Source organism: Scardinius erythrophthalmus (assembly GCF_964197995.2).
Source record: "Scardinius erythrophthalmus genome assembly, chromosome: 3".
Lineage (NCBI taxonomy): Eukaryota > Metazoa > Chordata > Actinopteri > Cypriniformes > Leuciscidae > Scardinius > Scardinius erythrophthalmus.
Window position 1 is genome coordinate 47,044,219 of NC_138223.1, and position 144,179 is coordinate 47,188,397.

General features: G+C 38.7%; 3 protein-coding genes across 4 annotated transcripts; all 3 read right to left on the reverse strand.

Moving 5' to 3' along the window:
* Window positions 1–22,946: 22,946 nt before the first annotated feature.
* LOC308688355 (uncharacterized protein) lies at window positions 22,947–29,293 on the reverse strand. The gene is made up of 5 exons (XM_081361359.1): window positions 29,139–29,293; window positions 28,540–28,923; window positions 28,325–28,446; window positions 23,465–23,568; window positions 22,947–23,261 (listed from the first exon to the last, which is right to left on the reverse strand). The coding sequence occupies exons 1-5, from the start codon at window positions 29,236–29,238 to the stop codon at window positions 23,132–23,134; spliced, it is 840 nt and encodes a 279-aa protein (XP_081217485.1). The 5' UTR covers window positions 29,239–29,293; the 3' UTR covers window positions 22,947–23,131.
* An 18,263-nt stretch (window positions 29,294–47,556) lies between these two features.
* LOC308688829 (uncharacterized protein) lies at window positions 47,557–81,302 on the reverse strand. Of its 2 annotated transcripts, none has more exons than XM_081362230.1 (5): window positions 81,132–81,302; window positions 69,918–72,335; window positions 69,733–69,842; window positions 69,318–69,421; window positions 47,557–47,882 (listed from the first exon to the last, which is right to left on the reverse strand). In XM_081362230.1, exons 1-5 carry the CDS (start codon window positions 81,229–81,231, stop codon window positions 47,840–47,842), a joined length of 2,775 nt encoding a protein of 924 aa, XP_081218356.1. In that variant the 5' UTR covers window positions 81,232–81,302; the 3' UTR covers window positions 47,557–47,839. The 2 variants fall into 2 exon arrangements, with proteins under 2 accessions (XP_081218356.1, XP_081218355.1); XM_081362229.1 differs by lacking the exon at window positions 47,557–47,882 and adding an exon at window positions 55,058–55,325.
* A 58,501-nt stretch (window positions 81,303–139,803) lies between these two features.
* LOC308688210 (uncharacterized protein) lies at window positions 139,804–142,887 on the reverse strand. Its single transcript, XM_081361135.1, has 5 exons — window positions 142,695–142,887; window positions 141,950–142,351; window positions 141,758–141,870; window positions 140,574–140,677; window positions 139,804–140,439 (listed from the first exon to the last, which is right to left on the reverse strand). Exons 1-5 carry the CDS (start codon window positions 142,801–142,803, stop codon window positions 140,304–140,306), a joined length of 864 nt encoding a protein of 287 aa, XP_081217261.1. The 5' UTR covers window positions 142,804–142,887; the 3' UTR covers window positions 139,804–140,303.
* Between the last annotated feature and the right edge of the window lie 1,292 nt (window positions 142,888–144,179).

Consider the following 144,179-nt stretch of genomic DNA (forward strand, 5'->3'; position numbering starts at 1 on the left):
TTTTTCTGTATCAGGCCATGGTTTACCTTACAAATTCCCAAAAAGGAAAGTGTTAAAATTGCTTAATTTTTAGAAGTGTTAAGAAAAAAGGGGTGTTAAAGTCCTGCAAGCGTTGCTTGGGGATCAGTTTTCTCAAGAGCCAAGATTTTGTTAGCTAAATGTTTCTTATACATCCTGTTACAAACACTCAGATGAATAGGAGACTTAAAGTGAAGAAAGCAGTTCAGACTTAACTGGTGCATGTTAAAGCCCAATTAAAAAAAAAAAAAAAATGTTTTCTGTGCTTTTTTTGTACACTCAAAGTAATCTCACTAAATTAACTAAGAATGAACATGTTACTCAAAAAAGATGCAAATGAGTTTAATGGAAATGTTAAAATCATGTTTAACCAACACATCTATTTTGTGTTCAAATAACATGATAAAGGTTGGTTGACTTAACTTGGTTTGTTTAGATGGAATATAGGTGGCATGATAAAATCATGTTCATCCAATGAATTATTTTTTTGAATTATTTTTTTGATCTGGCAAACAGGAGCGGTCTTGCCAGATCTGGGCCACAAGCAGGCCATAGCAATGCCACATGTCAGCCAAGAGCAAAAAAATAAACCAGAACTGGACCTTATCTGAGCCACAAAGTATGTGTATATTAAATATGGAGTCATTTCAGCCTTAATAAGCCTGTTAACAAGCAGAATCACTGTAGGAAAGAAGAGAACAGAAAAAGAGACGAGCAGAAACACAAGAACTACAACTTGACTTCAGCCACAGCCTGGTGAAAAAAGTATACTTTATTGTATTTGAAATGTATTCCCTTTTTCAATAGTACATTGCAAATATACTAACAATTTTTTTACTATTTTTAAATATATTAAAAGTATATTAGCATCATGCTTTACCTTTTCACAATACAACTTTTAACACACTTTAAGAGGCAAGCCTCTCCCCCGGAGTACCTCCAAAAACAACAAACTAAAATAATAAAGAAAACAATAAATAGTAAACCGTAGTGAGAACCGGTGCTAAGCACGGCCCCCCTGGTTTACTCTACCTACCGGAAGATCGCCCAGCACCACTTTATCTGCTCATCAAACAAAATTAAAGTAATCCGAAATCTCGACGAGCCCCCAATTTATGTTACGAACCCTTTTGTTAAAAGTGGCTACGTAAGGGTTTCACAACATAAAGAAGGACACGTGAAACACGAGTGCGCTGCGTTAACGTTTATTATACTCACAGACATGTAAAAACCCAAGAAACACGTATCACAGATAAAGAAACATAATAAACTTCAAATAATATGAAGGTAACAAATATTAACAAGACAAACATGCTCCGCTTCAGCGTCCTTATTATAGTGAATCAGAAACGACTCCAACGAGACACGGGTGTAAAATGATACACAGGTGCAGACCTAATAATAAACTCAGACACAGAAAAAAACGTCATCACAAGGAGAGGAAAACACGAGACACAAACCGTAACAGCTGGAAGCCCAAATTATGTACAAATAAACAACTAAATACTTGAAATCGTTTAAGTTGTGGGCCCTGAATCTATAATCTATGGAAGTTTAACGTTTTGAATGGAATTATGGAAATAAATTAACTTTTCCATGATATTCTAATTTTTTGGAAAGGGTCTGTAACATTGTGACTTAGATTTAATCAACTGAAACCAGTGTTTGTAAAGGTGTGAACCATATGGCCCAATAGAAACTGATGGGTGTGAAACAACATTGCTCACGGTAGATTGCAGTGTATCGATCTCCTGTGGGAGGTCCTAACTGTTTTCCTTTGTTTGAAGCCCTTTTGTCTTCATGTATAAAGTTCAGTCACACAGAGAGAACTTTGGGTTAAGATTGTTGAAGGGCGACATGCTAACATCGCTGCTGAAGGACTGCTACACTACAAGCCTTCAATAAATTCTTCTCCCCACAAGAACTCTGGTCAAGCTTACTTATTTTATGTATTGGAAAAATCGAATAAATTGGCGAGCCACCCAAACCACTGCTCGGCCAAATACACCAAAATCTAATAACACTCTTGAGTCTGGAGCCATATAAACTCACAGGAGAGTTCATTTAACACTGGAGTTTTTGCTGTGTGTGAACACTTGCTGTCAGACATAAGTGTAAATAATGGATTCAGAGGACGTTTATGAAAATGAGGATATGAATTACTACTTAACTGTACTTGGAGCACAGAATCCCAGCCAGGACGAAGGAAAAGACAGAAAGTGCAGTAAGTAGAAAGTTTCATTTGAAGTAGAAATGGTGTTAACTTTTTTTTTACAACGTGTCCATATATCTGCATATAATAACATGAAGTTGCATATTTAACTGTAGATATTCCACTACGATTATTAAAGAATAAGTTCTTTGTTAAAAAAGCCTGTGTATTGTCTAAAGATAAAGGTGGATTTATTTGAGCCTATATTTCTTAAAATATGAATTCAAAGTGAATTGTTGTCAACCGATATGTGTGTTTCTCTGTTTGTCAGGAGGACGCAGGTGTTTGGTGTTGAAGACAATGTGTCTCGGGCTCATTTGTGTTCTTCTGCTGGTCTTCATCACACTGTACATCACCATCAAAGCAGAGAGAGACCTGTTAAAGAGATACAAGAACACAGATGAAGAGTTCAATCACACTATCATCAGCTTACAGGACAATTACACTGATCTAATGACTGGAAAAGTCAACTTCAACTCTTTGAGTCAGAAGAAACTGGAGCTGGAGACCAGAGTCAATGATCTCAGCGCTGAGAAAAGCCAGTTACAGGGAAGTTTTGATGCTTTGAATAAGAAGAAACTGGAGTTAGAGACCAGATTCAATGATCTCAGTGCTGAGAAAAGCCAGTTACAGAGAAGTGCTGATGCTTTGAATCAGAAGAAACTGGAGTTAGAGACCAGAGTCAATGATCTCAGTGCTGAGAAAATCCAGTTACAGAGAAGTGCTGATGCTTTGAATCAGAAGAAACTGGAGTTAGAGACTGAACTAAGGATGTTATCTAAACAAGGTTAGTACAAATGCATTTATAAGTTTATTTGCACTTTACAACACAAATAATGAGCAAAGTGTTTGTTTATTAAAAGGAATTGGCAGTTTTTTCATATCCAGTGAGTTGAAGAGCTGGTCTGAGAGCAGGCAGTTCTGCAGAGATCGAGGAGCTGATCTGATCATTATCAACACTGAAGAGAAGCAGGTGAGTTTGTGTGAGTGACTGTTAATCAACGAGAAACAATGAGAGGAATCACACTTATTCCTGTTTATATTCACACACAGAAACTCATATCTTCATTCAAGGAGAGAGTGTGGATTGGTTTGTCTGACATTGAGACTGAGGGGATCATGAAATGGGTGGATAATTCACCAATGAATCAAGGGTAAGTGATAAAACACTCACAGAGAAACACTTCAGGATAATTTGTTACGTCCTTTTTATATTAATTTAAAAATTAGATAATCTCAACCTTCATAATTACACACACACACACACACACACACACACACACACAATCATGGCAACAACCACAATCAAGAAAACACTTCCCATTAATAAACTGTATGCACAACCCGGTCACACTAAATGCGTCTCTATAGCACGCATTGTGTTTATCGTGCAATTTATACGCAAAAATGAGTTTTTAACATGCGTTTGACACGGGGTTTATTGCGTGTATAATACACACGCACCCCACACCACTACTAAACCTACCCATGCGTGTGTATTATATGTTTGGTTAGAATTAGTGGTGCGTGTGTGTATTACATGCAATAAACTGCGTATCATATGCACAAACTCATTTTCGCCTATAAATTGCACGATAAACACAATGCGTGCTATAGAGACGCATTTTCATGAGATCAGGCTGGTATGCATAAATTATCTCTTTTACTTTTCTACACTTTAACTTCTGCTCTGCTATTCTGGTGCTGTGAATATTGCTGGCTCTTTTATGATGAATGGCTTGTTAAGCTCCTCATTTGTTGTTTGCTGAATGGATAAAAACTTTCTTTGAACATCTGTGGTCCTGAATAACTGAAAATCTGACACATTTTACTCAGGTTTTGGTACAAAGATGAACCGAATAGCCATCAAGGTTCAAATGAGGACTGTATTGAACTGGATCCTACAAGAGACCCTGTGAACAACTGGAATGATCTGCCATGCTCTTTTACGAGTAAATTTATTTGTGAGAAATAAGTTTCATCCAGTCTTGTTGCTTTTGCTTCTATTATTTTAGTGAATCATTCTTATTGTGAATGTATTATTTCTAATTGAGGTTTCTGTTGTTGTTGTTTTTTTTTTTTAAACTGCCAAAGGATCATCATATGAATTTAAAATTGTCATTATTTTATCATTGCTTTATTTTCTCATTGCTATAATAAACTCACAACATCCAATTTCTCATGATGTGAATGAGGGTGATCTGGGACACCAAACCTCTGATGTGTTCATGAATCTGAAAATTCACGACAGAGCTGCTTTACAAACGATTTACACAAAAATGTGTTCTACTTGTGTTTCATGAATGAGGCCCTTTGATATTTCTTTACAAGCTGTTCAGACATTGGCAATGAAAAAGCAATTACATGAAAAAAAGTTTACTATGGTAATAATGGTTATTATTTTACCATTTGATTGAAAACAAAAGCAATACAACATAAAAGCAGTTTCACAGACTCTCAATATCAGAAAACAAGGTGAATCAGAGAAATCTGGGACACTTCAGACTTAGGCCCCGTTTACATGGTTATTTTGAAAAACGGAGACATTTCCCTTCGTTTGCGCCCTTCGTTTACACTTCAGACTTAGGCCCCGTTTACATGGTTATTTTGAAAAACGGAGACATTTCCCTTCGTTTGCGCCCTTCGTTTACACGCAAACGGAGGATTCGCCAATGAAACCGATTCTTTCTAAAAACTCCGGCCAGAGTGGAGATTTTGAAAATCTTCGTTTGCACGTTTGCATGTAAACAGAGAAAATTGGAGTTTTAGGTAGCGACGTCACAGAATGTGACTATTTTCGGGATTCTGATTGGCTAAGGTGGGCTTGAGCTTCTCGTTACACTGCCACCTACAGGTTTGGCATGCTCTTGACAGCATATACACAGGTTCGTGTGCACGATGTTATTTTTGAAAACGAAGAGGGGTGAAATATCCGTTTATGAAAATAGCCACCTACGTGTAAACGTAGCCTTAATAAAGTTATTTTCCAGCTAAAGTTAGTTTTGATTGATTCGCTTCCGTCACAGTATTTGCAGCGGAACTGCCAAATAAGGACATTGACTTCCGGCCCAACACTTCGGGCAATCCGCCATTATTATTTCTCGCTGCAATTTTGTAGTCCAAGCTAAAGGATGCAGAAGTTACGAGAGGGTAAGTTAAAATGTTCGGTTGTTGGATGTAGTAACCCACACGCTTCATTACACCGTCTAATGTAGATGAACTGCCGCGCTTGTGTGACAGGACGCATGTTTGACTGAAAGAACGAGCAGAGAGAGAGACCCGGTCGCGCGCGCGCTCACTCTCTCTCTTCAGAGAGGCAAAAGTGTAAACAAGACATCACCGTCTCCAAACTAGACGCTTACTTGCTCTCTCTCCCTCGCACATACTAATCAAAATAAATCGACACGGTGGTAAAAGGTCGGAAGACCAAAGTTTCATGTGTAACAGACAGTTAAATACAGTAACACACCATTGCGATACATCCATATGAAGACGTTGTTCTGCAGGTTCGTTGTCTTCATTTTTATCTCGCTCCGGCTCGAACATGTAAGGCTGGCTGGACAAGTCTTCCGTTGTTGACATTTTGTTAATAACGTGTGAATAAAAAGTTTATGTGCCGCTAGATAATCCTATCTCTGCTATCAGACTACAAAAATGGGCGAACGGGGTGGAGTTGAACCTCTGCAACCTGGAGAGGGGGCGGGGTATGAAGTGTCTCAATTGTATTTAAAGAGACCGCACCAAAACGAGTTGATCTCAGACGCACGTCAGAAAAGGGGTAGAAAGGGGGCTTGTGGAGCTATAATAATGAGGAATTCAGACCCAAGCATTGCAGTTCCGCTTTATATAGACTACAAATGTATGATTTATATGAAAAAAGGAACAATTTAAAAGCATGATATGTCTCCTTTAATAATGAATTATGAGATCACTGTTGATTGATGCCATAAGGTAACACAAGTTTAAGGATGAGAAAACAGGATGATCCCTATTTCTCACAAATCCCTTTTTTTCTTCTCAGAGCATCTGAGATCATTCTAGTAGTTCAGGGTGTGTTTTCCAGGATTTAGTTCAATACAGTCCACAAGTTGTGGACAAACTAGCCGTTTGCAAAATTATGGTGATAACACTGCAATCAAATAATTGCACGCTATGGCGTCTCTGTGTTTCCATCAGAACGCCTAGTTTACACATTACACACAACTGGCTAAGACAATTAGCAGATCTGTAAGCTAGTTCTTTTATGTCTTCCCTGCTGAGCTAAAAGTTTTTTTTATATATCTCTGATACGTTTTCTTGTTGAAATTGAGAACATTATTTTGTTAACCACTGTTCATCAACAGTAACAGTGAGTCAACTGGCTTGTTTAGTTCATTATTTATTCCATCTATTTCATATATGTCCATTGTTATGCCAATGCAGCTTATAGCTTGTTTTAGGATTCACTGTGGAGTATACAGTAAAAAAATGTTTTAGTATTTAATGTGTCAACGCAGTTTTACATTTTCAATGGACCAATCAATTAATCTTAACTTGGGTTTTCTGAACAACCAAAGCATAGTATGTGAACAGTACAGATTACTAGATTTTTATAATTAAGACATAAAGTAAAGTTAACTACTACTGGATTTTTCAAACATTGCGCCATTACCAACTCCATCTCTACGTCAGAATAAAATTTCTACTTACTGCACACTGGAGCTTTTCCTTCATCCTGCCAGAGACTCTCTGTTTGTGGTCCAGTTGTGCCTTTGGTAACTCTATTTACATTATACCTGCCTGATTTCATTATTTGCTATAACTCACAGACTTACAATACAGTAGCCTATGTGTTTACAGATGAGCTGCGGTCTGTACTGTAAGACTGGATTTCGTGCTATGAAAGAACATGAAATCAAACATCCTGCATTTCACGAGTTCACACTTACAAATAAGTCAGATAGAATAAATGCGTATTTGGCGTGCTGTCCGAGGAGAGGGCTCCGGGCTCGGTATTTGGCCCGAACCCAGAGTACTCCCCCCGTATTCCTGGCTGTGAAAGAACAAGCCAAGAGTGAGGAGTCGGGGTGGTGGAGGGATGCTGAAAACTGTCAAGGAAGTTAGATGAGTTGACAGAGTGAATATATATATGCTTCCTCTCATGCTGATAGGGTAGACATGGTAATTGTTTGATGAGTTGATTGATTGATTGCTTGATTATTTGAACGTGCTCCTCCCGAACTTTGTTAATAAAACATAATTTCACGAGTTCACACTTACAAATAAGTCAGATAGAATAAATGCGTATTTGGCGTGCTGTCCGAGGAGAGGGCTCCGGGCTCGATATTTGGCCCGAACCCAGAGTACTCCCCCCAAAAGCTGCAAATAAATGCCGGATAGCCACCAGAATGATGTTGATGTTGATGACCCCCCAAAAAAACTTTCAGAGCGCAAAGCTTAAGGTATCAGAAGTGGGAAAGGGTTAGTCGCTGGAAGTGGGAAAGGGAGCGGAGTAGATGAAGACTTCTGCGGCAGTGGACAAGTATGGATGGAGTAACGGAGCTCCTGAGGGAGTGGAGTAGCTGAAACTGCTGCAGCAGTTGACCAAACTTGCTTTCAATTTGCTTTTAAATATCCAAACTATTTTGGACGGAGTAACGGAGGTCCTGCGGGAGCGGGGTAGATGATACTGCTGCGGCAGTGGACAAGTTTGGATGGAGTAACGGAGCTCCTGCAGGAGCGGAGTGGATGACACTGCTGCGGCAGTGGACAAGTTTGGACATAGAACTGAGCTCCTGCTGGAGTGGAGTAGATGACACTGCTGCCGCAGTGGAGCAAGTTTGGACGGAGTAACAGAGCTCCTGAGGGAGCGGAGTAGATGACACTGCTGCGGCAGTGGACCAAACTTGCTTTCAACTTGCTTTTAAATATCCAAAACAATTTTGGACATAGAATTGAGCTCCTGCGGGAGTGGTGTAGATGACACTGCTGCGGCAGTAGAGCAAGTTTGGATGGAGTAACGGAGCTCCTGCGGGAGCGGAGTAGATGACACTGCTGCGGCAGTGGACCAAACTTGCTTTCCAACTTGCTTTTAAATATCCGAAACAATTTTGGACATAGAACTGAGCTCCTGCGGGAGCGGAGTAGATGACACTGCTGCGGCAGTGGACCAAACTTGCTTTCCAACTTGCTTTTAAATATCCAAAACAATTTTGGACATAGAACTGAGCTCCTGCGGGAGCGGAGTAGATGACACTGCTGTGGCAGTGGAGCAAGTTTGGATGGAGTAACGGAGCTCCTGCGGGAGCGGAGTAGCTGACACTGCTGTGGCAGTGGACCAAAGCTTGCTTTTAAATATCCAAAACAATTTTGGATATAGAACTGAGCTCCTGCGGGAGCGGAGTAGATGACACTGCTGCGGCAGTGGAGCAAGTTTGGATGGAGTAACGGAGCTCTTGCGGGAGCGGAGTAGCTGACACTGCGGCGGCAGTGGACCAAAGCTTGCTTTTAAATATCCAAAACGATTTTGGATATAGAACTGAGCTCCTGCGGGAGCGGAGTAGATGACACTGCAGCGGCAGTGGAGCAAGTTTGGATGGAGTAACGAAGTTCCAGAGGGAGCGGAGTAGCTAACACTGCTGCGGCAGTGGACCAAACTTGCTTTCTTAAATATCCAAACTATTTTGGACGGAATAACGGAGCTGGCTGCGGGAGCGGAGTAGATGACACTGCTGCGGCAGTGGACCAAACTTGCTTTCTTAAATTTCCAAAATATTTTGGACGGAGTAACGGAGCTGCCTGTGGGAGCGGAGTAGAAGACACTGCTGCGGAAGTGGAATAAGTTTGGACGGAGTGACGGAACTTCTGCGGGAGTGGAGTAGGTTAGCTGTAGTAGACTTGGTTGACTTGCTTTTAACTGTCCGATGAGCCAGTTGGGTGGAGAATGGGCTCCTGTTGGAAGAAGAGATGATGCTGCTGTTGTGGTGTTGGAAACAACTTGCTTTCAAACTGTGATCCGAAAGGTGAGTGGGACAGAGATCTGATCTCCTGCTGGAGCGGAAAATAGCACTGCTGTGGCAGTAAAGCGAGTTAGGATGGGGAATGTGGCTCCTGCAGGAGTGGTGGTCTGTAGGGTTGGGTGTATGAGAAGTTGTCAAAAGAATTGATGAGGGTTCGTTGGGCTTCTTTGATATGGAAGCGATTTGAGCGGATTTAACTCGAAAGCCTCCGCTGACCAGCGGCCAAGTGCTTGGATCTGCTGCTGAGAGAGGCCTTTTTTGGGCAGCTGTTGCTGCGCCTATGCAAAATGAATGGCTGGAAAAGTGGTCTGCTGGGATGCCTGAATGGGGCAAATTTTGATCTGTCTTACTTTGCTTTATGAAGTAGGAGATGGTTTCATTGTCTAGCACTGATAGATCTGTGATTGTGGGGTGGACTTTTGGGTTAACCCTTTAGGCGCCAGAGGTTTTTTCCTAAAACGTTCGATTTTGACATCTTAATTTCAAAAGGCTATATCTTAAAAGTGATAAAAGATAGAGACTTTCTGTAAATTAGAGAAATATTAAGGATGACCCAAAGTTTATGTAGGGATTACATTTTCCCATCTAATTTGCATATTATGACGTCATATAGTGGCGGCCATCTTGGATTATAGAATTTTCATGAAAAGTCACATGTTTAAATGATAAAATGCAGCACTTCTTTCCCCCAAAAATGTCCCTCACCTTCTGTATGCTATATTGCACAATACTGAAAGCTCAGGTAAATAGTAAGTAGTGAACAAACTGTGTAAATCATTACTAATAAATGGTAGAAACAAACTGAATGCATGTAGCGGTTGGCCTTTTGCTGTAGAGATTTTCCATTTACTACATACAGTTGGCACTCTGATTCCATGTATATGGGGCACATATTACTCATATGACACACAAACACAAGTAGACAAGACCGGTTTAGTTCAAAAGCTCACTCGCCACGCCAAGCCACAGATCATGAGTGAGATGACCAGACAAGACGAGAGACAATGTTAGTATTTTCTTTTTCTTTTTGTGGTTTTTGTTGTTTTTTTTGGTTGTTGTTTTTTTTAGCTGACAAAGACGCACACATCACAAGGACATGAATACACAAAAAAGAACACATATTGTACACTACTAAATGGTCAGGGAAATAGATAGTAAATCAACAGTGTAAATGATTACTAATAAATGGCAGAAAAAAAAAAAAAAGAATTTATGTTGCAGGGCTTTTGCTGTAGAGATAATGACTCCCTATCCATCCAGGTGACATTTCTTGTAGTGATTCATGGTGTGGTCTTGCGATAGACTATGCATAATAGCCCATCTGCCCCGTGTCACACCGCCTCTGCTCCTGCTACGAGCAGCGCGGGCGCGGCCAGATCTGCCTCGCGCGCGCGCCGAGTGTGCACAGCTCGGGTTACTGTCATTGTCATTGCGACTCCCCACCCTGCCTCCACGTTGCCCCCTAACTGTCCTATGAATACTTCGACCTCGTCTAACATACCCAGTGGCATTAGACAAAGCCTCCACCACAATACTGTTGCCGCGATTGCGGAGACGCGGTCACCATAGCTAGCGCGGTAAAAAAAATCTCCCGCAGCCGCCTCGTTCCCCACAACACTAACACGCCTGCTAACTTCACGATGAACACTCCGACCCCGGGAAACATTGTGCCCACCACTGACATTGGGCAAATGAGCATATATATTGGGCAAAGGATTCACCGTTTGTGCTTGGTGTAGGACTATACTTTCACTTTCAGAATCACTGTCATTTTCTGAAGGCAGTTAACGTTATTCCCCTTCAGAATTAGGGTCCGCGAATAGAAGACCCAACACTTCATTGCAGGTAAGCTTTATTGATGCCATTAGATAATAATAATAATAATAATAATAATCTAATGCAAATACACGCTGACGTTGACAATATTGCTCTGATAAAATGGCTCACTCGCACACGAGCTCCGCTTTTGCTCGCACTGATTCAATGCGCTCTAGCTCGAAGATTTTGTATAGAAACATGACGTTTTTTTGAGTCGGGGATGAAGTATAACATGTCTGCCAACTAGTGGAGGGGAGGTCGAACGAAATTTGACACCCTATTTGACAAAATCGGCCGTTTTATTCAGTGCCGCATCTTGTCGAGTAAACTCGACCGTGGCGCCTAGAGGGTTAAAGCTGGAAGTGATGGTGAGTTCTGAGCATCTAAGGAAACTGAAAAAAGTCACTATGAACATTGCGTCTGTGATACACACAAAGTATGTACACAATTGTGTTTCCTTTTCCCTTTTTTGAACATGTATATGCATAAAATTATTGCATTATTTTCTTATATTGTGTTGAAATACTAATTAACCAATGTATATTTACATTTATATGGAGAGAAATGAAGGACTCTTATTTTGACATTCTGGCTGGAGAGTCGCGAACGGAGCAGTGAATTGCGCATGCTTCCTCATATCTGCAGAGGAGCTGTATCAGAGCAGACGCGACTCTCTTGTCTCTTTCTTTGAATCCTGTTTTGCAGATATCACAGTAATCTGTCAGCTGGGTCTCCTGAGCCGGGGCCTGCAACAGATTCTTGGGGGCTCGTCCGGGATGTCGTCTCAAGGTGATGCTAGGAGGCGGATCCAGAGATTCCAGGACCGTGGGACCAGGTGGCACTGGGGCTAGAGGCCGGTGGCTGCTGCACCAACGGTGACGACGAGGCGCACAGAGAGGGCTGAACACACGCTGTCTTCATCCTGAGGTTAGGACAGTTCCGGGAAGGACAACAGAGAACGACGCCATGGCAGATCCTACAAGGAAACGTTTGGTGTGGGACATCAGAAAAGACCTGATCACACTGCCTGCTGATGAACTGTTTCGCATCACCAAGGTCATCGGGCCTGTACGAGGTAAAGACCCATTTGAACTTGACCTGGAAGACAGTGAGGGTTGTTTCGCGTACATCGATGCCTTCATGTCAAGTGAATCTTTGCTCGAGACTGAGGACCAAGATATGAGTGAACTGTTGTCATTGCAAGAGACTGTAAAATCAGCCAAACAGATTTGCACTGTTGTATGTACATCTGATGTTGATACAGACACTCACCTTACACATGTGTTACGTCCACCCACTACTGATAACCAGTGTTGTGTGTAACGCGTTACAAAGTAACGCGTTACAGTAACGTAACTACTTTTTCGGGTAAAAAGTAGTGTAACGCGTTACTACAAAAAATTTGGTAACGAAACGTAGTTCCTTTTTCAATTCGGCGCAACGTTACTTTTCCCATGGATATATTTGACAGCGACACTGCCTCCGCTGCGCGCTTGAGAGAAGAGAACGGTTGAGATCTGAAGAGAACGATTTAGTTTCATATTTATGTTTAAATTAAATAAAATAACAATTTTGTGTGGAGACATGATTTTGACCACTTTATTAAGTTTGTTTTTGTAGAAAACCTGTATTTAAAGTGAATTTCGTTTTGTATTAATTGTATCTTAATTTTAATAAATGTTTTATCAATCAATTGCCTGAATTTAATAAGAAGTAAATTAAAGAAAACTATTTAGTTTCATATTTATGTTTAAATGAAATAAATAAATAATTTAATCTATGTTGATTATATGAAAAGTGAAAAGCATGAGTAAGATCATAATTTTGTGCAATATATCGGGAGATAAATGGAGTGGGCAGACATGATTTAGACCACTTTATTAAGTTTGTTTTTGTAGAAAGACTTTCTTTAAAACGAATTTCGTTGAGTATTAATTGTATCTTAATTTTAATCAATGTTTTACCAACCAATTAATTGCCTGAATTTAATAAATAAGTAAATATGGCATGCAAAATAATCATGACGGCACCAGCGCGTGAACTGGAGCTCGTCTCCATACTGTAAATGAACCGAAACTCAGATAAGCTATACTTGTCTCACAGACCTGAGAAATATATAGAAAGCTTGAATATGTGTACTTTTAAACAAAATATATTTTTTTCTCTCAAAATCTCTTTTTTTTCTCCTACTCCCTTAGAGTGAGTCGTATGTCTGAAAACTAAGCTTATGTCTTCTATATCATTTTGTCCTATGCTATCAAGACGCGATTCGCACCGGTGTTAGAGAGCAGGAGCGCTTTATTGGCTGTTGCCGAAATTTAAAGTTCGGTGGATAGGGAGGGGGAGCGGAGCGGAGAGAAGTGGTGCGGGCGCGCTGCTCATCGCGGAGTGTCGCACTCTACCCCATGATGCAGAGCCGGCTGAGAATAAAAGTCCTCCATTGTATAACTTTATGTCTACATATTTAGGAACAGATATTGGGTTCTGCCCAAAGTCAAGCAACATAAAAGTAACGTAATAGTAACGAGTACCGTAAAAAGTTACTTTCCAAATGGGGTAACTAAGTAAAGTAACGGATTACTTTTTTTAAAAAGTAACGAGTAACGAGCAAACACTACTTTTTAAAAGTAACTTCCCCAACACTGCTGATAACACTTATCTAACATCACATGTTGCACCTGACCCTGGGAGTGTTAGGGGAGCCGTACCTGAAACAGACAAAGACATGCGTAGAATGCTTACAGAGTACGAAGAAATTGGCAGAAAAATTCGCCAATACATGACACCTACTCAGAACACTAACTTAACTCACGCTGTAGCACAGGGAGGTGCCACTGTACCAGACTGAGCAGCCCAAAAAATGTAGCTCATGACTTGGCGTTCCCTATGGGGGGGGGTTTAAGTATATCCAGCCCCGTGAGTTTAAGATACATGGAGGCCAGATTGGAGATAACTCATCAGACATCACGTTCAACAATGTCTGCAGGCAAATAGACAGTGGCCTAAAAGAGAACTTCAGCGATGCCGACGTTGTTAGAGGGGTGCTGCGAATTATCAAGCCAGGTATCTTTAAAGATATGCTGATGAACAAAGACGACATGACTGTAGCGGAGCTAAAGGGGTTCTTACAATCACATTTAGGGGATCGAAATAGCACAGAACTGTTCCAGGAACTGATGTGTACCAAGCAGAGTGAACACGAAACCCCTCAGCAGTTCCTTTACCGAGTCATGGGGTTAAAACAAAAAATACTCTATGCGGCAAAACAAGCTGATTCAGACAGAAAGTATAGTGCAGCTACTGTACAGGATGTGTTCTTGCACACTGTTTACCAAGGTCTAAGCCACCGGTGTAAAGATATTCGCAGCGAGCTGAAACCCTTGCTAGCCAATTGTGATGTAACTGATGATGCTATCCTCAGGCACGTCATGAGAATTACAAGTGACGAGAATGAGAGGCTGCGCCGACTGGGCCCACCAACCAGGACGAAGCCATCTATAGCTAATAGTGCCCAAGTTAGTGACGAAACTGGCGGAGGTGTGAAAGCTGCAAAAGGGTTTGCTGCACAAAAAGGGCAGGACGATCAGATTAAGCTTCTTACTGCCAGGATTGATGCTCTAACTAGCATGGTAGAGGCTCTACAACACTCCATGCCAGTACGAACTGAGGGTGGCTGTCAATGCTCCTCCAGCCAACCATCCTCCCGCCGGGTGAGCCGCTGGCGTTGCTGTCCACGGTGTGCGGACGAAGGGCGACAGGACTGTACACACTGTTTCATCTGTGGTGAGGAGGGACACCAGGCAGTGGGGTGCCTACGACGACCTCAGCGACAGGGAAACGGGAGCCGGCCACTGCAAAGGGGCAACCAGTGACCGCACAGCAAATGCCCCAACCAGACGTTTCTTCCCCGAAGCCTAAAAAGAGAGAAGTGCTAGGACAAGAAAACAAGCACCAGAGACAAACAAACAAATCTATAAATGAAGTGAGGTCCAGGAGTCAAGGAGCAGGTGTTCTGGGCCCCTGTAAGACCAAAAACGACAACATAATCAAACTAATCGGAAGCAAGGCACTGACCCAGTGCAACTTGAATGGCTTGACAGTGAGGGCATTACTCGACACAGGTGCTCAAGTCAGCATGGTGGACCGTGAGTGGAAAGAGAAATATCTGCCAGGTGTTGAGGTGAGGCCGCTTCAGGAACTTCTTGGGTGTCAAGATGATCTGAAAGTCTATGCTGTAAATGGAGACCTTATCCCATTTGACGGCTGGGCAGCCATCACCGTCAACCTGCTAGGAAATGAGGACCCAAGTCTATCCATTAATGTCCCATTCCTGGTGAGTAAGATGCCAATTGAGAGACCACTACTGGGTTTCAACTTAGTAGAAGAACTGATTCAGGGGCAGTCTGAGCAGTTGATGCCAACACTTACCTCACTACTGGCAGGAGCCATTGATATCCCTCACGAAAAGGCGCAAACTTTAGTCAATGTCATCCAAGCTGCTGAAGAAGATAACGGAGACGGACATTTAAAGATTGGTCCAAGAGGAGTAGTTATCCGGGCAGGACAAGTGACTTGGGTGAAGTGCAGAATCCCTTTGAAGATGGCACAGTCTGACATGGTGGCTTTGTTTGAGCCTCATGAAAATAGTGATCACTTAAGATCCTTGGACATTGGGGAGGGGCTCTTAGAAATAAAACCCCAAAGTGACCCTTGTGTTTCCATACCCATTGGAAATAACACAGTGAGTGATGTGACCCTGCCACGTGGTACAGTGATTGGAACATTACAGCGGATTAAGAGGATATTAGCGGAGCCTGGAAAAACAAGTGAGCCAAGGCAGACAATGATCCAAGCTGCAACCACTCTAGAGGATGAAGTGAGAACATCATTGTGGTATCCACCCGTCAACCTGGACCACCTCGAAGAGGGCCAACGAGAGGTTGTTCAAAGAATGTTGTATGAGGAGTCAAGTGCCTTCAGCAGAGATGACAATGACATTGGTTGCATACCCAGCTTGCAGATGTCAATCACACTCAGAGACGACATCCCGGTTCAGAGGGCGTACTCATCAGTGCCAAAACCCTTGTTTAACGAGGTGAAGAGCTACATACAGGATCTTCTAGCGAAGGGATGGATCGTCAAATCAAAGTCACCATATGCCGCTCCAGTAGTCTGTGTCCGCAAGAAGGATGGCAAACTGAGGCTCTGTGTTGATTACCGTCTCCTGAACAGGAAAACAATCCCTGACCGTCACCCATTGCCTAGGATACAGGATCTGATCAACACCCTTGGGGGATACTCCTGGTTCAGCATTCTCGACCAAGGCAAAGCGTACCACCAGGGGTACATCGCAGAGGGATCCAGACACATGACAGCATTCATCACACCCTGGGGGCTGTATGAGTGGGTCCGGATTCTCTTTGGGTTGTCCAATGCGCCTGCTGCCTTCCAACGCAGTATGGAAGAAATGCTTGACACTCTCAGGGATGAGTGCTGCATCCCGTATCTAGATGATGTCTTGTGTTATGCAAAGTCCTTTGAGGAGCATGTGGAGAGTATTCGTAGAGTGTTGAGGGCCCTCCAGTACCACGGTGTGAAGCTGAAACCTGAAAAGTGTGAAATGTTCCGGAGTGAAGTCAGATATGTCGGGCGGCTAGTGTCAGCAGAAGGAGTGCGGATAGATCCTAAGGATCTGGAGGCTGTCCGAAATTTAACCACCAGGACTCCTGAGACAGTGGGGGATGTGAGGAGATTACTTGGGTTCCTCAGCTACTACCGTGCCTTCATTCAAGTCTTTTCCAGGACAGCCAAACCCTTGTATGAATTACTGCAGGCGAAGCCTGGAACAATACGGGGTACTCACAGTAAGAAGAAAGCGAAAGGCCCACAAGTTCCCTCCAGAACTTCAGTAGAATGGACCAGGGACCACCAACAGATCCTGGAGGAACTAATTGGTATGTTAGCAAGCCCACCTATACTGGCATATCCGGACTTCAACTTACCCTTCACGCTGCACACTGATGCATCCGAAAGGGGTCTAGGGGCCATCCTCTACCAGCGTCAAGACGGAAGGTTGAGAGTTATAGGATATGGATCCAGAACATTGACAACAACAGAGAGGAACTACAGATTACACAGTGGTAAACTTGAGTTCCTGGCATTGAAGTGGGCGGTGTGTGAGAAGTTCCGGGACTACCTGTTCTACGCCCCACACTTCACAGTGTACACCGACAACAATCCCCTGACATACGTGATGAGTACGGCAAAGCTCAACGCAGTAGGACATCGGTGGGTCGGGGAGCTGTCTGATTTCCGGTTTGATGTCAAGTATCGGCCAGGGAAGGTCAACATCGACGCAGACACCTTGTCTCGTCTCCCTCTGGACATTGAAGTATACACATCAGAGTGCACGGAAAGGCTACCAGCGGGGGCAATACAAGCAGCATGGGAGGGCAGTCATGTGTCGAAGATGAAGGACGTGGCCTGGGTTGCTGCCCTGTATATGTCCAAGGGGGAGAATGAACCACGTCAACCCACCACCTGGTTGCCCACAATAGGACAGGATGAGCTAATTCAAGCCCAGAAAGAGGATTCTGTAATCTCTCAAGTGAGACAATGGAAGGAGGAGGGTGTCACCCTCACAGACGAAATGAGAGGAGTTTTGACAGGAACCAACAGAAAGCTGATGTATGAGTGGAATAAGCTACAGCTTGAGGGAGGTGTACCTAATTTTACACACAGACACACACACAGAAACACACACACACACACACACACACACGGACCCAAGGAAGACTAGCTAGCTAGCTAATTCTGCTAGCTAATTGTGCTGCTACCTAACTTCCTACCTACTGCAACTTTCCACACAAACACACACACACACACACACACACACAGACTAGCTAGCTAACTAATTCTACCTAACTTTACACACACACACACACACACACACAAACACACACACATACACACACACGCACAAGTGGTCTAGGAAGAAAAGCTGAAAAAAAAAACCCCATCAAAATGTCCTAAATGGCCAAGATACTATCCCGTGGCCTCGAGACACTATCCCGTAGCCTCCAGACACTATCCCGTGGCCTCCAGACACTATCCCGTGACCTCGAGACACTATCCCGTGGCCTCGATACACTATCCCGTGACCTCGAGACACTATCCCGTGGCCTCCAGACACTATCCCAAGGCCTCGAGACACTATCCCTTGGCCTCGAGACACTATCCCGTGGCCTCCAGACACTATCCCGAGGCCTCGAGACACTATCCCGTGGCCTCAAAACACTATCCCGTGGCCTCGAGACACTATCCCGAGGCCTTGAGACACTATCCCGTGGCCTTGAGACACTATCCCGTGGCCTCCAGACACTATCCCGAGGCCTCCAGACACTATCCCGAGGCCTCCAGACACTATCCCGTGGCCTCCAGATACTATCCCGTGGCCTCGAGATACTATCCCGTGGCCTCGAGATGGTATCCCGTGGCCTCCAGATACTATCCCGTGACCTCAAGACACTATCCCAGGCCTCCAGACACTATCCCGTGGCCTCCAGACACTATCCAGTGGCCTCGAGACACTATCCCGTGGCCTCCAGACACTATCCCGTGGCCTCCAGACATTATCCCGTGGCCTCGAGATACTATCCCGTGACCTCAAGATACTATCCCGAGGCCTCCAGACACTATCCCATGGCCTTGAGACACTATCCCGTGGCCTCGAGATACTATCCCGTGGCCTCCAGATACTATCCCGTGACCTCAAGATACTATCCCGAGGCCTCCAGACACTATCCCATGGCCTTGAGACACTATCCCGTGGCCTCCAGACACTATCCCGTGGCCTCGAGATACTATCCCGTGGCCTCGAGATGGTATCCCGTGGCCTCCAGATACTATCCCGTGACCTCAAGATACTATCCCGTGGCCTCCAGACACTATCCCGTGGCCTCCAGACACTATCCCGTGGCCTCGAGACACTATCCCGTGGCCTCCAGACACTATCCCGAGGCCTCGAGACACTATCCCGTGGCCTCGAGACACTATCCCGTGGCCTCCAGACACTATCCCGTGGCCTCGAGATACTATCCCGTGGCCTCGAGATGGTATCCCGTGGCCTCCAGATACTATCCCGTGACCTCAAGACACTATCCCGTGGCCTCCAGACACTATCCCGTGGCCTCGAGACACTATCCCGTGGCCTCCAGACACTATCCCGAGGCCTCGAGACACTATCCCGTGGCCTCGAGACACTATCCCGTGGCCTCCAGACACTATCCCGTGGCCTCCAGACATTATCCCGTGGCCTCGAGATACTATCCCGTGGCCTCGAGATGGTATCCCGTGGCCTCCAGATACTATCCCGTGACCTCAAGATACTATCCCGAGGCCTCCAGACACTATCCCGTGGCCTCCAGACACTATCCCGTGGCCTCGAGATACTATCCCGTGGCCTCGAGACACTATCCCGTGGCCTCCAGACACTATCCCGTGGCTTCCAGACATTATCCCGTGGCCTCGAGATGGTATCCCGTGGCCTCCAGATACTATTATCCCGTGGCCTCGAGACAGTATCCCGAGGCCTCGAGACACTATCCCATGGCCTCCAGACACTATCCCGTGGCCTCGAGACACTATCCCGTGGCCTCTAGATAGTATCCCATGGCCTCAAGATACTATCCCGTGGCCTCAAGATACCATCCCGTGGCCTCGAGACACTATCCCGTGGCCTCTAGATAGTATCCCGTGGCCTCAAGATACTATCCCGTGGCCTCAAGATACCATCTCGTGACCTCAAGATACCATCCCGTGGCCTCAAGATACTATCCCGTGGCCTCAAGATACTATCCCGTGGCCTCAAGATACCATCTTGTGACCTCAAGATACCATCCCGTGGCCTCAAGATACTATCCCGTGGCCTCAAGATACTATCCCGTGGCCTCAAGATAGTATCTTAAGGATTTTATACACTCTTATGCACGCACGCACGCACGCACGCACGCAGGCACGCACACACACACACACACACAAACACACACACAAAAACACACACACACACACACAAAAACACACACACACAAACACACTGCACAGGTCAAATAGACCTATATTCAGTCTGTCCAATGGTTGATACAACACAGTATCCCACCGGTCACAATTGTGACCGAGCATAAAACACACTTTTTCACACACTTTTCCATGAAAATTTAAAAAAATTATGATTGATTGTTTCAAAGGGATACTAATGACACATGATTTGGATATTTTTGTGTCTGAGAAAAATTTGGGATTAAATGGGTTAACAGAGATTTAGTTAATAATAAAGTTTGTCAGTGTAGCTCTGTTTTTTTTTTTTTTTTTTTATGCATGATGTGTTAAAAAAAATGAGTCTTTGTAATTTATTGCTGTGGTTTCACAGTGGTGCTAATGAAACACTTTTGATTGAGGATTAAACTCTGAACGAGTGAGAATGAATTCCTTAGTGAATGAATAGGCAATATGACGATTTTGTCATCATAATCATTATAACTGCAATCATTCCCACTAACTGTGTGTGTGCACAAGTGTGACTTGCACAAACACAGCTCAAGCAGCAAAAGAAAAACTACTTTTTTAGCATCAGCATCCCAACTAAAGCAAGCACTGATCTCTATAATGGTAACTTCAAACCAAACATTGTCAATGAAACATAACTTCTGTAGGTGTATGACGTCATACTGGTTAATAATAAGTATAATAATGTGTAATGGCTGGAAGTCAGTTGTATTTCTTGTGTTTCTCTATTTTCTGTTCTAACAGCAGGTGTTCATCACTAATGCTCAACAATCACTTACATATTCTCTTAATTATCTCACTGCCGAGATCACTTATGTTACTTTTACTCTTTGTAGTGTGGATTTTCCTGTGGGGTTGAAAGGGTTAACAGTGTAAGATGAAAAGTCACACCCACAAAATGTATTTTACAGTAATAAACTGTAAGTTATAAAACAGGTTTATACTGGCAACACTGTTGCCAGTAGTTTACTGTAAAATTTATTTTTTTGGGTCACCATTGTGCAGAAGAGTAGAGCCTGTGCTTCAGTTCAGGAGAAGATCTACAAACATTGATGATTTGCTGCATGTTGCTTTATTTAACAAACAGTGACTGTATAGTTGCTGGTCCAATGGAAATCTCAAAGTTTTGTTGTGGTTTCAAATGAAATAAGTTCACAATAATACTTTGCTCACGTTATTAATGCATTATACATTTTAGTTAATACATTTAAATGACAGTTGGTCAATTTATGGCAGTCGGTTTCTGCAAGTGAAATTAGTTAACTCGAGTTTTAGTGCATTTTTACAGTAATATACTGTAGATTACAGTAAAGAACTGTACAATTAACAGTAAATTACTGGCAACAGTGTTGCCAGTATTTTACTGTAAAAAAACCTGGTAAGGTCTAACAGTGTAATTTGCCTTCCAGTCACTTGAAGTTGGTCATTTAATTTGTATTACAACCTCTATTACTGTTAGGCTAGTGTCATTGTCATCATCATCTTATTCATCACTAAATTGTGTGTTTGTATGTGTGTGTGTGTGTGTGTGTGTGTGCGTGTGTGTGTGCGTGTGTTCTTTTGACCCAAAAACATGTACTATTAAGCTATATGTACTATAAAGCAACATATTATAGTTTCGGCCCAGATCCGGACCACATTAGGGCTGTTTGGAATCCAAGTGTACCAGATGTGGGCCGGATCTGGCCAACACTATATTGCTGTCTGGGAATAACCTGAAAGAGAGGGATCCATTTGGACTAATTCATGTAAAAACGGCCGACACTATGTTGCTGTCTGGGAAACTACAACAAAACAATCAACAGCCAAAAATTTGCCAAAAGAAGAAACAACAAATTACTTATGACTTCATAAATGTAGCATTTCTTCTTTAGATTCCAACACATGTACAATTAAACCCATTTATTTCCTACCGAAACATAAATACTGTTCATGCAAGACAAAAATGTATCTCAACAAGACAACTTGAATTATTCTATTTATATTCTAGGTAAATTCGAAATCTCCCGCCATCTATCTTTCAAACGAACACTCAGTGTCACATGCTCATAAATGGTGATTTCCTCAAAGTGAGCATGTACCCTTCACTAACAGTCCTGAGAGAGGCGCTTTGTGGTTTCGTTGCTCACTTTCAGTTTCGTTTGGAACGACTGTTATTCAAGTGGCGTCGATCTTCCCCCGGGAGAATATTAAAGGAGTGCAAAAGCCTTTTGGATATCTACATTTGAAATCGATCACATGATTCTCTGAAAACAGTACAAATTACAGTTATTCTTTAGAAATAGAATTATATTACCATCAAAGGAACTTTCTTAGGTGTACATGTTAGTGCTTGAACTTGAACACAAGTACTGTACGTCTGTAAATTGTATAAAATGTCTCTCTGCTGCATTGCGCTGGGCTGGAGGAAATATCTCACCATAATCACACATCACAGGCAGTAAATGTAAGAACGCAATATGAAATTATTATTTTTTTTTTATTTTTTTATTATTTTCATTTTATTATATTTACATTATATTGATCATTTAAAGAGAAAACAATTCAAATCAAAAGTTTCAAAGGCATACAACAGCATAATACGGAGAATTATTGCAATCTTGGACACTTCAGACTTCTGTAGTTTATTGGCTCATGATAAAAGCTAGAATAAGATCATATTTACAGCAACCCAGACAGCAACATAGTGTCGGCCCAGATCCGGCCCAGATCTGGTACACATGTATTCCACACAGATGTGGGCCGGATCTGGGCGGACACTATGTTGCTGTCTGATAAGACATGAACACAATAGAGGTTTTTGGACATTTTTTTGGACAGTTTTACATTTTTCTTTTATACATTTCAATTTGTGATTTTTTTTGTTATAAAAGATTATAAAATTAAATAGATACCAGTTTGAATAGAATTAAATTAGCAGACTGTTTTAAAAGATAGGAACCCCAATCAGAAATGTTATAATCACAATAAGATTGATTCCGTAAAATAATACAATTAAAAACGTGACAACACAGGATTAACCCTATTTTTCACAAACCCCTTTCCTCTTCTGAGAGCATGGGAGATCATTCCAGTTCTGGATGGAGCCTGAAGGCATCAGTTCAACACAGTCCTCGTCTCCTGCATTATTCGGCTCATCTTTATACCAAAACCTGAATAACATGTGGCAACAAAATTAAATTTAACACAGAAGCAAGAGCAAAAGAGAAAGTGCAAAAACTTTATAGAGAGATGAGTTTTGTTTAGCAAATAATCTTTAGTTGTGGTGTTTGTGGAAGAGTGTGTGTCTTCAGTTATTTTTTAGAGGTTGTGAGTCTCATGTTTGAAATACATTTGCACTGGTTGTATCTCTTACCCTTGATTCAGTGTTGAATTATCCACCCATTTCATGATCCCCTCGTTCTCAATGTCAGACAAACCAATCCACACTTTCTCCTTGATGAATGAAGTTAAGTGCCTCTGTGTGTGAATATAAACAGGAATAATGGTACGTTTACACTCCAATGATGTACTAAAAATGAAAAAGCAATTATCTGATCTGTTTATCATGTACAGGCCACAGCGTTTCAAAACGATCCCTGTTCACACGGATAAGTGAAAACTACTAAAAATCTGTATCGCTGTTCATATTGGCGATGTCCAGAGGTGGAGAGTCCAGGGGTCAGAAAGTAAAAGTCCTGCCATATATTTATTCCACCCATGAACTCACACAGCAGAAACTCCAGTGTTAAATGAACTCTCCTGTGAGTTTATTTGGCTCCAGACTCAAGAGTGTTAAAGTTAATGAGATAATTAAGTGATTGTTTGAGTGATGATTGAGCATTATTGAAGACACCTGATGTTAACAAGCAGAATCACTGAAGGAGAAAAATCACAATTTTAGTCACCATTATGGAGATCAGTGTTCGATTTAGTTGGGCATTTGACCTTCAAATGATTATCTTTAGATTTTGTTTGGCTGTTGATCTGAGTTATTACAGCCAGATGAACAAAAAGAAAAGTTGGTCAGGTGGTGTTGGTTATATTTAAACATAATCATAATTTGATCTGAATCACTGAACTCATTTAGAGCCTAATCTCTGACTTTAATGTATATTGGTCATTACAACATCACAGTGATTCTACAGAATAAGATCCAGATTTTTCAATATAATTAGTGATGGCCGGTTCGTGAACGAATCGTTCTTTTGAACCGGTTCTTTTTAGTGAACTGGTCGAACCAGTACACTAAATCGGACTGAATCGTTCGAAACAGTTCGCGTCTTGCGTCAGCGCTGATCCACAAGTTAAATTACTCACTTTCGGACATGCCTGCGTCCTGACAGTCCCTTCGACTCAAAATAAACCAAAATCCCAGAATATAGGCATATATGTTACTCCAGTAAATCCAACAGTTCACTGAACTGAGACATGTTGTGCTGAGAGAAGTGATGAGCACGAGCTTGATACTGAGCATGCGCGCACTACCGAACGTACAGGTACAGCGGTTCTCGGACCACACCAGTACAGAACCGAGAACTGTTTCTTTCGGACACGTTCGATACGGAGAACCGATGAGCTGATGAGCTGAGCATGCGTGCGATTTTTTTCAGAGGGACGATCTGCATGTTTCTTAAGTATTTTATTGAACATCAATAACACTAGAACTGGCATGGCGGTCATTTTGACCGTTTTGAATTTTATATCTGCAATAACTTTGTTGAAAAAATAAATAAAATCCTGCTGGTACCTGACTTTTCCTAAAAGTGTCTGTATTTTCATTTAAAATGCTTTTCATATAAATAACACATAAGGAAAAAAAACAAATGAACATATTTACCCATTTCGGCCATAAACCGTCATATTGACCGCACTGAATTTCGCGGTATTATTATACATATAGCCTACCAATATACACAACAATAAAAAGTGGTAAAAAATACACAAAACATATTCTACAACAAATAATTTAAATGTAATGATATTCAGAACAGAACAATAACAAATAAAAAATCCATAAACAAGCCAAAATGAAATCGGTTAGGCAACTTTCAAGCGAAAGTGAAAGTAAGCGCCGTTGGGCTCACGTAACTCTCTAATTAGAATTAAAATGTTTCAACATGCGATGTATTTGGATGGTAAACTATTCTTTATTATAGGCTTTGTACTTCACTCGTGTTCCAAAATCGACGGAAAAAATCATCCTTCACATGCGCAAAATGGTACGAATTGTAGCCTAGGCTACTGACTATATCGAGCAGTGGAATTTTTATATGTTAGGTTGACTAGGCTATTTTATTATTATATTTTATTATGGCTGTAATGAACGGGCTGCGATGTCAAGATTGCAATGGATTATGGTGTGTGTGTGTGTGCGTGTGTGTGTTTGTGTGTCGGCGAGCGCGGACGCGATCGAGTGTAAACATGAAAACAGGCTACTCATTTTGTTCAGGACATCTACTGATATTATTATTGATAGATGTATAATTAAACTTGTTTAAATGTACAGTTTGGTGTTGTTTTGTTTTTAAAAGACATCCTAATACAATAAATGCATTAAAGGAGAACTCGGCAACTCTAGTCACTTCTTCGCTGATTTTCCCTTTTGTTGTCGCATGTTTTCCCCACGAGCTCCCCCTACAGCTGTGGGGGGGCGTATATGTCACAACACGGTCGTAAAAAACTCACTTGCGGCTGCTTCCTCCCCCTCTCTACCGCTGCTCATGTGCGTTTGTTTTGATCGGAGCAAGCCAACTGTATCGTGTGGAGCTATGTCTACCGAGGTGGGTAATCTGGTAATACATCATACATGCGTGTGTGTTTATGTTGAATTGCCGTAAAGCGATTCGTGTTTCGCGCTCGTTCTCGCTTCTCACGAGACTTCCAATTTCTATTTTGCCGGGACGGTAGTCCCCAAGTTGCAAGGTTGGTTTTCCGCCTGGGAACGCTGGGGGGAGTGGGGAAAGTCACCAATATCACCAGAACAGGTTGTTTAACCATCCAAATGATTTCTAGACAGTTTTATTAAGTTAAAAAAGTTACCAAGTTCTCCTTTAATCTCTCAATTGGGTATTTATCATTAAAGATATAGAGTTTTGAATCTAGCGGTCAAAATGACCGCTTGCGGCAGTTCTAGTAGTTATGGAATTTTGGCACTTCTAGTGATAAGTGTAACAAAATAAAACATGTTAGAAACCTGTTTATCACATAGGCTACTGCCTTTTCACTGTATTATTTTAAAGATTGGGAACAATGAATGGATTATACAACTAAACATTTATTATTATACTAAAACATTATTTTCAGGAACAGATAATTTAATTTCTAAGGTGATATACATTTTTGATGTAAACTCTCTTGAAGGTTTTAAAGGGTGCAAATTAAATGTTTATAATGTGTTAATCAAAACATAACGTATTAAACATACTGGAGACATGCATCGAGTTTTTAGTTTAGTCGACTGAATTAGCCTAGTAAGGTTTCAGTAGTTTTCAGCTCACACACAGGCATATGCTACGGTTCTCGAGTCAAGAACTGGTTGTTGCAGCAGTTCTCGGATCACCAGCACAGAACCGAGAACTGTTTCTTTCGGACGCGTTCGATACGGAGAACCGATGAGCTGGAGAGACTGCGCATGCGTGATCGCACCGTCTCTGAACCGAACTTTCTTTTGGCCAAGTTCAGCTGATGCTGTGTTTATACTGTCACTGTGCTGTGCTGATACATGAGCACGGGTGAACCAAGGACTTGAATGAGGGGCCGAATTCGGCGAAATGTAAGTTTATTTAATTACAAATAAAATAAAAATGATGAAGACCAGTTTATTCACTTTAAGACATGTAAAACATCCGCGTTTGCGCATCGCCTTAGGCCTACTACAGGGTTCATTTTCAAAACGTAAATGTAAGAAACCTATCCAAGATGATTATGACGATGAGGACTATTATTTAACTGAAGTTATGATTACAAATGCCTTTATTTGAATGTATATTTATCCGCCGGGATGATAGAATTGACGTCATTACGTGATGACGTAAAAGAACTGGTGAACCGGTTTTTTGAACCGGTTCATTGAAACGAACTGTCCGAAAGAACCGGTTCGCGGAAAAGAACCGGACTTCCCATCACTAAATATAATTCAAATTATTTCTTAAAAGTTGTTCTGAAAAAGAAAATCTTTCTTTAAGGCACACACAGACATCAAGATTCAGTGTATGAATCTCAACAATGGTGACAAAAAGAATATTCAATTAGGAAAACAAGACAATTCAGATCATAACTTATTCATACCGCAATGCATGATGGAAGCCATGGATGAGTTTTGATTGGTGGCACCCAGAATGCACTGCAGCATGCTTTATTATTGTCACCATTGTTGAGAATCACAGGCTGATTCTTGGTGTCAGTGTGTCCAGATAATATATTTATTTCAAATAACATAAGTCTTTTTATCAGAACAACTTTAAAGAAATATTTCTGAAAATGATTAACATGGCATAATATTAGAATTGCAGGCAGCTATAATCAACAAGGTAAACTTAACTCTCTAAATGTGTTTTGTGATTCAGGTCAAATGATGATTATGTCAAAACATAACCAACACCACCTGATCAATGTTTCTCTTTGTTCATCTGGCAGTTGTAACTCGGATACAACAGCCAAACAAAATCTAAAGATAATCATTTAAAGGTCAACTGCCCAACTAAATCGAACACTGATCCCCATAAAATTGTGATTTTTCTCCTTCAGTGATTCTGCTTGTTAACATCGGGTGTCTTCAATAATGGTCAATTATCACTCAATCAATCACTTAATTAGCTCATTAACTTTAACACTCTTGAGTCTGGAGCCAAATAAACTTACAGGAGAGTTCATTTAACACTGGAGTTTCTGCTGTGTGAGTTCATGGGTGGAATAAACACATGGCAGGACTTTTACTTTCTGACCCCTGGATTCTCCACCTCTGGCGATGTCACTTTGTGAATAAATACTACACACCTATAGACAAGTAATACGTATACATATTTGCACATTTTCACAAATTTGCGTTTTTGTAGTTTACATGCACTTTGAAACCTGTTTTCAAAAGTTTGTGTTTTCAGGCCTCCAAAAAGCCGTTGTAATGTAAATAAACACCCACAATGCCTAATAAGTTTCCTGATTTTAGTTGAAAACAGTGTGTCGTGTAAAGAGTGTGATTCCTCTCATTGATTAACGGTCACTCACACAAACTCACCTGCTTCTCTTCAGTGTTGATAATGATCAGATCAGCTCCTCGATCTCTGCAGAACTTCCTGCTCTCAGACCAGCTCTTCAACTCATTGGATTTGAACAAACAAACAGGACCACACAGATTTCCTAAGAGATTGTTTAAGGTCCAATTTTTTTAAATCGATTAAGATAAAGAAAATTATGGAAAAAGAATCTACTTAAAAACAGATTCGTACTGACCTTGTTTAGATTTTTCCTTCTTCAGTTCTTCACTCAAAGACGTGACTCTGGTCTCTAACTCCAGTTTCTCCTGATTCAAAGCATCAAAACTTTCCTGTAACTGACTTTTCTCAGCACTGAGATCATTGACTCTGGTCTCTAACTCCAGTTTCTTCTGACTCAAAGAGCTGAAGTTGTTCTTCATTTGGTCTTTTTCAGTCATTAGATCAGTGTTCTTGTTCTGTAAGCTGATGATAGTGTGATTGAACTCTTCAACTGTGTTCTTGTAACTCTTTAACAGGTCTCTCTCTGCTTTGATGGTGATGTACAGTGTGATGAAGACCAGCAGAAGAACACAAATGAGCCCGAGACACACTGTCTTCAACACCAAACACCTGCGTCCTCCTGACAAACAGAGACAAAACACACACATTTCAGTTAACAACAATTCACAAAATATTATTAGATAACATTTCAAATCAACCTTTGTAAGTAATCAAGCGGTTTGGTTAGATAAATTATAGAGTACGTTATTTTATAATGAGAAACATTTGTAACATTTCTCATCCGCTCAAACATTAGCGACACCGTCTCTGCGTCAAACGAAACTTTCTGCTTACTTTGCTTTCGATCTTTTCCTTCATCGTTGCTGCGACTCTGTGTTGGAGGTCTCGATCTGTTAGTAATATTTCTGCATACATAAAAGGTCCCTGATTCCATTATTTTCTCAAACTCACAGTCTTACAGTCTTACAGTGTGTGTTCACAGATGAGGTGTGGTCTTTAAGACCGTGTTTTTAAATAGTACCAACACAGGAAGTGGTTTTTATTAGATGAGACAGATAAATCTAGATTTCATTCTCACTCTAAAACTCTCTGTATGCTTATACTACTGTATGATTGAATATATATTGCATTTTCAACCTCATATAGTCAAAGCATTGTGTAGTTTTCCCTGTGATCAAGTTAGCATCTACAACGTCCAACAAGAGGAATCTGTGATGACCTAAACTGATCAAACACCCTAAAAAAGGCCAAACTGGACCTGTGTGTTGATGACCATAAACTGGAAGTGAATCATGATTTGCATCGCTGTCGTGTTCAGGAAGAGAGAGGATGATGGGAAATAGAGATTGTGGGATGAGGACTTCCTGTTATTAAACACAAGTGAGTGACAACAGGAGATTCACATTTCCCTTTTCTCAGTAGATGGCACTGTTCTGCCATTTTCACTATGATGTTATAAACAAATTAAATAAGTAAATAAATAATCCTTTAACTTTGAGTTCAAATATGAATGGTAGAAGCTTAGATTCACAGGAGTCAAAACTTCTCTTTTACTGGAATTTCAAAAAAGTTAAAGTCATTGAATCTGTCCTCCAACTTAAGTTTCTTCCTGAAACATCTGATGACTTTTAGTGGAATACACTTGTTCTCTGCTGCATTCTGCTGGGCTGGAGGAAATCTCAACAAAACGCATGAGGTGTAAAATAAAATAAAATAAAATAAAATAAAAGTTTATGGTAAAGATGGTAATTGACCGTTTTATTCAAAGAGTTTATTCAATTCAATTAAAAAGCAGTTTCACAGACATGCAATATCAGAACAACAGGCATGGGAAACATGATGTTGTGAGTTTATTAAATTTAAGAAAAAAAAATAAAAAAAATATTTTTTTTATTTAAGAGCCCAACTAATGGAAACACTAATCACTCTTATGGTGACTTTAAATTAAACACATTAGAGTTAAACCTCTGTTAAATCTCAATAAAAACTTCTGTAGACGTCTGCCATATATAAAGTCAGTCTGGTTAGTAATAAGTGAAGCTGGTAATGCTGTTTGTGGAGTTGTTTAATCCTCCTCTGCTGAGATCTTCACAGATTTAATGTCTTCTTTTCTCTTCAGTTGATTTCATCTAAGACTGTGTCTGAAGTCAGTTGTAGTTCTTGTGTTTCTGCTCGTCTCTTTTTCTGTTCTCTTCTTTCCTTCAGTGATTCTGCTTGTTAACAGGCTTATTAAGGCTGAGATGACTCCATATTTAACCCTCTGGGCTTCTTCGTATAATAGTCACACTTAGCTTAGCTAACTTACCTAATAAAACAAAAGTCACCAAGTTTCACCCCCATCCGATGAAGCAAAAAAATTAAACAATTCGAAACGTTCAAGTTTTCGCCCGTTTTCGGGCGAAGAAGCCCAGAGGGTTAATATACACAGACTTTGTGGCTCAGATAAGGTCCAGTTCTGGTTTATTTCTTTGCTCTTGGCTGACATGTGGCATTGCTATGGCCTGCTTCTGGCCCAGATCTGGCAAACAGGAGTGGATCACCCAAGGGCCGTCATTCCACGCTGCATGTGGGCCAGATCTGTATTCCACAAGTGCCAGATGTGGGCCGTATCCAGGCCGAAACAATGTTGCTATCTGGGATAGGCCTACGCTGAGTTTCATTCATTTACGATGAGATGCGCTCTAGTTCACAATGCAATGCAAGTGAACGCGGCGCACCAGCGCCGGCTATTATATTGTCTGATATATCTGCTTTTTATTTAATAAATACATGCAATTGGTTGATGAAACATTTATTAAAATTAAGATACAATTTGTACAAAACGAAATTCACTTTAAAGAAAGGCTTTCTACAAAGAAAAACTTAATGAAGTGGTAAAAATCATGTCTGACTATTTACAAAACAAAACTTGCGTTGGTAGGTTACTTGGCAAAGAATCAAATACAGTTGGAAACGACGTAGACCATTAAATGACACAGACTGTTAACAATTGTTTTTAATTAGTATTTAAACATTCTCTATGATAAAAAAATGTTTATAAAAAATATTTTAATAACACGGTTTTGACGGTTACAGAGTTCTAATGGCGGTGTTCAACTATAACCGTTGGTCTCACGGTTATATACTAACCGTCACACCCCTACTTATGTCTAGTTATCTTCTAGTCATTGATTAGCATATTCTGTCTTGATAATCTTTAAATCGTGTTTCAGGGGCGGGGTTTATGGAAATTATAGGGTTAGTGATGTCACTAACCCAGGAGGAATGTCGTGTAGTCTCTACCAGCCATTTGTTGTAGTCCTTAAAAAGTGATTTCATTAAAAGCAAATATCTCTCTTTGCTTTGAACTTTGAGCGTTGTAATTTTGCAGATGTTGTTTATGCTCAAACAGCAACATTACACACTAACTAAAGTTATAAAAGTGAAATCATAATCAACCACCCCTTTAAACCTGACACAACATTTAGCTGTTTACACGATACCGTTTTCAACTAAAAACGTAAAACTTTTTATGCGTTTTGGCCGTTCGTTTACGTGACAATGGCGTTTGGGGCGCCTGAAAGCACAAACTTTTGAAAACTGTTTTCAAAGTGCAAGTTTTTAAAAACAGTCTCAGAGTAAACAACAAAAAGACGAATCTCTGAAGACGATGATGTGCACATGCGTGTTCAATCTACACTCACCTAAAGGATTATTAGGAACACCATACTAATACTGTGTTTGACCCCCTTTCGCCTTCAGAACTGCCTTAATTCTACGTGGCATTGATTCAACAAGGTGCTGAAAGCATTCTTTAGAAATGTTGGCCCATATTGATAGGATAGCATCTTGCAGTTGATGAAGATTTGTGGGATGCACATCCAGGGCACGAAGCTCCCGTTCCACCACATCCCAAAGATGCTCTATTGGGTTGAGATCTGGTGACTGTGGGGGCCATTTTAGTACAGTGAACTCATTGTCATGTTCAAGAAACCAATTTGAAATGATTCGAGCTTTTTGACATGGTGCATTATCCTGCTGGAAGTAGCCATCAGAGGATGGGTACATGGTGGTCATAAAGGGATGGACATGGTCAGAAACAATGCTCAGGTAGGCCGTGGCATTTAAACGATGCCCAATTGGCACTAAGGGGCCTAAAGTGTGCCAAGAAAACATCCCCCACACCATTACACCATCACCACCAGCCTGCACAGTGGTAACAAGGCATGATGGATCCATGTTCTCATTCTGTTTACGCCAAATTCTGACTCTACCATCTGAATGTCTCAACAGAAATCGAGACTCATCAGACCAGGCAACATTTTTCCAGTCTTCAACTGTCCAATTTTGGTGAGCTCGTGCAAATTGTAGCCTCTTTTTCCTATTTTTAGTGGAGATGAGTGGTACCCGGTGGGGTCTTCTGCTGTTGTAGCCCATCCGCCTCAAGGTTGTGCGTGTTGTGGCTTCACAAATGCTTTGCTGCATACCTCGGTTGTAACGAGTGGTTATTTCAGTCAAAGTTGCTCTTCTATCAGCTTGAATCAGTCGGCCCATTCTCCTCTGACCTCTAGCATCAACAAGGCATTTTCGCCCACAGGACTGCCGCATACTGGATGTTTTTCCCTTTTCACACCATTCTTTGTAAACCCTAGAAATGGTTGTGCGTGAAAATCCCAGTAACTGAGCAGATTGTGAAATACTCAGACCGGCCCGTCTGGCACCAACAACCATGCCACGCTCAAAATTGCTTAAATCACCTTTCTTTCCCATTCTGACATTCAGTTTGGAGTTCAGGAGATTGTCTTGACCAGGACCACACCCCTAAATCCATTGAAGCAACTGCCATGCGATTGGTTGTTTAGATAATTGCATTAATGAGAAATTGAACAGGTGTTCCTAATAATCCTTTAGGTGAGTGTATAGTGTTACATTGCCATCTAACAGCCTGGCAGCAGAATACAGTGTTTTTAGTCGAAGTCAATCTGGTTAGTAATAAGTGAAGCTGGTAATGCTGTTTGTGGAGTTGTTTAATCCTCCTCTGCTGAGATCTTCACAGATTTAATGTCTTTTCTCTTCAGTTGATTTATCTAAGGCTGTGTCACTGGAAGTCCGTTCTGTTTCCTGTGTTTCTGCTCGTCTCTTTTTTTTCAGTCTAAACCAAGCGGCAACCTCCCTGTTTCTCTCTTGAAACCAACACGGAAGTGAATTAAACGGCAATTCATCAACTGGCCGCATGAGGCTGGCTGCAAAAGTGAGTCAAATCTGTATCTCCCCCATGTTGAAATGCCCAACTTTACAGCAGAAAAAAACATGTTTACAGCCTGGAGCAAAAAGTGGCTTTGGTCTATACAGCTAATTTTGCCCTTCATGACAACTGTGAGGGGGGTGAATTTTTTTTATAACTCATCCGTTCAAATTATATTAAGCCTTAAAGTTCTGCATAATTAAGGGTGTGTCCACTTTAGAGTGACGGGTGGATTCCCGCTGCTGTGGTCATTAGTCATCATTAGCTGTTTGTCTGCCGTCTGTTAGCCGACACATTACCTCAGCTCATTGTCTGACTGTAAAAATAAATAAATTCGGGAGCGGCGCGCTGCCAAGATGGCGACAGTCGGCCACGCCCAATTTAGGCTTCAAGAGTCTTCAGAAGAGTCTTCAGAAGAGTCTTCAACAGTCTTCAGAAACCTACGGGTGACGTCACGGACACCACGTCCATATTTTTTTTACAGTCTATCTAAACATCATACTTCAGTTGATGGTCTTTGACTGTTTTTAGATGCTGGAGGTTTAGATGTTCTTATTTTTAAAATAGGAATTAAAAATACTAAAATAAATAAATACACACTTTTCAGTGATTATTTTGCACTTACCCTTTTTTCAGTGGTGAATCGTCCACCCATTTCATGATCCCCTCGTTCTCAATCTCAGACAAACCAATCCACACTCTCTCCTTGATGAATGAAGTTATGTGCCTCTGTGTGTGAATAAAGACAGGAATAAGTGTGATTCCTCTCATTGATTAACAGTCACTCACACAAACTCACCTGCTTCTCTCTTCACAGTTGATAATGACCAGATAAGCTCCTCGATCTCTGCAGTAATGCCTGCTGTCAGACCAGCTCTTCAACTCACTGGACATAAACAAGCCATCTGGACCCCACAGAAATCCTGAAAGAAACACAACTGGAAAAAAGAAATGTACATACAACTAACCTCGTTTAGAAGAGCACTGAAAGTGCAGCAGTGTGACGGCTGTAATCAGAAGAAGACAAAGGATCCCGAGACACACTGTGATAATCACCAAAGACCTTCTTCCTCCTGACAAAACACAGATATCAGTGAATACACTCCATATTGTCAGTTCTGTCATGACCCGACAACAGCAAATGATCTAGGCAAGTATTTGAATGTTGAGCAAAAAGATTGGTAGCTACAGATACAGCAGGAACCAATCAGCTGTGCCCTGTAGAGATGATGTCATTGCAAGTTATGGACCATAGAGTTTCATCACAGAACATTGTGTATAAGGTTTCAAATCAACATTTGTAAGTAAAATATTAAGGCTCTTCCTTCATCCTGGCAGTGTCTTTGAGGTCCAGGTGTGTCCATAATATTTCTGTGATTAGAATTTTCATAGTAGTCGTCAAATTCCATTATTTGTTCTTGTGTCTTGCAGTGCGTCTAGACAGATGAGCTGTGGTCCTCAGAATGATGACTACTTTTAATAGTCCACCTTATATAGTGCTAAATTTACACAGGAAGTGATTTCATTTGACATTTGCCTTTAATGTGAATATATGGCCTTCAATGTAAATATAGACTTCCTGAAACTCTCCTCAGACCCAAGACCATATCATCTTGTACATCAAACCACATGTGGTGAGCAAAATCCCCATCATAATGGATTCTTTCCAGATCAGAAAAAGTCACTCATTAGTCGAAACTTCTCTATTACTGGCATTTGTCAACGGATATAGTCACAGAACCTGTTTTCATAGAGTTGTCCTCATTTTAAGTATCTTCACATCTTCTACACAATGGACATGGGAATTAGAAAAATGTTGGATCTGTGCCTTTGTAACAGGCTTTTTCTTAAAATGTTTTATTCTGCCTCAAGTGACAAATGTAAAACTTTCTGAGAGATAAACAGATTAATTAAGCTAGAATTACAATTCCTGCAAGTCCACAAGTTCTCCAATAGACTGTCCACTGTGTGAGAATGATCTTTAGCCCCCTCTAGTGTATAAACATAAGCACACTTTCTGTCATTCAGCTTTAACAGTGTTTCTTTTATGAGACACATGAAGTCCTTTTCATTTCTACGGGGGACAACGGGGATATACAAATCTCCATGAAGAAGAGCTGACACCAGCAACATATTTGAAGAGAAGAGGATTACATGGTAAGTACTTTAATTTTCAGATATTAGTAAACGTGTTTAAGAGAATATTGTTCTGCAGGATATCACAGTGATGTATGTTAGATGAATAGTCTGTAGTTTGAGAGCATATGTTATTTATAAGGAATATAATTACATTAAAAAAATAATATATTTTTTTTAAAGTCATAGCTTGTGGAGTAAATCAGCCCCTACGCTGAGGGGTAAAACGCCCACCAGGGGGCATAGTTTCTCTGTATCATAATTACTATAAAAACATATTTCTCTCTATCAAATCCTTTGTTTTACACTTACTGCAGTATAACTAGGTGGTAAAATCTAAATATTTGAACAAAACATAAAAAAATCACCTCAAGCTTGCATTAGCTAGCTAGCCCAGTTAGCTCACTGTTTGAAGGTGGTTAGGTGACCCAATGATAAAACATAGTGGCTTTTAATGCATTTATTGAATATATTTCACTACATAAATATACTAATTTACAAGTTTAATATTTATTTAGGGTTTTCTGTTTGTCTTGGTGATAGTGGTGAACAAATACATCAATTATCAACCCCATATAGTCCTAGTGTAGAAATCTCATCCTCATATAATCACAAAGATGAGCAGAGAAACACTGATGTTATGCTGTGTGTTGCTTTATTTAAAGGCAGTGACTGTGTAGTTGCTGATGCATTGATGATATTTTGGTTTTTCATCTCATGCATGTGTGCTGTTGTTAACTAACAATTATCTGCAAGAGGATTGAGTTAAATTGTTTTATTATTATTTATTATTTATTAACTCATTTAAATTAAATATATTTTTTAGAAACTTAGTGGACTCAAATTAAATAATATGAAATGACAGTTGACCAAATTAAGATGATTGAAATAAACTAAAATTGCCAGTAAGTTGCTGTAAATTTGACACTACATTTTTTTTACAGTGCAGGCCTAACTTGACCTTTGTATTGATGTCAATTAACTAGAAGGGAATGAATCATGTTTTTAAGCTGGGACAGAGATGATGATTTAGGAAAACCAGAGATAACTTTTAAACACAAGTGGGTGAGTAGGATATTAACATGAATTTACTCAGTGTATAGTAGGCTATATGAGGGTCAGTGTTCTGCCATTTACTTGGATGGTATGAATAAATATAACACTCAACTGTCCAGTTGTATGAGGCGCCGGACTGGACAAAAGCGAAGCGAACTGCGCGAGCGAGCAACAGAGCTCAAGAAAGACCGAGTGTATCCGCGCGCGAGAGAAACCGAGGGTGTCTGCGTGCGAGAGAGACCGAGTCCGAGCATTAGTATTGTACTGGTACATACATAGTAATATAATTACTATATAAGAGGCATGGAAGTTCGATTAATGGACAACAATAATCAGTGCAAACGTCTTGTTTTGAACTATTATTTAATAAATATAAATAATTCGAGCACATAAACTTCCATATGGAGGATTAAATAAGATTGAATGTATGTAGTAATAATATATAAATATTATATAAGAGGCATGGACGTTCGATTAATGGACAACAATATAAATAAAAACAACAATTAAATTATTATAAACAATAGTTCAAAACAAGACGTTTGTAGAACTGATTATTGCTGTCCATTAATCGAACTTCCATGCCTCTTATAGTATATAATATTATGTACCAATTAGGCTACTAATGCTGGGGCACACTCGGTCTCTCTCGCGCGCAGACACACTCCGTCTCTCGCGCACTGTCGCTCGTGCACGCAGACACACTCGACACAATGCAAATACCTTTGCGAATAAATTGGAATTTAAGTTTTTGTCTGCTGAGTTATCAATATAATGTGATACACATACCAGAATGTATATTCAGCTCTATTTCTTTCTTTTTTATTACATTTTTGATTTAAAAAAAAAAATATTGCAATATATCGCAATATGTATTGTATCGTATCTTGATATATCGTATCGTGACCCATGTATCGTGATATGTATCGTATCGTGAGGCCCTTGCCAATACCCAGCCCTACAAGTCACGGTGGCCTCGGCACCTGAAGGTAAGAACAGTCGAGGCGGGAGAATAGGAGACGGAAGCATGGGGAGCAACAGAGAAGAGAGAGGGGAGAGAAGAAAAAAATTCTTGGTCCGGTTCCTAAAATGCCCTTTCATCTGGTCCTCCTCCCACTGGGGGGACTCCTCTTCAGTGCCTGGTGGTAGCGCTGGGTAGCCCTCGGTGGACGGCTTGACACTTAAAAGCGCTTTTGCACAGTTACATGCAACGACTCACCCCTCTGCGCTTTGGAGCAAGAGAGCAGATTTCTCTAAAAGAGCAAGCACAGGCAGTGAGTGTCTTTTTAAAGACACCTCTCTGTCCATGCATTCCTATGTTGTTTCCTGTCTTCATCTGACATCCACGATTGCTGTCTCACATGTCTGGGCCATAAGCATGCTGAGACAACGTTCATGGATGGTTCATGTTCTCATAGTGAGAATATTGACTGTGTCGACACAGCTGTCGCGACTCGCTTTTCTCGTAAAGGCTAAAGACCCCTCTGCTGTTACCCAGCCCACCGCCTGTGTATAAAGTGGTTTCTCTATATGCAGTTTCTGGACGTAACACGGAGGACTTAAGACACTATCACTTAAGCCAGAGCTCCCTATAAGGCCTGCAAGGCTAGCTTATGCTTTGTAGGGGAGTCTGTTCACTGAATGGCGTTCATCCTGGGGGAGGATCCCCGGAAATGCCCTGTCAGTTCTGTGCTTTCCTTCCTGCAAGAGAGGTTTGAGCAGAGGCTTTCCCCCAACCACCTTGAAAGTATATGTTGCCGCCATCGTTGCACATCCCGATGCAGTTTATGGTATATCAATGGGAAAGCACGATATGGTCATCAGGTTCCTGAGAGGCGCCAGATAGCAAATTCCTCCCAGGACGTGCCTCATCCCCTCCTGGGACATTTCTGTGGTTCTTTTGGGTCTACAGAGAGCTCCTGTTCAGCCGCTGGAGTCAGGTGAGTTTAAAGGGATAGATCACCCAAAACTGAAAATTAGCCCATGATTTACTCACCCTCAAGTCATCTAATCTTCTTCTGTCCAACTAAAGCTAACACTGATCACAACAATGGTGACCAAACATTTTAAAACATCAACTACTAAACCTCTGTTAATTCTCAAAAAAGAAGTTCTGCCGAGATCTTGAGAGATTTATTGTATTTTATTTGCAGTTGATTTCAGGCTGTGTGGCTTTAAGTCAGTTGTAATTGTTGCATTTCATTTTCTGAGAGTGTAAACGTGATGTTGAACCAACATCACATTGTAACATTGACTCAATGCCATTACCATTGATTTTTGGATGAAATCTTAAAACATTTCCAACATTAATTGTGTCAGCAAAAGTGATTTTGAGTCAAAAAAGTACACATTAACATTGATTTAACATTGTTTTGATGGTTTCTGTCTATCTGGGACCCTAATCAAACACATCTGAACCAGCTAATCAATAGCCCCGTTTACATGCACACTTTTTTTCTATTCTGATTGAGATCGTTCTGATTGACGGATTCCGGTTGACTGTTTACATGGGATATTATCTAAACCGATCTGGTATTTACATGTGCTGACGCTTTCAATCGAAATCATTTTCTGACATGCGCACACAGCTTGTCTGCCGGATCTGGAAGCTCATTATTTCCACGTTTTCAATCCTGTCAAGATGGTGCATCACTTAATTGTCGCGTAAGTTGTATGCATCAGCCGCGTTTCCACTGTCGGGCCAGTGCGAGCCATAAACGGGCCGTTTTATTGTATTGTGTAGGCTATTGTTTTTTGTTTATTATTGTCTTGTTTTGTATTTGCATCAGTTTTTCATTCTCATACTCATATCACACTCATTATAGCATATAATTAAATATATATTATTATTGTAAAAAAAAAAAAAAAAAAAAGAAGAAGAAAAAAAGGAAGTTTTATCAGAAAACTGATCAGAAAGAAATCACTGGAAACAGCGTGATCGCAAAACAAGAGCGACTGTTTGCTGGCATTTTTGTTGTTTAATTAAATATTTAAAACCCAAGAATAGATGTTTTACCACAGGTTTACAATAAAAAGCGATACATTAATCATAATGAATTAATTTGTGTCAAAATTGCACATTAGTCACACAGAAATAAAGTGATTTACCTTTTATGACGTTTGTGAACGTTCACAAAAGAAAGAGGGCACACAACTTATTCGCGTCTGTTTCTGTTTATTTGGTAGCCTAGTAACAAGACGTATTTACATCACATTTAGAAAGAATGTTAATTTCTACAAATATGCCACCAAAAATATGACCTGAGGAGCTTTGGCACTCTCTCCCAGAAGGATACAGTTATATTTTCAGTCAGAGAAAAAAAGGATAGTCCGAGCCATAGGCTACTGACAGATAAAATAAAAACAGGATTATGATTTGTCTGATTTCTTCAAGCGTACATATTTACCATGTTTACTATGGTAATGGTTAGCGCGCATAGTTTTTTGCATCGGGTATAAATATTCCTACCTTATACGGTGATCAGAATCCACATCGGATCACAAACAGAAGGCATAATGTTAGCTGACAGAATTATCTGGCGCAAAACCAGGCATGCGCAGAAAGACGTACGCTCAAAGTAATCGGATCAGCTCGTTTACATGGTGTAATCTTTCGTTTGATCGGTTCATGAAAAGGTTTATTCCACCCCCTTCAATCCGACTGAAATTTCAATCGGTTTGAGCATTTTTATTCCGATTGAGGTGTTGACATGGAGCATTTTCATTCTGATTGGACTTGCACCTGGTTATAATCGGAATACAATGCTACATGTAAACGGGGCTAATGTCTTCAGGATTACTAGAAAGCTACAGACAGGAGAGTTGATCAGGGTTGGAGCTAAACTCTGCAGGACAGTGGCCCTCCAGGACCGAGTTTGCCTATTCCTGGTTTAGGGCCACATTTACTGTGTTTTGCTGATTTCAATACACAGTAAATTCCTCAGTGTTAAATTAACACCACTCAGTGTTCTTATGGGACCCACCAACAGGGTGTTAAAAGTAACACTGAAGCAGTGTTAGAGTTAATTTGATAATTAAGTAATTAATTGAGTGATGATTGTTCAATTATGATCAGGTGATATAGTTTGAATATATCTGAGTGGGTGAACCAGTAAAATGAACTGGCCTAAATAGCTCACTCAGTCAGACACCACTTTTAGCCAAGTGCATGTATTTAAATATGTTCATTCACAACAGAATGTCTTGAACCGGTTCTGTTTTCCACTGAACTCACCTGCTTCTCTTCAGTGTTGATGATGATCAGATCAGCTCCTCGATCTCTGCAGAACTGCCTGCTCTTAGACCAGCTCATCTTCTCATTGGATATGGAAAAACAAACTGAAACAACACAGGTTTTCATACATAAACACCTTTCAAAACTGTACAGTAAAAATAAAGAGAACTATAGGGGAAAAAGAAACTATATATAAAAAAGATTCATACTGACCTTGTTTAGTAGTTTTCTTCTTTAGTTCATCTCTCAAAGACGTGACTCTGGTCTCTAACTCCAGTTTCTTCTGACTCAAAGAGCTGAAGTTGTTCTTCAGTTGGTCTTTTTCAGTCATTAGATCAGTGTAATTGTCCTGTAAGCTGATGATAGTGTGATTGAACTCTTCAACTGTGTTCTTGTAACTCTTTAACAGGTCTCTCTCTGCTGTGATGGTGATGTACAGTGTGATGAAGACCAGCAGAAGAACACAAATGCAGAGGTGGAAAGTCCAGGGGTCAGAAAGTAAAAGTCCTGCCATATATTTATTCCACCCATGAACTCACACAGCAAAAACTCCAGTGTTAAATGAACTCTCCTGTGAGTTTATTTGGCTCCAGACTCAAGAGTGTTAAAGTTAATGAGATAATTAAGTGATTGATTGAGTGATGATTGACCATTATTGAAAACACCTGATGTTAACAAGCAGAATCACCAAAGGAGAAAATCTATTTTTTTAAGCCACCATTGTGGAGATCGGTGTTTGCTTTAGTTGTAAAAAATAATAGGACAAAATTATAGGACAATTCAGCTGCATAATTTATTCATGTTGCAATGCATGCTGGGAGTTTTGTACTATGCTGGTACCCAGCATTCATTGCAGCAAAGTATTTTTAATTGTCACCATTATTGAGATTCATACACTGATTGTTCATGTCTGTGTGTGTCATATAAAACTATCTTTTTTTAGCTCATGTCTGTTAAAGTCGTCTAACTTACTGTTATAATATTGCTGGATTTAATGCTGTGTAAACACATGGTTTGTGTTGTTAAAAAATATTAATGTGAAAAACATAATTGTTTGATTCAAAAGACATCAGCGAATCAGTCTATTTCATGATGATTATAAAACCATCAACAGGTAACCAACATCACCTGATCTCATTTCACTTTAGCTTTCTTTGCTGCTGCAAATGTGTTTGACAAACACACTGTCACAGCGGCCAAAAAAGACAAAAGATATAATAAGAGTTAAGAGCCCAACTAATGGAAACACTAATCACTCTTATGGTGATTTCAAATGAAACACATTAGAGTTAAACCTCTGTTAATTCTCAATAAAAACGTCTGTAGACGTCTGACAGAAATAAAGTCAGTCTGGTTAGTAAGTGAAGCTGGTAATGCTGTTTGTGGAGTTGTTTAATCCTCCTCTGCTGAGATCTTCACAGATTTAATGTCTTCTTTTCTCTTCAGTTGATTTCATCTGAGGCTGTGGCTGAAATTACTCCATATTTAATATACACAGATTATTTTGGCTACGATAATGTCCAGTTCTGGTTTATTTCTTTGCTCTTGACTGACATGTGGCATTGCTATGCAGAGGTGTAAAGTCCAGGTTCAGAAAGTAAAAGTCCTCCTCAGTATTTTGTTCCAATCACCTGGATTTGCTAATTCAGCAGGAAAGAGAACTAATTAGTGAAATCAACTGACTGAGTTTATGGGTGGAATAAACATATGGCAAGGACTTTTACTCTTTGGCCCTGGATTACCCACCTCTGATTACTGTTAACTTAAAATACATTTTGTGGGTGTGTCTTTTTATCTTACACTGTTAACCCTTTCAACCCCACAGGGAAATCCACACTACAAAGAGTAAAAGTAACATTGATGCTGCGTTCCAGTCCACTTTTAGACACGCACTTGCGAACTTCCCTAAGCACTTCCCCTTGGGGGAATCCCTGCCGCCATTTTGAAGTGCGTTCCACTTCGTGAAGTGGACGAGGGAAGTTTTTATGGACAAACCCTCGTTCCCTCGATTTTGACCGAGGGAGCGAGTCTACTTCACATGTACACTTCAGGCACCTATATGTCCCACAATGCAGTACGATTGTGACGTCACCATATATCTCGTCTAATCACCACCACAACAGACAACTCTATGATATATTAATTATAATTTTTTTAATTTAAAACAACCCAAACACACCTATAAACATTTGGATGCTGCATTAAACAAATTCTTAAAGGGAAAAAAAAATGTAAATAATAAATCAACTACATAGCTGATTCCAAGTGATCAAGGGCTTAGGACGTTCCAATTCAGCCCATTTCTGTTTCCGCCAGTAGTGGGCACTCGCAATGACGTACATCCGAGTGAACGAGACGAAGGGAAGTAAGCGAGTGAAGGGCATGACAATTTTGGACTGGAACGCAGCACCAGACAATGTTGCAGTGAGATAATTAGGGGAATATGTAAGTGAATGTTGAGCATTAGTGATGAACACCTGCTGTTAACAAGCAGAATCACTAAAGAAAAGAGAAACACAAAAACTACGACTGACTTCCAGCCATTACACATTATTACACTTATTATTAACCAGTATGACTTTATTTCTGTCATACATCTACAGAAGTTGTTATTGAGATGTTTAATTGAAAATGTTTGTTTGAAGTTACCATTATAGAGATCAGTGCTTGCTTTAGTTGGGATGCTGATGACACAACTGAACCAGATCATCAGCTCATTAGGAGAGACTCCATGAATTGATTTGAGTGTGTCATATAAGAGAGACATACAAAATATGCAAAGCAGTGGGACTGGAGTTGAGAACCACTGCACTAAGGAATTAATTCTTATTTATTCAGAGTTTTATCCTCGATCAAAAGTGTTACATTAGCACTATTAGAAACTACAGCAATAAATTTCTATGACTCACTTTTTTTAACACTTCATGCATTAACCAAAAAAAAAAAAAGAACAGAACTACACTATGTTTTAGAAACACAGAGATATCACAATTTAGCACATTAATCTCAACAACGGTGGCAATATTTCTTTTCTTTTTATTATTCATGCAGCAGTGCATGCTGGGAGTTTTATATTATCCTGGAACCCAGCATCCATTGCGAAATGAAACTTTTCACCATTGTTGAGATTCATGTGCTGATTGTTGATGTCTGTGTGTGTCTGAACCAAGCAGGAGTAAAATAACATTGAATTCACTTTATGATTGTTATTTTTCAGAAGACATGATTACAGAAATATTGATTTCATTTTGTAGATACACAGATTTATGCAAAATATGTCATACCCATAATATCAATGAATATATACAGGAATATTCTGAATATCAGACATGTCCAGGACGATTATAACATCATCACAAAAGAATAAAAACGCCTGATTGACTTCCTCTTGACTTTTTCTTGCCATAACAAATGTGTTTCATAAACTCACTGTTACAACAGCCAGAGAGAGATGAATGGTAAGAAGTGAAGAGACAAGAGACCAACTAAAGCAAATACTGATCTCCATCATGGTGACAACAAACTTTATTATTAACTAAATCTCTGTTAATTCTCAACAAGAACTTTTGTACATGTATGAAAGAAATAATCGTAAACTGGTTTGTAAACTGGTTTCCCACTCAGTGTAGCTGGAACTCAATTGTAGTTTTTGTGTTTTCTCTTTCTGTTCTTGTTTCTCTGTCCTTCAGTGATTCTGCTTATCAGGAGTTCATCAGTGGCTCAATTCACTCACTTCGTTACATCCAAGTGGACTTTATTGGTGAAATAGGGAATAGTGAATGAGGGCATAGGGTGTGATTGGGAAAACAGCCTCTGATTGTTGACTTAAAATTAAATAATATTGAGTAGGGCTGGGCGATATATCGCGCGATATTGTTATGCGCATCTCGTCAGTAAAGCCGGTTCTTTGATTAGTAGTAAATCGCCATCACCTGCTTTCAGATGGAGCGGCATTTACTACAAAGAGCCGTAATTAACTGACAAGCTGAGCCATATCGCATTAATATCGCGGACGTATCGCCAGCGATATTTAATGCGATATGGATCAGCTTGTCAGTTAATTACGGCTCTTTGTACACAGCAAAAACTCCTGTCAAATTAACACTCCTGGGAGTGTATGAGTCCACACTCAAGAGTGTTTAAGTTAATGAGATAATTAAGTGATTAATTTAGTGATGATTGAGCATTATTGAAGACACCTGATGTTAACAAGCAGAATCACAGAAGGAGAAAATCACAAATTGTAAGTTACCATTATTGTGATGGGTATTTGCTTTAGTTGGTCTCTTGACCATTATACATTTACTTTAGACATTGCTTGTCTGCTGTATCTGAGTTATAACTGCCAGATGAGCAAAGAAAAACAAGTGATCTGGTGGTGTTGGTTATATTATGATAATCATCATTTGAACTTGATCACTGAACTCATTAAGATCCTTCTTTCTGACTTTGATGTTTGGTTCTGTTTACAGCATAACTGTGACTGCATAAATTATCTGAATTTTTTTATATAATATAAAGGATTTCTTAACAGTTGTTTATAGAGATGGGCGATACCACTTATTTTGTTTTCGATACGATACCGATACTTTCAAGGCCAGTATCGCCGATATCGATACCGATACCGATACCTCTAAACTGAATTTTTAAATTTGAAAATTTCTTAAATTATTGAATTACTAAGATTAAAATGGGTAATGATACCCACTTAACATTATATATTAAAGGTATTTTAACATTAAATATACGCCGTAATTGGAACTTATTAGATTATATTTTTATTTACACGTGATTACAATGTTTACTTGTAGTGGTAACCATGGAAATCTACAAAATATTATAGGCCTAGTTGAACTATGATCACTGTAATGTTAATTTCCATAAGGGACTGCCAGTGACCGGCTGTTGCACCCATAAAATGCAACCTTTTTATTCTGACAGTGAATGATTTATGTTAAAATTAGTTACAGAATAGAACTATGAACTTTTAACATTCAAAAAACAATTTATTTGCACAAACTATGTAGGCTACAATTTAAATTAGTTTATTGTGAAATAGCTCAAACATGTGATGTTTTTCTGTCTTCTGTTAAGCATTGTTCTGGGCTGCGTTTCCCAAAAGCATCAATGGTTTCTTGTGATACTTTTGGGAAACACATCCCTGTTTGAATGCATTGTTGGCAGTGTGTGAACACTCTCTGTGATTGATTGCTTCTGACTTGCAGCATTTGCGTGTGTTCAGATAAGCAGGAAAATAGTTATACTACACAATTATTTGCTAAACATAGGTTATTCATCCATTTCAATGCATATTGTATGCATTAAACTTCTTGTCAAATAAACAAAATCACTGGTAAAAAAAAAAAAACTGTAGTATCAATATTTTTATTTGAGTATCGATACTTTCGATACTCGACGTCAGTATCGATGTATCAATACTTTGTATCGATACGCCCATCCCTAGTTGTTTAAAAAAAAGTCTTTCTTTTAGGCACACACAGATGTCAAGATTCAGTCAATGTATCTCAACAATGGTGACGAGCAGAATATTCAATTAGGAAAAGTAAATTACATAGACAATTCAGATCATAATTTATTCATACCGCAATGCATGATGGGAGACATTAATGAGTTGTGATTGGTGGCAGCCACTGCAACATGCTTTATTATTGTCACCATTGTTGAGATTCACATGCTGATTATTGATGTCTGTGTTTCTAAATAAATTCATTTGAAAGTCTTTTGATCAGAACAATGTTTATTAAATATTTTGAATTATAAGTAAAGTATTTTTAATCATAGGCTGAAGAATCACAAAACTGCTGCTAACAAGTTAAACCAGGAAATTTCAATAAATTTCATTTTTCAGATCACAGAATGATTATGTCAAAACATAACCAACACTATCAGATCATACTTTACTTTTTTCATTTAACTGTTATAAATCAATAACAGCAGTCAAACAACAGTAAAAGTTAAAGTAAACATGTAATGGTCTAGAGCCCAACTAGGGTGACCAGACGTCCCGAAAAATTCGTGACAGTCCCGAAATCTAAGCTGTTGTCCCGAATCCGGCCCTAATTGTCCCGAAAATTATACTAAATCAAATTCTTGAGTAGTTATTGTCTGATAAAACATTAAAAACTGTCCTAGGAGGTTGAGTTGTCCTGCAGCCAGCCCCCGCCGGCTGCTCATTGGCTGCGGCATCTTTTTCTGCTTCTTTTTTTTTAAGTTCTACAAAGATACCGTAGGCGCGAATTAAAATGCATTGATAAGCGAGCGCGAGTTGTCTGCCGCAGCTGCGAGTACAGTGAATGTGCAGCAGGCAGCCAGTCATAAAGAAGTGATTGATTGGTCACGGCACTGTGTGCAAAAAAAAAACTTCGGCCTAATGTCTGATGTTGGGTTACACAAAGCAAATCATCAACACAATTATTATTATTTTTTTAATTTAATGACCGACAATTTCGTCATAATAATAATTTTGGCATAAGGCTTATTAGCGTTTTTTCCTGAAATGTCTGATTTACGCACTGTTATAACAGTCTTTTTTTTTTTGTCACAATGACATTTGAGTTCATGATTTTAATGTTTTTTTTTTTGTGGCAGACTAATTATTAATGACAGACTGTTGATATTTGATTAAAAATATGTTTGGTTCAGGTTTGAAAATTCATTTTATTATAGGCTATGTAGTCTAATATCATAGTAGGACTACCCCAAAACAACAACGACTGGTATATTACAGTCAATTACAAAACAAAATTGATATCATGATGAAAAAATAAACCCAAACACCCTTAAACAGGCCAAACTGGACCTTTGTATTGATGATGCAGGAAACAGCAGAAAGTGCCTGAATCTGATGTTTCTGTTCCTCTCTGATCACTTCAGTCTGATAAACCTGCTCTCTGCTGCCCCTGCTGGACTGGAGCAAATATAGCCATTGTGCAATAAACAGATACACAAGAATGAAATATGCCATAAAACACAGTTACAGTTTACTATATTAATAATAATGGTTACTGACCATTTTATTAAAAGTGAAAGAAATACAAAAAAATCAAAACACAATCAACATCAAAAGCAGTTTCACAGACACTAAATATCAGAATAATTTGTGAATCAGGACAATCTGGGATGCTATAGACTTCTATATTTTACTGTGATTTTCACCTCAACCAGCAAATGAGACGCATAATAACAGCTAGAAGAAGGTTATGTTGGCATAGATCTGCTTGTGATGGAGCAGATTACTAGCAGATGACTAGTGCCACACTAGTCCCAGATTACCAAGTTCACCCATCTGATGTTGTATGTTTATTATAGCAATACTGTTTTTTGACAGTTTTACATTTTTCTATTATATGAATTTCCATGTATGTTACAAAATAGTATTAAAAGAAACTGATATCATGAAAGCAGTTGCTTAATAAAATTACAGTACACAGCACAATCCCCAGTGTTAAATTAACACTCCTCAGTGTACATATGTGTCCACATTACAGAGTGTTAAAATTAACACTGAAGCAGTGTTGAAGTTAATGAGATAATTAAGTGATTAATTAAGTGATGATTGGCCATTAGTGGTGACACCTGATGAGAACAAGCAGACTCACTGAAGGAAAGAGAAACAAGAACAGAAAAAAAGAGAAACACAAGAACTACTGACTTGTAGTATTGTAGGGCTGGGCGATTTAAATCGCGATATTGTTATGCGCATCTCGTCAGTAAAGCCGGTTCCTTGATTAGTAGTAAATCGCCATCACCTGCTTTCAGATGGAGCGGCATTTAGGGCTGAGGAGATAATTAAGTGATTAATTTAGTGATGATTGAGCATTATTGAAGACACCTGATGTTAACAAGCAGAATCACTGAAGAAGAAAATCACAAATTGTAAGTTACCATTAAGGTGATGGGTGTTTGCTTTAGTTGGGCTCTAGACCATTATATGTTTACTTTAATATTTACTGTTGTTCGTCTGCTGTTATTGATTTATAACAGTTAAATGAACAAAGTTAAATGTTATCTTATAGTGGTGGTTATGTTTAAGGGGGTCTGATTATAATTTAACCAACAGTAATTCTGGATTGCGTCCACCAACAAGTAAATAGGAAATAAGCGAATCAGAACACTGCGCGCCAAACCAGCAGTATGTGCGCAAGCGTGAACCACTAATGTTTCTGTCTCACTCTGGATCTGCATCACTGCATCACATTTCTCTCTGCATGGCGTGGAGTGTCCGTTTTTATGTCGGCTCTCATTGTGTTAGAGCACAATGCCTGCGTGACACACACACTTCTCGAGCCGCACCAAAACCGTGTGCTAGAAATAGAACCGCAACCGACGCCTATTTTTCACGCTACACGCACTAGTGTTGGAAGTTTTCAGACAAAATAGAAGGCGCGTATACATATTAATAAATTACATTTTGATGCTTGAAAGTCTCCCGGTTTTGACAAATGCATATATAATTGTAATTAAAAAAATAGGCCTAATTATCGATTTTCAAATATTGCCCCTTTCAATAGGCCTACAGAACGAAATATTCTGTAGCCTATTTTCCGTCAATACTGCCGACGTTGTCTTTGCTGTATCAGGCTATATATATTATGTTTAACATCCAAATGTAAATGGTCTGTCGGCGCACAGAGCCACGCAGTCGCAGACAGCATGTGAAGTTCGTGAACACCGAATTCCCTTTTCTTTCTTATCTATTTGTGTTTGAACAGACATGTGCACAAAAAATAAGCCAGTGTCCGTCTCAACGAGTTTCCCCGTAAACGCAGTCAAAATAAAACAGATGCGTGTCATTACCGGTATTAGATACGTGCATTCGTCTTAAAGGGACAGCACCCAATATACCTGCAGCTGTTTGTGTCACCAAAGTTAATCAAACAACAAAAGAGAAAGAGAAAAATCACGTTTACTGTATTAATACTTAATACAGTTAATTTACCTGAAAAACATAAAGCACTGCTTTATTTCTCGTGTATTTGTGTTTTATTTTATTTATATATGCTTGTATTTTGTTTATTAGTTTCTATGCAGATGCACTACACAGCAAAAAGTCCAGTGTTAAATTAACTCTCCTGGGAGTTTATATGGCTCCAGAGTCAGTGTTAAAATATGAGTGTTAAATTAACACTCAAGAGTGTTAAAGGTAATGAGCTCATTAAGTGATTAATTGAGTGATAATTGAGCATTATTGAAGACACCTGATGTTAGCAAGCAGAATCACCAAAAGAGAAAATCTATTTTTTAAAGATACCGTTATGGAGATCAGTGTTTGCTTTAGTTGGGCTCTTGATTCATAAACTGTTAACATAAGATTATCTTTGGCTGTTGTTCCTGAGTTATAACTGCTAGATGAACAGAGAGAAAGTTGATCAGGTTTTGTTGATTATGTTTTGACATAATCATAATTTCACCTGAATCACTCAACTCATTTAGAGTCTAATCTCTGACTTAAATGTGTATTGTTGATTACAGCATCACTGTGATTCTACAGAATAAGATCTTTTTTTCCATCTAGTCTAAAAGATTTCTTAAAAGTTGTTCTGATAAAATAAAATCTTTCTTTTAGGCACACACAGACATCAAGAATCAGTGTATGAATCTCAACTATGGTGACAAACAGAATATTCAATTAGGAAAAGGAAATTAGTAAGACAATTCAGATCATAATTTATTCATACCGCAATGCATGATGGGAGCCATGAATGAGTTTTGATTGGTGGCACCCAGAATGCACTGCAACATGCTTTATTATTGTTACCATTGTTGAGATTCACAGGCTGATTATTGATTTCAGTGTGTCTAATTAAAGCAATTTTCTAGGTATTTTTATCAGAACAATTTTTAAGAAATATATTGCATTATATTGATAATGATAAAAATCATTTGCTGTAGAATCACAGGCTCTGTAATCAACATGATAAATCTGACTCTCTAAATGAGAGATGATATTCAGGTGAAATTATGATTATCAAATCATAACCAACACCACCTGATCACCTTTTCTTGAGAGTTATAACCCAGATACAACAGCCAAACAAAGTTTAAAGTTAATGCTTTATGGGTCAAGAGCCCAACTAAATCAAACACTAATCTTCATAACGGTGTCTTAAAAAAAATAGATTTTCTCCTTCAGTGATTCTGCTTGCTAACATCAGGTGTCTTCAATATTGGTCAATCATCACTCAATTAATCACTTAATGAGCTCATTAACTTTAACACTCTTGAGTGTTAATTTAACACTCATATTTTAACACTGACTCTGGAGCCATATAAACTCCCAGGAGAGTTAATTTAACACTGGGCTTTTTGCTGTGTAGGCCTACCCTACACAATTACCCCAATCATCCTAGAATTATTAATTCTTTACAAAAAGAGCTATTCAAATCATCAGGTGAAATTGTTTTCAGGAAGTAGCAGTAAAGCAAGAAGAAGAAGTGCAAGATAGTTTTTCTAAATTTCATTTGACTCTATGTGCCTATAGGGGTGGGTTGGGGATGGTGGCAATGTAATAGCTGGATATTTGCCGCGGGACGAGGGCTTCGATTACCTCTCTCTTTTTTGACCATACATGTGTTTGCACCCCTGAGACTGAATCCTTCTTTCTGATTTCGATTTATGTTGTTGGTTAGTAAATCTGCATATATGCCCAGAATTTTTTATATAATATAAAGGATTTCTTAAAAGTTGTTTAAAAAAAATCATTCTTTTAGGCACACACAGATGTCAAGATTCAGTCTATGCATCTCAACAATGGTGATGCGCAGAATATTCAATTAGGAAAAGTAAATTACATAGACAATTCAGATCATAATTTATTCATACTGCAATGCATGATGGGAGCCATTAATGAGTTGTGATTGGTGGCAGCCACTGCAACATGCTTTATTATTGTCACCATTGTTGAGATGAACAGGCTGATTATTGATGTCTGTGTTTTAAATGAAATTATCTGAATGTCTTTTGATCAGATCAATGTATATTAAATATTAATATAATTTTGAATTATAAGTAAAGTACTGATAATCATAGGCTGAAGAATCACTAAACTGCAGCTAACAAGTTAAACCAAACTATCTCAATAAGTTTCCTTTTTCAGATCACAGCATGATTATGTCAAAACATAGCCAACACTATAAAATAAATTTTACTTAATTAATTTAACTGTTATAAATCAATAACAGTAGACAAACATCAGTAAATATATAATGGTCTAGAGCCCAACTAAAGCAAGCACCCATCACCTTAATGGTAACTTACAATTTGTGATTTTCTTCTTCAGTGATTCTGCTTGTTAACATCAGGTGTCTTCAATAATGCTCAATCATCACTAAATTAATCACTTAATTATCTCCTCAGCCCTAAATGCCGCTCCATCTGAAAGCAGGTGATGGCGATTTACTACTAATCAAGGAACCGGCTTTACTGACGAGATGCGCATAACAATATCGCGATTTAAATTGCCCAGCCCTACATTATTGCACTTATTATTTTACCAGTTTGACTTTATTTCTGTCATACATCTACACACTGTCTTATTTAGATTTAACAGAAGTTTAGATGGTAATGTTTTATGGAATGTTTCGTTTCATGTCACCATTATGGTGACCAGTGGTTGCTTTAGTTGGGCTCTTGACACTTTACTTTTTAACATTAGTTTTTCCTCTGGCTGCTCCAACTCTGTGTTTATAAAGCACATTTGTTGTGGCAAGAGAAACTATGATTTGGACTGTGATTCCTGCACATGTTGCAAGCCTAATTTGATTGAACAAACCATTTGTTGCTAATTACAATTGGTCTGAGATCAAATTATGCTTAAGATGCTTTTGGGGAACACAGCCCTCGTTATGTTTCGATGATGAAATTACTAGTGGCCTGATTCAATAACGTAACTCTATAATATAAACTGATTATCCTAATGCTTTATTAATTTTCACTGTAGTAACTTTCAGAGATGTTTCAGGAACCTGAAGGTTTTAAAATCACACACAGACATCAATAATCTACATATGAATCTCAACAATGGTGACAATCAAACAAATGCTTAATGCTGCAGTGCATGATGGGAGCCACCAATCAGATCGCATCAATGGCTGACATCATGCATTGCAGCATGAATACATTATGCAGCTGAATTGTCCTGTAATTTTCATTGTTTGCTTTTATTTTACTATTGTTTTGTTATGACTTTAGTAGCTTGTTTTGTGGTGTTCAGTTCAGAGCTGTTTGTCACTAGTTTGTTTGTCACCATTGTTGAGATTCATATGCTGATTCCTGATGTCTGTGCGTTCAAACTAAATCACTTCTATGCACAAAGTATTTTCAAATTGTTTTATATTGCTGTTGGATCTTAAATTGTAGAATCTTAGAGCTATAATCATCAATAATAAGAAACTAAGCATATAGTCAAATATTCATGCTGATAATAATGCCACTGTCATCAAAACATATTGTGAGCAGGTCATGTTTTCTCTTGCAATATCAAATGTGCTTTATAAACACAACGTTGGAACAGTCAGAGAAAAACTAATATTAAAAAATGAAAAGGGTCAAGAGCCCAACTAAAGCAAACACTGACCACCATAATGGCAACTTGAAAAGAAGAATTCCATAAAACATTACCATCTAAAATTCTGTTGAATCTCAAGAAATTTTGTATGTTGACAACGATGTATGACAGAAATAAAGTCAAATTGGTAATAATAAGTGCAACAATGTGTAATGACTCAAAGTCAGTTGTAGTTCTTGTGTTTCTCTTTTTTCTGTTATTGTTTTTTCTCTTTCCGTCAATGATTCTGCTTATTAACATCAGGTGTCTTCAATAATGCTCAATCATCACTTAATTAATCACTTAATTATCTCATTAACTTCAACACTGCTTCAGTGTTAATTTTAACACCCTGTAGTAGGGCTGGGCAATATATCGCACGAGATTGTTATGCGCATCTCGTCAGTAAAGCCGGTTCCTTGATTAGAAGTAAATCACCTTCACCTGCTTTCAGATGGAGCGGCATTTACTACAAAGAGCCATAGTTAACTGACAAGCTGAGCCATATCGCATTAATATCGCGGACGTATCGCCAGCGATAATTAATGCGATATGGCTCAGCTTGTCAGTTAACTACGGCTCTTTGTACACAGCAAAAACTCCCGTGTTCAATTAACACTCCTGGGAGTGTATGAGTCCACACTCAAGAGTGTTTAAGTTAATGAGATAATTAGGTGATTAATTTAGTGATGATTGGACATTATTGAAGACACCTGATGTTAACAAGCAGAATCACTGAAGGAGAAATCACAAATTGTAAGTTACCATTATTGTGATGGGTATTTGCTTTAGTTGGACTCTTGACCCTTTTATGTGTGCTTTAGATCTTGTGTGGTTGTTGTATCTGAGTTATAACTGCCAGGTGAACAAAGAAAAAAAGTGATCTGATGGTGTTGGTTATATTATGACAATCATCATTTGAGCTTGGTCACTGAACTCCTTATTTGCTTCTTTCTCACTCAAATGTATGTTGTTGACCACAGAATAACTGTGATTCTGCATAAATATCCATAATTTTAGATGTAATATAAAGGATTTCTTAAAAGTTGTTTTAAAAAAATAAAAGATCTTTCTTTTAGGCACACACAGACCTCAAGATTCAGTCTATGCATCTCAACAATGGTGAGGAGCAGAATATTTAATTAGGAAAAGTAAATTACATAGCCAATTCAGATCATAATTTATTCACACCGCAATGCATGATGGGAGCCATTAATGAGTTGTGATTGGTGGCTCCACTGCAACATGCTTTATTATTGTCACCATTGTTGAGATTCACAGACTGATTATTGATGTCTATGTTTCTAAAAAAAAATATTTTAAAGTATTTTGATCAGAACAATATTTATTAAATATTATGAGTTATAAGAAATATATAGAAAATCATATGCTGTAGACTCACAAAGCTGCTGTTAACAAGGTAAACCAAACTATCTCAACAAGTTACTACTTGTTACTACTATGATTTATTACTAATCAAGGAACCGGCTTTACTGATGAGATGCGCATAACAATATCGTGCGATATATCGCCCAGCCCTACTGAGGAGTGTTAATTTAACACTGGGGATTTTGCTGTGTAGCAGACTGTTTAAAAGACAGGAACCGTAATCAAAAATGAATAGGAGTGATGATTCCATAAAATAATACAATTAAAAACAGAAGACGGGATGAACCCTATTTCTCACAAAAACCTTTCCTCTTGACAGAGCATGGGAGATCATTCCAGCTCTGGTTGGAGTCTGAAGGAATCAGTTCAACACAGTCCTCGTTTCCTGAATTATTTGGCTCCCCTTCATTCCAAAACCTGAATAATAGTGTAAGCTTATTACTGAAGCTAGAGCAAAAGTGAAAGTGCAAACAAGTAAAATAGAGAAGTTTTTCTTTTTCTTTTTTTCTTCTAAAAAATAAAAATACAATTTTGGCTGTGGTGTTTGAGGAAGCCTCACACTATAGGGACACATTTTACAGTTACATGCTGTTTTCCATTAAAACATCAATATACCATAAAAAATGCATTCTGGGTAATATTTGACATTTTCGAGAAAGTAGCCTACAGGAATATTCTGTGAATTAGGGCTGGGCGATATATCGCACGATATTGTTATGCGCATCTCGTCAGTAAAGCCGGTTCCTTGATTAGTAGTAAATTACCATCACCTGCTTTCAGATGGAGCGGTGGTAAATTAACACTCCTGGGGCTGGGAGTGTATATGAGTCCACACTCAAGAGTGTAAAGTGTTAAAATATGAGTGTTAAATTAACACTCAAGAGTGTTAAAGTTAATGAGATAATCAAGTGATTAATTAAGTGACTATTAAGCATTATTGAAGACACCTGATGTTAACAAGCAGAATCACTGAAGGAGAAAATCACAAATTGTAAGTTACCATTAAGGTGATGGGTGTTTGCTTTAGTTGGACTCTTGACCATTATATGTTTACTTTAATTTTTACTGTTGATTGAATGCTGTTATTGATTTATAACAGTTAAATGAACAAAGTAAAATGTGCTCTGACAGTGTTGGTTATGTTTTGACATAATCATGCTGTGATCTGAAAAAGGAAACTTATTGAGATAGTTTGGTTTAACGTGTTAGCAGCAGTTTTGTGATTCTTCAACCTACGATTATCAGTACTTTACTTATAATTCAAAATATTTAATAAACATTGTTCTGATCATAAGACTTTTAAATAAATTCATTTAGAACACAGACATCAATAATCAGCCTGTGAATCTCAACAATGGTGACAATAATAAAGCATGTTGCAGTGGCTGCCACCAATCAAAACTCATTAATGGCTCCCATCATGCATTGCGGTATGAATAAATTATGATCTGAATTGACTATGTAATTTACTTTTCCTAATTGAATATTCTGCTCGTCACCATTGTTGAGATGCATAGACTGATAGATCTTGACGTCTGTGTGTGCCTGAAATAAAGATTTTCCTTAAACAACTTTTAAGAAATCCTTTCAAAAATTCTGGATATTTATGCAGAGTCACAGTTATACTAAGTCAGAAAGAAGGATTTTCAAGTTCAAGTTCAAATAATGAATGTTATAATATAACCAACACCATCAGATCACTTTTCTCTTTGTTGAACTGGCAGTTATAACTCAGATACAACAGCCAAACAAGATCTAAAGTAAACAGCTAAGGGTCAAGATCCCAACTAAAGCAAACATTGATCGCCATAACGTTGGCTTACAATTTGAGATTTTCTTCTTCAGTGATTCTGCTTGTTAACATCAGGTGTCTTCAATAATGGTCAATCATCACTAAATTAATCACTTAATTATCTCATTAACTTCAACGTGGACTCATATACACTCCCAGGAGTGTTAAATTAACACTGGAGTTTTTGCTGTGTACAAAGAGCCGTAGTTAACCGACAAGCTGAGCCATATCGCATTAATTATCGCTGGCGATACGTCCGCGATATTAAAGTCCGCTTGAACCGGAAGTTGCAAACGACTTTTCTCCAGTGTTGTGATGCATTTCCCAGTGAAACGGAATATTGAACAGAGGGCAGGGTTTTACTCTAGCGCTCCTCCTCTCCATCTCTGCTCATAACAGACTAACGGTTTGAGGGGAGTGGTTAAGCGTTGCCCAAACCAATTCCTCAAACCTACGTCATCAGAGAAGGTCCTCCAATGCAGAGGGGAGGGGCATTTTCAGATTTTGATTAAAGATTACGAAGCCAAAAAATTTTTTTGTGTGGATTGACTTGCATGGATGAATTGTTCACCACAAAACGATCAATTTAGGCAAACAAAGTAAATATGGTCAATTTTGATTTCATGTGGACTTCAATGCGATATGGCTCAGCTTGTCAGTTAACTAGGCTACGGCTCTTTGTAGTAAATGCCGCTCCATCTGAAAGCAGGTGATGGTGATATACTACTAATCAAGGAACCGGCTTTACTGATGAGATGTGCATAACAATATCGTGCGATATATCGCCCAGCCCTACTGTGAATTAACAGCGGTCAAAGTCGACAATCAGAGGCTGTGTTCACTATTTACTATTACCTACATTTGTTCACTAATATAGTCCACTCGACTGAGTGAATTAACCCTCTGGGGTCTGAGGTGTTTTTGGGGTCCTTGAGATGTTCTGACATGCCCTGACATTTGGGGTCTTTTCAGTTGCTTATAAACATATTAATGGCAAAGGTGTAATTACACTAGCACAAACAGGGCTACCATAACATGTGAGCAATGTTTGTATTTTTGAGAGAATAATGTTTATACATGGTTATTGAAAAAACTAAAAACTAAAGTTTCTGAAATAAGGCCACAAAACACATACTAAATATGTGTCAATAAGACTTTTGTGTCAATATACTAATGGATGTTGTCGCCTAGAGTTTCTTCTTCAAAATGATGTGAAAATCATACTCCCTAATCATTCACATAACACAATACATTGATTCAAATTTTGCAAAACACTTTCTGTTTGGAAAGGCAATATGCGAGTGGGGCGTCAACGATCCAACACCATCATGCATATTTCGTGGTTCGCAGGAGACAATGGGGCCCGTATACTTAAAGGATTAGTTCACTTTTAAAAAAAACTTTTGCTGATAATTTACTCACCCCCATGTCATCCAAGATGTCCATGTCTTTCTTTCTTCAGTCGAAAAGAAATTAAGGTTTTTGATGAAAACATTTCTCCATATAATGGACAGCTTCAAAGGGCTTTAAACGATACCAGATGATGAATAAGGGTCTTATCTAGCGAAACGATCGGTCATTTCAAAAATCGGTCATTTCAAAAATCGCGTTTGTGACGTCATGTAATACGCAATTACGTTGAAAAGGTCACGCTTTTCTGTCCTGACGAAATTTTTCTTTTAGGCTTTTTAAATACCGATACGCACACAAAATGGGCATTTTAAACGATAAACTGACAAGTGACTCATACTTCCGCCTACGTCAAGCGTGACGTGCATCACAGAACAGAGCAAGGCGAGCATTTGTGCTTATAAAACTTAAACTTTTTTATTTATTTTTTAAATGACCGATCGTTTCACTAGATAAGACCCTTATTCATCGTCTGGTATTGTTTAAATCCCTTTAAAGCTGCACTGAAACTGTCATTTGGACCTTGAACCGTTTGGGGCCCATTGAAGTCCATTATGTGGAGAAAAATCCTGGAATGTTTTCATCAAAAACCTTAATTTCTTTTCGACTCAAGAAAGAAAGACATGGACATCTTGGATGACATGGGGGTAAGTAAATAATCAGCAAAAGTTTGTCACAAAAGTGAACTAATCCTTTAATGAGCCATTCATTCAGGTGTCACTGAGCCACAAGAAAGAATGCAAGAGCAACAGTTGGAAGCATCTCAATTTTTTTTTTTTTTTTTTTTTTTTACAAATTGTGCTTGCAAATTGGCCTATAATATCCAAGGACAACATGTCTAGTAATTGTGCAGTTAATTCTCATACTGTATTTTCAGTTTTGGAATATTTATCCTCTCCCCAAATTTGTCACTAATAAAACTCAATAATATATTTAAAGAAAAGGCTTATATTTACATTTTAATCATTTGTTTACATCTACCTTGTAAATATAGATTTTTGTATTAAAAAGGTTACAATTACAACAACAATTCAAGTGTAATCTTTCTTTGTAAAAACTACGCTGTTAGACCTTACCAGGGTTTTTTTACAGTAAAATACTGGCAACACTGTTGCCAGTAATTAACTGTTAATTGTGCAGTTCTTTACTGTAATCGACAATATGTTACTGTAAAATGCACTAAAACTCGAGTTAAGTAATTTCACTTGCAGAAACCGGCTGCCTTAAATTGACCAACTGTCATTTAACCCCCTGAGGTCGACGGTATCGCCAGCGATACCAGCTCGCTTTTTTTTATCAGTGTAAAAAAAACTCATAAATACTCTGTTGACTTTGATTTTCCATAGGAGTTTCATACATAAATCGATTCTGTTAAATGTGTATTATTTTTGTGTATACTCACAATAAAAACAAAGTGTTGTGTTTTTTGCCAAATAAAGAAAAATAAACACGAAGCGAGTTCTGCCTTCTCTCTGTCCGTGTAGTCCATTCTGAAATGTGTCCGAAAATGAACAATAACTAAGTGAATACTCAGTCTAACAGACATACAGACACACAGGCATGAAGCTTGAATTCTCCTCTTTTAAATGAAGTAATTTATATAAAAAACAAATATTCTCATCTTGTGAAATCTGTATTTAAAGAGAGCGATTCCAGTCAACCTCATTAGAGCTAATTCAAAAGTAATGTGACTCCGCCCACGGAGAGCGTGCGCTATTCAAAGGCAAATGGCTGAGGCAATCCGCGCAATTCTGTGAACGCCCCCATCAGCTCGAGAAAACATACAAGTTTATCAGATCATTACATGTTTACACTGTTTCGCAGCACTGTGAGGAACAATAGAATGTATCTCAGAAGTGCGGGTATATCGAGGAGCGAGCTGAGAAATGTAAGTTCACGTGAATCGGGTTTCTGTTTATGAATGAATGAACGGCAGAGATGTGCGCTGTTTACCACAGCTCGCAAAAAGACAGTTTAAATTTAAATCGCGTGTGTGAATGAATGATGATGTTTAAAGCAAACTGTATTGCTATACTGAGATTTGTAAAAATCGACTGAAATATGTTGAAATAAAATGTAGGCTATTTGTATAAGCAACGTATTAAACTGCAAATTAACATTTATATGCCCTAATATTTCATAAAAACAACGTTACAGTCAGGCAAAATATGAAAGACATATATATACTGATACAAATATACTGTAAGATTACACTTAAATTGTTGTAATTGTAACCTTTTTAATAAAAAAAATATATTTAAAAGGTAGATGTAAACAAACTATTAAAAGGTAAATATAATTTTTTTCTTTAAATAATTTTTATTGTGTTTTATTAGTGACAAATTTGGGGAGAGGATAAATATTCCAAAACTGAAAATACAGTATGAGAATTAACTGCACAATTACTAGACATGTTTACCTTGGATATGATACAATTTGCAAGCACAATTTGTGGAAAAATAAAAAAAAAATTGTGATGCTTCCAACTGTGAACCAATTTGGTAGTGTATGTATGTATATATATATTTGTGTGTGTGTGTATGTGTGAGTGTGTGTGTGTATGCATATATATATATATATATATATATATATATATATATATATATATATATATATGTGTGTGTGTGTGTATGTATGTATGTATATATATATATATATATATATGTGTGTGTGTGTGTGTGTATATATATGAAGAGTTCAGATGCAAAAGCCTCTAAATGCCATCTGAAATTTTCTTCTAGAATGATCATTTTTATCAAGCTTGTATATTTAAGTTAGCTGTAGGTGACACACCTGAATGAATAGCTCATTAAGTATGCAGGGGCATTGTCTCCAGGTGTGAACCACTAAATATGCATGATCGTTTACGCCCCATCCGCCTATTGGCTTTCCAAACTAAAAGTGTTTCACAAAACTAAAATCAATTTATCGTTTTAAGTGAATGATAAGGCAGGATGATTTTCACATAATTTTGAAGAAAAAACTCTAGGGAAGGACATCCATTAGTCAAAAGTCTTATTGCCACATATTTAGTATGTGTTTTGTGACTTTATTTCAGAAACTTTAATTTTTAGTTTTTTCAATAACCATGCTTAAACATTATTCTCTCAAAAATAAAAACATGTACATACATGTGGCTCACATATTATGGTAGTCCTGTTTGTGCTAAATAGAGTGTATTTTTTTTGCCATTGATATGTTTATAAGCAACTGAAAAAAGCACAAATGTCAGGGCATGTCAGAACAGCTCAAGGACCCCAAAAACACCCTAGACCTCAGAGGGTTAAATGTATTATCTAAAATGTATAATGCATTAATAACGTGAGCAAAGTATTACTGTGAACTTCTTTCATTTGATACCACAACAAACATTTTGTAAATAAAGAGATTTCCACTGGACCAGCAACTACACTGTCTGTTAATTAATGAAACATGCAGCATATCATCAATGTTTGTAGATCTTCTCCTGGACTGAAGCACAAGCTCTACTCTTCTACACAATGGTGACCCAAAAAACAAGATTTTACAGTAAATTACTGGCAACAGTGTTGCCAGTAGGACTGGGCGATATATGGCATGACATTGTTATGCGCATCTCTTCAGTAAAGCCGGTTCCTTGATTAGTAGTAAATCGCCATCATCTGCTTTCAGATGGAGTGGCATTTACTACAAAGAGCCGTAGTTAACTGACAAGATGAGCCATATCGCATTAATATCGCGGACGTATTGCCAGCGATAATTAATGCAATATGGCTCAGCTTGTCAGTTAACTACGGCTCTTTGTACAAAGCAAAAACTCCAGTGTTAAATTAACACTCCTGGAAGTGTATATGAGACCACACTCAAGAGTGTTAAAGTTACTGAGATAATTAAGTGATTCATTTAGTGATGATTGAGCATTATTGAAGGCACCTGATGTTAACAAGCAGAATCACTGAAGGAGAAAATCACAAATTGTAAGCCACCGTTATGGCGATCAATGTTTGCTTTAGTTGGACTCTTGACCCTTATACATTCACTTTAAATTTTGTTTGTCTGCTATTATTTATTTATAACAGTCAAACGAACAAAGAAAAGTGTGATCTGATAGTCTGGGTTCTCTTACGAGAGGTCTCTCGTACTGTGTAAGTATCTTACGCTAGGGGAAAACCTCTTTTCCACGAGATATTGAAGCCAAAATTTATCTTATAATTTTGTATTAATGCAAAACGCGTTGCAGCAGCAAGTAGACATGGGCGAGACAGCTCGCGTGCCCATTGACTGCTCTGCTCCTCTTCGGATCCTCTGTCAACGACTTTGTGGAGAGATTCGCCGAGGTGCAGAAAGCGTCACAGGCCTTTAAGCACTTCCTCCCGAAGCGCTCCAGTTCCGCAGCGGGCCATGCGAAACCACCCGCTCGGAGCTCACAGCCGCAGCCTCCGTGCCCACTGCCCACTGCCCATCCCTACAAACAAGCACAGCCCTTCACACAGGGCCCGCGCTCATAAAATCGACTCAGGTCGATCGCGCACCCAACATAGTAAACGTGCCCAGTGCCCACAAACACTATGTTCTGCATGTCTCACGATTTCTGTAAAAATGAAACCTGTGCGCATTCACTCTGCTCAGGCAGACGGTGCGCTCGAAGCAGTAAATGTGCCCGCTCCCCCGCGCCCACACTTACTCACAGACATTATAAGTCCTACGGGACTCGCCCAGCCCTCCCTCACTCGGTTAAACACCGTAGCGGGGTTGAGCGCGGGCATTCTGCCACTTCGCATTCAACCCCTAGCCACCCATGCAGATGCGTGGGCAGCGCTTCCCGGGGTTTCGGAATGGGTGCTAGACATTATAAAAGGAGGCTATTCGCTACAGTTCTGTCGACACCCTCGCCATGTGACGGCACATGTCGAAACCACGGTGAAAACAGAAGTAGCACACCTACTTCGAGCCGAAATATCAAAACTTTTTACGTTTTACCACCCCTTTAATAAACATTGTACTGATCAAAACACTTTCACATTAATTTATTTAGAAACACAGTCATCAATAATCATCCTGTGAATCTCAACAATGGTGACAATAATGAAGCATGTTGCAGCGGCTGCCACCAATCACAACTCATTAATGGCTCCCATCATGCATTACGGTATGAATAAATTATGATCTGAATTGTCTATGTAATTTACTTTTCCTAATTGAATATTCTGCTCCTCACCATTGTTGAGATGCATTGACTGAATCTTGACGTCTGTGTGTTCCTAAAAGAAAGGTGTTGTTTTTTTTAAACATCTTTTAAGAAATCCTTTATATTATATCTAAAATTCTGGATATTTATGCAGAATCACAAACATAAAGTTCAAATGATGATTGTCATAATATAACCAACACCATCAGATAACTTTTTTTCTTTGTTCATCTGGCAGTTATAACTCAGATACAACAACAAAACAAAATTTAAAGTTAATAATATAAGGGTCAAGAGCCCAACTAAAGCAAACAATGATCGCCATAACGGTGGCTTACAATTTGAGATTTTCTCCTTCAGTGATTCTGCTTGTTAACATCAGGTGTCTTCAGTAATGCTCAATCATCACTCAATTAATCACTTAATTATCTCATTAACTTCAACACTCTTGAGTGTTCATATACCCTCCCAGGAGTGTTAATTTAACAATGGATTTTTTGCTGTGTACAAAGAGCCGTAGTTAACTGACAAGCTGAGCCATATCGCATTAATTATTGCTGGCGATACGTCCGCAATATTAATGCGATATGGCTCAGCTTGTCAGTTAACTACGGCTCTTTGTAGTAAATGCCGCTTTATCTGAAAGCAGGTGATGGCGATTTACTACTAATCAAGGAACCGGCTTTACTGACGAGATGCGCATAACAATGTGATGCGATATATCGCCCAGCCCTAGTGTGGACACACAAGTGTTCATTTAAAACTGAAGATTTTGCAGTGGGGTTAAAAGGGTTAAATGTGTCAAATAAAAAAATAAAAAATAGTGAAGCATAATTTAATATGTGACCCGATCTGGCGAAATGAGTCGGAAGTCGCAACGTTCCATTTTAAGAAATGGGCCGATTATGTGGAAAAACAATGAAATAATAGATTTAAAAAAAAAATTTTTTTGGCTAAATTTCAAAGAACAGACATTCAAAAATAATCTCCTAAAGTTTCGTGGTCCAGATAATTGAGTAAAGGTATTTAAATGACTATTAAAGTTTACAAAGTTTTACTAAATTCGCTGGAAATGAATATAGCTTTTCTCAACTCCTCTCGTCACCTCTGAGCATTTCCCGGGAATCCCCTCAAACGTCTCTGCTCTCCAAATATGGTGTTTCACGTTGTATAGAACCAATCAAAAAGCTTAGAAATGTACAAAAACGCTGATCATTTGTCAATGGGAAGCCCCGTTTCGACTGACAGGCACGCGATTGGTCCAGCCATCCTCCTGTCAGACTCGTAGCGCTATGTGTAAACAAGCTAGCTGATCTCCTCAGAAAGATTAAATATTATTAATTTGAGAAATGTCGCTGTCAAAAGAGAGCAAAGTCACCAAAAAGTCGCCAAAAGCGTTGAACTCACTAGAGGCTTCTAACCTAAGCTCTGCTGCGGGTCATCAAGAGTGGCTAAGGCTAGTCAGTGTTTTGGATCTGGAGACGTGTCATCCTCTGATGACCATGACAGCAGTGACAGCCCTGTGGTATTTATCGTGTATGGATGTGAGTGAGTGCAATTATTCTGTGAGTGTATTTATCTGCAAGGAGAATCCATTACAATGTGTTTGATTTATTTGAACCCAATATTTAACTGTTGGTATCTCCGTTATGAATTTGTTACACTGATATTGTCAACTAGCCTACACAAAGATGATTGCATAGGCTAACATTATTTGTTCTCTGTTTCCTTGTCTCTCTGCCTCTCTCACTTTATCTCTCTCTCTCTCACACACACACACACACACACACACACACACACACACACACACACACACACATAGAGAGAGAGAGAGAGAGAGAGACAGACACACACACACTCTCTCAAGGAAAACTGTAGCACCTCTGTTCAATCTTTCTGATTTTAGTAAATGTTTGTAAAAGTGCCTTTTAAAGGTACCGTATGTAGGATTGTGGCCAAAACTGGTACTGCAATCACTTTAAAAATACTGTAGAGCCGTGTATCCCCTCCCCCTCCCCCCTGACTCGAGGTTGCCAGATAAGCTGCAGGATTCAGCAGAAACGTAGGCTGCTTCAATGAGCTTCCAATGGCAAGTGATGACGAGACGTACACAGTAAGTTTTTTTTTTCTGTTAATTGTGTTTATGCTTTATGAGAGATATTTTGATGAGTAATTACTTATTTAAAAAATGTACTAATTGTTGAGGTGCTGGGGCCATAATAGCTGAAGAGATAAGCGTTTTTGATTTGATATTTAAATTGATTTGATTTCTTTATTTTGAACATATAAATACAATTACAATTCAAAAAAAATCTGAGGAAAAAAAAGGATAATAGTAAAAGAAAACAAAAAAACATAGACTTAAACAACAAAATAATACTTCCTTATTTTTCAATACGAAAAAAAAAACCTCGATTTACAAGTGCTAAAGTTTTTGTCATATTATAGGCTAAAAACAGAATAAACATTTGCCACAGAAATTATAACACGGGACAAATTCAATATCACCAATGGCTATCACAGGGTTGTTTTCAGTCCCATCAGAAAATATTGTTAGAGTAACTAAATTACATTAGCAATGGTCATACAGGTCAACTTGCAGCATGTGTAACTTAGTCCACGATATACGTGAAGAACGAATGACGAATAATTTTTTCTGAGGTAAAGTTAGGCTTGTCTCAATTACGTTTCAAATTGCCATAATGGTCGTGCTAATGTTTTCATCAGCGTCTCAGCATAATGACAGAGAAACGGGCTCCTATAATGCATTGCAAATGCATACGTCCATGTGAGCTAACGTTACGTTGCTTGAACACGCATAACTTTGTTCGACTGTCATGAATATATGAAATGTCCATTGACATCCAGTACAAGTTAGCCAAGCATAGATGAATCTTACCTGTCTAGGAGAAAATTAGCAACGTTGGCGTCTGTGTTCAAATTCTTCTCCGTTTTCAGCCGTCTCCATCTTTCAAAAGCATCTCCTATACAAATTCTGGTTTTATTTCGGACTTTGTCATAACGAATTTCTGAATTATAACGAAGTCTTTTTGATTTAGTAACGTTAGACATTTTTATCCGACTAGAGTTAGGGTAGGTTAGTTTAGAGCAAAGCTGGCAACCCGGATCCTGAAACACTACTGACTTCGTGATTGGTAGATAGGTGGAGGGAGGCGCTCAGGCCAAAACACAAAATGACAACATCAACATCAGTTGAGGGCTGCAAGTCCACTTTTTAAATGACAATATCCTAGCCATACTACTGTTGTCAGTGATATAAGTATTTGAAATGAACATGATTTCTTAATGTCTAGTGACACATCAGGGCAATTTTATGATTAATTGAAATAGATTTCTTACATACAGCTCCTTTAAATTATTTATTAAAATAAAAACTTTAAAATAATTTGAGTGTCAGCCTGGTTTAATAGCATATATTAATGTCTTTGGTCACATTAAGCTGTACAATAAATAGTTTATCCCTTTAAATGCAATGGATTTTGAAAGATATCAACAAAAATCAGGCAAAAAACTTTAAAAGCGATTTTCTCAGGTTTTCAATTGGAAAAATGGACAGACGACCATAATTTAAATGTGTATATCTTTACAACCATTCAAGGTATGACTTTGACTAGGATATCATTTGAAAGCTTATGGTCTCCTCTTTCCATTAACACCAAAATCTCAATTTTGAAATTTGGGTCACTGTGACTCATTTTGCTGGATCAGGTCACATATTAATCACCTGTAAATTAATTTACGGCATCAAACTGCAAAAAAAAAAAAACTGCAAAAAAAAACAGCCATTTACTGGCAACCATAGCTGCCAGTAGATTACCGTAAAATCAAGGAAAAACAGTAATATACTGTAAAACAAAGATTTACTAAACGAAAGAAGTTAATTTCACTGAAATATTAGTGGAAGTTAATAGAAAAAAGTTATGCGAAGTCAATAACTGATAAGGAGAGTAAATATTAAACTGAAGTGTTTTATGTGGTTTTGCACAAGATGATACAGGAGAGATCTGTTAGTTTAATTAATTAGTTGTGTGTGTCACCATTGTGCTGGAGAGTAGAGCCTGTGCTTCAGTAGAGCTTAGATCGGGCCCAACAAATCAAGCCCGACCCTACCCGAGCCCGAGCACGTTGTGTCCGAGCCCGGCCCGGCCCGACACATTCACTGTAATTATGAGCCCGAGCCCGATTTAAACCCGACCATATGTGGGCCGTTATAACCAGGGGAGGCGCCAGAATATTTTTTAACGCAGGTGCTGCTGTGCTAGATCATTTAAGCTACAGGGGGGAGCTGCGCAGTTATATATATTATATAAATACTATTAATAAATAAGCAAAAATTGCCCACTCAATATTAAATATTCAGTTATTTTAATTATCACAATTAAAGTTTAAATTTTATTAAATTGAACAAACACACAACATTCAGCATTCAATCAAATATTTTTAAAGATTAATAATGTTACTACAACATATTGTTATTTCAACATAATATGTGTGTGAGCAACAAGCAAGATTTGTAAATTCGGTGACAGCGTGTGTTACGAGTTTCAAATGGTGTACTAGGCTAAGTGACCACGACGCGCCGGCGATTGCATGTCATGATTATATTGTCTGCTATAGGCCTATTGCTTTTTATGTATTAAATCCAGGCAATTGGAATGTATTAAAATTAAGATACAATTTATACAAAACGAAATTCACTTTAAAGAAAAGCTTTCTTCAAAACGAAACTTAACAAACTTGAAACTAAATGTGCTTATTTAATAGCTAAAACACGTAGGATACTACAGACACTCTTTTTGTACAAATTGCAGCACATTCATTTAATTCTGAATTTTGCACATGTAAAGGAAAGGCATTTGTTTGTGCATAGTAAGCATATCTGTAACATTTATCAAGTTCATTTGCGTGCATTTATTAATTATCTTATGAATAATGCGACAAGGAAGAAGCATGTAAACTGCATTGTTTATTCAGAAATAAATGAATGGATCGGAAAAGTAACAAAAGAGGACATTGAGGCCTGAGGCTGACTACTATGATAATTTCTGCCATGGCAAGACTGCTTCATGTGTCTGTTCATCGTCGAAGTCCCCGTTTTTTTTGCTGTCAGCGAGCAGCGTGCCGCATTTAATGCACGAGACAAAGCCAACACATATTGTCACTCCGCACGACTAGTTTAAAATGTTTCCATACCTCAGATTTTCCTCCAAACTTGCTCAAAGTTATTTCTTCTGTTTAAATTTTTTTCTTTGCTTCTTCAAGCTCCATGTTGCACTTAAGCAGCAGAATAGTAGCCTAGCCTACAGCACGCACAGCAGGTGTGATGCGTCACGCGTGCGAGACTGCGAGTGAGAGTGGACGAGACGCTGCGCATGACACGTAACGTGCTTTAGCCTATCAAGGGCCCGACCCGACCCGGCCCGAATACAGTGGCGGGCCGGGTCGGGTCGAGTCCGGGCTCGGGCAGAGAATCTAAGCTCTATGCTTCAGTCAAAGATGAGCAGAGAAACTCTGATGTTCTGCTGCCGGTTGCTTTATTTAAAGGCAGTAACTGTAGTTGCTGATGAAGTGACAATTTCCTTGCTAAGTACTTTAGCACATACATGCGTGCTATTTTTCGCTAAATACGAACTGCAAAGATTTTAGTTAAAGTCATGTTTTTAATTAATTCACTATTACACATTAGGTGTTTATAGTTTTATATTAAGATATATTGTTTTCAGTGGACTAAATTAAGTAAGTTTACAGTACTATCAGTAAAAATACTATTTTTAAACTCGAACTGTTTGAAGCAGTTGTTTTCCCAAATGATATGAGTTACCTTCCATGGTATTTTACGATAACATACTGTAAAAAGGAGAGCTGTAAATTAACGGTAAAGGGCTGTAAATTAACAGTATATTGCTGGCAACCACAGCTGCAGTAGATCACCGTTATTTCAAAGCGCAATTTTTTACAGTATGTTTAAAATATATCCACAGTATCCACAGTGGATTTCTGAGAGTGTTTTATTACTCACCCTTGATTCAGTGTTGAATTATCCACCCATTTCATGATCCCCTCAGTCTCAATGTCAGACAAACCAATCCACACTCTCTCCTTGACTAATATAGATATTAACTTCTGTATGTGAAAAAAAAAAAAACACATTAAAGAGTGATAATCAACATTACATTATAGATCTTCATCTGGTATTATTTGTTGGACAGAAGAAAAAGATAACTACCAGCATTAAAAATTAATATTCAACAGCAAGAACAAATAAAATATGAAAGACGTTTGTTATATAATTGTAGCATTTATTTTCCAAGGAAAACATGAGACTCTGTTGTGACTGTTTTTGTTGTTTGTTTGCATGTATGACATAATATATTTAAGTATGTTCATTTAAAACAAAATTACCATAAACTAGATATATTTGCCACTGAACTCACCTGCCTCTCTTCAGTGTTGATAATGACCAGATCAGCTCCTCGATCTCTGCAGAACTGCCTGGTCTCAGACCAGCTCATCGGCTCACTGGATTTGAAAAACCTGTCTTTTCCTTTCATTAAACATAATTACATGTATTAATTGTGTTGTAAAGTGCAAATATAAATTGAAATCCATTAGTACTGACCTAGTTCATATACTTTCCTTATTTCAGTATCTAACTCCATTTTCTTCTGACTCACAGAATCAAAACTTCTTTGTAACTGGCTTTTCTCAGCACTGAGATCACTGAATCTGGTCTCCAGCTCCAGTTTCTTCTGACTCAAAGAGTCGGAATTGTTCTGTAACTGGCTTTTCTCAGCACTGAGATCTTTGACTCTGTTCTCCAGTTCCAGTTTCTTCTGACTCAAAGAATCAAAACTTCTCTGTAACTGGCCTTTCTCAGCATTGACATCATTGACTCTGGTCTCCAACTGGCTTTTCTCAGCACTGAGATCTTTGACTCTGGTCTCCAGCTCCAGTTTCTTCTGACTCAAAGAATCAAAACTTCTCTGTAACTGGCCTTTCTCAGCATTGAGATCATTGACTCTGGTCTCCAAATGGCTTTTCTCAGCAGTGAGATCTTTGACTCTGGTCTCCAGCTCCAGTTTCTTCTGACTCAAAGAGTCAAAATTGTTCTGTAACTGGCCTTTCTCAGCATTGAGATCATTGACTCTGGTCTCCAAATGGCTTTTCTCAGCAGTGAGATCTTTGGCTCTGGTCTCGAACTCCAGTTTCTTCTGATTCAAAGCATCAAAACTTCCCTGTAACTGGCTTTTCTCAGCACTGAGATCATTGACTCTGGTCTCGAACTCCAGTTTCTTCTGATTCAAAGCATCAAAACTTCCCTGTAACTGGCTTTTCTCAGCACTGAGATCATTGACTCTGGTCTCGAACTCCAGTTTCTTCTGATTCAAATCATCAAAACTTCCCTGTAACTGGCCTTTCTCAGCATTGAGATCATTGACTCTGGTCTCCAAATGGCTTTTCTCAGCAGTGAGATCTTTGACTCTGGTCTCGAACTCCAGTTTCTTCTGATTCAAAGCATCAAAACTTCCCTGTAACTGGCTTTTCTCAGCACTGAGATCATTGACTCTGGTCTCCAGCTCCAGTTTCTTCTGACTCAAAGAGTCAAAATTGTTCTGTAACTGGCCTTTCTCAGCATTGAGATCATTGACTCTGGTCTCCAAATGGCCTTTCTCAGCATTGAGATCATTGACTCTGGTCTCGAACTCCAGTTTCTTCTGATTCAAAGCATCAAAACTTCCCTGTAACTGGCTTTTCTCAGCACTGAGATCATTGACTCTGGTCTCGAACTCCAGTTTCTTCTGATTCAAAGCATCAAAACTTCCCTGTAACTGGCTTTTCTCAGCACTGAGATCATTGACTCTGGTCTCGATCTCCAGTTTCTTCTGATTCAAATCATCAAAACTTCCCTGTAACTGTTTCTTCTCAGCACTGAGATCACTGACTCTGGTCTCCAGTTCCAGTTTCTTCTGATTCAAAGCATCAAAACTTCTCTGTAACTGGCTTTTCTCAGCACTGAGATCATTGACTCTGGTCTCGAACTCCAGTTTCTTCTGATTCAAAGCATCAAAACTTCCCTGTAACTGGCTTTTCTCAGCGCTGAGATCATTGACTCTGGTCTCGAACTCCAGTTTCTTCTGATTCAAAGCATCAAAACTTCCCTGTAACTGTTTTTTCTCAGCACTGAGATCATTGACTCTGGTCTCGAACTCCAGTTTCTTCTGATTCAAAGCATCAAAACTTCCCTGTAACTGGCTTTTCTCAGCACTGAGATCATTGACTCTAGTCTCGAACTCCAGTTTCTTCTGATTCAAAGCATCAAAACTTCCCTGTAACTGTTTTTTCTCAGCACTGAGATCATTGACTCTGGTCTCCAGTTCCAGTTTCTTCTGATTCAAAGCATCAAAACTTCCCTTTAACTGGCTTTTCTCAGCACTGAGATCATTGACTCTGGTCTCGAACTCCAGTTTCTTCTGATTCAAAGCATCAAAACTTCCCTGTAACTGGCTTTTCTCAGCACTGAGATCATTGACTCTGGTCTCCAGTTCCAGTTTCTTCTGATTCAAAGCATCAAAACTTCTCTGTAACTGGCTTTTCTCAGCACTGAGATCATTGACTCTGGTCTCGAACTCCAGTTTCTTCTGATTCAAAGCATCAAAACTTCCCTGTAACTGGCTTTTCTCAGCGCTGAGATCATTGACTCTGGTCTCGAACTCCAGTTTCTTCTGATTCAAAGCATCAAAACTTTCCTGTAACTGGCTTTTTTCAGCACTGAGATCATTGACTCTGGTCTCCAGTTCCAGTTTCTTCTGACTCAAAGAGTTGAAGTTGTTCTTCAGTTGGTCTTTTTCAGTCATTAGATCAGTGTAATTGTCCTGTAAGCTGATGATAGTGTGATTGAACTCTTCAACGGTGTTCTTGTAACTCTTTAACAGGTCTCTCTCTGCTGTGATGGTGATGTACAGTGTGATGAAGACCATCAGAAGAACACAAATGAGCCCGAGACACACTGTCATCAACACCAAACACCTGCGTCCTCCTGACAAACAGAGACAAAACACACATATCAGTTAACAACAATTCACACAATATTATTAGTAGGGCTGGGCGATTTAAATCGCGATATTGTCGGTTCCTTGATTAGTAGTAAATCGCCATCACCTGCTTTCAGATGGAGCGGCATTTACTACAAAGAGCCGTAGTTAACTGACAAGCTGAGCCATATCGCATTAATAGCCCAACCAATGGAAACACTATTCACTGTTATGGTGACTTTAAATGAAACATATAGTTAAACCTCTGCTAATTCTCAATAAAAACTTTTGTAGACGTCTGACAGAAATAAAGTCAGTCTGATTGGTAATAAGTGAAGCTGGTAATGCTGTTTGTGGAGTTGTTTAATTCTCCAGTTCTGGTTTATTTCTTTGCTCTTGGCTGAGATGTGGCATTGCTATGGCCTGCTTGTGGCCCAGATCTGGCAAACAGGAGTGGCCCACCCAAGTGCAGTAAGTCCACGCTGCATGTGGGCCAGATCATCTTTCCATGTGTGCCAGATGTGGGCCGGATCTGGGCCGACACAATGTTGCTATGTGGGAAGTGGTGGACAAACTAACCGTTTGCAAAATTATGGTGATAACACTGAATCAAATAATTGCACGCTATGACGTCTCTGTGTTTCCATCAGAGCGCCTAGTTTACACATTACACACAACTGGATAAGACAATTAGCAGATCTGTAAGCTAGTTCTCTTACGAGAGGTTCTCTCATATTGCGTAAGTAGCTTACGCTGCGGGAAAGTCTTCTTTCTCGAGATACTGAAGCCAAAAAATTATCCTTAATTTTTAATAATCTTGTCAACACAGTGCGGCAGCATGCAGACCTAGGGCAGGCTGACTCTCGTGCCCATTGGCTGCCCTGCGGCAACTGCAGCAGCCTATCGCTGAGCCCTTGGCGTGACGTCACGTCCAATGACCGCGCTTGGCGCGCTTCACGCGTCACAGCCCGCCAAAAGGGGTGTGGCTTAGCGTATATAAGCGAGGCTCAGAGGCTGCTTCACTGGTTTCTGTCTCTTCAGCGACGCTCTCCGCATCGCTGGACTCTGAGTAAGCCGCCGCCGTTGAAACAAGCGACCAGCACACCGAGGATATCAGCCTGAAGAAGCCGGCCGTCTTCGCCGCCTTCAGCCTTCCCTGCCTGGTCCGCTATCCGGCGAATTATATCCTTTTCTGCTCTGTGTTGTGTGTGTGTTTGTGTGTTCGCCTACCGCGACACACTGCATCTAAAAGAGCGCGAGGCGTTTGTTGCAAAATGCCTCGCAATTCCTGTGGCTCGTCCAGAGCCCCGCTCAGCGACAGGGACCGCCATGGGATCTTCGCTCTCTGCCTGGGTCGTGACCGTGCAGCCTCGCCCTTACTTCGGGCGGCTGCGAACTCTGCGAAGAACTGCCGATGTCGACCCTGCGGGCTCGACTCGCCACGTTCGACGCTTCCGCTGTCTCTCCGTCCACGGATGCAGCAGCTGAGCGCTCGCCGGAGCCCCTCCCGCGAGCCTCGCTATCTCCTTCTCCCCCCCACCTCCCGACGCGCAGTGGTCGGCTTTCGCCCGCACTGCCGTCGCCTCAGGGGATGAAGCAGACAGCGCTGCTATCATAGACAGCTGCTTACCCCCCTCTGTCAAGCCGCGCAAACGGCGCCGCTCACAAGGGATGTCAGAAACGGACGGTCTCGGGCTATAGCTTCCTTTACGTTACAAGAAAGCTACCCCCCCGTCACTGGCTAAAGGAGAGAAGAGTGTTTAGCCCCACCTAGGTCAGACTAACCTCCATTCCTCACATATTTCTCAGTCCCCTCTTAAACTCAGGCGACTGGAAATACTTATACTGCAGCAACGAGCCTGTTTTTATACACGCACGCCTGCAAACAAACACTGACGCAAAAACATGATGACGCTCGCCCCCTTCCGGCGCTCTCCCCCTCTGTTCGAGCCGCGCAAACGCGCCGCTCACAAGGGATGTCAGAAGTACACGGTCACGGGCTGGCTTCCTTTACGTTATAAGAAAGCTACCCCTCGTCTCGGTCGTGCGCGTCACTGACTGGCCACCTCCATTCTCACACATTTCTCAGTCCCCTCCTAAGCTCAGGCGACTAGAAATATCTATATTTCAGTAAACGAGTCTGTTTTAATACACGCATGCCTGCAAACTAACGATGTCACAGCACATGATGACATCTTCCCGCTCTCTCTCCCTTTGTTCGAGCCGCGCAACTGCGCCGTTCTCAAGGGATATCAGAGCGGACGTCACGAGTACCGGCGAAAAGAGGAAGAGTGTGTGTTTTCGTCCCGCCTAGACCGGACTACCTCTGATTCTCACATATTTCTCAGTCCCCTCTAAGTTCAGGCGGCTGGAAATACTAATACTGCAGTAAACTATGGAGCTATTCTTGTGCCAATAAAAATGAACGTAGCTTTTCAAGAAACTAATGAAAATATAAATTGAAACTAAATAAATTATCTCTAAAACTGAAAAAGAATAAATCGCAGACAAATTTTTTGACTTCGTTTTTAATACACTGCATGTTTTGCTAACTATTTCTCATATTTCAATCGCTGATCTGAACTTACAAATGCGCTTCCAGAGTTCTCTTACGAGAGTCCTCTCGTACTGCGTTTTTGTAAAAACGCTACGGGAAAAACTCTTTTTTCACGAAATACTGAAGCAAAAAATTATCCTTAATTTTCATACATGTAAAGCGCATTGCAGCAGTACACAGCTATGGCGAGATGGCTTGCTCGCTCATTGGCTGCTCTGCGGCAACTGCATAAGCCTATCGAGCGAGGCCTGAAGTGACGTCAGGCCAATGAGGGCGCTTTGCGCCCTCCTTGCCATTTCCCGCCGAGACGGGTGTGGCTAACCTCTATAAAAGGAGCTCGAAAAGGCTGATTCACTTGATTTTTCATCTCTTCAGCGAAGCGCACGCATCGCTGGATCACGAGGAAGCACACGTCGTCTGAGGCAAGCACTTCAGCGGGACGAGCCCTCGAAGCCGCTGGCCAACGCCGCCTTCTACAGCCGTACCTGCTGCGCTTTCCGACGCCATATCCTTTCCATTCTATTGTTCTTGTGTGTGTGTGTGTGTGTGTTCGCTTTGCAAAGCTGCGTCTTTTTCAAGATGCCTTCTCATGCAGCGCTCGCTATATACTTTTTCAGTTTTAGAGATAATTTATTTAGTTTCAATTTATATTTTCATTAGTTTCTTGAAAAGCTACGTTCATTTTTATTGGCACAAGAATAGCTCCATAGTAAACGAGCCTGTTTTTATACACATGCGCCTGCAAACAAACGGCGAAAAAAAACACGACGCTCTGTCATATGCTCGCGGCCGGCGGCTCGCGAGTCAGAGTGGATCAGGGCTGCATTTCAGCCCTGCAGCCCTGGCTGGCAGCCGAATGGTATCACACAGGAGTGACTATGGGAGTGATCTCACACCGGATAGTTGTCTCGACAGACGCTTCCAACCAAGGTTGGGGAGCGCTCTTCGAAGGCAGACCGGTCTATGGCCGCTGGTCAGACCAGGAGAATCTCCTACACATAAACTGTCTAGAGATGCTCGCGGTCGAGAAAGCGCTCAAGCACTTCCTCCCATTCCTCCTAGGTCACCATGTTCTAGTCCGAACGGACAATACATCGGTAGTGAATAATACATCGCTATGTGAATCGCCAGGGCAGTGTCAGATCAAAGACGCTCTGCACCCTGGCGGAATGCCTCCTCGTGTGGGCTCAGCACTCTCTGCGCTCGCTGAGAGCCGCGCATGTGCCTGGCCACCTGAACGAGGGTCCCGATAGACTGTCCAGGGACAACGTTCCCCCTGGGGAGTGGTCTCTACACCCCCAAACAGTCCAGTCACTGTGGCGCCGTTTCGGCAAAGCGAAAGTCGACCTTTTTGCGTCAAAAGACAACGCTCACTGCCCAGAGTTATTTACGAAGAACGAGGACGCACTGGCCCATACCTGGCCCAGCGGCCTGCTATATGCTTTTCCCCCGGTCTCTCAGGTCATCAAGAGAGTCAGGGAAGCGCGCCACACAGTGCTCCTCATAGCCCGTACTGGGAGAACCAAGCTTGGTTCCCGGAACTAATACAGCTGGCAGACACAGTCCCCTGGCCGATACCGGCGAGGAGAGACCTTCTCTCCCAAGCCCGCGGCTCAATCTGGCATCCCCATCCAGAGGGCTGGTCTCTGCATGCGTGGAGCCTCAACGGTTACTCGTTGATCTGCCAAAAGGGGTTATAAACACGATCATACAATCTAGAGCCCCCTCTATGAGACGGCTCTACACGTCAAAATGGTCGGTGTTTAGCAAATGGTGCACTGCCAAGGGGCTCAATCCACAGGCATATGGGGTATCGCACGTATTGTGTTTCCTTCAAGAGCTGCTGGACGCGGGCAGGTCCGCCTCCACGCTCGAAGTTATGTTGCGGCCATCTCAGCTTTCATTGACTCAGAGCTGGGCCGCGCATTAGGAAGGAACGTGTTCGTCACTCGCTTCCTTAGAGGAGCCAGGAGGATGAACCCCCCGCGACCCCCCTCGGTTCCTATGTGGGATCTTTCACTTGTCTTGGAGGCCCTGAAAACGCATCCCTTTGAACCCTTGGAAACTGTGGATATGAAATACCTCATGCTCAAAACCGTTTTTCTGATAGCTCTGTCTTCAGTTAAACGTGTGGGAGACCTTCACGCGTTATCTTTAACGCCGTGTGCCTCGAGTTCGGACCTAACGATTCTAAAGTTATGCTCAAACCGAGGCATGGTTACGTTCCCAAAATATTGGGCACTCCCTTCAGAGCGCAGGTCATTTCTCTCTCAGCCCTGCCAACTTCCGGCAGCGAGGCCGATAGTAATCTCCTCTGCCCGGTCAGGGCGCTGAGAAACTACATCACACGCTCCGCCGCTTTCAGGCACTCTGAGCAGCTTTTTGTTTAGTTTGGAGGGTGCACCAAGGGTCTCGCCTCCTCGAAACACAGTCTATCCAGATGGATAGTGGATGCTATCGCAGCTGCTTATGCGTCTAAAGACCTGCAGTGCCCACTGGGCATTCGAGCTCACTCCACCAGAGGCATGGCCTCGTCGTGGGCGTGGTCCAGCGGGATTTCCATTCACGACATTTGTACAGCGGCAGGCTGGGCCTCCCCCTCTACATTTGTTAGGTTTTACAACCTGGAAGTTCCCGCCTTGCAGGCGGAAGTTCTATCAGCCTAAGTCTCGCGTAGACCGGCCCACTATCAGTGCGCGGGCTACGTTGGTTGATTTAGCTCTACTGGTTGAGCTGCACTATGCAGGGAATTGTCAGTTCGGACCGGCTGTGCCGCTCTGTGCTCCCTAGTATGTGCTTGTGTACTGCGCTAGCCTTCTATTGGCCGCCCGGCTCCCTGCTATCACGTTCCCCGGGCTCTCCCTGGGACTCATTCAGTGGATGCTGGGCGCGCACAGCGTTGACAAGGGTGTTCCCACAGTGTAAGCTACTTACGCAATACGAGAGAACCTCTCGTAAGAGAACGTAATCGGTTACTAAACGTAACCTCTGTTCTCTCTAGAAGAGGGAACAAGTATTGCGTAACCCGCCGTGCTTGCGCCACGAGCTCACTCGCTTCAAGCGACAGAAACCAGTGAAGCAGCCTCTGAGCCTCGCCTATATACGCTAAGCCACACCACTTTTGGCGGGCTGTGACGCGTGAAGCGCGCCTAGCGCGCTCATTGGACATGACGTCACGCCAAGGGCTCAGCGATAGGCTGCTGCAGTTGCCGCAGGGCAGCCAATGGGCACGAGAGTCAGCCTGCCCTAGGTCTGCATGCTGCCGCACTGCGTTGACAAGATTATTAAAAATTAAGGATAATTTTTGGCTTCAGTATCTCGAGAAAGAAGACTTTCCCGCAGCGTAAGCTACTTACGCAATATTCGTTCCCTCTTCTAGAGAGAACAGAGGTTACGTTTAGTAACCCAGCTAGAAATGTTTTGTTCTAAAAACGTTCTGAGAACATTACCATGAAGTTCTAATAATGTTTTCAGCGGGTAGTTTTATTTTGGTTGCCAGAATGTTCTCCTAAAACGTACAAAGCAAAAACTCCAGTAATAAAAAGTTAATGAGATAATTAAGTGATGAATTGAGTGATGATTGACCATTATTTAAGACTTCTGATGTTAACAAGCAGAATCACTGAAGGAGAAAATCACTATTTTTAAATCACCATTATGGAGAATAGTGTTTGCTTTAGTTGGGCTCTTACATTTTTTACTTAAAAATTTGTTTGGCTGTTGTAAGGACATTCTTACACATTATAACTGCCAGATGAACAAAGAGAAAAAGTGATCAGATGTTGTTGGTTATGTTTTGAAATAATCATCGCTTGACCTGAATCACAAAACTCATTTAAAGTCTAATCTCTGACTTAGATTTACATTGTTGATTACAGCATCACTGTGATTCTAAAAATGAGATCCAAGAATGTTCAAAATAATCCGGAGAATTTCTTAAAAGTTGAAAAATTATTTTTTTTAGGCACAAACAGACATCAAGATTGAGTGTATGAATCTCAACTAGTGCTGGGCGGTTTGACCAAAAATCCACATCACGGTTTTTTTCTAAATTAAACCGGTTTCACGGTAAATGACGGTGTTTCTTTTTTTTTTTCAAGCATGATGGGTGTTACCCACATTTTCTACTGAGTGAGAGAGGAAATACTGCAGTAGATTAACTTATAATGCCCTATTTTATTGTCATGAGTGAATGAAAAAATGTCTAATATTAATAATACAGGTTTGCAAGGCTGTTTACAAAGAGGTGCCAGCAGGACGCGCTTTAGGAGCGGCAGAAATAATGGTTTCCCCGGTAACGGCTGTACTCAAAGCAGCAACGCTGCTTTATCAGGAAAGATAAAGAAAGATTCAATCGTAATAACAAAGAAACTTTTCTAAAGACCGTCAGTTCACTTCAGATACGTTCATACAGTATAAAAACAGCGCGCCGCGAGAAAAAAAAAAACACTCTCACCCCCACACGGCTGCGACACGGCTACCGGAGCTGATCGCGCCCATTCTAGTCAATGCTTGTGTTTCAGATCGAAGCTTCCCAAAACAGCTCTCCGCGCCGCTTCGCTAAATATAGGCGCCTATAGTCTATTTTGACGCACGCGTGTGGAGGACGGAATAAAACCTTGTCGCAGACGTGTGTTCTGTGTTGTAAATGAGGTGCGAGACAGTGTCGCGCAACGCCGCGTTCCGAATAAAGCGACATACACCGGTATTGCAGTTTATTAAAAATTCATATCGTAACAAAAATAAACACCGGTATTCGGTTTGAACCGGTAAACCGCCCAGCACTAATCTCAACAATGGTGGCAAACAAAATAAATAAGACAATCCAGATCATAATTTATTCATACTGCAAAGCATGATGGGAGCCATGAATGGGTTTTGATTGGTGGCACCCAGAATGCACTGCAACATGCTTTATTTTTGTCCCCATTGTTGAGATTCACAGGCTGAATCTTGATGTCTGTGTGTCCAAATAATACATCTTTTGAAGAGAATTTTTAAGAAATTTTTTAATTCTATAGAAAATGCTATAAATCGTATGCTATAAAATCACTGGGCTGCTTTAATCAACAAAGCAAACCTAACTCTAAATTTTAGTCCTCTGTATGTCACTTTGAGTAAAAGTGTCTACTTAAAGATTAAATGTAAATGTGTTTAGCGATTCAGGTCAATTGATGATTATGTCAAAACATAACCAACACAATCTGATCACCTTTTCTCTTTGTTCATCTGACTGATATAACTTGGTTACAACAGCCAGACAAAATTGAAAGTTAACAGTTTAAGGGTCAAGAGCCCAACTAAAGCAAACGCTATTCTCCATAATGGTAACTTAAAATTAGATTTTCTCCTTTGGTGATTCTGCTTGTTAACATCAGGTGTCTTCAATAATATTTAATCATCACACAAATAATAACTTAATTATCTCATTCATTTTAACACTCTTCAGTGTTCATTTAACACTCATATTTTAACACTTTAACCCTTTGAGTGTGGATCAGATAAACTCCCAGGAGAGTTAATTCAACACTGGAGTTTTTGCTGTGTAGGATAACATTCTCTTAAAACATCCTCAAAATGTTACCGTTAAAACGTTATATCTTAGCTTACATTTTACCTTATAGAAACATTATTTGAAATGAGAAAACATCCTTAAAACATTCTTTGAACATTACATTCAAATGTTTTCTTTAAAACATTAACAAAACTTGTAGGGAATGTTAGCCAACGTTCTGAGAACGTTCCTTGCTAGCTGGGAACCGATTACGTTCTTTTATGTCTTCTCTGCTGAGCTAAAAGTTTTTTTATATCTCTGATACGTTTTCTTGTTGAAATTGAGAACATGATTTTGTTAACCACCATTCATCAACAGTAACAGTGAGTCAACTGGCTTGTTTAGTTCATTATTTATTCCATCTATTTCATATATGTCATTGCTATGCTAATGTAGCTTATAGCTTGTTGTAGGATTCACTGTGGAGTATACAGTAAAAATAAATGTTTTAGTATTTAATGTGTCAATCAATTAATCTTAACTTGGGTTTTCTGAACAACCAAAGAATAGTATGTGAAACTAAAAACTACACTACACTAAAAAACTAAAAAGTGTTAGTTAGAACAACTGTTGGATTTTTCAGTGTAAAAAAAGGAATGACTGAAATTTTATATAACAGTTTTCAGTTCCTCAAACATTATTGCTCCATTACCAACTCCATCTCTACGTCAGAATAAAATTTCTACTTACTGCACATTGGAGCTTTTTCTTCATCCTGCCAGAGACTCTCTGTTTGTGGTCCAGTTGAGCCTTCGGTAACTCTATTTACAATATACCTTCCTGATTTCATTATTTTCTCTTACTCACAGTCTTACAATACAGTAGCCTATGTGTTCACAGATGAGCAGCGGTCTGTACTGTAAGACTGGATTTCGTGCTAGGAAAGAAAGTGAAATCAAACATCCGGCATTAAACAATAAAAATCACTAATCTGGAGATCCCGCCTCTCCCTACTTCCCTCCTTTCACCCTGACTCAAATCACTGAAAGTTTACTAAGAATGTCAATATAAAACACTTAATGTTATCAGGGTTCTACCCTCCCTTACGAAAAAGAAGTTTATTCAAGTGTTCTATTAGTATACTTCTTTTAAACTAAAAATAAGAAAGTATACTTTAAGACTACTTTTTATATACTTCTCAGAAATATGCTTTATGTACTTCTCAGAAATATACTTCAAATTGCACTTAAGTGTACTTGACTTATACTGAGAGAAAAGTCCAAGTATATTTAGCCTATACTTGTTGATCAATATATACTTAAAAGTATAATTAAATATTCTAAGTATTTTTGGCTTGTACTTGTGTTTACTATTTTAATTGAGTAGCTTATTAAATACTTTTTTAAAAACATAATATTACACAGCGTCTTATAAACTAACATGTTCAGCTTTAGGCTATATAACAAAGTTTCGGGTGGAATAGCTTATAGAGTAAATAAAATAAGCATGGAAAATAAGTTTATTCAAGTGTTAGTATACTTCTTTTAAACTAAAAAGAAGAAAGCATACTTTCAGTCTACATTTTATATACTTCTCAAAAATATACTTAAAGGGTTACTTCAGGATTTAGCATTAAGCTTTGTATTAGTAGAAAACCTGTAGTATTTTCGAATTACCATGCTTTCCCCCCTCATATCCCCCTGAGAGGAGAGATTTATGTATTTTTTGTCTGGAAAAAATCCTCCGATGAGGCAAAAATCGTCATTTTGCGTCATCGGAGGATTTTCTGGCCAGAGGCTAAAGACTACAGCCAGTAGATGGCGTTGTTCCGCATGTTTTCAACCCGCCCATACAGGGTGGGATCTCACTCACAGAATGTACACAGTATCAGCCGTCTTTCTTTGGAAGCTAAGCTAGCATGCTCTTGTTCTGTGGAGAAAGCTGAATAATAGGAGAAAGCTGAGTAAGTAGGGGTTACCATCTTCCTTTTCCCGGACTTGTCCGGCGGGCGAGACTGTTAAAAATGTCCGGGATTCGGCTTTTGCGTTCTACGGTCGCCATTCATTGTTTACATGCACACCTCTCCTTTCAATCTAACTGAATTAATTCCGATCGGTGAATCTGACTGTAGTGTTTACATGGACGCTAAACAAGTGCGTTTGATGCGGTTGATGTGCGTTTTAACATTGCTAAGAAAATTCCCGCTCCTCCGTGAGAGATGCGTTCTCCCGCGGCCGTCAGCCTCGTCCTGCTCGCCACAGTAAACATGATGAATGGCGACTGTAGAACGCAAAAGCCGAATCCCGGACATTTTGGGTCTCTAAATCCCTGGCAAACTCATCACTTAGGCTAGCCTTGTTGTTTTCAACTGTGCTCTCTAACCGGTAGGTGTGGCCTCCTAAGGCAGCGAAGCAAGTGCATTCTGGGAGTTGTTGTCTTTCATCCACATAAGCCAAAAATAAATTTTCTGGCTTTTCTCAGTCTAGAAAGCTCCAAATTCAAAAATTTCTCCACATTTCTTCTACTTAAATGACATATTTTAAATACACATTCATCTTCCCAGAGGTGAAGTATCCCTTTAAAGGGACACTTCACCCATTTGCATTAAGCTTTGCATTGTTAGAAACCCAGTCATACTATTGAATGGTCGTGCAACACTCTCTCATTTTCCCCTGACACGGGAGAAATCTGTTATTTACCTCTTACACTTCCTCCTACAATGACGCAAAAATCGTCATTTTGCGTCATTGTAGGAGGAAGTGTTAGAGGGGGGGATTTCTGTTAAGACTACAGACACTAGTTTCTCATCTTTCCCAGGGTGGGGCGCGCTCACGCTACAGACCTATTACAGATCAGTGGGTGGGACTTTACTCTCTGAAACTGAAAGCAATATCCTCCATCTTGTTTGAAGCTAAGCTAACAGGCGCTGTGGAGACAGATGTACAGTTATGACAATAGCGGAGGAGAGTGCTCAATATGATATAGAAGAAGAGGATTTCGGAAGTCTGATGCTTGAATCAGGTGTTTGTGGCTACCTTTACAAGCCGCATTATAGCGAAGAGCAGCCGAGGCAGAAGACCTGCCTGCCGCGGACGAGGAGCCCGGACTGGCTCGAGTTAGGGCGGACTGGTGGCGCCGGTGATGCAGCTACGAACCGCTACGAACACAGAGATAGAGTCCGTCTGCGGCAAAGAATTTCAACGATGACAATTTCTCCTGGACGAAATCTCTGAATCAGACGAGGACACGGACGTTTGTGTTGTGAACTATCCTAGTTTCGCACCGCATATGTTCTGACTGAACATCCAGGTACCATGCAATAATTCACCTTTTCGAAAGAAATACAAACGAGGAGTAATGCACTATATGAGTTCGCCAACTAACTAGACATTTTGTGTGAATGTGAAATGAATTTCAAGCTCTGGTAGTAGCTAGCCTTGTAGACGGAAGAGTGATTTCTCTTATAGGCAGATATGCGCTTTCTGGATTAGTGGGAGTGGCTTGCGGAGCTGTGCAATGTGGTGCATTGTGGGAGTTGTTGTCTTTCATACAAATGCGTTCTGAAGTTATTTTTTGTCTTTTCGCGGTCACGAAGGCACCAAATTAAAAAATTATTTTACATTTCGACTACATATATGACCCACTTTAAATAAAAAACAATGTTCAAATGGGTGAAATGACCCTTTAAATACACTTAAGTGTACTTGACTTATACTGAGAGAAAAGTTCAAGTATATTTGGCCTCTACTTGTACTCAATCTTTTGATCGAGATATACTTAAAATTTTAATTATTCAAAGTATACTTGGCTTGTAGTTGTGTTAACTCTTTTGATCGAGTAGCCTATTAAATATACTTTTTTACATTGTTTTTCATATAGACTTATGAAACTTTGTTTGAAAATATTGATTAAAATGTTGATATAGAACAGATATGTTTCTAATTATGCGTATCTGAATTTTTGTGTAGGCTAGTCCACTGGTAGTGTACATATTTACTTTAATTAAACTTTTCCCCACCATTGACTGAATTTTTCAGCTATCCATGTTTTCACTGGTATACGGTAGGGAGCGCTATGACAGTTCTAGTACAGCATTTCTGGATCAAAACACAGGAGAAGAAGAAGCTGAACCATGTGATAGAAGATTGCTCACTCAAATGTAAAATAATGTGATCATCAAACATTAAACAGCTTGTAAATCAAAACTGCTTAGTGTTTCCAAATGAAATGAAGCGTAGGCTAACCCATGAAGAGAAAACGACTGTGAATCTTTGGGGGTGTTGGACTCGATCTACTCCACCTGTGTTTTGATCATCGTTCTGGATCTGATCAAGGCGTAGTCTTTGACAAATATGTGATTTTCTCAACTATTTTCTCAACATTTTAACAAAATGTTGCCTTTCTTTATGAAACTTACTGACATTCAAGTGTTGATAAAAAAGGATTAAGCTAATAAAATGTTTTTAAAATTAAAGTAGAGTTAAAGGTATTTTTCAAGTATAAAAAAAAAAACATTTGAACATAGGCTAGTAGTATACTGTAGGCCTACTGCAACTGCAAAAATTGTATATTAAATAGTAAACTGTAAGTATAATGTTAAGCTCACTTAAAGAAAACTTGTAGAATAAAACTACTAAACTAGTAGTTTACTGAGAGTACACTAAAAGAGTAAAAATAATATATAAATGGTAGCCTGGTTAACACCAGACCCTTCTCAGTGAGTGTAGGGTCTGGAGAAGCTATGTAGACAAATCATTTCCAAAGGGGCGTCACCAACCGATGTAGCTCAAATTCCTCTGGGCGCAATTGGATAGTCTTAACCAATCAGAACGATGAAGCACTGTAAACCCAGATTTTGTTTCTAATTAAACTTACGAGTAATCATTACTTATTCTTTTATGTTTAGTAAAAACCTGCTATCATTACTAAACAACATTAGTTGTTTGTACTATTTAGCTGAAAGATTCATTGCACTAATCATGTTAAGCTGAGATAATGTTAAGCTTCTGTAAGGGAGGGGCGTGGCCTATTTAAACAGGTGACAGTGCGCAGAGTGTGCCATTGCAAGATTGAACCGAAGTCGAACATTACCAGCTTAACTTATTACTAAACAGACTGACTTTATTTCTATCAGACGTCTACAAAATATCTTGTTGAGAATCAACAGAGGTTTAGATGTTGATTATTTATTGTTTCATTTGTAGTCACCATGATGGTGAAAGGTGTTGGCTTTAGTTGGTATCTAGCCTTTGATATTTAAATATTATATTTACTCTGACTGTTATAACTGTGAGTTTAAAAGTCACAATAGTTATAGCAAAAAGCTAAGAGTACTGTTATTTATAAATCTCCTTCTACGTTTTTGCTATTGGTATCATGTAAATTCTGCCTCAAATGTTTATGATTGGTGTCAAAATGGTAAACTATAAGTATGATATTAAGTTCTCCTAAAGAATACTACTAGTTTAGTAGTTTTAAACTACAAGTTTTCTTTTCATGTACTCTCAGTAAACTACTAGTTTAGTAGCTTTATACTACAAGTTTTCTTTAAGTGAACTTAACATCATGCTTATAGTTTACCATTTATATATTATTTTTACTTTTTTAGTGTACTCTAAGTAAACTTGTAGTATAAAACTACTAAACTAGTAGTTTACTGAGAGTACACTAAAAGAGTAAAAATAATATATAAATGGTAAACTATAAGCATGATGTTAAGTTCACTTAAAGGCCATGTTGCAGGTTAACAACCACTGTCGATTAATGGGTACATAAATCACTCAAGATATGTATATCATTTTTAAAATGTCCCAAAAATGGCCTTAAAGCCTAGTTTTTTACGTTTTTGGTATTAACGGTTTTTTTACGCAACTCGGTGATGACGTCACGTTGGGGAGAAGTGGAGGAAAGGTAGCCTCAGCCTAGTATTATGGTACGTTCAAAGTCATCTCGTATAGATCGTATTTACGAGTTGAACGCCACCACAATGTCGTAAATACTTAATAATTAAATGCATGGTCCGAGGAGAATGAGTGGAGAGTTGGTGAAGTGTTCTGGTGAGTTGCTATCATTTAACAACGCAGCAATGAGCACTGGAGCTAGTCTACGAGCAGCAGTGCACAATAACGACACTTTTTTTTTTTCATCTAGAAATAGAAGGCATCATGCTAGCTATATGGGTGTTTCTAAGCGTTTATCTCTTCCTCCGGTGAAAATGTTGTTGCAAACGTAGCCGCCGCATGTCTGTCGCTGTGTTTGGCAGGTGCTTGTCTGGGCGCCGGCGGTGCCGTCCCATGGAAACTGCGCTGGAAAGCTTGTGCTGTAGGGAAGTGAGTGTGTTTTGGTCGCTGGTCGAGGAGCTCACCTCGCACCAGATGTGACGTGCCTCACTCAGCATCCAGAGTTTTTACACCCAGCACAAACAGTAGTTCACCATTGTCAATCTACCTAACGTTATATATTTCTATATATTTATCTATCTAGCTGCTAGCTATCTATGCTATTGCTAACATTATGCTATCTGGCTGTCTGCCTATCTCTCTATACTACTGCTACTCGTCTCTCTAGTCACTCTCAATGCGGGCCGCGGGCTTTGGTAAATTCTCTCCCCAACGTGACGTAATGGCATTGTGGGGGAAAGGAGAGTCGTTGCAAACCGCTCTACTTTTTCGTATTATATTCCGCTTTGTGATACCCAACGACATAAAATACAATGGGTAACAGTTTAAATGTTTATTACCAACAAGTAAATAGCACAAATTCGATGAAAAAAAAAACCTGCAACACGGCCTTTAAAGAAAACTTGTAGTATAAAACTATCAAACTAGTAGTTTACTGAGAGTACATTAAAAGAAAACTAGTTGTGCACTTGAAGTTTACTACTGTTACACTTATAGTACACTTAACCCTCTGGGCTTCTTCGTATAATAGTCACACTTAGCTTCCTCCCGCCCGAAAACAGGCGAAGCCTTAAAATTTTACTTTACTTTTTCCCAGGATAACCAATCAAATATATTTTTGTTCTATAATGTTTTCTGATTATTATTTCGAATTTTTGGAATTTTTTATGATATTTTGCATTAATTATATAATTTTTATGAGCTATTTTTTCCATTAGAATTAATATATTATTTTTTTTATTTTTTATTTTTCAATAAATGCAACATTTCACATCAAAATAGAGTGCAGGCCTAAAAAACAAAAATTTCAACTGAGAAGAGCGCCATCTAGTGGCTTCAAAATTTATTAATTTGTGTCATGTCCTATAACCGCCTATAGGCGGCCTATAACTTTTTTATTTATTTATTTGATTTATTCCCATTCGGAAAGAAAAACAATTATTACTAAGCAACCACTGAATGGAACAACACAAATTATATATCATTTTAAAGCTTAGGATCTCAGCTACATTTATTAACTCCTAACGAGTGCTGAGTAATCCCTCTAAAACCGAGTGTACCGCCAGCAGGCGCCACCTAGCTGCGAAAATATTCTTTACCATATTTTTAAAAAATCTTGCCTTGATTAACACAAAGTTGATGTCATTTGAAAGCTTAGAGTCTGAACTTTACAGTGAATGTATCCACTTTGAAAAACTCTTAAGTATTGCTGAGTTATTTGCTGATAAATAGAATTTCTTTTTTTTCATAATCTATAAAATAATGTACTGCAATGTGTCAAAAACATCATACAGCTCATGAAACATTCTCAGATAATTGAAAATGGCACTTCATTTTTTACAGCATATTATTACAATTAAAATGAGCCCAAAATTAACATAATCTATTGCTTTTATGACAAGATATTCTTCATGAAGTAAAAATTGCCCATGAGGGGGTGTCAAAGACTGTACAAAAAGGCTATCTCTTTTCAAAATGCTGTAACTTTTGATTCCTTTGTCCAAAAATTATTATTTTTTTTATCCAGATGCAGCTAACATGTAGGGGGACTTCACTAAAAAAGAATTTTCCTCCTACCTTATTTCCTTCCTGAGTTATTCCATGACAAAAAGAAAGATATGCAAAATCATAATAAAAATTATATATATATATATATATATATATATATATATATATATATATATATATATATATATATATATATATATATATATATATATATATATATATATTGTCTTTTATCCGCTGTTTCTTGGCAGGACAATGTCCAAATGTAATGTAATTTATATTTTCAAAAAATTTAAAAAGAGTTCTTTCAAACGATACCTACCTTTTGACTCTCCTTGCTATAGTTTTGGAGTTATTATGATTATATCATTTTTATATAGTTTGGGGCAAAATTTGCTGTTTCAGTCTTACCAGTTCATTTCTCTGTGTGTGTGTGTGTGTGTGTGTGTGTGTGTGTGTGTGGGGGTGTGTGTGTGTGGGGGGGAGGGTGTCTTATTTGCACTCTTGATGTTCTAGAGCAGGGGTTCTCAAACTATCTGGAGATAGGGACCCCTCATAGGGCAGAAAAAATTCCAAGGACCCCCTCATAACCGCAACACAAATGTAATAGCTAAATGTAATAGCTAAATAGCTAAAGAGAAAGATGGGATAGGGGCAGGGGCGTTTCTAGGTTTTAAAAACATCAGGGGCTGAGCCTGAAACATTAGGGGCTGGGGGTGGGTTACAAGATAACATGATTCGATACAGATAATAATGTATATTGTAGGTCTATAGGGACAGCCACACCAGCCCACATTACACCACAGACACGTGCATTGAAATGTAAGGTAGTTAGGGGGGTTCGGGGGCATGCTCCCCCGAGAAAATTTGGATTTCTCGGAGTTACATATGTGCATTTTAAGGTGTTTGAAGGCCCCCCAAAACTGGATTACAATAGCTTTAAAAGCATGTAAGTGGGCAGTAGCATAAATTATCAAGCAGATAACAGATTCTTAAACATGAGAATGAGAATAAATGTTGAAATGAATGATCCACACTACAAAATGGAAATTGAGAATGTTTCTTCTTATTGTTGACAATACACAATCACATATTCCAAACAGGAATGGCCTTAAATGAGAAATCTTTCAAGGATTATTTTGCATATAGATGTTACATTTCAATCAAACACCAGTGCAATCTTTTGTTTGTTTATTTTATAAATATATATCTATACTTATATTTTGCTTATAGTTTCTGTAATTAGCAAAGAACATCTGTGTTAAATAGGAATACATTGTAATAATGTTAATCAAGCTGACTAAATCACGACTGTGCAGCAGTTCACACTCACAATAAAAATACAATATAATTTAAAACAAAGACAAGCTCATTATACAAAGGAAATAATATTACAGATCTAGACAAATTGGGTTGCTTATAGTTAAAAGAATGTCAAGAACGATCATTTAGGCTAGATGTATTTTTCACATTTTTGGTCACAATATAATTTTTTTATGACACGAGTCAGTTTTGATGACTTTGCAATATTGATAAAATGTTAGAATATTAATAATGAAAAATTACACAGTTTTAATCTCCCTTTTGGTTATTTCAATACTTAATTGACGACAGAACACGACGTACATGCTCGTAGTTTCTTTTGCGTGATACAGTGCGCGCTGCATTTGCGCTTGATATTGAAGAGTGCACGCTGCGAGCACACGGCTGATACGACAGGAAACTTTTACTGACATATAGCAGCAAAGCAGCAGCAAAGCCAAAGCACAATGAAATAAGGCGAGGGGTTTACATAGGCTATTGCCCAGTTTCATTTTTGTCAGTCAACTTTTCAAAAAACATTCAGGGCTACACTCAAAACATTCGGGGCTGAAGCCCCGGCAAAATCGTTAACATGTGCTGAGGGGGTGCTAGATCATTGACAGGGGGGGCTGCGCAATTATATATATATATATATATATATATATATATATATATATATATATATATATATATATATATATATACACTATTAATAAATGAGCTAAACTTGGCCACTAAATATTTAATATTCAATTATTTTAATGATCACAATTAAAGTTTTAATTTTATTAAATTAAACAAGCGCAACATTCAGCATTCAATCAAATATTCTAAAAGATGTATTAATTAATAATAATGTTATAATATGTGTGCGTACAACAAGCAAGATGTGCGTTTGTAAATCCGGTGGCGCGTGCATTGATTTTTATTACAGTGTCGGCTGCAAAGATGAAGTTGACGATCGCCATATTCGCAGTGAACGCGCCTGTAGAGAGAAATGCACATCATGGATTACATAATCAGAGAGTAGCCTTTTTCTTTTCGTTTTGAATTATTTTGTTTAAAGACATTTCAAGCTTTGTGTATTTGATGTATTTCTCATGTCTGTGTGAGGCATACACTGAGTTTCGTTAAGTTAGGATGAGATGCGCTCCAGTTAACGTGCAGTGCAAGTGACCGCGCGGGCGCCTCCATGATTATTGTCTGTTACATTTGCAACTTATTCATTAAAAACAATCAATTGGTTGATGAAAAATGTATTCAAATTAAGATACAATTTATACAAAACGAAATTCACTTTAAAGAAAGGCTTTCTACAAAACAAAACTTAATGAAGTGGTCAAAATCATATAACCCGCTCCACGTCTCTCGATATATTGCGCATTCTATCTTACTCGTGCTGTTGCACTTTTCATAAATCAACATAAACGAAACAAAATAACATCATAATATTTGAACAAATATGAAACTAAATGCGCTTATTTAATGGCTACAACAGTATAGTAGGCCTACAGACTCTCTGCAAATTGCTGCACATTCATTTAATTCTGAATTTTTCACAAACAAGTTGAAAGGCATTTGATCAAATCAAGTTCACGGATAATTGTGCGTGCATTTATTAATCATTATGATACTAAAATCATAACAAAGTAGGCTATGTAAATCAGATGAGCCCAGAATATGAACGCAACGTTAAACGCAACAAATGCATAGCCTACACGTTAAGCATTTTCCTCCCATATAAAACCATTATAAGAACGCTTAATGTGGCTTAATGCAGATAAGAATGTCCCCTTATCATGGCGAAATTACGAGATATTATGTCGAAATAACGACTTTGACAGATTGACGTAATACAACAGAGTTTCTATTGGCCCAAAGTTAAAGCGAGGGGAGTGCTGATGAACACAATGCGCCTGTTTAATTGGCTTTTATTCATTCATTAGCTGTGAGACGTGAAGTTAAAACCTGAGGGAAATGTTTTGGTAGATTGGCGTAATGTAAAAGCCGAATGTTCATTGGTCTAACGTTACACGCGCGGGAGTAATGAATGACGATGGGCCCTGCACTTTCTCCGGGTATGTTTATATTTTATAGCGAACTTTCCACGGACCCCCAGGCAGTGCGCCACGGACCCCTAGGGGTCCGCGGACCCCACTTTGAGAACCACTGTTCTAGAGTGTCACCCCTTCATTGCTGTACACTTTTTTTCAGCACAGTGGCTGATCTGTAGCTTGTACCACCAAAAGTTTCTCAGAGTTTTCCTATTTTTTCGGATTTCCCATTCATTTCCTATGTCGCCCGTTTTCGGGCGGGAGGAAGCTAAGTGTGACTTTTTTTTTTACGACCCTTTAACATATCAGAATCATCTCCTTGATTTTTTTGTGTGTTCATATAGGTAATAAAACAAAAGTCACCAAGTTTCACCCCCATCCGATGAAGCAAAAAAATTAAACAATTCGAAACGTTCAAGTTTTCGGGCGAAGAAGCCCAGAGGGTTAAACATATACTTTTATATACTTCAAGTGGGCCAATTTAGTCCCAAGCGGTATTAAAATAGTACACTTACAAGTTTACTACTAGTACATATTGACATTAGTATACTTACTACATAAAGTATACTTAAAAATATACTTGAACATTACTCAAGTATACTTCATAAAATGAACTTGAAGTATACTTTTCTTTGTAAGGGCTGGCAGCTTTGTCTGTGTTGTCTTTGTTTCATGTCTCTATGTGTCGTGCTTAAACACATGGCTCTGTCTTTGTTTGTGTTGGCTTGGCCATGTGCTCCTCTGTTCCTTCCTCCTTGTTTCCCTGTACCACGCCCTCTTGAGTCCTTGTTTGTCTGAGAGTTGTCACCTTTTCCTCATGTTCTCTGCTCCCTTTATACGTGTTCTCTTGCCCTCATGTTTTGCCAGTTCGTTGTCATTGAGTGTGTTGTGCTGTTACTTATTGCTCATAGTTCCAGCTGTGGATAGTGATGGCAAAATGAGGCTTCCTGAACCACCGAGACCTCACAGCCCATTGCTTCAGCCAAAGGCTCATTACTGGAAGCTTCATTCGCATTACTCATTAGTGACACCTAGCTACTGTGCAAAGAAATAGCAGACAAATTAATTCATTCTGAACCAGTGTCTTCAAGTGCCAGTGCTAGTGGCAGCTGGTATAAATGAGGACACTGATGCTTTCTGAACCTGGACTTTACACCGAACCTGGTTTCAAAGAGTTGTCCTCATTTTAAGTATCTTCACTTCTACCAGGGGTGGAAAGTCCAGGTTCAAAAAGTAAAAGTCCTCCTCAGTATTTTGTTCCAATCACCTGGATTTGATAAACAGATTAATTAAGATAGAAGTCCAATTCCTGCAAGTCAATAAGTTCTTGAATAGACTATGTGAGAATGATCTTTAGCCCCCTCTAGTGTCTAAACATAAGCACACTTTCTGTCATTCGCTTTAACTGTGTTTCTTTTATGAGACTCATGAAGTCCCTTTTCATTTCTTAAACTGTTTTATTTTTAGTTGCAATACTGTGGTGCTCAGTGACAGAGAGGATGATGATCAGAAGAACAGAGACATTGAATGGATGCCTTCATGTACATCTATTCATCTATTACTCTTTAAAAACCTAGACAGCAACATATTATAGTTTCGGCCCAGATCCGGACCACATCTGGGCTGTGTGGAATCCAAGTGTACGAGATTTGGGCCGGATCTGGCCAACACTATGTTGCTGTCTGGGAATAACCATAGACAGTATATAATCTGGACACAGCGACCCCATAGGTTTCAACAGAGAAAAGTGAAGTCAATTAGAAGCTCTCACTTCCTGATGGTCGAGCGTACTGCGCAGACTCAAACTGAGCTTGACTACGTAGATGTGACGTGAGCAAACCGTCTGTCTTCTAGTAGCTGTGCCAAGAGAAATCTGAATCATTCCCTTCAGAAACTCGCAGAGACGGAGAGTGTGAGTAGGAGGTGTCCATGAGCTTGGAGCAGGAGAAACTTTTGCTAAGTATTCTGATTAATTATTTTGTCATTTTGCCTCCACGTCCCCCCGATTGCCTGCAAGCTTCTCCTCCTGTCCATATGGTAATTCTCTACTGTGCGACAGAGAGTCGAGTGGTTATGATGCAATCGTTAGCCTATTTTTACAAAAACTGCTTCTACGGGGCCATAACGTAAGATACAAGGTAATGGAGCCTTTTATACATTTTCGTGTTTCTTTAGAAATAAATAATGGACAAATGGAGTCTTTAAACGCCTCAGATGTAAAGTTATTCGCTGTCAAAGTGACGCCAAAATGAATGGAAGTCAATGGAATGCTAACAGCAGGTGATGGTCTGCTAATCAATGGCGGCGCCCGGGGAAACTTCAATATTTTATGAAACCCTGCCCCCTGGGAATAACCTATTATAGAGGTAGAGTGGGGGTAAAACGCCTCCCACTTGTTTTTCCCAAAATAACCACGAGAGGGAGTCAAGATGCATTTTTACTGTTGCTATGCACTACGTTCAAATCTCCATGGAGAAGAGCTGACACCAGCAACGTATTTGAAGAGAAGAGGATTACATGGTAAGTACTTTAATTTTCAGATATTAGTAAACAAGTGTTTAAGAGAATATTGTTCTGCAGGATATGATGTATGATAGATGAATAGTTAAGTCTGTAGTTTGAGAGCATATGTTATTTATAAGGTATATAATTATATTTTAAAAATGAAAACATTTTTTAAAAGTCATAGCTTGTGGAGTAAATCGGCCCCTACGCTGAGGGGTAAAACGCCCACCAGGGGGCATAGTTTCTCTCTATCATAATTACTATAATAGTCTTTTTTTTTTTTTTTTTTTTTTATTATATTATTATTTATTTATATTCAAAAATAGGACATACAGGAGGAAAACAACATCTTCTGTACATCAAAAAAGTCTATAGACAAAACACAATTAGGCCAGGGGGTTATCAAAAACAAAGTATAATATAAAGAAAGCAAAGAAAGGAAAAAAATTAAATAAATATCTTGTAAAGCTTACAGAGGTCATATGATCTAACAAATCACTATAATAGTGTTCTCATGATAATCGCAGAAATCAACGTCAACAGCGTCGTCTGATATCCCTCAGGACTACGTGATAAATGCACCTCACAACTATGGGGCGCCGTTTGTAAAGCGGTTCACGCTGAAAATAACAGCAACATTTTGTCACATTTAGCTTCAAACAATGTTTAAAAACCTGGTATGAATTTTTGACGGTCACTTTTTAGCACATTTACAACAATATTTGTCAACTTAAAGATATTTTAAATAGTTAAATCTAAATATTAAATGTTATACCTAAATGTTAAATCTAAATGCTAAATCTAAATCTAAATGTTAAATCTAAATCTAAATCTAAATGTTAAATCTAAATCTAAATGTTAAATCTAAATCTAAATGTTAAATCTAAATGTTAAATCTAAATGTTAAATCTAAATCTAAATGTTAAATCTAAATCTAAATGTTGAATCTAAATGTTAAATCTAAATCTAAATGTTGAATCTAAATGTTTCGGGTGAAACTAAATATTTAACTAATATGCAAATTCAAAATGCCAGTAGGCTAACTGGATTTAGATTCAACATTTAGATTTAGATTTAGATTTAACATTTAGATTCAACATTTAGATTTAGATTTAACATTTAGATTTAGATTTAGATTTAACATTTAGATTTAGATTTAACATTTAGATTTAACATTTAGATTTAGATTTAACATTTAGATTTAACATTTAGATTTAGATTTAATATTTAGATTTAACATTTAGATTTAGATTTAACATTTAGATTTAGATTTAGATTTAACATTTAGATTTAGATTTAACATTTAGATTTAGATTTAGATTTAACATTTAGATTTAACATTTAACATTTAGGTGTAACATTTAATATTTAGATTTAACTATTTAAAGTATCTCTAAGTTGACAAATATTGTTGTAAATGTGCTGGCAAACTAATTTGTGAGGCATAGCTATCTGATTTATCAAAACGATTCCATTTACACCTGGTCACATAAATGTATTTTTGCGAAACGGATTTAAATTCTATCTTCAATTCTCGCGCTATATGCAGATTTAATGGAGTGCACGTCATGAAAGCAACATGAGCTGCATTTCATAGATCATCAGCTAAAATTTCAAAATCAAAGACCGCAATAGCCTAAGAGAGAGCAAGTAAGCTTACTGGTAAGATCATTTCGTTTCTTTACTTTTAATGATTAAGATTGTGTGTTAAGCGTCTGCGACTTACTTTCACTTTGATTTGTGATAGTTTGCACGTTGGCTTGATGCAGTTGCTCATCTGCAGTGATGCGTGTTCCAGCGCGTCGTCATATCTGGATATAACATAGCCTATAACACGCTCTCACACGTTTTTTTTTTTTTTAAGTGTTTTTTGGAAGAAGTAGAATTTGGTTTCTTTCAACAACCATTAGGCTACACTTGTCCAGTTTCGTCTGGAGTGCGTCTCAGACCTCCTCCTGAAGTGGTTTGAGCGATCGGATTCAAATCCGTCTCGAATGCATTTCGGAGGGCATTTAGCCTACACCTGGACTTTTCACGATCGGATAGCTATCAGATCTGAGAAAACGCACGAAGTGACATTAACAGCACCCATGACAAAAACATACGCACAAAAGCCGAAAACAAACGTTGGTTGGCCTCTCACGTCCAAATTTGACGAAGTGGTGGGGGAAGTGACGTATACCGTAAAGCAGTCGAATTTTGTAGTTCTTCTTGTGCTCTGGTTACTACCCGAACCCTGAAGTTACATAGTGCCAGTAAAAACGATACAGACCCTGTCAGGCTATGGCAGACGTGTCATTCAACCTATTGTAAGTCGATGTACCATCACAAGGATCTTGGAAATATATTATGAAGGTTGAAAAGTTCCATGTTGTTGCTTTAAAAATCAAGAACATATGTTGAAAATTACTGCTATAAAATCACACTAAATGTCTTACTGTGTTTTTGAGCTGTTGCTTCACTCTGGCTGAGGTTTCGGTCCTTAGTAGCATGAACATCTTCATGTCTGTCCAGTCCCCTCTCGTTGGACTTGCTGCAGGTCTCGATGTCAACACTTTTATAAATGCCCTCCAGTTCCATTATGACTTCTGCATCTCTTCAGTTGAGCTGTGGACTTTAGGAGGACGAGTGCAGGGCTTTTTATAGAGAACCTTCCCTAGAATTTACATATTGCTGACCAACAAGAATTCAAACTTTGATGCACTGTGCATCTTCATGCAATGAATGTCAATCATGCTGAGTTGATGCCCCCCCTCCCCCCTCTTCATTTCACTAAAACTTCATTTCAGCCAGAGTCCAAACTCAACTGTAAAATAGGAAAATTTGTAAAAATATACCATAAATATGTCAGACATATTCATAAATATTTCCTAATTCTCTTATAATTAACTGATTTTAGAGCAGTTTTTTTCTTGCATAGTGACAAACAGCACAGCTCATTGTGCAGCTTTCTTTATATACTGGTGAAAATTAGTACAATAATTCTTGCCTTCAGAGATTTTTGTTAATTTACTCACAAAATGACTTCAAACATTAATCTTTAGTACTTTCTTTTTGGTTTAAAAAATGCAAAGATAAGCATTAAAATGAACTTGTTACAACCATTTTGAACTTTCTATTGAGCATTATTTGCGCTCAGTGTCACTATGAGGTGATGAACTTCAGACTGATGTGCTGTGTTAAACACTAATGCACACTTCCTTCCAAAGAAACTTACTTTTACATCCTGATGAGCTTGAATTATTGGAAAATTACACAGCATAAGGTTCACACAACATAAGGTTACTCTATGTTGAAGATTATAATATGCATTATGCATTTCGGAATCAATATTGGATCAGTATACTCTAAAAGTGTATTGTTTTGGGACAGTAATCAGAATAGATGACCTTGCTAGACTTCTTTTATTAGGACATTTGCTTAAACATTGTAAGTCAAGCTAGTATACATTATTTAAAGGTCCCGTTCTGCGTGATCCCATGTTTCAAACTTTAGTTAGTGTGTAATGTTGCTGTTAGAGCATAAATAATATCTGTAAAATTATAAAGCTCAAAGTTCAATGCCAAGCGAGATATTTTATTTAACAGAAGTTGACTACAAAAAACGGCTCGATTGGACTACACCCCTCTACTTCCTGCATTAGTGACATCACTAGAACCTTTTCTTGACTAACCTCCGCCCACAGGAATGCTCCCTCAACTCTACTGGCTACTTGCGCACTTCTTATAACTTAGCCTACTGTGTTTACTAAGCTCTTACGGTGATTTTCTGAAGTAAAACTGACGCTTCATCTTTTGTGTGATGTACAATAAACTTTATTAAACTCATCAGTACATGTTTGATCATCATTCAGACAGCCGACTTGTAGGCTATTAATAAATAATGGATACATAGCCTACAAGCAGATGACAAATACGTTATAATAACCGTAATTAAACTACTAAACCATACCTGTTTCATCTCTATACAGCACTCTGACTCTGTAGGCATTATTGTCCGACTCGAAATGAACGCCGTTACTGAGAGTTTCTGATATTATCATCATTCCGTGAGATGAATTTTTCCTGACAGACTGAGCGCGAGCTCATGAAGCTCCGCCCCCTGTGTCGTCCAGCAGCACCTCATTTGCATTTAAAGGGCACACACTGAAACAGCTCGTTTTTCTGAGCCCCAAAAAATGTCAATTTAAACATGCTGTAAAAAATGATCTGTTGGGTATTTTGAGCTGAAACTTCACATACACACTCTGGGGACATCAGAGACTTATTTTACATCTTGTGAAAAGGGGCATATAACGGGACCTTTAATTTGCTGAGTAACAGGATAGTTATAAAAAAAGCAACAGTCAAAATTAACTCATGATTAACATACATTAAAAGTTGAAATTAAGCTATCCTGAATTTTGTAATATGATCTTGTCATCAAAAGCTGTAGTCTGGCATTAGGGCCGCTTTGACTGATCCTGCTGGAGACTCAACATGCCGTCGTATTTTTCTTTGAGTTCAGCGCTCGTCTTGCTCTGCTCCAAACTGGGCCAAAACTCCACCCACACAGCAAAATCCCTAGAGTTGAATTAACTCTGTTCAGTGAACATTTGGTCCCTCTCTAAAGAGAGTTAAAATAACTCTGAATCAGAGTTAAAGTTAATGAGATACTTATGTGATTAATTAAGTGATGATTGGGCATTAATGATGAACATCTGCTGTTAACAAGTTCTCAGCAGAGGAGGATTAAACAACTCCATAAACAGCATTACCAGCTTCACTTATTACTAACCTGGGGTGCGTTTCCCGAAAGCATCGTTAGCCAACTATGGTCGCAAGTTCCGTCATTACCAATAGAGTTCAATGGACATTGCGATGAACTTGCGACCATAGTTGGCCAACGATGCTTTTGGGAAACGCACCCCAGACTGACTTTATTTCTGTCAGACGTCTACAGAAGGTCCCATTAAGAATTAACAGAGGTTTAGATGTTGATGATTTATTGAAAATGTATGATCACCATTATGGTGATGAGTGTTTCCTTCATTTGGGCACTGGGCAGTTTCACTCTTCTGACAAGTTTGTGGTTTTTGTAACAGCTTTTAACAAAACACATAATTTGTTACAAAGAAAGCCAAAAAAAGATGATAGGATGACATAGTGTTTAATAACAGATAGTAAAAAAAATGCCCTTATATCCTCACTGTCCAAAAGTGGTCATTTGATGTTATTAGATTATATTCACTAACAATTAGTGATGGGCATTCCGGCTCTTTTTCGTGAGCCGGCTCGTTTGACTCGGCTCACTGAAAAGAGCCGGCTCTTTTTGACTCACAAACGGCTCTTTAAAAAATATGTTTTAACTCGCTTAAAGTCCACCACACAACTGTGCAACGTGAATATTCACATTTTTAATTGTCCATAACAACCCAAAAACTAGCCTGCTTGCCTTGCACATCTAATTAATTGGCAAAGTTATGACTGACTATTTTTCGTACCTTCTTTTTTTACTTTTTAATGTGGATATTATTGAGCTTGTAGAAGTTCAGCTCTTGCGTTCTTCTGAACATCTTGCGCTGCAATTGCCCGATGTCATTTCTGAGTCATATCAGACCATGATCTGTCTCTCTTTTAAATGCCTATTCCACAGTGGTAGGCTACGATTGGCTGTTTTAAAATATAATTAATATCGAAACAAAATAACCCAGACGGCCTCCTCCAATAGTACTGACAGCTGTAGGGTAGACTGTGTACAGTTGAGACATAGGTACAGTTGAGACACCTTAAATAACTTGCGCGCGCAGCATGCACAAGTTGTGATTTTTGCTGTGCACATGCGTATTAGTGTCCTCTTTTATCCTGCAAAATCTGAAGACTGGACGCGTCTCAGATCAGAAGATATCTGCAAAAGTTTTTTTTCTAAGGGAAGGCTTGCATCGTTTTTTGCGCACTCAACTATGAATAACTTATTATCCTTATGTGACTGTTAAACGTAACTGGTACCATTACAAACATTATTCTGTGCCCTAAAAATTGGTATATTCCATGGTAATGAGTCATGCAAGCTCAATGCAAAATCTAGAGAAATGTGCGAAGTGGCCAGCGGGGGATAGTTGAGACACTAGTGTCTCAACCGTACCCCAATAGAGTTATATTACAAAACACGCTGTTTATTTGTTCAGTGTTATGATAGCAGGTTAAACGTCATAATTGGCCAGCATAGGACGCAATTAAAAATACAATTTCATATTTATTATATTTAACTGTATGTTATTAATGAATATATTTTTCTAACATGCATGTTAGAAAGATAACCTAGCAAGTTATCTTATTCTTGTGCAGGATGCCCCGCACGAGAGCTAGGACAACAAATAGGGAATGCCAGGAGACCATTTAGAGAGGGCCGCAAAAGTTGTAGATGAGGGCATATCAATTAGGAAGGTAGCTGAGAAGTTCAAGATTCTGTTGCTTCACTGGCCTGATATGTGAAAAAAAAGAAAAGAGCTTCATCTCTTCATTAGTCTTTTTTTTATTATATTTGCAATGAACATTTAGTTACATTTCCCTCATTAAAAATGGGTGTCTCAACTGTACCATAGTACTGTCTCAACTGTCCCGTACATAGGTACAGTTGAGACAGAGTTGACACAAAAAGCACCTTATTTTTATTCGCTAATTGTGGAAAATGTAAACTACTTATGGGTATTATTGATTGATAATACATTAGTCTACATGCTAATGTAATGTCGTGGCATTTCATGTGAAAATTCAATTCTTTTCCGTATGTATTTTTGTGTGAAAAATCATAACTCAAAAAGTGTCTCAACTGTACACAGTCTACCCTACTATTGAAACTTTTTTCATTTGATTGGTTCAACCGCCGCCCGCCCGAATTTAATTAAAATATTATTTTTCGTCACATCATCCGCCTGATCCGCGGTTTTTCCGCATCTCTATTGTGTGTGTGTGTGTGTGTGTGTGTGTGTCTGTGTGTGTGTGTGTGTGTGAGTTTGCTCTGCCCTCCCTCATGCAGTTTAATTGGTTGACATCGCGTGTATGATTGACAGGAACAGAATGTGAGGCTGATCAGACAGTCGAAACAAATGTGTGTGCGCCTTTAGGCCTATATAATTATGTTTTTGAATTAGTCAATTATTTTAAATGCAATTAAAATCATTCATTATTTCATTATTAGCCTACATAATGATTTAATTTATATAGGCTATATTTTTAAATATAGAGTAGGCTCTTCAGACATGCGAGCCGGCTCCCGTCGTTCACCGACAAGAGCCGGCTCTTAGATCCGGCTCATTCGCGAACGACCCATCACTACTAACAATACTCTTGCCACAGATTGGACATTTTGAATTTTTATACATAATGGGGCTTTTTTTTTTAACAAAGACATCAATAATCATCTTATAATCTCAACAATGGTGACATGCTTCATGCTGCAATGCATGCTGGGAGCCACAATAGTATAAAACTCATGGCTCCCAGGATGCATCATAAATTTATGTATTGTATATAATTATTTATACATTATGCAATTTAGTTATCTATCACTATGCATATAAAAATTATCTAAGAAACTAAAATTTAAATTGCGGTGTTATTGGATTTAATAACTGTGCTTGTGACTGGCCATGTTCCTTAGTGACAACACATCAAACTGGCAAAACATTTTGAGGAAAACAAGCTCAGATCAAGAGAGCCGATAGGGAGTCAACAACTGTGCCCAGGGGCTCGTTCTTCGTACGTTGCTTATTACATCCGAGATCAAATGACACATCCAAGATGATATCATCGTGCTAATCATGATCCGGCTAATTGGGTTCTTCGAACTCACCTGTTGTTTATGATTAGTATCGCTGGATTGAGTTATCTGAGATAACTGCGCGTTCATGCGCTGAGAAGCACCTGGCTGCAGCCTGCAGATTTGGGCGGGGGTGCACCTGGGTGCACCCACAATGCTTCTCATTGGTTAGTGGCAAGTGATGACGTCGATCGAGGCGGGGCCGCATCTGGGGCGGGGCTGCACGTCTCTTCCCGCCAACATCTCTTCTCATTGGTTAGTGGCGTGAAGTCATGACGTGATTCTAACATGTTTTCATTTCCGAAGTTCATCGCTGCATGGTGAGTACATTACAGGCAAGCTACTCTTTTTTTGTTTTAATTTTATTTACATTTTATTTGACCATTTGTAATTCTGAAGTGGCGTTTAGTGTGATATTAACTGGTGTAAAAATGAGATCGTATAGTGCTAACTTTACTCATCATATCACACAAATAACTAGGACAGCGTAGGTGTGTGTGTGTGTGTGTGTGTGTGTGTGTGTGTGTGCGTGTGCGCGTTTGCGTGGAGTCTGTGGTTTTGGTGGGATTAGGATATAGTGTTAAAACCATAGGTTAATACAGAGTTCCTTAAAAAGAAATACAGTGGCAAAAATGAACCAGGAGAAGAATTATAGGATTTAAGGGTAAATAGTAATATACAAAGATATATTGGAGGATATTTTTTTCTATGAATACATTGATAAAATTTGATATTATTGTTATTACTGATTTACTGATTGGCTTCATCACTGTCTCCTCTCCACCAGTAAGCTGGTGTGTGGTGGGCGTTCTGGCGCAATATGGCTGCCGTCGCATCATCCAGGTGGATGCTGCACATCGGTGGTGGTTGAGGAGATCCCCCATTCTATGTAAAGCGCTTTGAGGTCTCAGATAAAGCGCTATATAAATGTAACGAATTAAATTATTATTATTAATATATAAAAATATAAGGTCATGAAAATCTTCAAGCTTTTAAAACTATTTCAGACTTTTAGGATAGGTTTATCAAGCCAAATTAAAGTTTGTGTTGACAAACATTTTTAACTAGTTTGTTGTTCATAAACAAAGTAAGTCTCTTAGGTACTATACAGACAAAGCCAATAACACTCAAGCATATCTTGTCTAACATTTTCCTATAATATGTTTAAAATATAACAAATAAATTCCTTGTATGACTCTGTACTATGGTAATGCCTTTAAAATGATTCCATATTGTTTGTTCTGTATTTTATAGGTGTTGTGAACTGGAGTGCATTTAGTTCCAGGTGCCCTACTTGCTGACTCTGTGCTTGCACTGCACTGAAGTATACAAGCACTGCCCACCTGGGTCTGTGGGTGATGGCCGAAGGGGAGTCCTGCGGGGACTTTATTCTGAGAAGGAGGTTGAGGGCTATTGCTTGGTTGACTGTTTTTCTTTTTTTCAGGCTGAGTAGATTGTGTGTGACTGTACGTACGTGTGTGAGTGTATATGCACATATACAGATAATCACGTACATCAACCGTACACACACACGCATAAGTACACACACACACACATACACACACGTGTACGTATGGACACACACACACGCGTGTACACACAGGCATACGTATACACACAGACAGACGCGTACGTACACACACACACACACACACACACACACACACACACACACACACACACACACACACGTACGTACGTACGCACACTCATGCACGTACATACGTGTGTGTGTGTGTGTGTGTGTGTGTGTGTGTGTGAGTGTACTTGTGAGTGTAAGTACGTGTGTGTGAGTGTACGTACGTGTGAGTGAAAGTGTACGTGTGTGTGTGTGTGTGTGTGTGTGTGTGTGTGTGTGTGTGTGTGTGTGTGTGAGTGAGTGTATGTATGTGTGTGAGTTTACGTACGTGTGTGTGTGTGTGTGTGTGTGTGTGTGTGTGTGTGTGTGTGTGTGTGTGTGTGTGTGTGTGTGTACATACGTGTGTGAGTGTATGTACGTGTGTGTGAGTGTACATGTGTGTGAGTGTACATGTGTGTGAGTGTACATGTGTGTGAGTGAGTGTACGTGTGTGAGTGTACGCGCACGTGTGTGTGTGCATACGCGTCTGTGTGTACATACGTGTGTGTGTGTGTGTACGGTTGATGTACGTGATTATCTGTATGTGTGCATATCTCTTTTACACAATTATTTTTTTTTTGAAATAAAAGTTATCACTGGTTTGAGTTTGTTTTTTTGAGTTGGCATGCATAATATGGGATACAGACAGAGATTGACAATGTACTGTATGTAGTTAGTTTAACTTAAAAATTTATTGGCATAAATGTTTTATGATAACCTAATTCACAAAAATAAACAAGAACTATTACAGAGGAATGATTAAAATAAGAAATATATAAGGTGTAATTAATGTTTACAGTAATTTTGTAATTTACACAGTGAAGTGCAACAGAATGTAAAAAACTTGTAAAATACTACAAAGATATTGCACAATATATAGCCTATACTCTGTAATTCCTTATAAGTTTACCTTAGATCAGACATAGTTAAAACTATGGATACTCAACTACTTTTTGCTGCTTTCATTATTACTTTAGAATTGTTTTAACACTTTATCATTTTATTAAAGTATTATTTCAAATTTGCGCAAGCGTTTTTAAGACGCGTGAAGTCACCACTTAACGCAAATATGACACCTGTGCTGTCAGCGCGATATATATATTTTTTTTTATTGCAATATCAACAAACAAAACAAGTCGATACAAACAAGAAATATAAATATAAATCTTTCAAGACAAAAGAGAAATTATGGTTCAGTATACATTAAAAGAGGCAATATAAAATACATTTAAATCTATTCAACAATAGTCTTTAAAGAAAAATAAAAAAATAAAATAAAAGGAGAGGGCACAAAAAAGAACAAACATTAAGGGAGAATATTAAACATGGCACACATTCTAGATGTTTTCATTGCTTTCTTGTTAACAGAAGTTGAAATTGTATTTTAAATACATCTTCAATTCTTCTTTGAAAAAGCTAAAGTGGGGTTTACTTTTCACATATTTACATTTATGGATATAAAACTTTCCAATATATAAAAGGTTTATACAAAAACTTGCATTGATTAGATTCTTGTCTTTGACATAAAACCCAAAAAGAATGTGTCTATATGATAAAGAAAAATTACAAAAAACCTTTTGGACAATCAGAGCATCAATATTATTCCAGAAAGACCGAGCAAAAGGACATTCCCAAAACAAATGATCAACAGTTTCAGAAGAGGCTTCACAAAAAGAGCAGGAAGTATCAATATCACTTCTAAATTTCTTTAAAAAGTATTTAACTGGATAAAATCGTCAGCGCGATATGGCGCATGAGTTTTCAACCACATTTCCTGTTTACCGTGGCGTCGACGTCATTACTGTGCCACTAACCAATGAGAACCAGGTGCGGCCCCGCCTCGATCGACGTCATCACTTTGCCCCTATCCAATGAGTAGCGTTATGGGCGGGGCTGCACGTGCAGCCCCGCCCCAGGTGCAGCCCCGCCCCGATCTGCAGGCTGCAGCCAGGTGTACTTGGATGCGCTGGCTTAAAAGGGGATATGTATCGATCGTAGAAACATTGATCAGCAACGCTGCTATTGGCTGTTCAGCGTGGCCAAAGAGCGCGCACAGTTTTTCTCCTCAACAGAGCAAGATAGTCGAAGTTTATTCGGAATTTTAATGTTTAATCAAAAAGCCAGGGAACACAAAGTCTGCAAAAGCCAGGAGAGAGGGCTGGCAAAAAGTAGCAGACAATTTAAATCTGTTAGAAGTGGCCATGTTAGATGTTTTTATCACTTATTAGCCTTTTTTGTATTTTAATAATTGCATAATTAGGCTACTTTGTTCATTGTAATGTCAGAGTCACCACACTAGAACATGGGAACAAATAAAAGTGAAGTACAAAAATATTCTACACAGCCTAATGGTAATTTTTAGTTATATTATAGTCTCTTCTCTTCTATAAAAGGCACTGTTAAATAAATGGTTGTCTGTTTATAAAAGCAACCAAGAAAAAGGCTGAAAAAAAGAAAAGATCTTAGTAGCCTACACTGTAAAATAATTGTACAAATATTGCTGCATTAAATGAAGGTCGCATTAAAAGTAATGATGAATTGCTTTGACTTGTGAAAGTGAAAACTGATAAACTTATATTAATGTAAAAATATTTTGCCATGAGTTATTGATCACATTTTCCCGAGTGTAGTTCATTGTAATGACATTGTGTTTTCCTCTTTTGTGCACTTTTACATAATACACCAACACTTGTATCTGTTCCCAAGAAAGTGGTGGCTGAAATATGTGCAGTAAGTGGACATTCTCTAACTTTCCAAAGGAAAGTAAGTATAAGACCTTGTAATGTCTATTTGTTTCCATTGCACTGGACAGTGAATAAACCCTCTCAGATAACTGTCATATGGAGGAACTAACCTACCTGCAAGTGCATAAATAACTTTACTTAATTTATACTTGTATGCTTTATGGCTGCAATATAAGTGTCAGGATTCCACATCTACAGAAAGGCCTACAGAAGAGTCTGCACAGACAGAGGAGACATAGGCCTACAGGTGGGCAGTGTGTAGCCAACTTTTCCTTTTTATTTGTTGCATGAGGCATGTGTCTAATATCTCTTGTTGCAGGCACTTGACCACTGGCTTTTCTTTACAAAGAACAATTGAAATAAAACTCAAGGAACTAAGCATATTTGTCTTTTAATAAACATTTAATGATTTTTTTTTTTTTTTGGCAATGTTGTGTAATATGGCACATGCAACAATGTCACAGGCCCTGTCAGGTGTGCAACCCCTCAGACTTTTCAGACACTGAAATCTTCCCTTTAGTTAGCTGAAGTTCATTTCATTGTGTGCCCTTGTCCTGGCTAGAGCTGCATTCCCACATAGCAACATTGTGACGGCCCAGATCCGGCCCACATCTGGCACACGCAGAAAGATGATCTGGCCCACATGCAGCATGGACTTACGGCACTTGGGTGGGCCACTCCTGTTTGCCAGATTTGGGCCACAAGCAGGCCATAGCAATGCCACATCTCAGCCAAGAGCAAAGAAATAAACCAGAACTGGAGGATTAAACAACTCCACAAACAGCATTACCAGCTTCACTTATTACCAATCAGACTGACTTTATTTCTGGCAGACGTCTACAAAAGTTTTTATTGAGAATTAACAGAGGTTTAACTCTAATGTGTTTCATTTAAAGTCACCATTACAGTGAATAGTGTTTCCATTAGTTGGGCTCTTAACTCTTATTATATATTATGTCTTTTTTGGCCGCTGGGACAGTGTGTTTGTCAAACACTTTTACAGCAGCAAAGAAAGCTAAAGTGAAATGAGACCAGGGGCCCGTTCTTCGTACGTTGCTTAAAACATCCGAGATCAAATGAGACGAGTAGGGTCTGCCTGCAGAGTCGGAGGCTGCATTTTCAGGACCCCACTTTTAGGACCGCATTTCTAGGACCCTAGGTTTTTAGTGACAGCGCCACCTACCGAATTAGAGGACCAGCGAAGATGGATGACAATCAGAGTGTGAGTATCAAATGCGAATAAATTTTTACAATTGCGATGCATTTAATTGGAAAGTTAACGTAGCAAACGTGATGGTGATTTGCTAAAAAAATAGTCTTGAATGCATAGCCATAGTATTTAGCCTATAATGCTTGAAAATGAATTGTTAGCACGTTCATTTAACGGAACTGTTGCGTGATAAGCCTGTGTTGACTTATTGACAGCACAATAAAACTGTAGCATGTTCGTTCTGAAAGCTTGTTAATTACTCCTTGTTCTTCCATTTTAAGTCAGTTAAAATAATCTTAATGTTTTCACTGTCACGTGCTCACAGTCAGCCTGTTTAACGTTACCCACAATACAAGTTATGTGTAGTATGCGTCTACATGCGTCTCATCATTTTGACATGGTTTTATAATGTGTGCTTTAAATATTATATACATGTAAATGTGTATATATATATATATATATATATATATATATATATATATATATATATATATATATATATATATATGGTCAGAAAAAAGTCGTGTCAATGTTATTTCTATTCAGATTTCTCAATTGAGATGGGCTTTATTGACATGAGTGTTTCTAGAACCTTTGTTCCCACAACATCAAAACCTTTTTTTTTTTCAAATCTTTGAACAGTATGCAATAATAGTATTATGAACATTAATTGATATGTGTGCACTGTTTGGTAACTAAGAAAAAAATAAAATAAAGTGTAGAACATGTTCAACTAAATGTTCCTTATTTAATTCACTTCTCTTTCTCTCTCTCTCTCTCTTAGGAGTCAGTGATGATGTTGTCCATGAAGTTCTGTTTGTGGTCCACACCATGAACAAATTTGTTTTTGTGTGTGTTCAAGTTCAGTTATTATATATTATTTTGTAAAATATTTTGTGTGTGCAAGTTCAGTTATTATATATTATTTTGTGAAATATTTTGTGTGTGCAAGTTCAGTTGTTATATATTATTTTGTAAAATATTTAGTGTGTTCAAGTTGAGGTGTGATATATTATTTTGTAAAATATACACAATCTACCCCCAGAGTCATTGTCTTCCCTCTATACTTGAAAATGTGGTCGATCTAGTGACTGAAAAGACTATAACATGATTCCTTGTTTATTTTACTTGAGTTATTATATTATGCTAGACCCAATAATTTCTCAACATTCCTAGGAACCAGGTTTAATTGCAATAAATAAAGTAGTATTTGGGTGTAATAAAACTGTAAAACTCTAATGTAGTTGAAACTGGGTGGGTGGAAATACTGCCTGGCACAACTAGGGTCCTGGAAATGCGTTCCTGAGACTGCGGTTCTCCGAGTCGGTAGGTGGCGCTGTCACAAAAACCTAGGGTCCTAGAAATGCGGTCCTAGAAGTGGGGTCCTGAAAATGCAGCCTCCGGCTCTGCAGGCAGATAATATTGAATGAGACATCCAAGATGATATCATCGTGCTAATCATGACCTGGCTAACTCGGTTCTTCGAACACACTTGCCGGATATGATTAGTATAGCTGGTTTGAGTCATCTGAGATAATTGCGCGTTCATGCGCTGGTTAAAAGGGGATATGTATCGATAGTTGAAACATTGATCAGCAACGCTGCTATTGGCTGTTCAGCGTGGCCAAAGAGCGGGCTCAGTTTTTCTCCTTAGCAGAGCAAGAACTAATAGTCAAAGTTTATTCGGAATTTTAATGTTTAATCAAAACGCCAGGGGATACCTCAAAGTCTGCAAAAGCCAGGAGAGAGGGCTGGCAAAAAGCAGCAGACAATTTAAATCCGTTAGAAGTGGCCATGTTAGATGTTTTTATCACTTATTAGCCTATATTTTTGTATTTTAATAATTGCATAATTACTTTGTTCATTGTAATGTCAGAGTCACCACACTAGAACATGGGAACAAATAAAAGTGAAGTACAAAAATATTCTACATAATGGTATTTTTTGTTATATAGTCTCTTTTATAAAAGGCACTGTTAAATAAATGGTTGTCTGATTATAAAAGCAACCAAGAAAAAGGCTGAGAAAAGAAAAGATCTTAGTAGCCTACACTGTAAAATAATTTTAGCTGCATTAAATGAAGGCCATATAGTCATTTCAACTGTTAAATCTTGAGTAATGATGAATTGCTTTGACTTGTGAAAGTGAAAACTGATAAACTTATGTTAATGTAAAAATATTAACACTTGTATCTGTTCCCAAGAAAGTGGTGGCTGAAATATGTGCAGTAAGTGGACATTTTCTAACTTTCCAAAATAAATAAAGTATAAGACTTTATAATTAGGGCCCGAGCACCGATGGTGTGAGGACCCTCTTGGAATTGCTCTGTTTATTATTAGGGCCCGAGCACCGATGGTGAGAGGACCCTATTGTTTTTGCTCCGTTTATTATTATTCTTCTTCTCCAAAGTGAATCGCTTTTTAGAGGGCCTAAACATGCTCGAAAACTCATGAAACTTTGCACACGCTTCAGAAGTGGTGAAAATTTACGTGTGATATGGTTTTCAGAATTGTGGGGGGCAAATTCGGTAAATTATTGCCCCCACATTTTGCCCCGGCTCCTGGTTTCACGTACAGGTATGAAATTTGGTACATACATGTAATGACCCAATACCTACAGAAAAGTCTCTTGGAGCATAGCCCTAAACACAACAGGAAGTGAGCTATTTTGAACTTCCTCCTGGATTTTGGGCATTTTTCGTAATTTCCTGATGTTGTACTTTAACGAACTCCTCCTACAGATTTGATCTGATACTCTTCAAATTTGGTGAGTGTAATCTTAAGGCCTTTGTGACGTTAAATTGCGAAGATCTAGAGTTTTCGTCGAAGGGTGTGCCCTCGGCGGCCTGACAAACATCTATCTATAAATTACAGGAACGTCTGTCTGTCTGTCTGTCTGTGTGTGTGTGTGTCTGTTCCTCGCATATCTCTCGAACCGTTAGTCCGATTGATTTCAAACTCGACAGGTGTCTTGCCACGGGCACGAGTAAGTGCAGTGCCAAGTTTGACATTGTTTGGATGAGAAATGCAAAAGATATCGTTAAATATATCATTTTTAGAAGGTTGTGGTTTAAAAATAAACATTCTGACATTAGAGAGTTGTATCGGTCAAAGAAGCCCCAAGAAGGCTGTGGTTTAAAAATAAACATTCTGACATAAACACTCAGTCAGCTACACTGTTTACTTCTGAATATTATAGTTTGGTTCCCGAACGTGATAAATCCATCTATCTATAAATTACAGAAACGTCCGTCTGTCTGTCTGTGTGTTATTCGCATATCTCTCGAATGTGAGATAACCACTAAATGTGTGAAAACCACTATTTTCTGTTTCAAACTTTCACATAGCATCTTTAGGTTATAACAACATTGAAAATCAAAATCTGGATTTGAATTTTTTAAGATTTATTATAAAAACGGATTATTTTTTCCCAAAAATGCAATAAATTCATGACTTTTTTTTTTTTTTTAAATGCTATTAATCCATTGAATCAATATAAAGTTATTTTTGATCATATTGCCATCGCAAGAAATATCTCCTGAACTTTTTTGACGGCGATCAGCTCACAAAAACTGATTTTGCACGGGCACTTTGCACTGCTCCCTGAATCGAGGTGCTTATTCATTTGTGGATGTAAACTGAATCTGTAAGTCAGCTATGCTGTTAGTGTTTACTTCTGAATATTATATTTCATTCTGGTGCGCTTAACGTTGTCGCTACTGTGTAATAGTAGCCTATGCTATTCACCAACTAAACATATCCTATTCAATGCGTTCACAGTCTCTTTCACGGGCATCATTTGTAGTTGCCTATTCACAAACTGTTTGCTCAAGCATAGCGTTTTCTCGGAGTTCACTGTGTGCTTTTTACCATGCACAAATAAAAATGTCACTGAACTTTTGCTGTGTAATTGTAACAATGAGCACACACCAAACCAACAATTACTAAAAACACACACAAAAACTGATTTTGCACGGGCATTTTTTGCACTAGTTCACCCAATTTCGGCCTTTTGGTGATATATGCATGATCAGATAAGTTCAATATTAATGTTGCTTGCAGTTCTGATGTTGCTAGGCAACCACAGACAGCCTGCAGTAACTCAGGCATACAATTTTCAATCTGCCACAAACTTCACATGTTTGATAAGAGTCCTGTCCTGAACACATGCCAATGCTCATTATGATTATAGCAATAGCACCACCTGCTGGTAGCAGGAAGTGTGGCAAATACAAAACGTGCTCGAAAAATCATGAAACTTTGCACACGCTTCAGAAGTGGTGACAATTTACGTGTGATGTGGTTTTAAAAATTGGGTGGGGCAAAATGGCTTACTTATTGCCCCTACATTTTGCCCCGGCTCGACGTTTCACGTACAGGTATGAAATTTGGTACACACATGTAAAGACCCAATACCTACAAAAAAGTCTCTTGGAGCATAGCCCTAAACACAACAGGAAGTCAGTTATTTTGAACTTCCTGTCAGATTTTGGGCAGTTTTTGCCATTTCCTGATGTTGTACTTTAACAAACTCCTACAGTTTTGATCTGATCCTCTTCAAATTTGGTGAGTGTAATCTTAAGGCCTTTCCTAAAGGTGCCGGGTGGCGGTGGCAGGGGTGCGAGGGCCCTTTTCATCGCTGCTTGCAGCTTTAATTATTATTATTATTCTTCTCCGCATTTAATTGCATTTTTGAGGGCCTAAACATGCTCGAAAACTCACAAAACTTTGCACACGCGTCAGAACTGGCGAAAATTTACATCTGATATAGGTTTCAGAATTGGACGGGGCAAAATGGCTCGATAGCGCCACCTATAAAAGTTCAACGGAGTGCGCCTCCCGCAACGTTCCACGTACGTGCACGAAATTCGGTACATACATGTAATGACCTAATACCTACAAAAAAGTCTCTTGGAGCATAGCCCTAAACACAACAGGAAGTCAGCCATTTTGAACTTCCTCTCAGATTTTTGTGCAGTTTTTGCCATTTTCAGGCCTCGTACTTTAACGAACTCCTCCTACAGTTTTAATCTGATCATCTTCAAATTTGGTGAGTGTAATCTTAAGGCCTTTGCGACGTTAAATTGCGAAGATCTTGAGTTTTCGTCGAAGGGCGGGTCCTCGGCGGCCTGACAAATTTCGATGTTTCGCCATGAAACAGGAAGTTGCTGTAACTCAGGCATGGAATGTCCAATCTGCCCCAAACTTCACACGTTTGATAAGAGTTCTGTCCTGAACACATGACCATGCTCATATTCAGTTATAGTCATAGCGCCACCTGCTGGCAACAGGAAGTGACATGTTTAACACTGTTATGGACTCCTAATAACATATAAAAAAGTGCCAGCAAGTGCTAAACATGCTAACAACATACTAGAAGCATGCTAAAACATGCTAGCAAACTCTTAGCTAAGTGCTAAAGCATGCTATTATTGCAATTAAATAGGAATTTGCTGTAACTCAGGCATGGAATGTCCAATCTGCCCCAAACTTCACACTTTTGATAAGCGTTCTGTCCTGAACACATCTACATGAGAATATTCAGTTATAGAAATAGCGCCACCTACTGGTAACAGGAAGTGTCATGTTTAACACGTTGATGCCATTCTAGCAACATGTTAAAAATGCCATTGACTTCTAAACATGCTAGAAACATGTTAAAACATGCTAGCAATACTTAGCTAAGTGCTAAAGCATGCTAATTCAATGAAACAGGATGTTGTTGTTACGCAAGAAGGCAATGTCCATTCTGCACCAAACTTCACACTTTTAATTAGGGCCCAAGCCCTGAAAGGGCGAAGAGCCCTATTGTTTCCGGTAGGATTATTTATTATTATTATTATTATTATTTTGTCAAACTTTTGGGCACTTTTGGGGCCCTTAACATGCTCAAAAACTCTTGAAATTTTGCACACACATCAGAACCTGCGGCCATCAGGGCCGGACTGAAGCTGGTACCCGGGCGTGGCACGGGGGCTCGACAGCGCCCCCTGGAATGGTGTCCGAAAACTTGGTCTATAAATCAAACACGCTTGTATATAATAATATGAAACTCAGTACACATATAGATCTCATCGGGCCGAACAACTTTCGTGCTCTAAGTTTTACACCAGCCCAACAGGAAGTCAACTATTATGGGTTGTTTGAAAAACGCATCCTCTGGAATTTGAAATACTCCTCCTAGAATATTCGTCCAATCACAACCAAACTCGGTGTGCATGAAGTCAAGACATTGAGGATGCTAAATTGCGGACGGATTTTTGATATCTCGAACGGTTTGGCCGTGGCGAGGAAACGAATTTATGGCGATTAATGGGACACAGGAAGTGTGTTATAACTTCTGCATACATTAACTGATCTTGATGAAACTTTCGCAGTGTGTTTGTTGTAAGAGGCCGATCACAAGGATGTGACTACTTTGAGTCAAAGTTATAGCGCCACCAACTGGCAGCAGGAAGTGTGTCACTTTCAAAATGCTTTGAAGTCACCCTCTTAATTTTACACGATTTGCTTCAAACTTTATGTGTATAATGTAAACACACGGCAGATGTAGACCTGTGAAAGGATTATTGATATCTTAGATACTGTTGCCGTGGCAACGCATCAAATTTTAATATTCTTTTCGGATTCGTTTGAGACTCTTAACATGCTTGAAATTGGATGAAACTCGACAGACACATAACACTTATTAGCCAGTAGACATGTGAAAAGTTTCAGAAATGGGCGTGGCAGGGGGGCTCAACAGCGCCCTCTTGAACAGGGTCTGAAAACTTGGTCCATATATCAAACACGCTTGCATGAATTAATATGAAACTCGGTACACATATAGATTTCATGGGGCCGAACAACTTTCCCTCTGTCAAGTTTCACGCCAGCCCAACAGGAAGTCGGCTATTATGGGTTGTTTGGAAAACGCTTGCTGTGGAATGTGATGTACTCCTCCTAGAGAATTCATTCAATCACCTCCAAACTCAGTCAGCATGAAGTCAAGACATTGAGGATGCTAAATTGCGAACGGATTTTTGATATCTCGAACGGTTTGGCTGTGGGGAGGAATCGAATTTATGGCGAGAAAAGAGAAACACGAAGTGGAATAACTTCTGCATACATTAACTGATCTTGATGAAACTTCAGCAGTGTGTTCGTGGTAAGAGGCCGATCAGATGGATGTAGCTATTGTGAGTCAAAGTTATAGCGCCACCAACTGGCAGCAGGAAGTGTGTCACTTTCAACATGCTTTTGACAAAAGTGGGGGGGTTAGTTTTAACTACAGTAAAGAAAAAATAGTTTGTATATTGTTCTCATCAAGCCGGACAACTTTCTAATTTACATTCAATAGCTCTGGCCATCAGGAAGTCAGATATTTTGGTCTGAATGTGATTTTTTTTGCTAAATCAGCCTCTGAATTTTTAGCCACTCCTCTTAAACTATTTATTTTATTCGTACCAAACTTTTTCAACATGATGAAACTACATTAAATATGCTAAATTGTGAATGGATAATAAATATCTTAAACGGTTTTGCTATGGCGAGGGATTAAAGTAATGTCCAAAAAGGAAACACTAAAAATCTTCTAAAAATGTAATTATATACCATTTATTTCTATATAAAAGTATACAAATATCGAACTAAACCCATTTTATTCTGTTTTTGCAATTCAAGAAGAATGAAAAAGTTAAAACAGGCTATTTAGTGCTATTTGGTTCAACAAAAAAGCAAACATAGGGCTATACTGCCCTCTTGTGTCCAAAAGGACATCAAAATAGTATATAAAACTTTTTACCAGGTAGGCCAATATTGTATTTAAATATACATTTATTAGGTATGTGTCTGAGGATATTTTCCCACCGGTTAATCGACGTGTGACACGAATGGGTGCTTTTAAATCGCTAATATAATAGTGAAAGAAAAATAATGATAATGTTGCACACACAAATCACACACATGTGGGAAAGAATAAACAACACTAAACCGCCATTAGGTGTCGCCAGGCATCCATCTTAATAAGCGAGTCATTGATTCATTCGTTCAAACGATTTGTTCGAATGAGTCGATCATGATTAAGACAGATGTTTATGGATTGATCATTCAATCTTTGAGTCAACCGATTCGTTAAAAATGCTGAATCGTTCAGTTATGAGAAAACACGTGATAAGTGATGGTTCTGCCGTGATCTTTGTTTAACTATTTTCGCTGCTGAAACAGAACAAAAACAGTCAACATTGCATCTAAAATGTAAGTGACTTAATTGTAACTGTTTATTTGTATGAAATCTAGGGGTGGGAGAAAAAAATTATTCTTAGATGCATCGCGATGCGGACGTGGACGATTCTGAATCGATTCACAAATGTCAAAAAATCGATTCTCTAAAAAAATATTTTTCTAATAACGTAATATTGACGGAAGGCAAAAGGCGGAACTCTAAGCGGACGTGCGTGCAGTCTGTGGCGCGCACATAACAGAGAAGTTTCTTCTGCTCACCAAGGCTGCATATATTTGATTAAAAATACAAACAAAAACAGTAATATTGTAAAATATTATTCCAATTTAAAACAGCTGCTTTCTATTTTAATATATTTTAAACTGTTATTTATTCCTGTGATCAAAGCTGAGTTTTCAGCATCATTACTCCTGTCGTCACTGTCACATGATCCTTCAGAAATTATTCTAACATGATGATTGATACTCAAGAAACATTCATTATTATTTTAAATGTCGAAAACAGTTGTGTACAGTCTTTGATGAATAGAAAGTTCAAAAGAACAGCATTTATCTGAAATCTAAAGCTTTTGTAACGTTAAACACTACCGCTCAAAAGTTTTGGGTTAGTAATAATTAAAATTTTATTTTTGGGGTAAATAAATAAAATAAATCAGTACTTTTATTTATGAAGGATGAGTTAAACTGATCAACAGTTACAGTAAAGACATTTATAATGTTAAAAATATATATATTTGAAATATATGCTGTTCTTTTGAACTAACATTCATCAAAGCATTTTGAAAAAAAAAATCTGTACACAACTGTTTTCAACATTGAAAATAATAATGAATATTTATTGAGCATCAATCATCATATTAGTATGATTTCTGAAGGATCATGTGACACTGAAGACTGGAGTAATGATGCTGAAAACTCAACTTTGATCACAGAAATGAATTACTATGTAAAATATTTAAAAATTGAAAACAGCTGTTTTAAATTGGAATAATATTTCACAATATTACTGTTTTTGTTTGTATTTTTAATCAATAAATGCAGCCTTGGTGAGCAGAAGAGACTTCTCCTAAAAACATTAAAAATCTTACTGACCCCAAACTTTTGAACAATAATATATATATATATATATATATATATATATATATATATATTTACATATATATGTATGTGTGTGTATGTATGTATATATATATATATATATATATATATATATATATATATATATATATATATATATATATATATATATATATATATATATATATAAATATAGCTGCGAGCAGCGATGGAGGGCCCAAGCCGGCGGTACCGCCACCCCGGTGCCTTTAGGTAACTAAAGGCACCGGGGTTGCGGTGCCACCGGCTTGGGCCCGTAATCGCTGCTCGCAGCTATATTTAGGGCCCGAGCACCGATGGTGTGAGGACCCTCTTGGAATTGCTCTGTTTATTATTATTATTATTATTATTATTATTCTTCTTCTTCTCCGCATTGAATTGCATTTTTGAGGGCCTAAACATGCTCGAAAACTCACGAAACTTTGCACACGCGTCAGAACTGGCGAAAATTTACATCTGATATAGGTTTAAGAATTGGACGGGGCAAAATGGCTCGATAGCGCCACCTATAAAAGTTCAACGGAGTGCGCCTCCCGCAACGTTCCACGTACGTGCACGAAATTCGGTACATACGTGTAATGACCTAATACCTACAAAAAAGTCTCTTGAAGCATAGCCCTAAACACAACAGGAAGTCAGCCATTTTGAACTTCCTCTCAGATTTTTGTGCAGTTTTTGCCATTTTCAGGCCTCGTACTTTAACGAACTCCTCCTACAGTTTTAATCTGATCATCTTCAAATTTGGTGAGTGTAATCTTAAGGCCTTTGCGACGTTAAATTGCGAAGATCTTGAGTTTTCGTCAAAGGGCGGGTCCTCGGCGGCCTGACAAATTTCGATGTTTCGCCATGAAACAGGAAGTTGCTGTAACTCAGGCATGGAATGTCCAATCTGCCCCAAACTTCACACTTTTGATAAGCATTCTGTCCTGAACACATGACCATGCTCATATTCAGTTACAGTCATAGCGCCACCTGCTGGCAACAGGAAGTGACATGTTTAACACTGTTATGGACTCCTAATAACATATAAAAAAGTGCCAGCAAGTGCTAAACATGCTAACAACATACTAGAAGCATGCTAAAACATGCTAGCAAACTCTTAGCTAAGTGCTAAAGCATGCTATTATTGCAATTAAATAGGAATTTGCTGTAACCCAGGCATGGAATGTCCAATCTGCCCCAAACTTCACACGTTTGATAAGAATCATGGCCTGAACACATGTCTATGCTCAAATTCAGTTATAGTAATAGCGCCACCTACTGGTAACAGGAAGTGTCATGTTTAACACGTTGATGCCATTCTAGCAACATGTTAAAAATGCCATTGAGTTCTAAACATGTTAGAAACATATTAAAACATGCTAGCAATACTTAGCTAAGTGCTAAAGCATGCTAATTCAATGAAACAGGACTTTGTTGTTACTCAAGAAGGCAATGTACAATCTACCCCAAACTTCACACGTTTGATAAGAGTTATCTTTTGAACACATGTCCATGCTCATATTTAGTTATAGTCATAGCGCCACCTGCTGGCAAAAGGAAGGGATGTTTAACACTGTTCTTGACTCCTAATAACATATAAAAAAATGCCAGTAGGTGCTAAACATCCTACCAACATACTAGAGACATGATAAAACATACTAGCAAACACTTAGCTAAGTGCTAAAGAATGATATTACTGCAATTAAATATGAATTTGCTGTAACTCAGGCATGGAATGTCCAATCTGCCCCAAACTTCACACTTTTGATAAGCGTTCTGTCCTGAACACATGACCATGCTTATATTCAGTTACAGACATAGCGCCACCTGCTGGCAACAGGAAGTGACATGTTTAACACTGTTATGGACTCCTAATAACATATAAAAAAGTGCCAGCAAGTTTTAAACATGCTAACAACATATTATAAACATGCTAAAACATGCTAGCAAACTCTTAGCTAAGTGCTAAAGCATGCTATTATTGCAATTAAATAGGCATTTGCTGTAACTCAGGCATGGAATGTCCAATCTGCCCCAAACTTCACACTTTTGATAAGAGTCATGGCCTGAATACATCTACATGAGAATGTTCATTTATAGTAATAGCGCCACCTACTGGCAACAGGAAGTGACATGTTTAACACGTTGATGCCGTTCTAGCAACATGTTAAAAATGCCATTGAGTTCTAAACATGCTAGAAACATGTTAAAACATGCTAACAATGCTTAGCTAAGTGCTAAAGAATGCTAATTCAATGAAACATGACTTTTTTGTTACTCAAGAAGGCAATTTCCAATTTGCACCAAACTTCACACGTTTGATAAGAGTTCTGTCCTGAACACACATCCATGCTCATATTCAGCAATAGTCATAACGCCACCTATTGGCAACAGAAACTGACATGGTTAACACAGTAATGCAGTACTAACCACATAATTATTGTGTACTAAGCATGCTAGAAACAGACTAAACATGCTAGCAACACTTAGCTGAGTCATGAAGCATGCTATTATCACCATTATACAAAACATTTTGTTACTAACTTTGTCATACTCTTACTATATATACCTCCTTAAATGTACATTTCCCAACCATGCTCTGTCTTCCTAAAGCCACCGAGTGTTGATGGCACGGGTGCGAGGGCCCTTTCATCGCTGCTTGCAGCTATAATTATTAGGGCCCGAGCACCGATGGTGTGAGGACCCTCTTGGAATTGCTCTGTTTATTATTATTATTATTATTATTCTTCTTCTTCTTCTTCTCCGCATTGAATTGCATTTTTGAGGGCCTAAACATGCTCGAAAACTCACGAAACTTTGCACACGCGTCAGAACTGGCGAAAATTTACATCTGATATAGGTTTCAGAATTGGACGGGGCAAAATGGCTCGATAGCGCCACCTATAAAAGTTCAACGGAGTGCGCCTCCCGCAACGTTCCACGTACGTGCACGAAATTCGGTACATACGTGTAATGACCTAATACCTACAAAAAAGTCTCTTGAAGCATAGCCCTAAACACAACAGGAAGTCAGCCATTTTGAACTTCCTCTCAGATTTTTGTGCAGTTTTTGCCATTTTCAGGCCTCGTACTTTAACGAACTCCTCCTACAGTTTTAATCTGATCATCTTCAAATTTGGTGAGTGTAATCTTAAGGCCTTTGCGACGTTAAATTGCGAAGATCTTGAGTTTTCGTCAAAGGGCGGGTCCTCGGCGGCCTGACAAATTTCGATGTTTCGCCATGAAACAGGAAGTTGCTGTAAATCAGGCATGGAATGTCCAATCTGCCCCAAACTTCACACTTTTGATAAGCATTCTGTCCTGAACACATGACCATGCTCATATTCAGTTACAGTCATAGCGCCACCTGCTGGCAACAGGAAGTGACATGTTTAACACTGTTATGGACTCCTAATAACATATAAAAAAGTGCCAGCAAGTGCTAAACATGCTAACAACATACTAGAAGCATGCTAAAACATGCTAGCAAACTCTTAGCTAAGTGCTAAAGCATGCTATTATTGCAATTAAATAGGAATTTGCTGTAACCCAGGCATGGAATGTCCAATCTGCCCCAAACTTCACACGTTTGATAAGAATCATGGCCTGAACACATGTCTATGCTCAAATTCAGTTATAGTAATAGCGCCACCTACTGGTAACAGGAAGTGTCATGTTTAACACGTTGATGCCATTCTAGCAACATGTTAAAAATGCCATTGAGTTCTAAACATGTTAGAAACATATTAAAACATGCTAGCAATACTTAGCTAAGTGCTAAAGCATGCTAATTCAATGAAACAGGACTTTGTTGTTACTCAAGAAGGCAATGTACAATCTACCCCAAACTTCACACGTTTGATAAGAGTTATCTCTTGAACACATGTCCATGCTCATATTTAGTTATAGTCATAGCGCCACCTGCTGGCAACAGGAAGGGATGTTTAACACTGTTCTTGACTCCTAATAACATATAAAAAAATGCCAGTAGGTGCTAAACATCCTACCAACATACTAGAGACATGCTAAAACATACTAGCAAACACTTAGCTAAGTGCTAAAGAATGATATTACTGCAATTAAATATGAATTTGCTGTAACTCAGGCATGGAATGTCCAATCTGCCCCAAACTTCACACTTTTGATAAGCGTTCTGTCCTGAACACATGACCATGCTTATATTCAGTTACAGACATAGCGCCACCTGCTGGCAACAGGAAGTGACATGTTTAACACTGTTATGGACTCCTAATAACATATAAAAAAGTGCCAGCAAGTTTTAAACATGCTAACAACATATTATAAACATGCTAAAACATGCTAGCAAACTCTTAGCTAAGTGCTAAAGCATGCTATTATTGCAATTAAATAGGAATTTGCTGTAACTCAGGCATGGAATGTCCAATCTGCCCCAAACTTCACACTTTTGATAAGAGTCATGGCCTGAATACATCTACATGAGAATGTTCATTTATAGTAATAGCGCCACCTACTGGCAACAGGAAGTGACATGTTTAACACGTTGATGCCGTTCTAGCAACATGTTAAAAATGCCATTGAGTTCTAAACATGCTAGAAACATGTTAAAACATGCTAACAATGCTTAGCTAAGTGCTAAAGAATGCTAATTCAATGAAACATGACTTTTTTGTTACTCAAGAAGGCAATTTCCAATTTGCACCAAACTTCACACGTTTGATAAGAGTTCTGTCCTGAACACACATCCATGCTCATATTCAGCAATAGTCATAACGCCACCTACTGGCAACAGAAACTGACATGGTTAACACAGTAATGCAGTACTAACCACATAATTATTGTGTACTAAGCATGCTAGAAACAGACTAAACATGCTAGCAACACTTAGCTGAGTCATGAAGCATGCTATTATCACCATTATACAAAACATTTTGTTACTAACTTTGACATACTCTTACTATATATACCTCCTTAAATGTACATTTCCCAACCATGCTCTGTCTTCCTAAAGCCACCGAGTGTTGATGGCACGGGTGCGAGGGCCCTTTCATCGCTGCTTGCAGCTTTAATTATTATTATTATTATTCTTCTCCGCATTTAATTGCATTTTTGAGGGCCTAAACATGCTCGAAAACTCACGAAACTTTGCACACGCGTCAGAACTGGCGAAAATGTACATCTGATATAGGTTTCAGAATTGGGCGGGGCAAAATGGCTCGATAGCGCCACCTATAAAAGTTCAACGGAGTGCGCCTCCCGCTGTGTTCCACGTACGTGTACGAAATTCGGTACATATGTGAAAGGACCTAATACCTACAAAAAAGTCTCTTGGAGCATAGCTCTAAACACAACAGGAAGTCAGCCATTTTCAACTTCCTCTCTGATTTTTGTGCACTTTTTGCCATTTTCAGGCCTCGTACTTTAACGAACTCCTCCTACAGTTTTAATCTGATCATCTTCAAATTTGGTGAGTGTAATCTTAAGGCCTTTGCGACGTTAAATTGCGAAGATCTTGAGTTTTCGTCGAAGGGCGGGCCCTCGGCGGCCTGACAAATTTTGATGTTTCGCCATGAAACAGGAAGTTGCTGTAACTCAGGCATGGAATGTCCAATCTTCCCCAAACTTCACACTTTTGATAAGCGTTCTGTCCTGAACACATGACCATGCTTATATTCAGTTACAGTCATAGCGCCACCTGCTGGCAACAGGAAGTGACATGTTTAACACTCTTGTGGACTCCTGATAACATATAAAAAAGTGCCAGCAAGTGCTAAACATGCTAACAACTTACTAGAAACATGCTAAAACATGCTAGCAAACACTTAGCTAAGTGCTAAAGCATGCTATTACTGCAATTAAATAGGAATTTGCTGTAACTCAGGCACGGAATGTCCGATCTGCCCCAAACTTCACACGTTTGATAAGCGTTCTGTCCTGAACACATGACCATGCTCATATTCAGTTACAGTCATAGCGCCACCTGCTGGCAACAGGAAGTGACATGTTAAACACTGTTGTGGACTCCTGATAACATATAAAAAAGTACCAGCAAGTGCTAAACATGCTAACAACATACTAGAAACATGTTAGCAAACACTTAGCTAAGTGCTAAAGCATGCTATTGCTGCAAATAAATAGGAAGTTGCTGTAACTAAGGCATGGAATGTCCAATCTGCCCCAAACTTCACACTTTTGATAAGCGTTCTGTCCTGAACACATGACCATGCTCATATTCAGTTATAGTCATAGCGCCACCTGCTGGCAACAGGAAGTGACATGTTTAACACTCTTGTGGACTCCTGATAACATATAAAAAAGTGCCAGCAAGTGCTAAACATGCTAACAACATACTAGAAACATGCTAAAACATGCTAGCAAACACTTAGCTAAGTGCTAAAGCATGCTATTACTGCAATTAAATAGAAATTTGTTGTAACTCAGGCACAGAATGTCCAATCTGCCCCAGACTTCACACGTTTGATAAGAGTCATGGCCTGAACACATCTACATGAGAATATTCAGTTATAGTAATAGCGCCACCTACTGGTAACAGGAAGTGTCATGTTTAACACGTTGATGCCGTTCTAGCAACATGTTAAAAATGCCATTGACTTCTAAAAATGCTAGAAACATGTTAAAACATGCTAGCAATACTTAGCTAATTCAATGAAACAGGATGTTGTTGTTACTCAAGAAGGCAATGTCCAATCTGCGCCAAACTTCACACTTTTGATAAGCGTTCTGTCCTGAACACATGACCATGCTCATTCAGTTACAGTCATAGCACCGCCTGCTGGCAACAGGAAGTGACATGTTAAACACTGTTGTGGACTCCTGATAACATATAAAAAAGTGCCAGCAAGTGCTAAACATGCTAACAACATACTAGAAACATATTAGCAAACACTTAGCTAAGTGCTAAAGCATGCTATTGCTGCAATTAAATATGAATTTGCTGTAACACAGGCATGGAATGTCCAATCTGCCCCAAACTTAATATGTAACATGCAAGAAACATGCTAGCAACACCTAGCTAAGTTCTAAAGCATGCTAGAAATGCTAAAGGAAGTTGTTGTAACTTAGGCATACAATGTCCAATCTACCCCAAACTTCACACGTTTGATAATAGTTATCTCCTGAACACAAGTCCATGCTCATATTCAGATATAGTCATAGCGCCGCCTGCTGGCAACAGGAAGTGACGTTTAACACTATTCTGGACTCCTAATAACATATAAAAAAGTGTCACCAACTGCTAAACATGTTAGCAACATACTAGAAACATGCAATCAAATACTTAGCTAAGTGTTAAAGCATCCTATTACTGCAATTAAATATGAATTTGCTGTAACTCAGGCATTCAATGTCCAATCTACCCCAAAATTAATATGTAATATGCTAGAAACATCATAAAACATGCTAGAAATGCTAAAGGAAGTTGTTGTAACTCAAGCATACAATGTCCAATCTGCCCCAAACTCCACATGTTTGATAAAAGTCCTGCACTGAACACATCTACATAGCGATATTCAGATATAGACATAGCCCCACCTACTGGCAACAGAAACTGACATGGTTAACACAGTAATGCAGTACTAACCACATAACTATTGTGTACTAAGCATGCTAAAAACATACTAAACATGCTAGCAACTACTATATATACCTCCTTAAATGCACATTGTCCAACCATGCTCTGTCTTCCTAAAGCCACCGGGTGGCGGCGGCACGGGTGCGAGGGCCCTTTCATCGCTGCTTGCAGCTTTAATGTCCATTTGTTTCCATTGCACTGGACAGTGAATAAACCCTCTCAGATAACTGTCATATGGAGGAACTAGCCTACCTGCAAGTGCATAAATAACTTTACTTAATTTATACTTGTATGCTTTATGGCTGCAATATAAGTTGCAGGATTCCACATCTACAGAAAGGCCTACAGAAGAGTCTGCACAGACAGAGGAGACATAGGCCTACAGGTGGGCAGTGTATAGCCAACTTTTCCTTTTTATTTGTTGCATGAGGCATGTGTCTAATATCACTTGACTACTGGCTTTTCTTTACAAAGAACAACTGAAATAAAACTCAAGGAACTAAGCATATTTGTATTTTATTAAACATTTAATGAAAAGTGTGTTTTTTTGGCAATGTTGTGTAATATGGCACATGCAACAATGTCACAGGCCCTGTCAGGTGTGCAACCCTCAAGAGTTTTCAGACACTGACATCTTCCCTTTAGTTAGCCAAAGTTCATTTCAATGTGTGCCCTTGTCCTGGAGCTGCATTGTAACTGGTTTGGGTCAATGGGGTCATAAAACACCTGTCTACAGGCAGGAACATGTCATAATCACCTATGAAAAATGCAGTTCTGTTAGGATCAATAAGTGTATGTAATACAGTGAGCTTGATATTTAATTGTGGAACTTTCCTTACCACTTTCAAATAATGTGCATAAATGTGAATCTCTGAAAATTCTTAAGTCATGCACAGATCCTGACCTTTTTGCTTTCACATTTGTGATTATGGAAGATTTTAGTCAACTACCTTTTTTTTATTTGATATAATATTATTAATCTGGAATATTAAGAATCCCAATTGTAACTGGGCTGCACATTTACATTGTGAACCCCCTTTCTGTTCACATAATCCCCCTTTCTGTTCACATAATCCCCTTCATTGAGGCCTTGATGGCAGCCTATAGTCTATGGTACCAATCACGTTAGTGAAGCCTGAGTGACATACTGTAATCGGCATGGTCATGATTGTATGATCTTCATTAAAAAATGATAGCCTAAAAAATAAAAATTGCTTTAAAAAAAACTGCTTTACAACATTGGGTCTTAAGTGGCTTGGAAATGGCAAAAAAAAAAACGACAGACAGCCCTTTCCATCAACTTCTCCGCATCTCCAATAGTGTAAAGGAAAGAGCCACTCGCAAATAATCTTAGGGCAATGCAAACAGTTTGTGCTGTAGTTAAAGCCCGACTCCGACAAGTCGAAAATAAATGCGCATTTCCAACAATTTAATAATGTAAACGACAATCTCACGAGTCACGAGAAAAGAAAAAAAACATCTCAGAAAGTGCACTATCGCGCTGTGCTGGACTTCACGTATCAGCTCCACTTATAAAGCCGCGATCTAATCCTGTTTACATGAAATAAGCGGCTCCCGAGCAGGTTTAAGCTTGCGCAGCTGTTGCTATGACAGCAAGTCCAGGATGAGCTTCGAAGAACCAAACGATCCAAGATCATGCCAAATCATCAACAATCAAATCCAGCTACTGTAACTGAGTTAGCGACGTACGAAGAACGGGCCCCAGTTCAGGACCTTAAAGACCAAACACATCCTGTCCAACCTTACAAAACATTCCTGTAGCCCTACGCAGAGAAGAAAGCTTCCCAAATACAACATTCACTTTCCACATATATGTGCAAGGAAGGACTGTTGACTCAGTGTGCTATTCCAAGTGTTGCATTTGGCCAAAGTGAAATGTCTTATTGTGACTTGGGTAAACTGGAAGAAAAAAAAAGCAGCCAACCAAAACTTCTCACATACCCCATCTATAAAACCCTGCATGGAACACAATTTAACATTTTCATATTGTCAGGTGTTCCATGCAGGGTTTTATAGATGAACAGTCATGACAGTCGAACAAAGTTATGCGTGTTCAAGCAACGTAACGTTAGCTCACATGGACGTATGCATTTGCAATGCATTATAGGAGCCCGTTTCTCTGTCATTATGCTGAGACGCTGATGAAAACATTAGCACGACCATTATGGCAATTTGAAACGTAATTGAGACAAGCCTAACTTTACCTCAGAAAAAAATATTCGTCATTCGTTCTTCATGTATATCGTGGACTAAGTTACACATGCTGCAAGTTGACCTGTATGACCATTGCTAATGTAATTTAGTTACTCTAACAATATTTTCTGATGGGACTGAAAACAACCCTGTGATAGCCATTGGTGATATTGAATTTGTCCCGTGTTATAATTTCTGTGGCAAATGTTTATTCTGTTTTTAGCCTATAATATGACAAAAACTTTAGCACTTGTAAATCGAGGTTTTTTTTTTCGTATTGAAAATTAAGGAAGTATTATTTTGTTGTTTAAGTCTATATGTTTTTTTGTTTTCTTTTACTATTATCCTTTTTTTTTTCTCAGATTTTTTTTTGAATTGTAATTGTATTTATATGTTCAAAATAAAGAAATCAAATCAAATTAAATATCAAATCAAAAACGCTTATCTCTTCAGCTATTATGGCCCCAGCACCTCAACAATTAGTAATTTTTTAAAATAAGTAATTACTCATCAAAATATCTCTCATAAAGCATAAACACAATTGACAGAAAAAAAAAACTTACTGTGTACGTCTCGTCATCACTTGCCATTGGAAGCTCATTGAAGCAGCCTACGTTTCTGCTGAATCCTGCAGCTTATCTGGCAACCTCGAGTCAGGGGGGAGGGGGAGGGGATACACGGCTCTACAGTATTTTTAAAGTGATTGCAGTACCAGTTTTGTCCACAATCCTACATACGGTACCTTTAAAGTAAAAAGTTTCCAGAAAAAATTATAACCAAGTAAACGACAGATACTCAAAAAGTGTACTTAAGTACAGTACTCAAGTAAATGTACTTTGTTACTCTCCACCTCTGCAATATGGGAACTACACTATGCAATTTTTTGGCCATGTTTGCAACATTACCAGGCTTGTATACTTCCTCCAGTGAATAGAGTATTACAACAATGCAAATGGTGCTTTAAAAAAATGAAAAGCAAGCACAATTCACAATGTTTAATTGTAACATACTAACCATTCAAAAAGTGTAAAATATCTCACACTCTCTCATAAATACAGAGGCATTTTCACAGATCAGGACACACACGTTTTGAACCACAGGTCAAGTGCACTTACTTTCCACTTTCCAGTTGTACATCCTCAGACTGGCCCATGATCAGATAGCTCTCACCCCGCTTCAGATCCAACGCTTGTACGATCTGTACGGTGAAAGTGTGCCACTCCCCCTCCACATAATTTTCCGGCTCTACACAGATAAACAACATTTGAATACTGTATGTAACACAAATACACAAGTATGGTGAAATGTTTGAGGCACTGAGTTTGTACTGGCACAACACAACTTAAAAAAACTAAAACTAAAAAACTAATTTGTCTGGCAGACATCAGTGATTTAGTTTATTTCATGATGATTATAAATAAATGTGGATAGGAGCAGGCTTCACTCAGTGTGTACACTTATCAATTTTAAGAGTGCTGGCCTAGATAATTATAATACATAAAGTAGGAGAGAGGCCGCACTATGCTTAAATAAGTTTTTATCTTTATTTGCACAGACGCGTTTCGGCAACAAAGTGAACAATGTAATCAATCAATCTTATATGCCCACACCCATTACCACACCCATATTACCACAAGCCAATAATGTTAAAGTGGTATCAAGTCAATTCAAACCATATAAAATTTGAACATGCAATACACATTTGTGTTCCATTCATAAAAAACAGCCTAGTGACAAATCTTCATTCATCCCATTCGGGATACATGTGTTTAAATCAACTGCCCAACTAAATCAAACACTGATCCCCATAATGGTGACTAAAATTGTGATTTTTCTCCTTCAGTAATTCTGCTTGTTAACATCAGGTGTCTTCAATAATGCTCAATGATCACTCAAACAATCACTTAATTATCTCATTAACTTTAACACTCTTGAGTCTGGAGCCAAATAAACTCCCAGGAGAGTTCATTTAACACTGGAGTTTTTGCTGTGTGAGTTCATGGGTGGAATAAATATATGGCAGGACTTTTACTTTCTGACCCCTGGATTCTCCACCTCTGATGGCTATGGCTATATTTGCTCCAGTCCAGCAGGGGCAGCAGAGAGCAGGTTTATCAGACTGAAGTGATCAGAGAGGAACAGAAACATCAGATTCAGGCACTTTCTGATGTTTCCTGCATCATCAATACAAAGGTCCAGTTTGGCCTGTTTAAGGGTGCTTGGGTTTATTTGAGTGCTCACAGATTCCTCTTGTTGGCTTTTAAAGCGGATAACATGTGGTTGAATGTACAGTACACAAACACAGTAGTAGTCTGCAGTGAGTTTTTAGGTTGGTCAGGTTTTCACTTCCTGCACTGTAAAATCAGGCTGTGATTCTAACTAACACTTTTTAGTTAACTTTACTTAATGTCTTAACTTAATTGTAAAAATCTAGTAATCTGTGCTATACACATACTATGCCCTTTTTAACTCAGAAAACCCAAGTAAAGATTAATTGATTGGTTTGAGTGCCATTTTGTCAAGCAAAAAAAAAAAAAGAAGGCAGGGCAATTCTTTTTTTTTTTTTTTCTCCCAGCATGCATTGCAGCATGAAGCATGTCACCATTGTTGAAATTCATATGCTGCTTCTTTATGTCTGTTTGTTTCTATTAAAAAAAAAAAAAAAAAAAAAAAAAAAAAAAGATTTTCCAAAAAATTCAGCAATGTATATAAAAATGAAAATGTCTGCTCTGGGGAAGTCACGTGACGTGCTCATGAACCCTGTCGTACTTGAGTAGAGCTCCATACAATTGGCCCCTTTTTTACTGATTTTTTTGTTTTATTTTAAGTTTTATTCAATAATTGTACTTTGCCAGATGTCACACAATCGGAAACAGCAAGATTTGTCACCGTCATCTTCACCGATTAAAAAGAGATCCAAAGCACCGACCACGAGTGATACGGTTGACAAAATGGCTAACACTGTTGCACGCTTTGAGGACATTTTAAAAACCGAGCTGACGGCGATGCAGAGTGAATTTGCCTCTCACATGTCAGTTGTCCAGTCGCTATGCTCTAAACTCGATCTTCTCACAGGTGAGATGCGTGAACAAAAGAAAGTAGTCGCAGATCACGATGTGCGATTAGCCACGCTTGAACAACAGGTGGTGGATTTACAGGACCGCAACAGGCGCAACAATCTGCGTCTGGTTGGATTGCCTGAAGGATCCGAAAAAGACGATCCCATGGGCTTTTTGAAAAGATCTCTGGCGACGTGGTTGCCTTCTCTGTCGGGAAGAGAGATTGAAGTAGAACGAGCACATCGCGTGTATAGTTACCTCAGATCGCGCTAAACCACGGGTCTTTCTCTTTAAACTTTTGCACTACACGGACAGGGAGCTCATTCTGCGGGCTGCTAGACTGCATGCCCCGGTGAAAACAAGCGACGGAGCAGCGCTGTCCTTCTTTCCTGACTTTTCTCCTATGACTGCAAAAAGAAGAAGTGCGTTTGCACCAATTCGGAGGGAAATGAGGGAAGCTGGCATCCAGAATTTCCTCCTTTATCCTGCTACGCTGAAGGTCATTCTCAATCAAGGCGAACCAAAGATGCTGTATTCCCCAGAGGAAGCAAGACACTTTCTCGGTTGCCAGTTAGCCACTAACCCTCGCTGAACTTCGGCTGGTCATTTGCTGAGATGCTCTAAGTTCTAACTTAAGGCCGTGTGTCCACCAAAGCGTTATTAGCCAGCTGAAAACGCTAGGCGCTCTGCTAAAAATGCTCAGCTGTGGGCGCTTGAGAGCATTTTGGCAGCGCAGCGTTTTTTCAGTTGAGACGGTTGAGACCGAGACACTTTGCTTGTTATGATACACTGTTAGCCCTTGCTGTAAAAAAAGGCGTAATTCAGACAGTATCATACCATTTTCCATTAAAACAGTAATATACCGTAGAAAACAAAAGTAGCCTACAGGAATATACTGTGAATTAACAGTGCTCAAAATCGACACTCAGAGGCTGTTTTCCCAATCACACCCTATAACCTCATTCCCTATTCCCTACATTAGTTCACTAATATAGTCCACTTGACAGAGTGAATGAAAGAAGTGAGTGAATTGAGACACTGATGAACACCTGATAAGCAGAATCACTGAAGGACAGAGAAACAAGAACAGAAAAAAAGAGAAACACAAAAACTACAATTGACTTCCAGCCACACTGAGTGTGAAACCAGTTTACAAACCAGTTTACGATTATTTCTTTCATAGATGTACAAAAGTTCTTGTTGAGAATTAACAGAGATTTAGTTAATAATAAAATTTGTTGTCACCATGATGGAGATCAGTATTTGCTTTAGGTGGTCTCTTGTCCCTTGACTTCTTACATTCATCTCTCTCTGACTGCTGTAACAGTGAGTTTATAAAACACATTTGTTATGGCAAGAAAAAGTCAAGAGAAAGATGATAAGGTGTTGTTTTTCTTTTGTGATGATGTCACAGTTATCTTGGATTATCTGATTTTCAGATTTTTCCTGTATATATTCATTGAAATTATGGGTATGTCATATTTAGCATAAATCTGTGTATCTACAAAATGAAATCAAAATTTCTGTAATCATGTCTTTTGAAAAATAACAATCATATAGTGCATTCAATTTTATTTTACTCTTGCTTGACTCAGACACACACAGATATCAACAATCAGCACATGAATCTCAACAATGGTGAAAAGTTTCATGTCGCAATGCATGCTGGGTTCCAGGATAATATAAAACTCCCAGCCTGCACTGCTGCATGAATAATAAAAAAAAAAAATTGCCACCATTGTTGAGATTAATGTGCTAAATTGTGATATCTCTGTGTTTCTAAAACATAGTGTAGCTTGTGTTTTTGGTTTATGCATGATGTGTTAAAAAAAATGAGTCTTAGAAATTTATTGCTGTAGTTTCACAGTAATGCTAATGTAACACTATTGATCGAAGATAAAACTCTGAATGAATAAGAATTAATTCCTTAGTGAATGAACCGGCAATATGATGAATTTGTCACCATAAGCATTACAACCACAATCATTCATAAACTGTGTGTGTGCACAAGTGTGACTTGCAAAACACAGTAGCAAAAGAAAAATGAATGTCTTAGCATCTGCAGACCTACTAAAGCAAGCACTGATCTCTATAATGGTAACTTCAAACCAAACATTTTCAATTAAACAACTTCTGTAGATGTATGACAGAAATAAAGTCATACTGGTTAATAATAAGTGTAATAATGTGTAATGGCTGGAAGTCAGTTGTAGTTATTGTGTTTCTCTATTTTCTGTTCTAACAGCAGGTGTTCATCACTAATGCTCAACTATTCCCTTAATTACCTCACTGCAACACTGTCTCAATGTTACTTTTACTCTTTGTAGTGTGGATTTCCCTGTGGGGTTGAAAGGGTTAACAGTGTAAGATAAAAAGTCACACCCACAAAATGTATTTTAACAGTAATAAACTGTAAGTTATAAAACAGGTTTATACTGGCAACACTGTTGCCAGTAGTTTACTGTAAAATACATTTTTTGGGTCACCATTGTGCAGAAGAGTAGAGCCTGTGCTTCAGTCCAGGAGAAGATCTACAAACATTGATGATTTGCTGCATGTTGCTTTATTTAACAGGCGGTGACTGTGTAGTTGCTGGTCCAGTGGAAATCTCTTTATGTTCAATAGTTTTTTAGTGGTCTCAAATGAAAGAAGTTCACAGTAATACTTTGCTCACATTATTAATGCATTATAAATTTTAGTTAATACATTTAAATGACAGTTGGTCAATTTAAGGCAGTCGGTTTCTGTAAGTGTAATTAGTTAACTTGAATTAGAATTTAGTGCATTTTTACAGAAACAAACTAGACTACAGTAAAGAACTGTACAATTAACAGTATTTTACTGGCAACAGTGTTGCCAGTATTTTACTGTAAAAAAACCCGGTAAGGTCTAACAGTGTACGGAATATCCGCGAAAGTCTTACTAGTATCTCATTTCACACATATTTTGTTTCTGTGTTGATTCTATATTAAAATGTCAATACAATGTAATGTATTTTATCTGGCTCTTGATTTTGTTCCGTTATTATGCTTGTTGTTGTCATCTGTTGACGTTGTACAAGCAGAATAATGTGGCGGACGCGGTTGGTCGGTGTGGTATTAGTCCCGCCCCTCCTCCACTGTGATTGGACGGTTGGGTAAAAAGTGACAGTGATGAGCGCTGCGTTTTACCAAAAGTTGAACATTCTTCAACTCTCGGCGACCAGTAAAAAACGCCGAACGCTCAGCGCTTCATCGTGAAAAAGACGCTCAGCGCCTCGTTACGCTCATGGCGTTTTAAAAACGCGGCGCTCCCATTGAAAACAATTGAAAAAACACGCCAGCCGCGAGTAAAAACGCTTTGGTGGACACACGGCCTAAGGTGACTGTTATTTTATAGAGTTCACCTCACTTTATTTTGTACGCCATAATTTTTGAAAGGCTAAGATGTCAGTATATTGTATTTCTTATCGGGTTGTGTGACAAGGTTTTTATCTTTATTATTATTTTTTTATACATATATATATATATTTTTTACGTGTAGCTAAATGTGTATTATTATTATTATTATTATTATATAATTATTATTATTATTATTTTTTTTTATGTATTTTTTTTATTTATTTATTATTATTTTTATTATTATTATTATTATTATTATTATTATTATACAGTAAATACTCTTTTCATGTCATTGCAATGTTATATTGTGTCATGTTTATCAAATTAAAACTGATGAAAATGTAGACTCCACTTCATTGATAGTAGCTTATGTTGAACTTTATTCTTGTTCAAACAGACGCTGTATGAAGCAGTACATAAAGTATTGAATGAAAATGTCTCTGAAACATCTGTGTATTATTTGGCAAATATTGCATTTATTTCACTTCAGCTGTGGTAAAGTATGCAAACACCACATGAGCGGTCACTACGGGAACCAGAAAGTGTCCGACTTCACGTCTCCGTTTGCAGCTCCTCCCCGCCGGCACGCGGCTACTCTCGCCGATCGGTTACACCCAGCCGCAGCCGATGTTGAACACACCTTTTAAATGAAAGCTTCTCAGCCAATCAGCGGCTTCTACCCCACGTGTGGACTCTTAAGTCTGCCCACAAGCTGCATCGTCACCAGCAAGTGATTGCTTTTCAAGCAAGCTCAATGAGACAGACACAAGCTAAGTTTCCATCCACTTGTCAATCGAATTATCTGAAGTTCGATAAAAAAACTCATACGAATAAAGCTGGTGAAAGTGTGTTTCCATCCAACGGCTTTAAAGCGAATAAAAACCTGTGCGTAATGACGTCACATGCTGTTTTGCAATGCATGCATGCAATCAAATTGGTATATCGAATTGATTTGAGACATTTTAAGGTGTTTCCATTCATTTTCGCACTGAATCGCACAACAATCAAGCAAACATTTGCGAACAAAGTTTTGCTAGACAAAATGGATCGCGCCATATAACGTTTCCATCAGCGTTTATCGCATAAGACGTATATCGATCAAGATAAAATCCGATGAGACCGAACGCATTTCATTTGAGTCAATATTCATGAAATTCAATCGAATTTTACTGTTTCCATAAGGCACTTTTCATTCGATATCACTTAATTCGGATAAAAACGTGTGGATGGAAACATAGCTACAGACGGTAATGTGTAACGCAAAGCAGCTTGTTTTCATTTAAATTCAGCAAGAAACGCATTGGTATGCTTGCTTGCACCAGAACTCTTGTCTTCAGTAACTTATATTGTGCATTTATATTTTGAATTTGAATTATATAAATTAATAATTATAGTGATCGATTTTTACTTTAGCGCTCCGGCGCCTGCCTCTGAGGAACTAGCACGGCCCTGGCAGTTCGTTTGTAAAATATCTTCATTGTTTTGTCAGATATCTTGATTTCGCCTTAAAGGTTGTATCAGCGATTTCAGGCCCAAACATAAATGATCACATTCATCTAATCTTTCCTAACGATCCGCTAGCTGCCCACCCCATAAGCATGCCGTCAAAAAAACACGTCTCTGTAGGCAGCCTAGGCTCTGAGATCTGCACACAAAAACAATTGGTTTCACCACCACTCAAAACCAAAACAAATAGTGTTCCAAACAATCGCCGACAGGGGTGGGTGTTGTGAGGTTTTCGCGTGCAGCCGTCATAGGCAGCCGTGGACGAGTGCAACACACACATCTGGCACACATGCAGCGTGGAATGACGGCCCTTGGGCAGACCGCTCCAGTTTGCCAGATCTGGGCCACAAGCAGGCCATAGCAATGCCACATGTCAGCCAAGAGCAAAGAAATAAACCTGAACTGGACCTTATCTGAGCCACAAAGTCTGTGTATATTAAATATGAAGTCATTTCAGCCTTAATAAGCCTGTTAACAAGCAGAAACACTGAAGGAAAGAAGAGAACAGAAAAAGAGACGAGCAGAAACAGAAAGAAATACAACTGACTTCAGCCACAGCCTAGTGAAAAAAAAGTATACTTTATTGTATTTGAAATATTTTCACTTTTTCAATAGTGCATTGCAAATATACTAACAAAAATTGTACTATCTTTAAATATATTAAAAGTATATTAGCATCATGCTTTTACCTTTTTTCACAATACAACTTTTAACACACTTTAAAATAATTGTACTTTAGTATATTTTCTAACAATATATTTTAGAAAAAATATACTTGAAGTGAAAAATCATTTTATTTTTTTAAAATGTATTTATTTGCACTTTATTAAAGCTGCAGTCCGCAGTTTTTCCTCTTTGTCGCCATCTCTGTTCGAAATCTGCAATTGCAGTTATTCGCGGAATTATCAACTTTACGTGCGTTGTGCCTCGGCACGGCACAGCGCGGATGAATCCAATGTTTTGAGGAGAATGTGTGGCTGTCAATCACCTCGCTGGTGGTGTGGATACTGTCATTCGCAATCACAGATTCTATGTGACCAACATAAGAATTTTCACCAGAAAATGTCGTCTGAACAAGTAAGTAACATCCACTTTTGTTCTGACCAACTAATGTTAAGGGGAAAAAAGCATTGCTGTAAATTGCGCTGATTAAATCTAACGATCGCTTATCATATCACGCCAAACAGTGCAAATTATAGGCTACTTTGTACTCAAATTGTTAATGTTAACAACATCAGCATTGTGTGACTACATTTAATGCCCTTCCGGTATGTATCCTTGTTTTAGCATGGTCCCGATTGCAGTCTCTTTTTTTTCTCCAAAGTCTGAAGTCTTTCGCGTTTTACAACGGGTGAATCTCCAGTTGTCACCTGTGATTGTCGTTTGAACCTTTCTGGATATGCCATCAAATTGATAAGTTTAATTATATCGAGTGCTGAGAAAAGGCTATAAATCTCCACCTCCAACACCCTCACACTCATAGCCTACTTGCCGAGACTCTTTGTGTGCACAGATGTGACGTAATGACACAAAGACATGCTCGAATTCCCTGCGGAAATCCACCAGTACCATTGGAATTAATTATTACAAGTTTACCATTTTGAATCGAGCCAAGCAGATAGTTTTGCTACGGACTGCAGCTTTAAAAATATATTTTAGCTATATTTTAACTGTGTGCTGGAAATCATCATTGTAACAATGCATTGAAAGTCCCCAGTGTTAAATCAACACTGCTCAGAGCACATATGGTCCCACTCTACATGGTGTTAAAGTAACACTGAAGAGTGTTAAAGTTAATGAGATAATTAAGTGATTAATTAAGTGATGATTGAGCATTAGTGATGAACACCTGATGTTAACAAGCAGAATCACTGAAGGACAGAGAAACACAAGAACTAGAACTGACTTTCAGTCACAGCCTTAGATTAAATCAACTGAAGAGAAAAGAAGACATTAAATCTGTGAAGATCTCAGCAGAGGAGGATTAAACAACTCCACAAACAGCATTACCAGCTTCACTTATTACTAACCAGACTGACTTCAGACATGTTTTTACCCTTCTACGGTTTTAAGTTGTAACAGAAGCAAACCCACAAGAGTGGCTCAGGGGCCTCATTTATAACCGTTGCGTACGCACAAAACATGCCCTGAAAGGCTACCCATAAGTTGTGATTTATAAAAACAAGCTTGTTTTTATAAAAATTTGCGCACCTGCACGCAAACTCTGACCATACATACAAACGTTTTGGACAGTTTGGCGACACCGATGGTGAGCAGGAGTTAAATGTCTTTTTGGTCACTTTTAGACAGAACATTTTAAGAAAATTATACCTATACAGCAAGATAAAACAAATATAATTTCACTCACCAAGCTTGATCACTTGAAGCAAATACCCATCCCTTAAAGCCCGCGCCAGCGAGCGCATTTGGCCGTTTAGTGAAACTGACTGCATGTAGCATATATCAAACTGCAGATGAAGGAAAACTGTAAATCTTCATTATGTTCACAATAACAGTTTAAATAAATAGAATAATGTTTAAACTATGTTTTACATCTGATATAAACATTTAAATTAAAATATGGCATTCTCATTAATGGAGTTAAATGGATTACATTGAAAATGCTAAAAAAAAAAAAACGCTCTGCAAGTACAGTGCCATTATAATCAATAAACTAAATCTAACTTAGAGATTAGGCTCTAAATGAGTTCACTGGTTCAGGTCAAAAAAATATTGTTTAAACATAACCAACAACACCAGATCACATTTTCTCTTTGTTCATTTGGCAGTTATAACTCAATTACAGCAGCCAAACTAATTCTTAAGTTAAAATTGTACGGGTCAAGAGCCCAACTAAAGCAAACACCAATCACAATAATGGTAACTTAAAATTGTGATTTTTCTCCTTCAGTGATTCTGCTTGTTAACATCAGGTGTCTTCAATAATGCTCAATCATCACTCAATTAATCACTTAATTATCTCTTTAACTTCAACACTGCTTCAGTGTTACTTATAACACTCTGAGTGTGGATTATATAAACACTGAGCAGTGTTAATTTAACATTTTGTATTTTGCTGTGTACCTTTATACATAGTTATTTAATGAGCGTCACTTTCCTCTCTGGATTTGATCCATTCAAAATAAACAAACAGTTACATAAGACAATTTCCAAGATGTACATGATTACAAAGGTACACATATCATATATTATTTCAAGAGTTTACACATGACCTACACAAATTATTCATATTGAGTTATATAATTATTTATCACCTTGTTTTTAAACATTTTCTTGAATTTACAGAGTGAAGTACACAATTTGAATTCCGTATCACAATTATTCAGGTTTACCCCTTTAACAGATATACATCTATTTTTTTTGTATTAGTTCTTGCTATTACTTTTTTAAACATATACATTCCTCTTAGTTTATACTGACTTATTTTGAACAGCCTCTGAACACAACAACAATTAAGTTTGATTTATTATGTGTTTTTTTTTGTTTTTTGTTTTTTTTTGTCACTAATAAAACTCTTGTGTAAGTGAAATATACTAAGCATTTGTCAGTACAACATACTATTCCTATTTCACTTTACTACGTTTTTTCAAGCCAACCGGTTTGCATGCTTTTTTAAAGTAAGACTAGCTGATTAGATTTTACAGTGCATTTATAATGCAATACTTTGTGTTATATTACCATGCCAGTAAATGACAAAGAAACTAATTAACGCTGATGCAAGCGTGTTTATAATATGGCTAAGGGAGTGACAGCAAATTTGACATCTTTGACTGCTGTAATCAATCTCTATATTTTTTCCCTCTTTAGTAAAGTCATGGAAACACTATCACAAATGTATTTTTTTTTTTTTTTTTTTTTTTTTTTTTGCTATTGGAGCAAATGGAATTCTAAAAATTACTCATTCACTGCTACAGTAGTCTACTATGACGGCTTCTGCTACTGAGAACCCTAGAAACATGAAAAGGGTCCATAGCCTGCAGAGTTCACTGAGACGTCTAAACGCTGATAAACCTGCTCTCTGCTGCCCCCTTCTGGGCTGGAGGAAATCTCTCATAGTGCAACAAAGCAGACACACAAGAACGTAATATAAAAGGAAAACAAAAATGTTCTGGGTTTACAATGCTTATAATGTAAAAGTAAAAGTAACCATTTTATTTCAAGAGAACCAATTCAACTGATAAGCAGTTTTACAGTCTTTCAGTATCAGAATAACAGTCAGGGCTCTCAAGTCTCACGCATTGGGCGTGAGACACACGCAATTCAACCAGTTCACACGCTCACACGCCACACCGTGTATTTCTCACGCTGAAAAGGCAATGCCAACCAAGTTGTCCTGCGAGCTTTATATATAACGTTGTATACGAGGCGCAGGCACACAAAGTGAAGTTTCCTGCCGCCAGCACGTATCTCAGCACGTATTGCGTTCGTTACAAGGCAACACAGATGCGCGAACACACGGAAGTTGACGGAACATTCTCGGCCACCGGACGTTCGTTACTAGGTAACCAACAACATTGCGCGAACACACGTCGTAATGGAGAAGGTAAGTTGGAAGAAAGCTCGTCTAACGTTTTTAGGCTAGAACATTTAATATATAGCCCATCGTTTACATTATTATTAATGCAGTTAAAAACTCTACAACTACTCTGCAACCAGGCCAGAAGCTTTGGCTCAGTTTGGCTAGCTTACGTTTTCTTAAACTAAGGGAATGTTAGTGGGTATGGGAAGGAATGAAGATGTATTTCTTCATTTTATTTTAAATACATTTAAATTTGTTTATTTTATTTTAAATTCTATATTATACTGTATTAATAGTCTTTCTAGTTACATTAAGGCTATGTATTAAAGCAGAGTGCTCTGGGTAATATTTTATATCCTGTCAAAACATACATTAATCATTGCCATTGCATTTGTATTTTTCAAACACAAAACACATTTCATAAGCTGGAGTGTGTACTCTTGTGTACACACACACACACACACACACACACACACACACACTCACACACACACACACACACACACACACACACACACACACACACACACACACACACACACCTTAATAATACTCTAATATGTCATTTGTTCACAATGTCCCATGCACCACACAATAAATAATTACCGGTATACCATTTTGACTAGACATTCAAAATGCAAAAAGATTTGTTTTTCCAAACTGTTTGGAGCAATTTGTTATATTTTTGTAATTTTTGTATAACTTATTTGTAATTTTGAAATATAACATTAAAGAGTATATTTGATGTGATCAATTGCTCTGTCATTTATCAGATTTACCAATTGTTATAATTTCAATTTGGGCTGGTTAATTATGAACAATGGGTAAAATTGGGGGGCGGGGACATATGGGGGCGTGGCTTCATTAGGGCTCCTCCCCTTACCGCATGTGATCTCACTCCAAGCTTTTGGTAAAACTTGAGAGCCCTGTAACAGTGTGAATCAGGGAAACTTGTCATTTACTGTGATTGTCTTCTAGTATTTCAGAAAAATAGTCAGTTATTTATTATTGCAGTAAAAAACATACTTACTCTTGTGTTCTAAAAAAATACATAAAAAGATTGATAAAAAAATGAAATCCTGAAGTTAGTTATTTTATGAAACGCTGACAGCAACTATCAGAAAAGATGACTACTAATGAACTAATGAAGCTGAAAGATATGAGTCCAAGCTATCATGAAGATTAAGTAATGGATGTTATTTTTCACAAATCCATTTTCTCATTGCTGAGCACGGGATGTCATTCCAGTTGTTCAGGACAGGTTTGGCAGGATTTAGTTCAATACAATCCTCATTTCCACCTGAATTATTTGGCTCATTACTTTCCCAAAACCTGAATGAAATACAATCAGATTCAGTTCCTGAAGAGCTCTAAAAGCATTTACTCACTCATGCTATAAAAAAAATATGCTTTTAAAAACAAACGCAAAAGATACACAGTGATTGTCTGAGTGTTTTATCACTTACCCTTGTTTCAGGGGTGAATTATCCACCCATTTAATTTTGCCCTCGTTCACAATGTCAGACAAACCAATCCACACAATCTCTTTTACTAATGAAGATATGTGCTTCTGTGTGTGAAAGAAATAAAAAAATAAAAACACTAAACAGTGAGAATCATCATTACATTTTAGATCTTCATCTGGTATTATTTGTTGGACAGGAGATAAAGACAATTACCAGCATTAAAAATTAATATTCAACAGCAAGAACATATAAAATATGAAAGACGTTTGTTATATCATTGTAGAATTTATTTTCCAAGCAGTGTTAAAACATGAGGCTCTGGTGTGACTTTTTGTTGGTTGTTTATGTATGACAAAATATATTTAAAGCAGCACTAGGTAACTTTTCAACCTTCATAATATATTTCCAAGACTCTTGTGATGGTACATCGACTTACAATAGGTTGAATGACATGTCTGCCATAGCCTGACGGGGTCTGTATCGTTTTTAATCGTACTTTTAAACTTCGGGGTTCAGGTAGTAACCCCCGCGCTCAAAAAGAACTACAAAATTCGACTGCTTTACAGCATAGGCTACCTCACTTCCCCCAACACGTCCTCACATGCTGTTGGACTTGTAAGTATATTGCTTATATTGTATATCACTCGGACAAGCTTTCACTCGTTGGTGTGAGCTAAAAAGCACCTGGCGTTCTTGTTGAATGTCCTGTCTTGTTCGATGTCCGACGATTTGAAACGCGTTGTGTTTATTACCCAATCGAACTCGTGTAACTGTAACACGTTTTACCGTCCACCGCATTACTTGATAGACAAAAATAGGACAAGAATGAGCATCAAACAGAAACAATCTGCTTACGGAATGTTCGAGGCGCACATGCAATACAGACTGCCGAAAGTTAAAAAGGGCGCGCGAAGCTCTTAAAGGGGACACACCTTATTTCCACTTGTTACAGCCTCCATCCGACTGAACAGGGACCGGTATACAGGGGGGAGGGGATCAGGCCGTGAGTGAAGAGACTGCTCTGCGTGAGTGGTATTTACGACAGTAACGTTAAATACAAGTAGTCCACAGCGACTCTAGGGGTCGTTGTTTGACCAAAACGGAATTCCTACCTAGTGTGGCTTTAAGTATGTTCATTCACAACATAATTACCGTAAACTAGATATATTTGCCACTGAACTCACCTGTTTCTCTTCAGTGTTGATAATGATCAGATCAGCTCCTCGATCTCTGCAGTACTGCCTGCTCTCAGACCAGCTCTTCAACTCACTGGATATGAAGAAAAAACTGGCATTTCCTTTCAATAAACATAAATAATTGTATCTATTAATGGCATTGTAAAGTACAAATACACATATAAATCCATTTGTACTGACCTCGTTCATATAACTTCCTTAGTTCAGTCTCCAACTCCAGTTTCTTCTGACTCACAGAATCAAAACTTCTCTGTAACTGGCCTTTCTCAGCATTGAGATCATTGACTCTGGTCTCCAAATGGCTTTTCTCAGCGCTGAGATCATTGACTCTGGTCTCTAACTCCAGTTTCTTCTGACTCAAAGAGTTGAAGTTGTTCTTCAGTTGGTCTTTTTCAGTCATTAGATCGGTGTTCTTGCCCTGTAAGCTGATGATAGTGTGATTGAACTCTTCAACTGTGTTCTTGTAACTCTTTAACAGGTCTCTCTCTACTGTGATGGTGATGTACAGTGTGATGAAGACCAGCAGAAGAACACAAATGAGCCCGAGACACACTGTCTTCAACACCAAACACCTGCGTCCTCCTGACAAACAGAGAGAAACACATATCAGTTAACAACAATTCACTTTGAATTCATATTATTAGAAATATAGGCTCAAATAAATCCACCTTTATCTTTAGACAATACACAGGCCTTTTTAATAAAAACGTTTATTCTTTGATAATGATAGCGGAATATCTACAGTTAAATATGCAAATAAGAACATTTGTTGAAAAGTTAAATAAAATAACTTCATGTTAATAAATACCATAAAATGCAGAAACATGATTGTTCTTTGAAAAAAGATTACATTTATAAGTAACATTTCTCATTTCCTCAAAAGTTAACAACAGCATTTCCTATTCAAATGAAACTTTCTACTTACTGCACTTTCCATCTTTTCCTTCGTCCTGGCTGTGATTTTGTGTTTGAGGTCCAGTTATGTCCTTAATATCATCATGTTCAACATTTTCATAAATGTCCTCTAATTCCATTATTCGCTCTAATGTCTGACAGCAAGTGTTCACAGATAAACTGTGGTTGAACGATAGTAATGGTTTATTTTAAATAGTGCTAACACTAAACGGGAAGTGGCTTTATTAGTGCAGACACAGAGAAAACTACTTTCATTCCCACAACAAAACTCTCCGAAACTCTGGATAGAGTCAAACACCTTTAAACAGGAGGACTAACCTAAACTCAGAGGTGGGTAATCCAGGGCCAAAGAGTAAAAGTCCTGCCATATGTTTATTCCACCCATAAACTCAGTCATCTGATTTCACTAATTAGTTCTCTCTCCTGCTGAATTAGCAAATCCAGGTGATTGGAACAAAATACTTTCTGAACCTGGACTTTACACCTCTGCATAGCAATGCCACATGTCAGCCTTATTTCTTTGCCACAAGAGCAAAGAAATAAACCAGAACTGGACCTTATCGTACACTGTTAACCCTTGCTGTAAAAAAAGGCCAAATTCTGACATTATCATACCATTTTCCATTAAAACAGTAATATACCGTAGAAAACAAAAGTAGCCTACAGGAATATACTGTGAATTAACAGTGCTCAAAATCGACACTCAGAGGCTGTTTTCCCAATCACACCCTATACCCTCATTCACTATTCCCTACATTAGTTCACTAATATAGTCCCCTTGAATGAAAAGAAGTGAGTGAATTGAGAAACTTATGAACACCTGATAAGCAGAATCACTGAAGGACAGAGAAACAAGAACAGAAAAAAGAGAAACACAAAAACGTACTCGGTTACTAACGTAACCTCGGTTCTCTCTAGAGAGGGAACGAGTACTTGCGTAATATCTTACGCTAGGGGAAAACCTCTTTTCCTCGAGATACTGAAGCCAAAAAATTATCCTTAATTTTGCAATAATGTAAAACGCATTGCAGCAGCATGCAGACATGGGCGAGACAGCTCGCGCGCCCATTGGCTGCTCTGCGGCAACTGCACCAGCCTATCGAGAGAGGCCCCTCATGACGTCAGAACCAATGAGGGCGCTTCGCGCCCAATACGTCATGTCCCGCCAAAAGAGGGTGGGGCTCAGCTGTAAATATAGCCTCGAAGGGCTGGTTTGACCAGTTTTTTATCGCCGAAGCGAACCGGAGCGTGATGCATGCACGGCAAGATACGCAAGTACTCGTTCCCTCTCTAGAGAGAACCGAGGTTACGTTAGTAACCGAGTACGTTCTCTTACGAGAGTTTCTCTCGTACTTGTGTAATATCTTACGCTAGGGGAACACAGTGTAAAACGCCGTGCGTGCTTGAGATACAACACTAAAGTCCCAAGGGCAGGTGCCCGGGGCTCATACAGTGCCTAATCACACGGGACTCACAGAGAATCCGGGAAGAGGGG

What these genes read in the sequence shown, in the direction of transcription:
- LOC308688355 (XM_081361359.1), bottom strand. Translation starts at nt 29,238, where the DNA reads ATGGAATCAGGGACCTTTTATGTATGCAGAAATATTACTAACAGATCG. An exon ending in AGGAAAAGATCGAAAGCAAA is followed by an intron (nt 28,924 to 29,138) that starts GTAAGCAGAAAG and finishes TCTGTTTGTCAG; the next exon opens with GAGGACGCAGGTGTTTGGTG. An exon ending in TCAACACTGAAGAGAAGCAG is followed by an intron (nt 23,569 to 28,324) that starts GTGAGTTTGTGT and finishes ATTCACACACAG; the next exon opens with AGGCACTTAACTTCATTCAT.
- LOC308688829 (XM_081362229.1), bottom strand. Translation starts at nt 81,231, where the DNA reads ATGAAATCAGGAAGGTATATTGTAAATAGAGTTACCGAAGGCTCAACT. An exon ending in AGAAAAAGCTCCAATGTGCA is followed by an intron (nt 72,336 to 81,131) that starts GTAAGTAGAAAT and finishes TCTGTTTGTCAG; the next exon opens with GAGGACGCAGGTGTTTGGTG. An exon ending in AATTCAACACTGAATCAAGG is followed by an intron (nt 55,326 to 69,317) that starts GTGAGTAATAAA and finishes ACTATTATTCAG; the next exon opens with GTTTTGGAATGAAGGGGAGC.
- LOC308688210 (XM_081361135.1), bottom strand. Translation starts at nt 142,803, where the DNA reads ATGGAATTAGAGGACATTTATGAAAATGTTGAACATGATGATATTAAG. An exon ending in AAGGAAGTTATATGAACGAG is followed by an intron (nt 141,871 to 141,949) that starts GTCAGTACAAAT and finishes GTTTATTGAAAG; the next exon opens with GAAATGCCAGTTTTTTCTTC. An exon ending in AATTCACCCCTGAAACAAGG is followed by an intron (nt 140,440 to 140,573) that starts GTAAGTGATAAA and finishes TATTTCATTCAG; the next exon opens with GTTTTGGGAAAGTAATGAGC.